At 45.4% G+C, this 144,179-nt stretch overlaps 1 long non-coding RNA gene across 1 annotated transcript; it reads right to left on the bottom strand.

The window, feature by feature from the left end:
• Positions 1 to 32,493: 32,493 nt before the first annotated feature.
• LOC129633033 (uncharacterized) lies at positions 32,494 to 130,186 on the bottom strand. Its single transcript, XR_008704845.1, has 4 exons — positions 130,106 to 130,186; positions 34,894 to 35,063; positions 32,816 to 32,965; positions 32,494 to 32,604 (listed from the first exon to the last, which is right to left on the bottom strand). It is a non-coding gene; the product is annotated as an uncharacterized LOC129633033 (long non-coding RNA).
• Between the last annotated feature and the right edge of the window lie 13,993 nt (positions 130,187 to 144,179).

Here is a 144,179-nt window from a genome sequence, read left to right as displayed (position 1 = left end):
AGTATCCAGGACCACGGCCCTTTCCACCCGGTCACTGGCGCCCTGCTGGCTCAGGTCCCCACCTGTGACCAGTAACCTCATGGCGTGTTCTTTGGGCTTAGAAACACCCCTGTCACTTTCCTGTGTAGAGAATGTCCCCCTTCTTTTGTTTTAACCCCTTTTGTTTGGGCCAGTGTTTCTCACAGAGGGACCTTCAGCTATTCCAGTGATGGGGTCGGGCCTGTGATGTTAGTGGGTAGGGATTGACTTTCTTTTTTCAATATTCTCTGTAAACTTATTGAACTATGGCAGAAATACAGAAGTGTAGACCCAATACATTTTCACTAAGTGAACATATCCATGTAGCCAACTCTCAGACCAAAACCAGAGGAACGTCAGCACCCCAACCCCTTCGGGTCCTTACAGTCACAACCAGCCACCAGGGATCACCACCACCCTGACTTCTGACGCCTCTCAGGAACTCCTTTTTTTCTAAACCTCCTAGAAATGCCGTCACGCCACGCGCGCTCTTGCTGGCTTCTTCCGCAGGCTGCCACGCCTGTGAGGCTTCTCTGTGTTGCTGCGTTTAGTTCGTGACGGGCACGTGGGTTGTTCTCAGTTTGGAGCCACAGGGAGTAGCACTGCCTCAAACGTACCCTCGCACACTTATTGACTGAGAAACACACACATTTCTCCGAGGCAGACACCCAGGAGTGGGTGTCTGGATCACAAGAAAGGTATACGTGCAGTCTTGGTAGTTACTGCCCGAGTTTTCCAAGGTTGTTGTAGCAGCTGGCCTTCCCACCTCCACGGTGGGAGTGTTCCTGTTGCCCTGCTTCCTTGCCAACACTTAGTACTGTCTGTCTATTCACATTAGCCATTCTAGAGGGTGTGCTGCGGATATTCTCTTTAGTGAAGTATCTCAAGTCTTCTGCCCAGTTTACTGCTGTAATCTGTCTTTTCTCTTATTTATAATTCTTTATGATTCCCAGAATGACTTCTTACATGAATATATGGATTACAGATAGCCTGTCTTCAACTTGTCTTTTCACTTTCCTGAAAGTGTCATCTGATGAAATCAGAATCTTTATAGAGTAAAATTCACTAACTTTTCCTTTAAGGTTAATACATTTTGGTGCTAAGTCATCTTTTCCTTCTAGGAGTTTCAGACTTTTACCCTTCACATTCTGGTTTATAATCCCACACACATTTGAATGATCCATCAGACATACATGAAGCTGAAAAACCTGTTTATAAGGATCTAACCTAGAGTCTGGCTCAGCTTTACACATAAACACAAAGTATTTTTTGTAAAGTTTAATGCACCCTGAGTTTCCCAGAATGTAACTCCTGTGTAAATTTAGAGAAGATTAAATTTTGTTTTATTTGGAACCTTACCAAGATTCGAATCACCATTTCAGAAAAAATACGTCACAGACAGAAAAGTTGCTCGAGTTACATGAGTTACCCATATAACCCACCTGTATCTGTCTACGTATCTAGATGAGTCTACGTTTGAAATAGACACTCATTCTTAGTTGACTCTTTTCAAACTATTAACCATAAAGGAAGTTTTAATAATCTTCAGTCAATAATTGTCTTACTTTTCTTCAATCCAAATGTAGTCATTATAGCTTGGAGCACATATCTGATCACTTAAACTATATCCCTTGATCTGGTCATGCCCAGGTGTTTAGATATTGGCACACGTATGATTTTACCATAAACCGCTTTTTTTTTTTTAATTTCTCTTTTCTATTACAATAGGGCATTATATTTATTTGGGAGGGGGAATTGTGCATGTAATACATTTCATTTCAGGATGGCAAAGCGGATTTTAGAAAATATTTCCTGTAAGAAGGAGTCACTGGGTCTGCAAGGGTGAGGGCCAGTGTAATTGGCTCTGCCCAGAGGACCTCACATTTCAAATCAAATGAGAACAGTAAAGTGTTTTCTTTTTTTCCCTTCAAAATATAATTCCTTTTAAGCCAAGCAATTTTATGGGAACACTAATGTGCTTCCTTTCATTACATTTGTGAAACAGAAGAACCCACACCAACCCCAGGAGAAGTGACATGTTCATGACTCTGCTACTCAAAACCACCTTGCCTCCCGCCACCATCTGCCTGCTTGAAGTTGCGCACAGGCTCACTCTGGCTCTTCTCTGAGTTAAGTCTCATAGGAAGAAAGGTTCGAGTGCAAACCCAAGTTCTGCCCCAGACCCTCTGTGTGACTCTGGGCAGCGTGTTAGCTCTGTGAGGCCGCAGCACCCATTCACAAAATGAGGATAAAGAGACTTACTTGGCATACCTGTAACAGTCAAAAGGTAAGAGCTGCTGACATGTAACAAATGCTGACTCCAGGCCAATTCTTCTGCTAAATGCCTCCAGAGGATAATCTCCTTTCACCTCACAAGCTTGCCTTTTAGATGGGGGCCAATCTTATCCCCATTTTACAGATGAGGCAAGTGGAGGAACAAGAGGGTGAGTAAATTTGCCCTAGGTCATACAGTTGGTAAATGGCAAAGCTGAGAGTTGAACTCAGGCAGTCTGACTGCTTCCCATTAAATAATTTGTAGGGAAGACAGTGCCCAGCACAGGGAATATAATCAAAAAAATGGCAGTCTTTGGCTGCTCTTATTTGCCCATTGGTTGTGTAGTTCCGAACATGTGCATGTTCTGTTGCTCTTTTTCTCCCTAATAAGAACTGGACACATGCCTTTGATTTAATATATTCAACCATTTCATATATGTCACAGTGGGTTTTAAACAACTTTATTTCTGATACACAACTGCCTAAATTTAGCAGGGTTTGTCAACTAGGTACTGGTAAAAGTGATGTTAATTTTAATTTACCTGTGAATGATATAGGGAAGTCTCTGTTTGCCCTGGAATTCATGCTGATATTTACCTAAAAAAACATTGAGTCCCATAAGCAACAAAAAGCACACTATGTCAAAAATAGTTCCAAGCCCCAGGCCACTTACGCCTGGAAATACTTGACATAAGGAAGCACGACTATACCCTCCCCCCACCGCCGCACATTGCCCCAGGTCCTGGTTGTAACAAGATTTGACCTGCATGTCTTTAGATCCTTAAGAATGTTCTCTGATGTAGACCAAGGTTAGGCATGGTAAATAAAGTGGCTTCCAGCACAAAATAGACTCCACTTCCCAGCAGGTGTGGCTGCTGAAAATTTTCCATTTTTGAAAATGGTGGCGGGCTTGGAGCCTTTTCAGGAGCTCTGTCGTGTAAGGTCGTGTCATGGCAGCCATCCAGGTAGCTCAAGCGTGTGGTCATTAGCAAACAGCAGGAACCTGGGCTTTAGAGTTGTTTCAGAATGAGTCTCTGCGATCACCCAGAGGTCAAGATACCTTGGGTCTCTGTTTTTTGCTTCCCTCCTCATCAAGGGAAGAGATTGAACAAGAGAATCCCTAAAATGCCCCCAGGTCTAGAATTTCAGGAGCTAAAGAGTCAACACTTTGCACAGTTTTGGATCCATTGGTGCTGAACCATGCTGTGAACAAGCCAGCCCTGACTTTGTTTCCAGCTGTGTAACTTAGGCCCACCACTGTGCCGCTCTGAGCCTCAGTTTCCTCCTTAGTAAAATTAGAAATAATAATAGTGATCTCACAGAGCTGTCGTAAAGATAACATTTAAAAGGCTTAAATGTAAAACAGATGCTCACCAGATGTCACTTATTTGCTCTCACACATTTGCCCACCTTTTCTTTTTACCATGTCCTCCACTCTCAGCACCAAGCCCCCAGCCCAACCCCATGCAGTCAGCCACCACTACCTATGCCCCTCCCTAGCCCATTCTGTCTTTCCCCCAGCATTACCAAGAGTCCAGACTCAAATCTGTCCCAGATTAGGACGTGCTCCTGGACCGTCAAAACGGAAACCACCTAATAAACTGATACGTCACTATCACCTCCCTGAAACATCTGCATTAAGAATTCTAACAGTAGAATTTCAGTGCCTAGAAAAGAGAGGAACCAGTTATTTAAGTATGGCAATATGTGCTTTAAAAATCCTGTTCCCTGGTGATGCTTAAACAGAACCACTGGAATAGTTTCCCCTCTCGATGTACATCATGCATAAGTGTAGCTGATTCATTCGTGTGATGTGTTTGGTTCTATGACCTGTTTCTTGTTCCTCATGGCAAAATAATCCACTTTAGTGAATCTGTCTTGGGCATTTTAGCAGTGGGCAAAGTCTTAGAGCTGGGGTTCTTGTTTGCGTTCTCCAGTCAGCCACCTCAAATTCTTTTTGGAAGTAGGTGGAACATAAATGAAAAGTTGGTAAACAGAATTCTTTCTTTGGTCTCTTATGGACAGGCCTTGGTCTCTCCAGGCTACTTCATGGCTCCCAAACTGTAATTACTGGTTGCTTTTTAAAGTGTCCTTCTGAACTGAGAGTCTTTAGTTGTTCTAAATTCATTTGGGATCTTTCTGGACCCAAGAATTAAAGGTGACTGTCATTCCTGTAAGTTAGAGATGGCCTCATCTCAGGAAACCATCCAGGGCTGTTGGTATGTTGTGTGGTGAGATGGGCCCATTAAAGCTACATCCTAGCATCTTCCGAGTGGGAGTCCAATATAGCCTTGGGAAGCAGGAGGCTTCCTTATGAGTCTGATCTCCAACCTGGATGGACCCTTCCCTCCCATAGCCCCAATCTCTGAGGACCTGGAGTAATGGGAATGAAGAAAGAGATCATTGGCCTTGAAGAATTGTAGATGGTTTTATTGACCACTAAGTCTCACTAACATCCTAGGATTTGGGTAATGTCCTGAACCACACCTGACTTCTGAAAGAGAGGACCTGTTCCCAAAGATTCTATGAAGTCTACTACACTAGATTCTTAAGCTTCCTTCCACCAGTCCTCTCTGCCTCCCAACACAACGTCTTATGGGCGACTGAGGGTGGGGTGGGAGTCTGATCAAGAGACACTGCAACTTTTGTCATTTAATAATAACAACGGTAATAACTAATGACATTTATTGAGTACCTTATAGGCATTGCTCCATTTCAACCTCACAATGACTCGATGAAGTAGATCTCACTATTATCCCCATTTTACAGAAGAGAATACAGAGGCTGAGAGGGGAAAAATAAGTTCCTCAAGGTTAGTAAGTGACAGAGATTCAAACCCAGATCTGACTGGGTTTGACCCCACAAGCCTCATTTTGACAATGTACCAATCTGCTGCCTGCTCAGCTCTGAGCCTGAGAGATTCACACTTTTCTATTCCACACCAGACCCGATCAGGTGTCCGCTGCCCACACTGAACCCAAAAGAGACCACAGCGGGTGGAAGGGCAGCGTCTGGGGCCAGATGGTTCAGGTTTGAACTCAGCTCTGATGGTTATTCATGGTATGGCCATGGGCGAATTACTTTACCCTCCTGGGCCTTTGTTTTCTCTCCATGAAGAAGAGAACTAATCCCTTATCAGAGTGCCGTGGAGATGGGACGAGTAGATATGTGTAAAGCACACAGAGTTTGGCACACTGGAAGAGCTCCATAAACACTGGGTGTTTCTCTCGGCTCTCCCACCTCTAGGCAACTGCCTGCTCACCATCTCCACCTTGACATCTAACAGGCAACTTCAATTGGCAGAGCCAAAGCTAAACTCCTGATCTGCCCTCCCCTCACTCTTGCCCCCTCCAACATCTGGTAACTCTGTCTTTCTAGGTGCTGAAATAAACAGCTGGATTCCTTTCGTTCTGCACACCTCACATCTAACTCACCTGCAAATCCTTTTAGCTTTACCTTTAAAATAGACCAGGAATCCAGCCCTATCTCATCATCTCCATGGCTATCTGGCCCAGGTCAGCACCATCTCTCCCTTGGGTGCCTCAAGCAGCCTCCTTGCTGGGCGGTTTCCTTCTGCTCTTGCCCATGAGTCTCTTCTTCTGCTACAGCCATAGCAACTTGGGATGCACTTTTGGAGTGCAAGACTCCCATCTCATTCAGACAAAATGCCAGCATCTAATGTGTCCATAACGTTGCTCCCCCTCCCGCTCTTCCTCTCCAGACTCACTGGTCTCCTGCTTTCCGTCCTAGAGCCTTTGACCTTGTCCTTCCCACTCCAGAAATTTCCCGCCCCCAGTAACTGCATTCCTTATTCATGTATCGCCTATGGCTTCTGCTCACACCCCCATTTCATCAAAGTGGGTTTCCCTCATCATCCTAAATAAACAAGCCCCCAAGTGGACTTTTGACTGCATGTGTCACAAGCCAATAAATCACGAATGTCCCTCACCCCAGCCTGGCTTTCCTTATTTCCTCCCAGTATCACATGTGGATCAGGTGTAGGAAAGGTAGAAAGGAGTGGCAAAACGCTTGACAAAAGTAACTGATGAAATTGATTCCTTGGGTTATATAGGAAGATGTCATTGTTCAGTCACCAAGTCGTGTCTGACTCTTTACAACCCCATGGACGGCAGCATGCCAGGTCTCCCTGTCCCTCACCATCATCCTGGAGTTTGCCCAAGTTATGCCCATTGAATTGGTGATGCCATCCAACCATCTCATCCTCTGTTGTCCTCTGCCTATAGTATCTATAGGAAGATACTATGATATAAATAAACATATTTTATGAGTTTTTCTGGATAGGACATGACTGGTTCAAAGTGAAATTTTGGACCAAGTGATACTGAGGAAGGCATTTCAAAACAGGCTTGAGATATACCTGAGCTTCCTTCCAAAATAAGATCCAAAATAGGATTGGAAAAGAAGCCCTTTTGAGTAAAGAGACTGGACTGAACACAAGCATCTTATTGCAATCCCTCATGAAACCTTGCTACAAGTATCATGAGAGGAGTTTATAAAGACATAAACCTAAAAGGAAAATGAGAGGTGAAAATCACAAAACTTTGGGAGTTGGAAAGTTTATAGATAGGAAGTAACTCACTGAATAGCCCTTACTGAGCTGAATTTCAAGCTCACAGTAGGAAAATCCATGAACCAACTGGACTGATACAAGAGAATGCACAGAAGAACTCAGGAACCTGCAGCAGCAGATACTTCTGGAACCCAGAACAAAGTTGTGGGGTTGGTTGAAATCTGTTTAGTAGCAGTTAGGTGCCTGGACCCCACCCCCGACACTCTACACAGTTGGGTACCTGCCCTTCCCCTATTCTTGCAGAAGACTGACCATTTGCTTTCAAGGGAGGATAAAACATATAGACTCTGGACTGTGTGACATCAGACCCAGTTGATGGGATCTGATACCCAGGTTATCATTTAGAAACAAGGGGATTCAGTGACTGTGGACATTGCTGTGTTCTCTCCCTCTGTCCCTGCTGAACTTCCAGAATGCTGGTAGCTAAGCCTTTGCCCTCTAGACAGAAAGTTGGAAGAATCTTCTTTGTTTGACAAGCTCAGGTAGAAATACCTGAAGATACTGACTCAGGGGATTTCCCACCGACTGGCACAGCATGGCACTCCACAATAAAGCTCACAGTCAAGAAGCTCCATCCATTCAGACAACCACAGATGAAGAAATTTTCAAGAAAACTTCCACAAGGCAAGTTAGAGTACAAAATAAAAGCAACTTGGAGGAAACAGAAATTATGCAAAAAAAAAAATTGCAAAAACTATCATTGATAACCTTTGCAAAATAAGAAAAGACATTACATCCATGAAACAAGAACAGAATGCTATAGAAAAAGAACACTTAACAGAACAGAAACCATTTCTTGAAAATTAAAAATGTGAAAACAGAAGTTAAAAACTTGGTAAAAAATACAAAATGAAGATGAAACTGAAACTGAGGAAAAGTTTCAGAAGGCACATAAGAAAGACAAGAAGTTCCCTGGTTGCCTAGTAGTTAGGATTTGATGCTTTCAATTGTGGAGACCCAGCTTTGATTCCTGGTTAGGGAACCAACATATACGCCATGCAACGTGGCCAAAATACAAAAAAAAAAAAAAAAAAAAAAAAGAAAGAAAACAGGGAAGAAAAGAGAAAATAACTTGGAGACCAGTCCAAGAAGTCTCACTTGCAAACAAGAGTACCACAAATAAAGAGGAGGAGGGGCGCTTCATCAACAAAATAAAAGAATATTTCCCAAACTTGAAGAGCAAGAGTCTCCAGATTGAAAGGGAACTTCAAGTTTGCAGGTGTGAAAAAATATATTCACACTAAAGTACATTATGATGCAATTTCAAGAACACTAGGAATAAAAGAAACATCCTACCAAGTTTCTAAAGTGTGGGGAAAAAAACAGGTCATATGCAAAAGATCAGTAATTAGAATGAATTTGAAATTCTCAACAGCATGCAGGGAGAACAACAAGCAGATAAACAAAAGACAACGGGACAGTGCCTTCAAAATCCTTAAGAAACATTATATCCAACCTACAATTCTATATCCAGCCCAATTACCACTGGTGTGTAATAAGTGAGTAAAAGTAATTCAGGCATCAAATTCTCAAAAAAAAAAAAATTAACTTCCACACGCTTTCTCCCAGGATGCCACTGGAATGTATACTCCACCAATGAAGGTATAAACTAAAAAAAAAAAAAAAAAAAAAGACATGCCATATGTAATAGTTCCTGGGGGTGCCTTGGCAGATTACCACAAACTAAGTGGTTTAAAAACCACAGAAATTTTACACAGTTCTAGAGGCTAGAAATCCAAAATAACAGTGTCAGCAGGGCCATACTTTCTCTGAAACCTCAAAGAGAAGACCCTCCTTTGCTTCTTCCAGCTTCCAGTGGGCCCAGGCATACCTTGACTTGTGGCAGTGGAACTCCAATCTCTTCCTCCATCATTACATCGTCTTTTCCCTTTGCATGTCTATCTCTGTATTTCTTCTCTTCTTATAAGGACATCAGTCACAGTGGGCTAAGGGCCACCCCCCCCACTCCAATATAACTTCATCTTAACTATTTATATATACAAAAGCCTATTTCTAAATAATAATAAACATTCTAAGAATGTTTATTCTTCATAAGAAACATGAGCTTGAAAGGGGAGGGACAATATTTAACCCAGTACAACACACAGAAACAGGAGACGAAAGGAATTCTCTGAATGATGGCAAAGGACCAGCCAGGCTGACAGTGTGTATGAGGGTAGAGGTCATCCAGGCTGGAATGAACAGATTAGAGGCTCATAGATTTTGTCAGGAAGGTGAAATTGAGATTTGGGGACTAAACTAATGATAAACACTTAGAAAATTAAATAAATAACAGCACCAATAAAAAGGCCATTGTTAATTCCAAGAAAAACAAAAGATTAGTTCATAGCTCCGTTCTGCAAGGCATATCAGTTCAGTTCAGTTCAGTCACTCAGTCGTGTCCAACTCTTTGTGACCCCATGAACCACAGCATGCCAGGCCTCTCTATCCATCACCAACTCCTGGAGTCCACCCAAACCCATGTCCATCAGGTCAGTGATGCCATCCAACCATCTCATGCTCTGTCATCCCTTCTCCTCCTGCCCTCAATATTTCCCAGCATCGGGGTCTTTTCCAATGAGTCAGCTCTTCGTATCAGGTGGCCAAAGTATTGGAGTTTCAACTTCAACATCAGTCCTTCCAGTGAACACCCAGGACTGATCTCCTTTAGGATGGACTGTTTGGATCTCCTTGCAGTCCAAGGGACTCTCAAGAGGCTTCTCCAACACCACAGTTCAAAAGCATCAATTCTTCGGTGCTCAGCTTTCTTCACAGTCCAACTCTCACATCCATACATGACCACTGGAAAAACCATAACCTTGACTAGACGGACCTTTTTTGGCAAAGTAATGTCTCTGCTTTTAATATGCTATCTAGGTTGGTCATAACTTTCCTTCCAAGGAGTAAGTGAAGTGAAAGTGAAGTTGCTCAGTTGTGTCCAACTCTTTGAGACCCCATGGACTGTAGCCTACCGGGCTCCTCTGTCCATGGGATTTTCCAGGCAATAATACTGGAGTGGATTGCCATTTCCATCTCCAGGGGATCTTCCCAACCCAGGGATCAAACCCGGGTCTCCCGCATTGTAGGCAGACGCTTTACTGTCTGAGCCACCAGGGAAGTCCAAGTATCTTATAATTTCGTGGCTGCAATCACCATCCGCAGTGATTTTGGAGCCCAGAAAAATAGTCAGCCACTGTTTCCACTGTTTCCCCATCTATTTCCCATGAAGTGATGGGACTGAATGCCATGATCTTAGTTTTCTGAATGCTGAATTTTAAGCCAACTTTTTCACTCTCCTCTTTCACTTTCATCAAGAGGCTCTTTAGTCCTTCTTCACTTCTGCCATAAGGGTGATGTCATCTGCATATCTGAGGTTATTGATATTTCTCCTGGCAATCTTGATTCCAGCTTGTGCTTCTTCCAGCCCAGCGTTTCTCATGATGTACTCTGCATAGAAGTTAAATAAGCAGGGTGACAATATACAGCCTTGACATATTCCTTTTCCTATTTGGAACCAGTCTGTTCTTCCCATGTCCAGTTCTAACTGTTGCTTCCTGACCTGCATACAGGTTTCTCAAGAGGCAGGTCAGGTGGTCTAGTATTCCCGTCTCTTTCAGAATTTTCCACAGTTTATTGTGATCCACACAGTCAAAGGCTTTGGTATAGTCAGTAAAGCAAAAACAGATGTTTTTCTGGAACTCTCTTGCTTTTTCGATGATCCAGCAGATGTTGGCAATTTGATCTCTGGTTCCTCTGCCTTTTCTAAATCCAGCTTGAACACCTGAAGTTTACGGTTCACGTATTGCTGAAGCCTGGCTTGGAGAATTTTGAGCATTACTTTACTAGTGTGTGAGATGAGTGCAATTGTGCGGTAGTTTGAACATTCTTTGGCATTGCCTTTCTTTGGGATTGGAATGAAAACTGACCTTATCCAGTCCTGTGGCCACTGCTGAGTTTTCCACATTTGCTGGCATATTGAGTGCAGCACTTTCACAGCATCATCTTTCAGGATTTGAAATAGCTCAACTGGAATTCCATCACCTCCACTAGCTTTGTTCCTAGTGATGCTTTCTAAGGCCCACCTGATTTCACATTCCAGGATGTCTGGCTCTAGGTGAGTGATCACACCATCACGAGTATCTGGTTCATGAAAATCTTTTTTGTATAGTTCTTCTGTGTATTCTTGCCACCTCTTCTTAATAGCCTCTGCATGTTAGGTCCCTACCATTTCTGTCCTTTATTGAGCCCATCATTGCATGAAATGTTCCCTTGATATCTCTAACTTTCTTGAAGAGATCTCTAGTCTTTCCCATTCTATTGTTTTCCTCTATTTCTTTGCATTGATTGCTGAGGAAGGCTTTATCTCTCCTTCCTATTCTTTGGAACTCTGCATTCAAATGGGTATATCTTTCCTTTTCTCCTTTGCTTTTCACTTCCCTTCTTTTCACAGCTATTTGTAAGGCCTCCCCAGACAGCCATTTTGCTTTTTTGCATTTCTTTTTCTTGGGGATGGTCTTGATTCCCATCTCCTGTACAATGTCACAAACCTCCGTCCATAGTTCATCGGGCACTTTGTCTATCAGATCTAGGCCCTTAAATCTATTTCTCACTTCCACTGTATAGTCATAAGGGATTTGATTTAAGTCATACCTGAATGGTCTAGTGGTTTTCTCCACTTTCTTCAATTTAAGTCTGAATTTGGCAATAAGGAGTTCATGATCCAAGCCACAGTCAGCTCCCAGTCTTATTTTTGCTGACTGTATAGAGCTTCTTCATCTTTGGCTGCAAAGAATATAATCAATCTGATTTCGGTGTTGACCATCTGGTGATGTCCATGTGTAGAGTCTTCTCTTGTGTTGTTGGAAGAGGGTGTTTGCTATGACCAGTGTGTTCTCTTGGCAAAACTCTATTAGCTTTTGCCCTGCTTCATTCTGTACTCCAAGGCCAAATTTGCCTGTTATTCCAGGTGTTTCTTGACTTCCTACTTTTGCATTCCAGTCCCCTATAATGAAAAGGACATCTATTTTGGGTGTTAGTCCTAGAAGGTCTTGTAGGTCTTCATAGAACTATTCAACTTCAGCTTCTTCAGCATTACTGGTCGGGGCATAGACTTGGATTACCATGATATTGAAAACGAACAGAGATCATTCTGTCATTTTTGAGATTGCATCCAAGTACTGCATTTCGGACTCTTTTGTTGACTGTGATGGCTGCTCCATTTCTTCTGAGGGATTCCTGCCCGCAGTAGTAGATATAATGGTCATCTGAGTTAAATTCACCATTCCAGTCCATCTTAGTTCACTGATTCCTAGAATGTCGATGTTAACTCTTATCATCTCCTGTTTGACCACTTCCGATTTGCCTTGATTCATGGACCTAACATTCCAGGTTCCTATGCAATATTGCTCTTTACAGTATCGAACCCTGCTTCCATCACCTGTCCCATTCACAACTGGGTGTTGTTTTTTCTTTGGGTCCATCCCTTCATTCTTTCTGGAGTTATTTCTCCACTGATCTCCAGGAGCATATTGGGCACCTACTGACCTGGGGAGTTCATCTTTCAGTATCCTATCTTTTTGTCTTTTCATACTCTTCATGGGATTCTCAAGGCAAGAATACTGAAGTGGTTTGCCATTCCCTTCTCCAGTGGACCACATTCTGTCAGACCTCTCCACCATGACCCATCCTTCTTGAGTGGCCCCACACGGCATGGCCCAGTTTCATTGAGTTAGATAAGGCGTTGGTCCATGTGATCAGATTGGCTAGTTGTCTGTGATTGTAGTTTCAATCTGTCCACCCTCTGGTCCCCTTTCTGTGCCTACTGCAAGGCATATGAAAACATAGAAAAGAGAAAATAAATGCTTATAAAGCCAAAATTACAGCATAAATATATGAAGAGAATGGGGAGATGGGAAGTGGTGGAAATGGAGGAAAGAACTATTGATAAGTCTTTATCTTCCACAGGCAATGGATATATTGATAGATAAGGCTGCAAACTGAAAAAGACAGAGTTAGCAATTCAATTTTATAGAGAGATATGAAATAAATATTAAAGAGGTGAAAATATTGGCCCCAGAGAAGGGAAAATGGAAGGGGAGGAGAATGAAGGAATATTGTTTGTCTAACAAATCTTGCAGAACTACTTGAATTATGCAGACTCATAACTTCAACTAGAAAAAGAAAAATTAAAATGAGAAAGAGAGGCACAAATCAGGCCAATCATCAAGAGCCTTGTAATTGCACACTACCTCATAAGTATATTTTATCATTAACATATTTTATGATGAAACTCTAGAGTCAGCTTAACACAGTTGTTCTCAGTTAAGGGAGCCACATTCCCAACATTCCCACCCCTGGGGACATATCAAATTTGATGTCTTGAGGCATTTTTGACTTTCACAACTTGGAGAAAGGGGTGTCTATTAATAGTAGGTAAAGAACAGGAATGTTGCTGAGCATCCTGCAATGCACAGAGCACAATAAACAACAACAAAGAATTTGTTGCATATCTGAGGTTGTTGATATTTCTCCCGGCAATCTTGATTCCATCCAGCCTGGCACTTCACATAATGTACTCTGCATATAAGTTAAATAAGCAGGGTGACAATATACAGCCTTGACGTACTCGTTCCCCAATTTTGAACCAGTCCATTGTCCCATGTCTGGTTCTAACTGTTGCTTCTTGACCTGCATACAGGTTTCATAGGAGGCAGGTAAGATGGTTTGACATTACCATCTCTTTAAGAACTTTCTAGTTTGTTGTGATCCACACAGTCAAAGGCTTTAGCGTAGTCAATGAAGCAGAAGTTAATGTTTTTCTGAAATTCTCTTGCATTTTCTATGATCCAATGGATGTTGGTAATTTGATTTCTGGCTCTTCTGCCTTTTCTAAATCCAGCTTGTACATCTGGAAGTTGTCAGTTCACATAGTATTGAACCTTAGCTTGAAGGATTTTGAGCATTACCTTGCTAGCATGTGACATGACTGCTGTTCTACAGTGGTTTGAGCATTCTTTGGCATTGCCTTTCTTTGGGATTGGAATGAAAACTGACCTTTTCATTCCTGTGGCTACTGCTGAGTTTCCCAAATTTGCTGGCATATTGAGTGTGGCACTTTCACAGCATCATGTTTTAGGATTTGAAATAGGTCAACTAGAATTCTATTACCTCCTCACTTTGATCATAGTAATGCCTCCTAGGGCTTCCCTTGTAGCTCAGCTGGTAAAAAAATCTGCCTGCAATACGGGAGACCTGGGTTTGATCCCTGGGTTGGGAAGATCCCCTGGAGAAGGGAAAGGCTACCCCCTCCAGTATTCTGGCCTGAAGAATTCCATGGACTGTATAATCCCATGGGCCACAAAGAGTCCGACATGACTGAGTGACTTTCACTTTCACTAAAGTCCACTTGACTTCACACCCTAGGATTCTGGCTCCAGGTGAGTGATCACACCATCATGGTTCTCCTGATCACTAAGACCTTCTTTTGTACAGTTCTTCTGTGTATTCTTGCCACCTCTTAATATCTTCTGCTTCTGTTAGGTCCATACCATTTCTGTCTTTATTGTGGCCATCTTTGCATGAAATAGTCCCTTGGTATCTCCAATTTTCTTGAAGAGATCTGTAGTCATTCCCATTCTAGTTTTTTTGCTCTGTTTCTTTGCACTGTTTACTTAAGAAGACTTTTTATTTCTCCTTGCTATTCTCTGGAACTCTGCATTCAGTTATCTTTCTTTTTCTCCTTTGCCTTTAGCTCCTGTTCTTTTTTCAGCTATTTGTAAGGCCTTCTCAGACAACCGCTTTGCCTTCTTGCATTTCTTTCTCTTTGGGATGGTTTTGGTTACTGCCTCCTCTACAGTATTATGAACCTCCATCCATAGTTCTTCAGGCACTTTGTCTACTAGATCTAATCCCTTGAATCTATTCATCACCTCCACTGTATAATCATGAAGGCATCATCAACCATTGACCATTGATGTATATCTCAACCCCTAGTCCCTCTCCCTTCCCAAGGTGGGGCTGTAAATCCAAACCTCTAATCCTAGTTGGTTTCCTAATCAATCAGCCCCCATTCTTAGGGATTTTCTAAAAGTCACTTCATTAACATAAACTCTGAGGTGATAGAAAGAAGCCTGTTATGATTAACAAAAGACACTGTTTGCATCTTCATCCTTCTTTTCACTTCTGAAATTCCAAAGGTTCCTGTCCCAGGAGCCTGGAAGAAGCCCAAAGGTCTACTTCTCATTATAGTAAGTAAAGTAGCTCAGTCGTGTCCGACTCTTTGCAACCCCATGGACTGTAGCCTACCAGGCTCATCTGTCCATGGGATTTTCCAGGCAAGAGTACTGGAGTGGGTTGCCATTTCCTTCTCCAGGGGATCTTCCCAACCCAGGGATCGAACTCCGGTCTCCAGCACTGCAGACAGACGTTTTACCATCTGAGCCACCAGGGAAGACACTTCTCATTATAAATCACCTTATTATAAGAAGTTGCTAAGATCCTCTAGGTAAGAAATTACAAATGACTGAATTAAGAGGATTCTAAGGTAGACTCCACAGGACTTGAGACTGGATGTAGGTGTTGACAATGGAATCAAGGCTGAGTTTCCTTATTTGGGTATTTGGGTGGATGCTGATTCCATAAACCAGAATCAGGAAAAGGGTGAAGGGTAAGAAGAAAAGTAGTTTAGTTGGGCAAGTTTCATTTGCAAGCCTTAGAGGCCACGGGAGGTCAAGGTGAAGATACTTAGTAGGTAGGGTTCTGGGGTTTAGAACAGAGGTCTAGGTGGCAGTCACCACATTTAGGGTTTCCTTTAAGCCTCTGTTTACCCAAGACCTATAATAGTGGCTGACACTTAATAAAAGATCCGTATTAAATATGTATTGGCTGGATGAAGGACACCCATGTGTACCAGTTTCCTGTGGCTGCTATAACAAATTACCACAAACTGGGCAGCTTAAAACATCAGAAATTTACCGTCTCACAGTTCTGCAGACCAGAAGTCTGAAATCAATGCCACTGGAATGAAATCAAGGTGTCCACAAGGCCACACTCTCTCCAGGACAGAATCTAGGAGAGACTTGTCCCCTGTCTTTTCTAGTTTTATGGTGAGTGCTGGCATTTCCTGGCTTGTGGCTACATCATTCCCATCTTTCTCTCTCCTGTCACATCAGCTTGTCCTCTTCCATGTCTCTCTTTTTCTCTCTCTTATCAAGACACTTGTGATGCAGACATGGAGAACAGACTTGTGGTTGTCAGGGGGCAAGGGGTGCAGTGGGAGGGATGGACTGGGAGTCTGGGATTAGCAGAGCAAGCTGTTACGTAGAGAACGGATAAACAAGGTCCTGCTGTAGGGCACAGGGAACTATATTCGGTATCCTGTGATAAACCATAATGGAAAGAATATGAAAGAGAAGATACATACATATATATATATATATATATATATATATATAACTGAATCACTTTGCTGTAAGTAGAAATTAATATAACATTGTAATCAACTATACTTCAATAAATTAAATTTTTCTAAAAGGACACCTGTGATGGATTTAAGACCTTCCCAAATAATTCAGAAAAATCTCCTCATGACAGAATCCTTAATCTAATCACATCTACAAAAACTTTACATTTGAGGTAACAGTCCCAGGTTCCAGGAATATGGTGGAATAACCTTATATCCTTAGTGGCCACCATTCAACCAGCTATACCATGGAAATAGGGTGTAATATTTCTGTGGGAAAATAAGCCTTAAAATCCTGAAAAGGAAGACAAGATGGGAAAGCTGACTAAGCTAGATGTGGTGGTGGCTTAAATTGCCCACAGATCATTTGCTACTCTCTTCAAGAAGCAGACTCATTTACGTCTCCTTGAACATGGATTGCATTTGGTAATTCACTTCTAACAAGAAGATAAAGTGGAGGTGACACTCGGCGACTTTGGAGATTCGGTCCTAAAAGGCACTGGGACTTGCTGTATGCTCACTCTCCCTTCCGTCCCCTACCCTTGGGACAGGACTTCAGTTGCCTAAAACCTGGACCGACATCTGCCTGCACCTAACAAAACACTGAGTTAGCACTGCTCAGATGCGCCAGCATCTCTGACTCACAGAAACCATTAGTTAACATGTGCTTCTTATTTTAAGCCACTGAGTTTGGGTATAATTTGTTATGCAGCAATAGCTAACCAATACAATGGGCAGTGAGAAAAAGCTGAATGCAGCAATGGCAAAGCAAAACCAGAAGGATACCCTTCAGAGGCAAGATGTTGGTGAGTACAGCAGGGATGAGGGAAAAACTCAAACAGTGGTGGTCTGGATCCTAGGAGGCCTACGAGTTTGAGTTCCTCTGTGATCAAGTGGACTATGTTACGTATTTCCAAAAGTATTTGGTCTGAGGATGAAAGCAGAGAACTGAATTGTATTAGAAAAGATGCATATACAATCCTAGCATGATGTCAGAAATGAAGGGGGGAAAAATAACCACTAAACAAAATCCAGCAGCTCACATTCTGCACTATCTTCCTGCGTGACACTCACTCTGTGGTCCTAATGAATCCTTATTTATTGTGTCTGATGATATACCCATACACATTAGGTATTATTATGCATATTTTAATGAGGAAAGGGATGCTTCCAGAATTGGGGTGGCTTTTTACAGTTCTACAGAGTCAGGACATGAACCCAAATCAGGCTGATTTCAAAATCCACGCTAATCCCACGGCACCACCCATGTCTCTTTGTAGAACACTTATTTACATTCCTTGGGATTTTTTGAATTCCCTTCTTTTGGCCTTCTTAGTGAAAAATCTGCCAGTGTTCCTCTTACCCTGCTCCCTTAAAAAAAAAAATCTTTTAATTATTCTTCATTCCTGAAATTTGTCTACATATTTGACTAGAGAGACTCAGGAGCTGAAAGGGATGGAATGCGGGAATTCTGAATTGAAAGCCTCTTCAAGACTCTTCCTCATTCTCTTCCCCCTAGGCTGGACGTGCAGCTATTCTGCCTGGCAACCTTCCTTTTCCCTCCACATCCCCCCACCCCTCCAGAGCTCTGTCTGGCCGGAGCACAGCATTGTCTCAGCCCCATTCCCCCTGGAAAATGTTGAGTCTGCATTGACATTGACACCCATTAGGGAGCTGTGCAGCTGTTGCCATGCAGCCAGACCAAAGACCTTCCGGAAATTGTTTGCATTCAGGCGCCTCCTGTATGCCTGGCAACTCTGCAAGGCCTGGCACCCCAGGACTGCTCCTGGGTTAGGGGTGCTGCTTTGCTTCTATTCTTCTTTTCTCCTTCTCTGATTCCCTGAAGGCCCAGTAAATTGAGAGTTCACAGCTAAGAAAGAGAGGTACTTCCCTCCTGCTATCTAGAATAAGCTGGGTTGGACAGGGGAGATTACATATATTTTTTTTCTTTGTGGTTGTAGACAATTGTGATCATTTAGATCTCATTTGGCTTAAGTGGCACAAATCCAATTCCAAATGGATTTGGCAAAAAGAGTTTAATAACAGCGCCTTGGAGTATCTCCAAGAAAAGTGCAGGGCAGCGATGCTGCCTGACGGGTCACCATGGACAGTTGTGCAGGCTGCATACTGCACAACCCCAGGGCCACTATCACAAGGCATTTCCTGGAGTTGTGCAGGGTTCAACTCGTCTAGCTCCTCTCAGTGTCCCTTGTCCAGGTTTCAGGGATAACCGGAAGCAGGGTCTCAAATGCTACCAGGACTCTCTCTGCATCTCTGAAATGGACTTCTCTCTGAGTACTGACTGAATCCCTCCCACCATGGGCTAGTTTCATACAGGTGGTGGAGGAAGAATTGTCAGTGAATGGTTCCTAAAACTTCCAACATCAAGGAGGCACTGACTTGTAAGGTTATTGGTCCCAACTTCAGAACTTTTACAAAAAGGCTCTGATGTCTGATTTGAGCTTAGTGTCCTTCATTCTACTCATCAAGGAGCAGGACGGCTGGACATGGGCATTACCTGTGCCCTAGCCTGAGTCAGATCCCCACCTGGACCTAGCATGTCTGCTCAGTTGGAGGCAGGAAATGTCTGAGCAATCCTTTTTGGGGAATTTAAGGCTTAAAAGATGCTTACTCCTTGGAAGGAAAGTTATCACCAACCTAGACAGCATATTAAAAAGCAGAGACATTACTTTGCCAACAAAGGTCCGTCTAGTCAAGGCTATGGTTTTTCCAGTGGTCATGTATGGATGTGAAAGTTGGACTGTGAAGAAAGCTAAGCGCTGAAGAATTGATGCTTTTGAACCGTGGTGTTGGAGAAGACTCTTAAGAGTCCCTTGGACTGTAAGGAGATCCAACCAGTCAATCCTAAAGGAGATCAGTCCTGGGTGTTCATTGGGAGGACTGATGCTGAAGCTGAAACTCCAATACTTTGGCCACCTCATGTGAAGAGTTGACTCATTGGAAAAGACCCTGATGCTGGGAGGGATTTGGGGCAGAAGGAGAAGGGGACGACAGAGGATGAGATGGCTGGATGGCATCACCGACTCGATGGAGATGAGTTTGGGTAAACTCTGGGAATTGGTGATGGACAGGGAGGCCTGACGTGCTGCGATTCATGGGGTCGCAAAGAGTCAGACACAACTGAGCGACTGAACTGAAAGTTTTTAAGCCTGCTTTGTCTTTTTTTTTTTTTTTTGGTAATCTCTAGAGCCTTTCGGGGTCACTGAAGGTCGGACACAACTGAGCGACTTCACTTTCACTTTTCACTTAAAAGCATTGGAGAAGGAAATGGCAACCCACTCCGGTGTTCTTGCCTGGAGAATCCCAGGGACGGGGGAGCCTGGTGGGCTGCCATCTATGGGGTCGCACAGAGTTGGACACGACTGAAGCGACTTAGCAGCAGCAGAGCCTTTCAGGAGCCCTAACTACCTAACAGCAGGTAGGACAACGTGGAAGTAAAACTGTCCCAACTCAAGAGTAGGTGTGAATTAAACTTACCTCCTCTGGAATTTTCATTTGATGTAGTCTTAAGAGTTTGGCAACATGGGAGCCTATGTTCATAGTCTGAATGTTTGGGGGGACATTAGGATCCTTGTGTGGTCACATGCAGACAGTTCTCAAGATCTCTGTCTTGAAGGCAGAAAATACCAATTCTCTTCCCAAACCGACTGCCCACAGAGGCTTGGTAACTGCCTCCTTCAAAAGAGAGAAGAGACAATAACCTCCTAACTGTTCCTCTCCCTTCCACCTCCTCTCTAGCCTCCCACTTCCAATACAAGCTTGGAGGCTATGCCCACTTCTCGCCCTTTAACTTTATCCAAGATAGCACTCTCTCCATGTCCTTTTTGAACCCTCCGTTTTTCATCCCAGCTCTCATCAGTCACCATGGCTTAGGAGTCTGAACATGAAAGCTTGAAAAGGATTCCCTGGGTGTCATGAAATCAAGGGGTTACCATGAGAAGGGATGGGGTGGGGGGGATGTGTGGATTGAAGAAAAAGGAATACAGCTGCCACGTGCCATAAATATTCTCGGACCATTTAATCCACATGGAACAAGGGGGTGTATGACTATTAATGACCAAAATAAATAGTAATCAATTATGATGATGGTAATTATGCTTTTGAAATTAGCCTGGGAAAGGATGACCGAGGCAATTTTTTATTCCAGCTCAGGAAAATGGGACGCCAGCTGGGGCTAATAAGAGCTTTCATTAAAGCACTGAGTTTCGTCCAGCACTGCAAAGAAAGCCCTCTCTGTGCTGTGACCCGGCCCGGCCCTGACATGCCTTCTGCTTTTTAACAAGAACTGAAAGGTGGCGAGACAGACAGTTCTTGCCTTGGCACCAGGCGAAGGCGGCCTTTGAAAAGGCAGGGATTATTTTCAATGGCTCAGTGCTGGGGAGTTTCATTTCCTTTGCCCTCTGTCTCCATAAGCCTGGGTTCCAGCACCGGCGCGGAGGACCTGGAGCGGACTAGGTTGGTTGGCACCGGTGGATGACCCGGGGCAGAGGGTCTGGGCAGGGGAGGACGGGACAGGGCAGTTTGCGGTGACTGGCTGGCTAGGGAGACAGAGGGAGACAAATATGTGGTTTCAGTACAAGGGACGGTGTGTCCTTCCCCGCACTTCAGTCACTCCAGGAGCTGCTGTGGAGATAGATGGTCACTAATATTTACCTGCCAGCCCTTCCACCCCAAAAAGCATGTTTACCCAGGCCCAGGGCAGCCCTGCCCGCCCCGCCAGCACCACTGCTCTTGCACACCCAGCGCCCTTGGGAATTTCATGGAAGTCACTTGCTACCAGCTCCTGCCTCGGTTTCCCCCTTTGGCCTTTCTCCCTTTTGCTTGATTTCTTGCTGTATTTCTCTCTCTCTACGAAGAAACTAAAGGTCTCTCACTTAGCCAACTAGACCACCACTGAAGAGTTTAAGGGTTGGTGGGAATCAAATTTCCCAGCCTGTGAGTTCTGATACAGACTCACTGCTTCCTTGATGGCTCAGAGGTAAAGAACTGGACTGCCTGTGCAGGAGACCCAGGTTCCCTCCCTGGGTGAGGAAGATCCCCAGGAGAAGGAAATGGCAACAATGCAAGTATTCTTGCCTGGAAAATTCCATGGACAGAGGAGCTTCGTGGGCTATGGCCTCCGGGGTCAAAAGTGTCTGACACGGCAGAGCATGCCCACACATGCACTCACAGACCTACTATCCAAACCTCTGATATAGTCTCATTGTCTAAACTTGGTTCAACGCCTCACCTTCATTCAGTGACTCAGCCTGGAGTGAATTTCCCTCTCCCACCCCCACCCGAGGGGGCGATGTCTGGCAGTGTCTGCATGTCTGGAGACAATTTTGGCTGTCACAGCTAAGGTAGGGAGCGCTAACTCCCCAACATCTAATGGGTATAAGCCAGGGATGCTGTTCAACATCTTATGGTGTATGCAACATATCTCACCCAAAATGCCAGTAGTGCCAAAACTGAGAAACCGTGCTTGATTAACAGCTAAGTAAGCATCTGATAACCACCACCATCACCCTGCCCTCCAAGGCTGGCATCCTGGAAAGGCTGTGTGGAAATCTGAAGCCACCAGCCAGAGGCCCAGCTGCACGCATGCCTAGTAAGTCATCAGTGACCCCCGTCTCCTGGCAACTGCTCCAGCCAATCAGATTAGCTGATCCAGGGAAACTAAGGTCACAGAGGAGGTTACAGAAGCTTCCTTCCTAGCCCTTCTGCCAAAGGCAGGGCGTTCCTTCTGTGTGAGCAGAGAAGGGACTTAGGGAGAGGAGAAAAGAGGGTCCCTCCATACACCAATTCAGGTTGTCTGGTAAAGCTCCAGAGTCTGATGAACCCAAGAAATGCTCCAGAGAGGTTAGCGTATGGCCAAGAGTTAGAAACAATCACTGAAACAATCATCATTGACTCATGACCCTAATCTCAATGTTCACTTGGCTGCTGCTAAGTCACTTCAGTCGTGTCCGAATCTGTGTGACCCCATAGATGGCAGCCCACCAGGTTCCCCCGTCCCTGGGATTCTCCAGGCAAGAACACTGGAGTGGTTGCATATAAAACCTTGGGCCAGGTGCTCTGCATACCCTATTTGATTCCACCCATGCAATAGGATGCAGAATTTCCATTTCAAGCTTACAGATGAGGAAACTGAGGTCTGGGAGGATATAGCATGTCTTGTCCAAGGCCACAGATCAAGTCAGTGAATAAGCTGGGGTTGGAACCCAGCCTGATCTAAAATAATTTGAAGCCTCTTTATTTCTGTACCTAAAGAAGACTGGAGACCTGGAAGGGACTGAGCCACACTGGCTGGAGAGTTGGGCAAGGGTGGCCTCTAATGGACCCTAGGCATTTTGGTCTGGAAAGATCTGGGCTAAGAGCAGAAATCCAAGATCAATAATGTTATGAGGGTTGTGGTGAGAGTAAATATGAGCTCTATCACCAAATCCCCACACCAAGAATTTAAGTTGTGTCCCTGAATCTTTGACCAGGTCCAACAGAGGGATCTTGCAAAACTCATCAACTCAAAATCAAATAATTTTACTGTTAAAAAGCAGAGTGTATTTAGACTTCACATCAGCTCTAAAACTTGGGTGTGGGAGCAGGGGCGATCTTTTTTTTTTTTTTTTTGCTTAACTGTATTTTAAATTTAATTTTTATTTTATATTGGGGCATAGTGACTTACAATGTTGGGTTAGTTTCAGGTGTGCAGCAAAGTGTTTCTGTTATACATGTATGAGACTATCATTGACTGAGTACCAACTATATGCCAGGTTCTCTGCTAGACCTACACAAAGACGATTTCGTTCCCCCCTCCCCAGAATCCCATGAGATGCTCTGAATCCCAGCTCTAGGGACCAGGAAACTGCCAGGGTCAGAACCAGTGGCTCAGAGCCCTGGCACACACTTATGCATAATGCCCTGGAGCTTGGCAAGATCAGTCATTATTAAGGGGTCCTGGCAATAATGGGGGCACAGCTCCACTGAGGCTACGTCAGAGAAATCCTCAAGGGATCCCACAATAAAGCTCTCTGACCCTGAGTGCTACTAGAGACAAAATCTTGAGATAGACACCCAGTGAACCTGCTCAGTAAAGCAGATACTGGCTTCTACAAAGCCCACACAAACCAAGATGACTCTGTTCTCCATCTGGTGTCCTCAGAAAAAGGGCATGCTCTTTTTTTTTTTCTCCTTCACTGACCCATTGAGGGCAGGAAATTCTTCCATATAGACACCCTCAGGCTGCTGCTTAAGCCTATTTCCTCCTCTCTGGTCCAGAGTGATGAAGAACAGCTGGTAGCCACTGTCTCTAAGAATCTTTCATAAACCTGAAGACCCATTATATAACCAGCCTTCTCCAAGTGAAATAATCCCCATTCTTTTCTAAGTTTCTGCGAGCCTATTTGTTCTCCAAGTTTCCTTTGCAAATGATTTGATCGCTTTGGAAGTTCTCTCTGCTCCTCTTGAGACACAGAGACCATAATCAGACTGAGGTGGAGTCCATCACTTTGCAAAACAAGTGTCCTCTCACAAGTGTTCTAGGAGGGTGACTTCCCAGTAAGATCAGCAGGGAAGAAACAGAGATGTGGTGAAAAGCTCAAAGACACCTTGTTCAAATCCTTGCTTCTCCTTGAAGAAGCTGTGTGACCTCAGGTAGACCAGCTGGGCTTGCAGGATTTCAATTTCTTCATCTCAAAACAAAAGAGATGACTTTCCCGTAAGGCTCCAGTAAGATAATGTAAGGGAAATACTTGGCACCAGTGGGAATGCTCTTCCCAGGAGCTATTGTGACTTTACGGTTATGCCCATCCCTCCCCACCACAAAATGTAGTCACTTGCTTATTTGCTATTCCTCTGAATCAAACAAAGACAGCAAAGCCCAAACAGGCAGCTCCTCACTGACCCTGACTGCCTCCTGAAGACGTGAGCTCGCTGTCCTGCACGATTGAACCAGACTGCTCATGCCTTCTGTGGGGTGTGGGGGAGGAGGGCTGTCAGGGAAGGGGCTTCTCCTTCGGGTGGGAATGGGCTTGATGACCTCTCAAAATCCCCTTCAACCCAAGATTTTGTTTGGAACCCAGGAAACCCAGGCTCTCACCACTCATCCATTTTCCACAAAGAATCCAACCAGATTTCCCAAGGGGGTAATGCAAGAGGGAGGGTACCCTGAACCCCTCACAACACACTTCCTCCAGTCCTCATGAGACATGTCTGCCCCTCAAGGGCCTATCTTTCCTGCTGCCCCTGATAATGGTCCTCTTCTAAACTCTCCTCCAGAGGCTCTATCTCCTTTCCATTGGGTCCAGAAACGCAGCTCTGCTCTCAAACATGTCTGCCCCAGCCAGATCAGTTAACAGGATCCACCCTCCTTAGCAGGGAGTTTAAAGATCATCTACTTTTCCTGGACCATGGCCTCTGGAGTCTTACTCCACAACCAAAGAGGCTTATCAGAGAATTCCTTTCCTTGACACACACAATTTTTTCCAAGAGGAATTCCTCTAATTGAGTTGTCTCCATCTTCTTGTATACAATTTAATGATTTCTGTCTCCTCTTCAAAGAAGCTTATATTACCTCCTTATAAAACAAATTATGCCAACAAATATTTATATATGTATATTTTTAAACTCCCCTTGCACTTTTGACCTGTTGACTTTATGGTGTTTTTGTGTGGTGCAGCAGCAGTCCCCAACTGTTTTGGCACCAGGGACGGGTTTCACGGAAGACGATTTTTTCAGGGACTGGGGGAGTGTGGAATGGTTTCAGGATGATTCGGTGCATTACATCGATTGTGCATTTTATTTCTGTTTTGTGGCAATCTCAGAATATTCCACCTTGACTTTAGGGTTAGGGTTCACGCTCTTATGAGAATCTAATGCTGCTGCTGATTTAACAGGAGGTGTAACCCAGACGGTAATGCAAGCAATGGGGAGCGGCTGTAAATAGAGATGAAGCTTTACTTGCTCACCCTCCACTTACCTCCTATTGTGACCAATAGTGGTCCATGGCCCCGGGGGTTGGGGACCTCTGTCACAGGACATCCAATAGAGCCAGGCTGCAGCATCACAACTTGCCTATGGGGGCTCCAGCTGACACACTTTTCAGCATTAACTACATCTTGAGATTGAGGGTTCAGGTTATGTGAAATGAGCTAGCTGCCTACTTCTCCACTTTGAGAAACTCACAACTTACCATCCTTTTAGTAAAAGGGAGTAGCTGAACTGGACTCTTTCCAAGGCTCTGACTGACAGAGGGCTTTCTCAGTTGATTTGCCATGTGGAATTCTCACAGAGCAATCCCCTCCTCACCACACAATTTTGCCTCCTTCAGCGATCCCTGCCAGGTTGTAGTCAGCAAGTGTTCCTGGCATCTCTTAGGTCATATGTCAGGGAAACCTTCAAGGGCAGTGAGACCCCACGATGTAATGATTCTGCTATTAAATCAAAGGCGTGGCCCTCTGTTGAAAGGAGCTGGTCTCCTGCCTCTGAATGCAATGTGACGCCTTCTCAGCCAGGAGATGACGGCCTCAGCTGGACACTGCCTACCAATGTTGTCCAGGTAGACAAACTCCTGGCTCCTTATAAATCCTCTCTCACAGTTATGAATTTTTAACAGCAATTGCAAAGCAACTTGGGGCAAATCAAAAACCCCAAACTCCAAAACTCCAAACTCCAAAAAACCCCATTGAACAGCATTTGAAAAAGTGTAGGCCAACATACTGCCTTCATCCAGGACAGGGACTTAGACGAATGTGGACTGCACTAGGAGCAAAGTCTTCCCCAACAGCTGGGTGGGGATGTGGGGCTGGAATGAGTTAGAGCACTTTTTGATGCACTTTGGCCAATGGCCTGCCTCTGAAAGATGCAATACAGGCCTTTGCTTGCTTTGGTGGAAAATGACACAATTGATCCGGTAAAATGCCCCTCCTGCCCACTTCATTTCTGCATATGCCTCCCTTTCCCTACGTGCACTGGCCTCTGTGCTTCCCATTCCTACCAAAGTTGCCAACCAACCAGAAAAGCTAATTTGTCAGACAGCAAGTAACATCAGATTCTCTTTGGGAAAAGTGCTGTTTCCGGGTTCTGCCTCGGTATCCTGGTTTTTGTACGAACACACAGTTGAATGATGAAGAAAAAATCTGTTCTTGAGCAGAGCTCTAAAGGCACATGCTCGGTTTTTAAATTGTGCCCTCACTTACTCAACTAAGCCTGTGTTGCCCAAGCCTAGTGCTGTGAGATGAGGATTCAGAGATGAGGAGCATTCAGTCACAGTTTTTCAGTCAGCAACTGCTGGGTAAAAAACTACCCCAATATTTAGCCCATTGAAACAGCCATTTGATTATGCTCCTGTATTCCTTGGTCAGTAATTCAATGAGAGCATCATCATGGCATCTAGCTCCATCACTTCATGGCAAATAGATGGGGAAAAAGTGGACACAGTGACAGACTTTGTTTTCTTGGGCTCCAAAATCACTGTAGACAGTGATGGCAGTCATGAAATTAATAGACTCTTGCTCCTTGGAAGAAAAACTATGACAGCATATTAAAAAGCAGAGACATCACTTTGCCAACAAAAATCTGTATAGTCAAAGCTATGGTTTTTCCAGTAGTCATGTATGAATGTGAGAGTTGGACCATAAAGAAGGCTGAGCATCAAAGAATTGATGCTTTTGAATTGTGGTGTTGAAGAAGACTGTTGAGAGTCCCTTGGACTGCAAGGAGATCCAACCAGCCAATCCTAAGGGAAATCAACCCTAAATATTAATTGGAAGGACTGATGCTGAAGCTGAAAGTCCAATACTTCGGCCACATGATGTGAAGAGCTGACTCGTTGAAAAAGACCCTGATGCTGAGAAAGACTGAGGGCAGGAGGAGAAGGGGGCACTAGAGGATGAGATGGTTGAATAGCATCATTGAGTCAATGGACATGAGTTTGAGAAAACTCCAGGAGATAGTGAGGGACAGGGAAACCTGTCGTACTTCAGTCCACGGGGTCATAGAGTTGGACACAACTAAGCAACTGAACAACAATACTTCAGGGTTAGCTCTTTGATGCCTGGGACCTCAGCTGGGAAGATACAAGGCCCAGAGGTGGCCTGCAGCTGGGGAATAAAATTGCCAAAATGTCTGGACTGGGACAACTTGAAGACTAAGCCTCCAGACCAGAATGCCTTCATGGAGCCACTCCATTGGGCTTGGCTTTCTCACACACAGCAGCTTCAGAGTGGTCATACCCTTGACATAGTAACATAGGGTCAAAGCACAAGCATCCCAGGGAACGAGGAAGAACAGGACCCTTTAGGATGTAGCCTCAGAAGCTACATAGGATCCTTTGCCCTATTCTGTGATCAGAACCACCACAACCCCTCACATACATAAGGGGAGGAGGCACAGAGACCGCCTCTGCTGTAGGAGGAGTGTCCAGTCACATTGCAGAAGAGTGTGGAGGATGGAATACTGTTACAGCCCCTTTGGGAAATTAGAGATGCTACTCACTATTCATGGCAGACATAGTGTCTCTAGATGTCCCATCCTCAGGGACATGAGTCACCATCATACACTCACTCACTCACCTGTAACCCAGAAGGCAGCTTCATCAATTCCTGACATAATAGCAGAAGTACCTCGTACCTAACGTTCCAGGGCTCAGGAAGCCTCAGCCTCTCCAGCATTTCTGCAATCCCCTCTTCTCTTTTGCAGAGCGGGAGCTGGGCTACATCCACGCATGTGTGGAACTCATATATTGTGTTTGGGGGAGCAGGGAGAAGGGACTGACAAACTCAGATGGGAAAGGTCTGTTCTCTGTAGTCCTTCCCAGCCCCCACCCCCATACACACACCACGCAGATTCCACCCCTTTTGCCCCCGACTTTCCCTCCTGGTCCACAGCCCTGGCCTCTGTGGCTCCTCTTCTCAGCCACCAACCCCAGGCCCAGGGATCCACGCTGCCCTGTTTGCAGAGCTAGTTTAGCACTCTGCTGCGGCCCCCAGAAGCTCTGCTACTCGCTGAGCAGAACGAAGGCCTTCCCAACCCTTGCAGCCCACCTAGTTAAGAATACTTACTCATCACTCATTCATCAAGTGGTGACTGGGCAGCCACTGTGCGCCAGGCCCTGGGTGGTACAGAGGCCCTCTGAATTATGTGACAGCTTCTCTCACATCGTTGTTAGGCAAAAAGCCCGGAAAAGTTATCATCAGTGTTCTATCTGTTGTTATGGGTTACCACCTTTGCCTTCACAGACCCCTCTCACCTCTGCAAGACATTTCGCCGCATACTGTGAGCTCTTCGCTCTCAACTTCAATCGTCTGTAAACCATCCTTATAATTTCAGCCATAAATGTGTGCCACCTGTGTTTTATTGGCTTTATATGTCTTTCAAGTGATTTACTCTCTTTACTTACCACTGAAAAAGTTTTATATCACTACCATAAATAGAAAACTATAATCCCTTGCCATACATAGAAGGCAACCCTCAAATTAAATTCGATTTTAAAACTACACTACAAAACTTCAGCTATATATAGAAACCTGCGTCCCTGCCCTCTGTTAAAAAGAGAGCATAGGATGTATTGAACAGGTGTGAAGAGACAGTCTGTTCCCACTCTGAGACTTATTCCTTGGTGCGATTCAAAGAGTTAAAAAGGGAGGCGTGTTCTCACTGAGGGACGGAACACGATTTCACGCCATCGCTGCAGACCATCTCCTGTCATCTCAGGTACCACAAGGATTTCCATCTAAGTCAGTCAGGATAGGAACGTTCTGTGGGAGTAACAACTAATATTCAAACTTTAAAATATAAAGGTTATTTCTTGCCCTTGTCCGCTGTAGGCGGGCAGGGTCCCCACTCCTGGTGGTTCCGGCTTCCAGGCTGATGCGGCAGCTGCGATGCTGACCGCTGAGGGTCACGTGACGGAAGGAAAGCGCGAAGCAGGGAGCGTTAACACTGTCTTCCACCCAGCAGAGGACACTCACTGCCTGCGCTCACTTTCCAGTGGCAAACTGAAGTCACATGGCCAGCCTTGACTTCATCTGGGCAGAAAATATAAGCCTACCATGTGCTGGAGGGAGAGAGAGCTGGAATATTTGTGGACGGCCATTAGGATCTGCATCCCATGCACGCGCTGAGAACATTGCCCCGAACAGCTGTGCCCCAGACTATCCGGGCATGATTTTCTCTACCAGCCCATGACACTCAGGCAAACCAGGTCATTCACTGTTACTCGACAGTCACCACACTCTGGACTCGCTTCCCCCTCCCTCTGTTCAAGGCTCCCACTGACTGGAACACTTTCTCCCTCACCCTTCAAGAGTCTTATCTGTTCCTGAGGCTTTGTATGCCCCCCAAAACGAAAGTCATAACTGTTCTGCCAGGGTAGCATTATAGATGTTCAGAGCTAGAAAGGACGGACTTCTTCATCTATCAGATCAGATCAGATCAGATCATTCGCTCGGTCGTGTCTGACTCTTTGCGACCCCAGGAATCGCAGCACGCCAGGCCTCCCTGTTCATCACCAACTCCCGGAGTTTCACTGAGACTCATGTCCATCGAGTCGGTGATGCCATCCAGCCATCTCATCCTCTGTCGTCCCCTTCTCCTCCTGCCCCCAGTCCCTCCCAGCATCAGAGTCTTTTCCAATGAGTCAACTCTTCGCATGAGGTGGCCAAAGTACTGGAGTTTCAGCTTTAGCATCATTCCTTCCAAAGAAATCCCAGGGCTGATCTCCTTCAGAATGGACTGGTTGGATCTCCTTGCAGTCCAAGGGACTCTCAAGAGTCTTCTCCAACTCCACAGTTCAAAAGCATCAATTCTTCGGTGCTCAGCCTTCTTCACAGTCCAACTCTCACATCCATACATGACCACTGGAAAAACCATAGCCTTCATCTATAGCAGTTTCTAAACCCTAACGCTGTCGGCATCTGGGCAAGATAATGCTCTCCTGGGGGGACGGGCTTGCACACTGTAGGATGTTAGCATCCTTGATCTTTGTCTATATGTCGACTGCAACTTCTCTCTCCAAACGTGACAACAAAGCAATGCCTCAAGACATCAACTGTCTCTTGGGAGGGAGGGCAAAATCTTCCCCAGTTAGCAACCACTGAATTAAAACTGTGCCCAAGGTGACACCGTGAGTTAATGGCCGAAGGGGCTGGCGGAGTCCATGTCTTGCCCTCCATTTCCCCATCCAGTGTTCCTGGCCTTGGTGCACAGGGATGAGGCTGGAAGTAACAACGAGAAAAATGAGTTGGGCTCATATACCTTTGACACATTTGATGTGCCCGATTGAACTGTTTCATAAAGAAATACACTGTCACTCATTTAAAGCACACACACATTGTTTCTCAGCCTTTCGGCTAAGATCAAGTGTAAAACACACACACACACACACACACACATACATGTAGATATCTGAGTCTGTCTTATATCCTTCAACTTTTGATTCCTCTAAGAGGACAAAAGTATATCATTTTCCTTCATTTCTACTATTTGAAGAAGAGTAGTGTTCCTCCAATGAACACATCAGTTCATGGCAAATAGATGGGGAAATAATGGAAACAGTGACAGGCTTTATTTTGGGGGGCTCCAAAATCACTGCAGATCATGACTGCAGCCATGAAATTAAAAGACACTTGCTCCTTGGAAGAAAAGCTATGACCAACCTAGACAGCATATTAAAAAGCAGAGACATTACTTTGGCAACAAAGGTCCGTCTAGTCAAAGCTATGGTTTTTCCAGTGGTCATGTATGGATGTGAGAGTTGGACTATAAAGAAAGCTGAGCACCAAAGCATTGATGCCTTTGAACTGTGGTGTTGGAGAAGACTCTTGAGAGTCCCTTGGACTGCAAGGACATCCAACCAGTCCATTCTAAAGGAGATCAGTTCTGGGTGTTCTTTGGAAGGACTGATGCTGAAGCTGAAACTCCAATCCTTTGGCTGCCTGATGCAAAGAACTGACTCATTGGAAAAGACTCTGATGCTGGGAAAGATTGAGGGCAGGAGGAGAAAGGATAACAGAGGATGAGATGGTTGGATGGTATCACTGACTCAATGGACATGAGTTTGAGCAAGCTCTAGGAGCTAGTGATGGACAGGGAAGCCTGGCGTGCTGCAGTCCATGGGGTCACAAAGAATTGGACACGACTGAGCAACTGGACTGAACTGAATGACAAGATAGCAACTGATGACGTTAAGAAACAGGCCCTAGGGAGGGCCAGGGACCATGACACTGGGGGACAGATATCCATCTAAGAGGCCAAGTGTAGTAGCCAAGTTGTTAGAATTTTCAAACAGTTGACATCCAGATTTTAAGGAGAGATCTCCTGATTTTTAGAGGCTGGAAACTAATTTAATTTTTTGAAATGCACAAGCCCAAACTCTAGGTCACACAAAATACCAAGCTTGGCCCTGGGGCCATGTAGCTCTGCCTTCTCTCCATTATACAAGTGACCACATCACTTGCCCATGAAGATATGTCATAGCTGCAGCTCACACCCTGCCCTGAACATCAGTCATCGTAGGAGTCCTGGACCCCACCTCAACCTGCTGAGAGGAAACCCCCCAGGGTGGGTCTATGAGATCTGTGTTGTTGCAAAGCTCTGAGATGATGCTGAGGTGACAGGTCCCCTGATAGAGCTGGAAAGCACTGTTTTAACTCTCCATCTCCTCTTCCCAGACTGCAAACTCCTCAGGGCACAGTAAGCCCGCATTGTATCCATTCATGTTTCCCAGCACCAGCCCAGAGCGAGCACAAACTAGGTGCTCTTTAACTATCGACTCAAACTGAGGCACCAAAAAGGCTGAAGCAGTAATTGCTTCCAGGCTTTTCTCTTAGATTCTCATTTTTTAAAAAATATCTGTGTTATTTGATTGTAACATTCTTTTATTGGCTCCAAGGTTCCTTGGAAGAAAGATGGTCATAGAGGGCAGGGGAGGTGGTGGTGGGTCAATCACGTTATTGCCACTTTATTTTATTTTTAAAAAATATTAAAATTTTATTGATTTACTTTTGGCTTGGTTGGGTTGGGTCTTGGTTGCAGGGCGAGGGCTTTCTCTAGTTGTGGAGCGCAGGGATTGCCCTCTAGTTGCGGTGCATGGGCTCCTCGTTGCAGTGTTTCTCTTGCTGCCAAGCACAGGCTGTATGAGCTGGGACTTCAGTAGTTGGGGCGCACAGGCTTGGTGGCCCCGCAGCATGACCAGGTATCAAACCTATGTCCCCTGCATTAGCAGGCAGATCCTTAACCACTGGACCACAGGGAAGTCCTACCACTTTAAATAAAAGGAGAAATTCTGTGATGGGGCTTTAGTTCAACGAAGGCTGGAGGGACTCAGCTCTTATGAAGCCCTCCCCCTCCCAAGCCTTCCACCAGTTCCCTAGAGGGCAAATATGTTGTGACTTCATCTTGCACGGGCCTCCCTGGGAAGAGGTGCTCCTTCATTATCATTAATTAAATCTATCAAATTTTAAATTCATCCTCACCTGTTTTCAACAGTCCCACATCCAGGAAATCCTTTCCAACTGTGTTAGGACAAAGGCACAAAGATGTAGATGCCAGAAGCCTGCAGCTTTGTTTGGAGGAGTGAAGTTGTGGATGAGACCAAAGAGTCCATCAATGGGACGTGGAGGAAACTGTGGTCAATGGGATAACAGGGACCAGTCAGCAGGCTGCTCCGTTGGTCTGTGTCATGACAACTGACTCATGTCCCCCACAGTCCTCTCCGCCACTTCCTTTACCAACACGTGCATCTCATTAGCTGGCCACTGTTCATTTTTGATCTCAACATCTAGATTATAATCTTCGCAGGAAGAGGCACCAGGCACGCTTTAAGAACAGATACGTAGGGACTTCCTGGGTGGTCCAGTGGTGGAGAATCTGCCTTCCAGTGCAGGGGACTTGGTTTGATCCCTGGTCAGGGAACTAAGATCCCACATGCCGAGGGGCAGCTAAGGCCACATGCTGCAAATACCGAGCACACACACTCTGGGGCTCACGGATTACAACTAGAGAGAAGTCTGCATGCCGCAACAAAGAGCCTAAGCACCAGACAAATAATTTTTAAAAGAATATATATGTAAGTAGATATTGAAAAGCTGCTCACGATATAGTGCCAAGGGGCAGAGAAGTTCCTGAACGGCACAGGAGTCACAGGGCTCCATCAGCAAGCAGAGGGCACGTTGCAAAGGGCACAAAAGTGTGAAGGTGATGTCATGAAGGGGACAGGTGTGGTGCTGGGCAAGGGTAAGAGAACCAGCAGAGGTTGCGAAGTGCCCAAGAGGCAGGGCCAGCAGGAAGTCACTTTCCTGTCTGGACCTCAAGGAACAAGGGGAGGCCCAAAATGACTGAGCCCGGAGAGAGCTGGGCTTTCAAGAAAGGCCAACATAGCTGGTGGCGTCAGGGAGTCCAGCCACTTTGAGAACCACAGGGGGGCAGAGCAGGAGCAGGAGGGGAGGAGAAGAGAGGAAATACCTAGGCCTCCTTCTCATCCCGTCTTTCCATCTCCTGTCAGGGCCTTCCACTGGCCAACCCACCCCAAACCCACCCCACAGGAGCCAGGGCACTGCCCAGCAGCCTCCCAGACACGGAATAGGGCACAGAAAGATAGAGAGGAGAGGGCTGGGGGAGAGGGAGGCAAATGGAGTGTAGTCTGATCCTGTTGTGTAAATTACCTCTATCTTTTCATAGGCATAGACACATGTTCGGACTCACAGCAAGCACAGTGGCTGCTCTGGGAAATCTGGGGATGGAGGACACACGAGAGGGGAAGGACAGTTTGACTCTATGTGCTTTTGTATTCTTGGCATCTTTCACAATGAACTGGTAGCTTTAGAATCAAGTGTCATCATCAGCTCTGCAGTGCTAGCCACCAGAAATGCCAGCAAGAGAAAACCGTCCTTGTGGAAACAGGGCCGGGGCCTCTGAGATACTCCCAGAGACCCTGGTGGGGAAAACCAAGGGGTGAAGGGTGAGGGGCTGGAAAGCAGATGGGGCATCGGGAGTGGCCACCAGGGCCCTGTGGTCATGCTGTGGGTGTAAGAGCAGGGCAGGTAGCTCAGGACTCAGAGGGCCCTGTGGCAGGAAGTGAGGAGGAAGAGGAGACTCCTCCCTGCTTAGGGGATGGGGTGCTTTCCAGGGCTCACTTCCGGCTCCCTCACTCAGCTGTGGACTTTGGGGCAACTTGCACTTTTTTTTTTTAATTAAAGATTTTTTTTTCACAAGGCCCATTTTTAAAGTCTTAACTGAATTTGTTACAATATTGTTTCTGTCTTATGTTTTGGCTTTGTTGGCAGCGAGGCATGTGGGATCCAATCTCCCCGACCAGGAATCGAGCCCACACCCTCTGCAGTGGAAGGCGAGGTCTTAACCACTGGACCACCAGGGAAGTCCCAAACATGACCTCATGGAGCCTCCGATTCCTCATGAGGAAGAACGAGCTAATACCCGAGGGGGAACTGAGCTCCTCCCGCGCCACCCGCCCCGCAGGACTGCTGCAAGGATGAGATGAGATGTCTGTTCAGTACCTGCTACCTGGGAAACCCTCCAGCACTGGTATTATTACCGTCATTGCTGTCAGCACAGGCCCAGCTCTGAGTGGATAGGGCCCGTCTCTCATCTGGGATCCTGGGGCGAGCGAGGTGAAGACCCCAGGGTCCTTGCGTTGGCAGCGGCCAGCGTTGTGCATTCCGTGGTCACAGAGTGTCCCCCTCACCCAGCCAGCTGTCTGACAGCCTGTAAACAGATGGGCGGGTGGGGTGGCCGGTGAGACAGTGCAGATGGTACTGAGCAAACCCAGCCGCACTTTTGGGAAAACAAGTCAGAGGCGATGGGGGCCCCATGGACATCTTTGCCTGTGACCGACAGCACACCCAGGGAGGCCTCCAAGGGAAATGGTGAAACGTACCAGACCTTGGCGGGCCTCGCCAAGGACGAGCTCCACCCTCCATTTCCGTGGCCCGCTGCCACGGAGACGTTGCAGACAGCTGGAGGTCACCCTGGCAGGGCTCACAGCGGAGGCTACGTGGGTCCTCCAAGGTCTGGGAGCTCAAAGAGCACTGTCTTCCAGGCTCCCTCCCCCGGGGCCTTGCTCAGCTTCTGGCTCCTTCCCACCTCACTCACCTGTGTGCTCCTCCCTCCCCAGGGCCCGGGGACAGACCCACAGCCAGGAATACGTGCAGGTTTGAGCGCAGAGCCACCCGTGTGGCACCACAGGAAGGGTGGAGGATGGAGCAGATAGTCCAAGGAGACGTGGGGTGGCAAGCCAGATCCTGGTTTGGGCTGGAGGTGGGAAAGGGCCCACGTTTACAGCCACACGTCCTGCCACATCCTCCAAGCTCCCTGCCTCCACTGACTCTGACCTTGCTCTTTGAACCTGGTAAGCTCCACCAAGACTCTGCCTCTCTCCTTTACCCACTAACTTCATACCATCTGCCAAGAGCCCATGCACATGTCACATCCTTCTCCTGCCTCAGAAGAGTGGAGAATCCCCTCATTGAGGCCCATGCGACACTTGGTACAGACCTACTCTACAGCATTATCATATTCTTCTGCCATGTTTGAAACTACCCACACCCACACACCAACTTTCTTCACCCTCCATTCTAAGGCTGACTCCAAAGTTTTAACTAAAGAAGGGGGCACTCAATTTTTGCTAAAATTGGCAAGGTCATCTGAAGGAAACCTGGGTTTATACTAATACTATGCCAAGAGTGACACATATATGAATACCACTCATGGCTACTGCTAGTAATAAACACTTCTATCTATGGGGGAAGCATCATGCTTATTATGTTGCAAGCATTCTCCCTAATCCCAGGGATAATCTGATCAGGTAGCTACTATTATCCTCCTTAGGTTATAGGTGAGAAATCTACAGCCCGGAGAGGAAAGGTGACTTTCTCAGTGGTGTATCTCCTAAGTGGCTGAGCCAGCTCTCAAATCCCCATGTGGCTCCAAGAGATGACCTGCCCTCCCAAGCACCCTGCTCTCGAGCTTTCTAAGTAACCCGCGGTGACTCTCCTCTTCCCCATCACGCCCACATCTTAGCTGCTGAGTCTGCACAGCCAGTGTTCCCCAGCTTGTGGGATGTGGTGATGTTTCTGTGGGGCTGCTGTCTCCCATCCACAACCCTTCCTTGGTGTTCCTGCTTCTGCTGCTCACTTCCACTGTCCTCAATGCTTATGACAACTTGCTGCCCCTAGGAAGTCCTTGATCTCCTTTTCCCCTGTGATCACCCACGCCTTCAGGGCAAACGCGCCCAGCCGTGCCACAGCGTCTCCTTGGAGCCTTCCTCTGCAGCAGCCAGGCCCCCAGGACTTCTGCTTCCCTTCCTGCTGCAGCCCGGAGGTGGGAATGATGAAAGCCAATGTGCCAGTGGGTCTGAAATACACCAAGCAGGAACTCTGCGGTCCAGTTTCTTAAGTCCAAGCGCAATTCTGCCACTTGCTACCCTTGTGACTTGGGCAAGTATATTCTGCCTATGGGTCTTCTGTCCCTCCTCTGTTAGTCTGGGAGAAGACAGTGACTACTTTCTAGGGATGTTGTAATGCAAAAAGGAGATACTCCGTACAAAGAACTTAGCACAGGCCCTCTCATATAGTCAGTACCTTAAATGCTAATTTGCAACATTAGAAAAATGTTTATGTGCCAGGCAGTTTTCACAGTAGGTTGGAGGACAGAAAGCCTAGGCCCACAAATAGATCATTTTGACATGACACGTCAGAGCTAGGATGGAGAGCCTTTGGGGTTGGCATCCACCCATCAAGGCTTTGGATGAGGCTCTTCAGAGAAAAGAGCACCAACTGACTGTCAAGGATGGCACAGGCCCCTTCGCATTTGTTAGCCACTGTTTAGGGTTATTCTGAAATTGCTTCTCACATAGATTTACTCTGTCTCTCGCAACTTGAGGTCTTGACATCTTCTCATCTAGAAGGCGTTCACCTGTCCTGTACCTCCACTCTCTCACCGCATCCCACCCTGAGGTCTCACCTAGCATCACTCATAGCTGTGCTCACCTAAAATCTGGTTTTTCCCTTGGAATTTAGGAGACGAAGAAAGAAGAAAAGAACAGACCACTGAGGAACACCTATGATGCTGGCAGCTCCCCTGCATTACCAGTTTTACTCCACACAGTGGTTCTTTGAGACTACCATGCTGTAGCATTCCATTTTACAGATGGGAAGACTAAGGGTCAGAGCAGAAATGTACCCAAGTTTACATAAACAGAGATGACATGATTGGAATCTATTCTTGGGTTCACCTTAGTCCTAAGCATTCCTCAAATGCCCAAACCATCATTTCATATTGTTATGAGAGTCAAAACCAGGAAGAATCTCATGATACATCATAGAAGGAAATTCAGTTGGGCTCCAGTGGTGTTTGAAGTTATTTTTGTCTGAGTCCCCTGACATCTCTCTGGTGGCTCAGACAGTAAAGAATCTGCCTGCAATACAGGAGACCAGGGTTCAGTCCCTGGGTCAGGAAGATCCCCTGGAGAAGGAAACAGCTACCCATTCCAGTATTCTTGCCTGGAGAATTCCATGGACAGAGGAGCCTGGTGGGCTACAGTCCATAAGGTTGTGAAGAGTTGGACACAACTGGGCAACTAACACTTTCACTTCCTGACATCTCTCTGATTATCGCCAAAGTCAATAATCAATCAATCCATCAACGGAATCCCTTTCCAATAGCTGAACAGCCATTAATTTGCTTTTCTAAGTCCCATACAAGAAGCTGAACTCTATTTGCCTCCCTTTATTTCTCTCCTGTCAATTCATTTCTGGCCTGGATGGAGTGCCTTGGTGCTGGAAACCATACCACACTTCTGGGCAGCATTTCCCTCTTGGCCTTCCCAAGGCCCTTCTCACCCACCACTTGCCAAACCAGGGACATGCACCCAAAAGGGGCAGAACTGACTGGTCAGACCCAAGTCAATATAACTCACAGCCCAAGACTTAATTTAGAATCCCCTGTCCTGCCACCATGTACCTTGGCGCTTATGTCTGTGGCTATCTTTCTGGCATGACGGTTTCTGCCAAGGTTATTTTAATGTGGACTGACACCTCTGTCTATTCTGGGAGGACATCTCTGGAGAGTAGCAGCTCACGCTCGGGTCCCGAGACCTCTGGAATGTACTATTGCACTATCCATAGTACATTGGTTTTCTGGGTGGGAATTCCTATTGTGAACTCTACAGAGACCTCTAGAGAGACTTTTGCTCCTCTCTCATGTTAGAGGCAACTAAATGCTCCCAGGCTCTGCTGACTCACATTGCTAATCAAACCACCTAAACAAACTATAAAAAGAAACCAAGTACTGATAAGTTTGACAACACGGATGAACCTTGCAACACTATGCCAAGTGGGAGAAGCCAAAAGCACACGGTCACATCCTGGACGACTCCATTTATGCGGAGTATCCACAACAGGCAAACCCAGAGAGACATAAAGCAGGCTGGTAATTACCGAGAGCAGGAGAGAAGCTCGGGCTTCCCTGGTAGCCCAGCGGTAAAGAATCTGCCTGCAATGCAGGAGCCGAAGGAAACGTGGGTTTGATCCCGGGGTCTAGAAGATCCCCATGGCAACCCACTCCAGCATTCTTGCCTGGAGAATCCCATGAAGAGAGGGTCACAAAGAGTCAGATACCAAGGAGTGACTTAGCACGCATGCACAGAGAGAAGGGGGTTAAGGAGTGACTGCTTAAAGGCTACGGGGCTTTCTTTGGGAGCGATGAAAATGTTTTTAAATTAGATAGAGGTGGTGGCTGCACAGCACTGTGAGCATGCTAAAATGCCACTGAATTGTATTCTTCAAAATGGTTAATTTTTTGATGAAACAACTTTCATCTCAATTTTAAAACAACACCCAAATCACTGAAGAAAGGATTTGACATGGCAGGCTGTTGCATACATGCCTCAGGATACAAAATGAATACAGTAAGAAATTAGAACCGAAGGAAGTGAGGGTAGGAAAGGAAAATGAATCCTGAGTGTGTTTGCCATGCAAACTACAAGCCTTCAGCTGCCCCTGGACTGTAAGAGGTGGACACAATTTCAGCTTGAGCTTCCCAATGACTTATTCAAAATAGAAGGCAAGAGTTCTTCCAAAATTTGCAGTCAGATATTCAGAAAATGCTCTACTGAAGGTTGGAAGAGTTTTCTCCCAGGATTCCAGAATGGGTAATTTGTAGGGTGTCAGAGCTGGGGTCCCACTGGTGGCACGTTTCCTGCAGTGCTCCCCTGCCTGGCCATTCACACACCAAGGCTCAAACACGAGTCTTTTCCTAAAAGAAGTATGTTTGGCAAACCCCCCAGCCTACCCCTCCCAGATCCATAAAGGAAACAATCGCATTCAGAAAAGTGTGAGACCCACTGTGCTGTGCTTAGTTGCTCAGTGGTGTCTGACTCTGCGATCCCAGGGACTGTAGCCCACCAGGCTCCTCTGTCCAAGGGGATTCTCCAGGCAAGAATACTAGAGTGGGTTGCCATGCTCTCCTCCAGGGGATCTTCCCAACCCAGGGATCAAACCCAGGTTTCCCACATTGAAGGTGAATTCTTTACTGTCTGAGCCACCAGGGAGATCCAGGGACCCCTACAGACAAACCACAAATGTTGTCTAGACAACATATCATTCATCAGTCAATTCACCTAATATTTCATGAGCATCTGTGGCCCACTCTGCTTAGTCCCAGGGGCACAATGATCAGCAAAGCAAATCCTATGACACTGGCTTCTGCAATGGGAGATAGACATTTTTAATCATGTAAGTATGTAATCGTGAATAATGTTCAGTATGAAGACAAAGCAGAAGAAAGGGTGTGAATGGGTGACAGTGTAGGGACTAGTCATGGCAGAATCTGGAGGAAGGCTTCTCTTAAGGTACTGATGTTTGAGATGAAGAGGTAGACCAGCAGAGAGAAGAGAAGGCTTCCAGACAGAGGGAAGAGCATGAGCAAAGGCCTGGGGGTGGGAGGGAGGAGCCTGAGGATACCAGGAAGTGGCAGAGGGTCAATGTCACCAAAGCAGAGTGACAGAGAGAGTGGAGGAAAGAGGCAAAGAGATGCGCGAGAAGTCAGATCGTGGCAGACTGAGGAGGAATGTGTGGGTCCGGCTGCACTGCTGCCCACTCTGGGGGTGGGGATCCTGGGAAGATGGCCACCAGGATGGGGAAGGAAGTTGGTTTCAAGGACTGAAGAGTTTTAGGATGCATCAGTCCCCAGGTTCAGGGAGGAGGATTCCAGAATGAATTGGGCTATTGCCCTGCTGGTAATATTGGGTCGGAGGGCTCCTGCCTCTCGCCTAGGGAGCATGTTCCTGGCTGCATCTCTATGTATCATTGGTGCATACACCCAAGGTGCTGCTGACTTTTTTCTTCAACAGTTACCTCCAGTTATCTGCAGACTCTTTCCTCACATCCCGAGAAGGCTGGAGAATGCTGTTGGCTTCCACAGCCACTACTTGTTGAGCTTTTATTACAGAGTAGACCCTTCAGACATCTCAAACACCATGGCAGACAGGCAGTACTGGCTACATATTCAAGATTAGAAATCTGAGACTGAGAGTTCAGAGTGTTTGCCTGTGGTTACTCAAGTAGGAAGCAGAAAACCTGGATTGGAGGTCAGGTCTTTCTGATCCCTCAAAGTTCTGTCTTTTCAGCCTCAGTTCACTGCCGGTCTGTCTGGCAACCCCCGAGGTCACCCATGGTATGCCTTCAAAGGCTTTCAATCATAGGTCTCCTCTACACCTCCAACCAGCTGGTAGATCTTACAAAAGGCACTGGGTTATGTTTCCCTCTTAAAACAAAAGAGTTGCTTGTTTTAGGGTTTCCAAAATGCATTCCTCAACATTTTAGTCCCTTAAGATTCTCCATGAGAAAAAGATCCATGGTCAAATGCACTGGAGAAACCTTGTATACTCAACCTTCCTCTTGGTGATTCACGTGTGGTTAAGGCTTTGAGAAATCTCATACAGTCTGGCATTCTTCACACTTATTTAACTGTGGTGTGAAATTCCTAAGGACATCCTGGAAATTGATGTTTCAAAGCAACACTTTAGGAAGCACCAGATTTGAACACCCAAATACTGGTTGCTGTCTTCCATGCAAATATTCTAGGCTCGAAAAACAAATATAAACTGTTAGAATAAATGGATCCTGCCCTCAAAGAAATCAGACTCTGGCAGGTAACATAAATATATCCAGGGTGAATTGTAGTGTTCTGTGGAAAGTGCCTAGTCTGATGCCAAGGGACAGGCACTTGGAGGAGCAAGGGCTGGGAAAGAAGTTAGAATGTCATGCTGAGATGACCCAGCAGAAGGACCAGTGCATTCTGTGTAAGTGGAAAGGCGTGGGGATATGCGGGTGGTCAGAAGGACTCGACAGAAGAGGTTATCAGCTGGGCCCTTGAAAGGCAAGCCATAATGGGGTGTGGAAGAGATGACAGGAAATTTAGAGCAAGGAAAGGGATCAACCAAGGCACGAAAAGCCTAGGAACTGGTGAGTAATTTGACAAAGCTGAATAGGAACTCAGCAGTGGGTGTGGGGGGAATGAGGTGGGGTTGGGCTGAGGCTCAGGGTGCTCTCTGAGAGAACACCCTCTGAATGCCTATGGGTTTCTGACCCAGGGACCCTCTCCGGTTCTCTGGTCTGTCACACAGTTAGAATTCCTGATCTAGATTTTCTGACCATACTCAGCTTCTCTCCAAGGGTTTAGCCACAAGGATTCAGCCAAGTTCTAACCATAAAGAGTGGGCCTCCCCAGTGGCTCAGACAGTAAAGAATCTGCCTCCAGTGCTGGAGAGTCAGGTTTGATCCCAGGGTCTGAAAGATCCCCTGGAGAAGGGAATGGCTACACACTCCTGTATTCATGCTTGGAGAATCCTATGGACAGAGGAGCAGCCTGGTGGGCTACAGTCCATGGGGTCAAAAAAGAGTCGAACATGACTGAGCAACTAACGCATTCCACCACAGAAAGTGGTAACACCACGGTTGGAGAGTAAAATGCAACCCCAAATTTACCTCCCAGTTTTCCTTATCTGGGTTTCCAAAGGTTATCTGGAGCCCTGCTTATACTTTGGGCTTCCCTGGTGGCTCAGCTGGTAAAGAATCCGCCTACAATGCAGGAAACCTGCATTCGATCCCTGGGTTGGGAAGATCCCCTGGAGAAGGGAAAGGCTACCCACCCCAGTATTCTGGCCTGGAGAATTCCACGGAATCACAAAGAGTCAGGCCCAACTGAATTGGACTAGGCGGCAAGTAACAGAAAATTCAACTAAAGTGACCGAAAATGTTTCCCTCTGCAGGATGGGAAGGGCCAGGGTGGATGGAAATTCTGGTATCTAGGGGTTTCTCTACCACACAGTGTCCTCTTTCAGGTATCCACCCCAAAGCAATTCAGTCATCTGGTCAACCCAACTGCCATCATTCTTCTACCAGGACAGTTTGTCTTTCCCACAAAATACAACTGGAGAGAGGAGATTTTGGCTAGAAATCAGCAGCTCAGTGCTGTCAGAAACACCATGTCTATAATTCTCATCCCCTTTCCATCTTGTTTTTAAGACATCAGATAAGGCTCTATCCATCATGTCTGTTTTGAAAGTAGAAATAAGGGAGAAAGAAGTACACATTTTTTTTTACAGAGCTCCTGAAGTTCTTCCATGTGTAAATGTTTCATTGCCAAAAACATGTTACATGACTTCCCCTAGATACAAGGATGTCTGAGAACGTGAGGGTTTCACTGGGAACTGAGTTCACTGGTGCTCTAAACAAAATCAGGTGCTGTCAGCAAGGAAGGGGGATGTGGACACTGTGACAGTCATAAACAAAGTCTGCCTTCCACAGGCAATATCATTCTGCTGCCCTCCTGGGCAGAAGTCTTGGTGGGGCCCCATGACAGCACTCAGCTCCCATGAAATGACTGCTTCTTGGACATTTCTGTAAACCACTCATTCCCCCCATCAAGGTTAATGCAAAAAGAATTTTACTGTTTATATGATTCAAATGGAATCTGTGGGAATTTAAGGGTTTCTTTAAAAGACCTCAGGAAAAAGGCACAACTAATTATGTGCCTTAAGCATAACACACAGCAAACTCTGACCAGGGCACTTAGAGTACAGGACAGCCTGTGCTCTCAGGGATGTAACGCACTGACTCTGTCAGCAGAAGCTGGACATCGGCAGCATCTTCAGAATCTTACATCCTTGGGGTGGGGTGGGGATGAGACTTCCTGCTTCACTTGAGAAGAGGTTAGAGATATTTCAAAGAAGGTTCAAGATAGATACACTGAGAATGAAGGACAGAAAGACTAGGGAAGTCTGCTGGGTGTAAAATTAGGTGTGTCTTTCTTTGATTTTTGTCTGTTTCCTAAAATACTTTCATCATGAAGCCTCATCTCCTATTCTTATTCTACCTTTCATCTGAAGTCTTCAGAGTAGGATAACACAGACTCTTCTCCATGGAATGCTTATTCAGTACCAGATACAATACTAAATGCTTTATATGCTCCATCTTATTGGGCCTCACAACTGCCTTGGACAATAGGAACTATCATCATCCTGCTCTGCGGAGGAGGAAACAGAGACTCAGAGCAGCGAGTTAACATGCCCAGGGCTATTGAGTATCAGAGGCCAGACTCCTAACCATCATACCATTACTGCAGGCTATTGTTCAAGCCCAAGAAAACTAAAACAGCTCTTTAACTCAGAGCAGTGTTGAAGACCTGGGTAGTGACCTCTGCCTTGGGCCACCAGCCCCCTGAGCCTAGCACTAGGCTCCCTGCCAACTCTGAGCTACAGTGCCCATTACCACAGTCTACTTACCTGCTTTCTTAACTCTGGAGGTAAGCCTGGGGCAAAGGAACTAATACAAATGGGGCTGCAGCTTGAGCCAGGCCCGGAGGAACACTGATCTGAGTAGCATTTGATCCTCACCACAGGACTTCCCTGTTGGCTCAGACGGTAAAGCGTCTGTCTACAATGAGGGAGGCCTGGGTTCGATCCCTGGGTTGGGAAGATCCCCTGGAGAAGGAAATGACAATCCACTCCAGACAGAGAAGCCTAGTAGGCTACAGTCCATGGGGTCGCAAAGAGTCGGACACGACTGAGCGACTTCACTTCCACAGTTAAAGGAAAACCTAGGAGACTGTCAATTGTGGTGGTCTGCCCTGCAGTCTGGCAGACTTTAGTCTTGCCAGCTGTGTGACCTTGGGCAAGCCTCCTAACCTCTCTGAGTCCCATTTACTCTTCTGTAAAATTGGGTCCATAATGGGAATCTTGTAAATACCAAGTTAAAGAATCCATAGGAACAGCTTAGCACCATGCCTAGTGCAACAAAGTCCTTGATCAATAAAGACTTCGATCAATAAGGATCAACTACTATCTGATCAGCCACTCTATTAGCCCTCTTTTGAGGGTGAAGAGACCAAGGTGGCTTGCCCAGGTCCCACAACTGGAAAGCGACAGATTTGGAATGGACCCCAAGTCTGAGCTGGCTGGACGCATGAAATGTGATGCCCCTCCAATGCGCTGTAACCACAGGGCACCTCTATCAGGGCCGTAGCAACATCACATAGGGAAGCAGCATGTGCTGCTGGGGGAGGATCTGCTCTCTCCTTTGAAGGCCAAACCCTCGAGGAATGGGGTGGGGCACAGCCAGACCCTGGGCAAAGGTGACCCTTAGCAGGTTCCCTTTTTGCTGTCAGCAGCAGGCATGTGGAAAGCCTGCATTCTGGGGCGGGAGTGGGGAGGGAGCTGCAGAGGGGAAAGTGGTAAACTCGAATCCTCTCGAGATGGCACCAGTGCTCACTATGATATCTGCCGGAGGTGTCAGCACATCATAAAGCATTCCTGCTTGGCTTGGAGCAGCTGCTCCTAATTTTGTCCAAGGTTCAGAAACAACAGACACGTGGGCCTGCCACTGACTATTCCTGTTCAAGGCTGTGGAATTCTGGCCTCCAAGGCCTCCATCGGAAAACATTCAGAGACATTCTCACAGGCCAGCTCAAACATGCTTCCAGGAGACTTCTCCCAAGTGCCCCTCCTTCTTCAAACAGGCCAAGGGGTTTTTTGTTTTGTTTTGTTTTGTTGTTTTTTGTTTACCCCTTTGGGCACCAGGAAAGTACAGCGCACACTGCACATAAATGCAAACAGTAGACGCAAGGTGGCCAAAATGGTTTGGCTGTGAAGTTGTCATTAAAAGAGATGAAACAGATGACCAGGGCACTGCTTTTAGGGGCGGCTGCCAGTGTCCACTGGGCAAAAGACAAGGGGGCCAGACATGGTCGGCGTGGCTCTTTGGTGCTCTCCACACTCCAGCAGAGGGCTTAGCCGGGCTTTGCAGTAAGTTCTGTAAATTCCCATTTGTGCGCACAAAGAGGAGAATTCTCTGCTGCTAGGGCTGCACACCATCAGCATGAGGGTGCCCTCTTCCTGGAAATCAGATACCAGGAGTGCCAATCAGGGGCCCCAAGGGGCAGCCTGGACCCATCAAGGATGGGGGAAAAAAGCAACGGGCTAAGGCAGGCAGAGCAGCATGTTTGGAAAAGAACTGTGCCTGCTGTGTGCTCAGTCACGCCTGAGTCTCTGCGACCCCATGGACTGTAGCCCACCAGGCTCCTCTGTCCATGGGATTCTCCAGGCAAGAATACTGGAGTGGGTTGCCATTTCCTCCTCCAGGGAATCTTCCTGACCCAGGGATCGAACCGCATCTCTTGCATTGGCAGGCAGATTCTTTACCAGACCTAAGTCCAAATCCTGGTTTTCTCACTTATCTCCTTTGAGGCTTCAACCAAATTCTCTGCCCTCATTTGGAGCACGTGATTTGCAACACCCTTTCTGCCATCTCCTAGGGTTGGGCAAATGAGGAGATGTGTGTGCAAGCTGTCATCTAGAAAGGACTCAGCATATAGAAGGTGCCAGGTTAGAGTTCAAAAATGCAAGTGCGTTTGGTGTGGTTACAAGGGTTCTGTGAAGGCCCTCAGCATGTTTATGAGTAAAGGCTGGCCCCGCTGAAAGCACTGGGGAGAGTCCTCTGCGGTTTTCTGAGTGAGTGGAGGAAGCCAGGATGCATCAGGAAGCCAGCCTCAAGCCGATGACACCCTGCTGTTTAAAACTCTTCAAAAATCCCCACTGCCCTGGGAATAAGTGCCGTAACTTCAAAATATGGCTATGAATTGACACTCCCTCAGATCTGAGTTAGAACCTCTGAGATGAAACCCAACAATGTGTTTTTAACCAGCCCTCAGAGGAGGATTCTAATACATGGGTGACAATCACTTCTCTGGGTCCCAAGAGCCCCTTACGGCAGTGGAACACATCTACGTGGACTTTTAAGCCTGTAGTAGCCCTCATGGCGGCTTCATTAGCTGCAGGCTTCCACTGAGAGGTTCTTCTTTCAAGCCAGACCTGCCAGGAAATTGTAGCTCAAATTGCTAGATCAACAGGAACTCCCACCAACTTTAGGCAAGGAAGGTGACATGACTGAAGCCTCATCGCAGAGAGAGAATGTTGTTACCATGAATAGGATGGATTTTAAAGGGATAGAGGCAGATCCATGGTGTGTGGGTACCCTGCGTAGCACTTGGAATGCTCTTAGCTACAAGTACTGGATTATCAAATGAAAAGTGGCTGAAACAATGCAGGCCTTACTATGTCACTTTACAAGAAGTCCAGAGGGAGGGGGGGCTGGTCACCGAGGTCTCAGGTCGTCCCATCTGGTGGCAGGTCATCCTTCATGGTTGCAAAACAGCTATTGCAGACCCCACATGAGGGCACCATTTGCCTATTAGACAATAGGGCAATTAGGCCTTAACTTAATCTTTCTATTAAGTAGAATGCTCCCTGAAGTCTCCTAGCAGACTCCCCCTTACATCTCCTTGCTCAGACTCAACAGGATGATCACTCCTGGGCCCATCACTGACAGAGGAGAATGGAACTGTGGCAATTGGCTCTGATGCCTCATGAACAAAATCCAGGCTTTTAATGAGGGGAGGGGATGGTAGGGGGAGAGAGTAAGGGTCAGGGATCCACTGACAACTATGAGAATGTGTCTTCAGAAAGGAATGAGCTCAAGGAGTTTCCTGGTGGTCCAGGGGCTGAGACTCCATGCTCCCAATGCAGGGGGCCTGGGTTCAATCCCTGGTCAGGGAATTAGATCCCATAGGCAGCGGCTAAAGATCCTGCATGCCACAACCAAGACCCGGCACAGCCAAATAAATAAATAAATTTTCAAAGTTAAAAAAGAGAGGAATGAGCTCAGAGGATGAAATGCAGAGTGTCAGATGCCAGTAGGCAAGGCTGGCATCCATGTAGACCATGGATGGTCCTGCAGAGCAGGGGAGAATCCGAGGGGAAGGTGTTAGGGTAGAAGTTAAACCATGTTGAAAAATAAATTCTGTAGAGAAACGTTTAGAGCAGAGGGAGAAGAGCAGGAGGAGCAGATTTGGGTCTGAGAAATTTTATTTTATAGGAGCCATTACACAGCAGAGAAAGACAGCATAAGTCTGTGGACACCAAGGCCATACATGGGTGGGGGTCCCTTCCCCACCCAAAATCTTTTGGGGATCTGAGGTAGGGTTGAGGGCATACTAGAGGTAGTCCAGGCTTGGGGGAGCCCTCAAATGTCCAGCTGGGCATATGTCAACTTGCAGTGACCCTCACATTGAGGGTCCTTGGGTCCTAATCTAATACTTTATCTTTCTGAGCCAAAGGAAACTCGCAGACTGGGAGCATTGTGGGGGCATGGAGGGATAATCAAGTTTCTAAGCTTGCCAAGAACATCCTTTCCAGAGTGCCATTCTGTGTCGATGGGACTGTGTCTATTTCCTGTAAAGAGGCAGGGGGACCTTCCCCTCCAGCTCCTAGGCCATGTACAGGTCAAGGGAGATCTGCCAGGCAAGCAGGGAGCACCCAGGGCCTAGGAAGAGGGAGGTGACAGGGAGTGGGCTAGGAGGAGTCAGGCCCTGCAGACACCCCCAACCCCATCCCCCTTCACCCCAGCTCCATCCAAGAGGAAACAGATCCCAGGGGTGCCGTGGAGGGAGCAAAGGGCTTCGAGGGACCTTGAGGAGAGGAGAAAAGATGAAGACAGTCCACAAGGGGTAAAGTGCTCCTGTTCAGTGACGCAAGGCGGGTGTTCTGGGAAAAGCCTGCATCCCTGACCTGGAAGGCCAGGAGCCCGGTCAATGGGGTGCAGGTGCCCTGGAGGCCGAGTCAGCAAGGCTACACCATGCAGGGACTTCGTGGTAAGAGGGCTGAGGGAAGACTGGTCCCTAAGGCAGGCCCCTAAGGCGTCCGCCGGGCCCCTTGAACTGCAGTGCCGTCTCGTCAGAGCCTTTATCCCCAAGCCCCGCGCCTGGAGCATTTATTGTCAGGGGGTCTGTGTCAGCGCCACCACCGGCTGCACTGCCCAGGCCCTGGAACAGCCCAGGGTCAACAGCTGCCCGCCGCCTCCCCCTGCCCTCTCAGTGCCCCCTCCCTGCACAGCCCCGCCTCGAAGCTCACCCAGCCTCAAGCACGGCCAGCCGCGCCCCTCTCCTGGGGCAGCAGGCAGCCTGGCCTTCCCCAGCGGGCGTATGGCGCTCCGTGTGTCCCGTCATCGCCACTGACAGAGGAGCCTTGACCCCAGAGCAGGCAGCCTCCGCACCAAGAAACCACAAGTCTCTTCTCAAAGGGTCAGCTCTGCAGTGCGGCTTGCTTCCTTCACGTCTCACCACCCCATCCGACACTCAGAACGGAGGGAGTCACCCATCTTGCTCCCAGTGTCATGTCCATATGGATCATGCCTCTGCTTCTGTTCACACTTTATGCCGGACAAACTCTTTCTTTCCCTCTTCATCAATTTCTCTTCAAACTTTACAAAAGCAACATGTGTCCACACTCTGATGTCAAAAGAAAAACATCACCTCTTCCCACCCTCTTTTCATCTGCCCTTGCTTCCCTGGTGGCTCAGATGGTAAAGAATCTGCCTGCAATGCAGGAGACCTGAGTTTGATCCCTGGATTGGAAAGATCCCCTGGAGAAGGGAATGGCACCCCACTCCATTTTTCTTGCCTGGAGAATCTCATGGACAGAGGAGCCTGGCGGGCTACAGTCCATGGGGTCACAAAGAGTCCATGGGACATGACTGAGGGACTAACACTTTCACTTCTTTCCCTCTTCTTAAAGGAGGAAGAGGATAACCTTCCGCCTCTCCTGCTCACAGAATATACTTGCATAGGCAGCCTTTTGGCTTGGGGCTATCAACACACACATCCACGGCTTGCCTTTCTCTCTTGACGAGACAAAACCAAACACATTTTGGTACGTAGTTGCAGAATAGTTCCATGGATTTAATGCATCACAATTCATTTGCTCAGCTTTCCCCCCAGGTAGCTACTCAGGTGATCTCCAGCTCCTTGTCAGCATTGGTAAATTCGCGATAAACAGTCCCCATCCTTCCTGGGGGCCAACTCTGGGCTCAGGGCTCTGGTCACAGATGCATCCTCCTCCTCCCTGGCCTTTTTCTTCCCTCCCTTTCTTTGTGGCTTCACCCATTCTCTCCATTTCTTGTCTGTAATTTCCATCATTGTACTGAATAACCAGGTCCAGAGAAATGGGACAGAAGCTAAATGGGAAATAAAAGGTAATTTGTTTTCAGATGAGAGAAAGCTAGCATGTTTGCATACTGCTGAGGATTTCTACTGCTTCTATTTAAAGTTCTTTAGCTGGTTGACTCCACTACTCTGAAATATATGCTTAATTCCTCCCCCTTTATTAACTGTAAATAATACCTGTTGCCTCTAATACAAAAGATAAACATATGGTTCAATTCTGCTATCATTTTGCTATCCTTCTCTGCCTCCCAAAGTTGCTTATGTATGTGTGTGTTTTATTCATTGATTACCTCTGCAACTTTAAATAACTGAAACCTCTATTTCTTCTGTCACTGCCATATGTATCCCAACCTTGTGAGTTGAGGTCATCAACACTCTTCCCTTTCCCCAATCTTTTCTTTCCTCTGGCCCATTCCAACTTTGATAAGTAATAACTATTTATAGACTTTTGGACTCTGTGGGAGAAGGCGAGGGTGGGATGATTTGAGAGAATAGCATTGAAACATGTATATTACCATATGTGAAATAGATCGCCAGTCCAGGTTTGATGCATGAGACAGGGTGCTCAGGGCCAGTGCACTGGGACGACCCTGAGGGATGGGATGGGGAGGGATGTGGGAGGGGGGTTCAGGATGGGGAACACATGTACACTCATGGCTGATTCATGTCAATGTATGGCAAAAAAACCACACTACAATATTGTAAAGTAATTAGCCTCCAAATAAAATTAATAAATTAATTTTTTAAGTAAAAACTGTTTATAGATTGAATCAAATTGGTTTAAAATATAGCATTGAAATGTCTATACTGGTACTAAGTGGTATGTTAAAATTAAATTATCTTCTCTAGAAGTCATTTAGCCATTTATATGTGTATTTATTCATTCAGCAATTATTTACTGAGTACATGCTACCTTCCAGGCACTGTTTGAGCCACTAGAGATAGCCCGATGAAGAAAACAGAAGAATTCCTTGCCCTCTGAAGCTGACATTCCAGTAAAGGAGGCGGGCAATAAACAAGCAATTCCAGATGGAGATAAGTATTACAAAGGAAAATAAAATGGAAGAGGAATTTGCACAGTAACAAGTTAGGGGCACTTTAGATTGAGTAGCACAGTTTCCAAACAGACACCTGGGGGGAGTGAATAAATCAGTAGCTGTTGAGTTAACCACCTTACATCACAACATTTGGAACAGCAAAAGGAAAATGCCACAAACATTATAGCCAAATGGCTTTTCTTTCCTTTTTTTCCTGTACCTTTGAATCATGATATGGCACTTTAGATGCTCCCATGTACCTCCAACTCAAAACTCTGACATCCTTTTATTCATAAAGGCAAACCGTCAACAGCAAACCGTCAAACACCAAACAATTTAAATGTTAAGAGATTTAGTTGCCACTCACTGAATTAATGGATAAATATTTAAATGGTAATGATAGTAAGCTCTAATCTTTTTGAATATTTTTTGCCATGAGTAAAAAGTAAAGGTCAAGGGGAACCCCTCTCCCTTTTAACATGCTCAAGAAATAGGAAGATGTGTCAATTTGAAAGAAAAGTTCAGGATAATCCATCCTTCTAAAGGATTCTTCTTTATTACTTTGACAAGTTTAATTTAGTTCTGGTTGTTGTGATCACATCCTGCGTAAAAAGCACACTCAGCGAAAGCAGTGAAGTCCTAATGAATCAAGACACCCCCTAGGAGCCCTTAGTAATGGAATCAGCGGGCAAGCAGTAAGGAAGAACTACTGGGATTCTGATAGAATAATGACTGGCTCTGCAGATTAGGGTTGTCAGAAAGACTTCAAGCCTTCTGGTGTATTTTTCACTTCCAAAGAATGTTTCAAGCTTTTTCTAGTTAGTTCTCAGCCTATCTGCAGGGACTATGAGATAAACTGAGACCTGGAATGACACTGAATCAATCTACACAGTCCCTGGAACACATTGTGATGTGGTACCAGATATGAGAAACTAACATCCAAGAGGTTCTTTTTTCTCCTGGATGAAGGAACCAGTGTCTGAGTACTCACTGTTTAGAAGAATAGACGTTTCATGAAATGAAGTGGACAGCAAGGCAGTGAAGGGAAAAGGGAACAATTTCTCTCAAATACGCCAAGTTAAGGGACTAACCAATGGCCTTAAGACACAGAATGAAGCTTTAATAGATGAGAATATAGATCTATATAAAGAAATAAAAAGCACTGATAACTCTGTTGTAAATATGAGATTTAGTAACTCTGTTTATAAATGAGACTCTTTCTTAATACTTGCTGCTGCTGCTGCTGCTGCTAAGTCGCTTCAGTCGTGTCTGACTCTGTGCAATCCCAGAGATGGCAGCCTACCAGGCTCCCCCATCCCTGGGATTCTCCAGGCAAGAACACTGGAGTGGGTTGCCATTTCCTTCTCCAATGCATGTGAGTGAAAAGTGAAAGCGAAGTTGCTCAGTCATGTCCAACTCTTCGCGATCCCATGGACTGCAGCCCACCAGTCTCCTCTGTTTAATACTTAAATACTTTTTAATGGATTATTTAAATAGAAATAATAACATTGTATTGATGGGTTTATAAAATGTACAAGTAAAATGTATGAAACAAGAGCATAAAGGCTGGAGGAGAAACAAATATACTACTGTGAGATTCTTACATTATACACGAAGTAACACAATTATCACCTGAAGAAAGACTGTGATAATATACAGATGAAGACTATAAAGCCTAAAGCAACCACTAAAACAACAACAAAAATGGCTAACAGTAAACAAAAAAAATAATTAAAAATAATCAAAAAATCAGAAAAGGAGAAAAAAAAGACATAGAGAATATAGGAGACAAGAAAATAAATGGCAAGATGGTAGATTTAAACCTAACCATATCAATAATCACATTAAATGGAAATGATAAAAACATTGCCCTTTAAAAGGTAGGAATTACTGGATGTTTTTTAAAGCAAAACAATTGCCTGCCATTTGCATGAAACCTACTTTAAGTATAAAGACCCAAATAGGTTAATGTAAATAGATGGAAAATTTGCACCATGCTAAAATTTATTTTTTAAAAAGCTTGGAGTGGTTATTTTAATTTCAGACATGGGATAATACCAGAGATAATAAAGCTCATCGGACAGCAGTGGCAAACACAGAGAGCAAGTGCGCAGAGAACATTTACCAAGATAGAGGATATTCTTGGCTATGAACCAAGCCTTAATAAATTTAAAAGAAGTCAAGTCATATAATGTATGTTCTCTGAGAGCAGTGGGATTTAATTAGAAATGAATAACAGAAATATATCCAAGTACTTGGAAACAAAGTGATACACTTCTAAATAACTCATGAGTTAGAAAAGTGAATATGTTAGTTGCTTAGTTGTGTTTGACTCTTTGCAACCCCATGGACCATAGCCCACCACGCTCCTCTCTCCATGAGTTAAAGAATAAGTCAACTGAGAAATTATGAAGCAGTTGAGTTGAATTAAAAAGTGAAGAATACATTGGAATCAAGTCTAATGAGGTGGATGAAACTGGAGCCTATTATACAGAGTGAAGTAAGCCAGAAAGAAAAACACCAAATACAGTATACTAACGCATATATATGGAATTTAGAAAGATGGTAACAATAACCCTGTGTACGAGACAGCAAAAGAGACACTGATGTATAGGACAGTCTTATGGACTCTGTGGGAGAGGGAGAGGGTGGGAAGATTTGGGAGAATGGCATTGAAACATGTAAAATATCATGTATGGAATGAGTTGCCAGTCCAGTTTTGATGCACGATACTGGATGCTTGGGGCTGGTGCACTGGGACGACCCAGAGGGATGGTATGGGGAGGGAGGGGGGAGGAGGGTTCAGGATGGGGAACACATGTATACCTGTGGCAGATTCATTTTGATGTTTGGCAAAACTAATACAATTATGTAAAGTTTAAAAATAAAATTAAATTAAAAAAAAAAAGAAAGTAAAGGACAGATGGAAAGTCAAAAAAAAAAAAAATGAAAATACTATAACCCACAATCTGTAAGATGTAAGGGCTTTTCTAGTGGCTCAGATGGTAAAGAGTCTCCCTGCAGTGTGGGAGACCCAGGTTCAATCCCTGGGTCAGGAAGATCCCCTGTAGAAGGAAATGGCAATCCACTCCAGAACTCTTGCCTGGAAAATCCCATGGACGGAGGAGCCTGGCAGGCTACGGTCCCTGGGGTAGCTGTAAGTAAAGCAAGACTCAGAGGGAAATTTATGGCACCAAATGCCCAAGAAGAAATGTTTCAAATCAATGACACCAGTTTTGATATTTATAAACTAGAAAATAAAAAAAAAAAAAGAGTAAATGAAATGTAAAGTAAGTGGAAGAAAAAAAAAATGAAGATCCCTCCATAAACAAATAAAACCGAAAACAGAAAAAACAAAATCAATGGAATCAACAGGTTTTTTTGTTCCTTGAGAAAATTAACATCTAGCCAGACTTATCATGAAAAAGACAAAAGACACAAACTACTAACATTAGGAATGAGATTTTACAGATTTCAAAAAGATAACACAAGAATATTTTGAACATTATGCCAAAGCATTCTGCAACTTAGAGGAAATGAACAAATGCACTGAGAGACAAACTACTAGAAGTTATTTAAAAATAAATAGAGTACTCCGCTGGTGGTTCAGAGGTAAAGAATCCACCTGCCAATACAGGAGACACGGCTTCAATCCCTGATCTCTAAAGCTCCCAGAAGCTGCGGAGCAACTAAGTTCATGCACCAAAAATTAAAAAAAAAGAATAAATAGATACTCTGGTAGCCCTATATCTAATAGAGAAACTAAATTTTTGGTTTAAAACCTTCACACAAGCAAGCTCCAGGCCCAGGTGGCTTTGCTAGTGAGTTCCACCAACATTTAAGAATTTATACCAAGTCTACACAATCTCTTCCAAAAATGAAAGATGAAATACTTCCCAACTCATTCCATGAGGCCAGCATTACTCTGACATCAGAACCAGAGACATTACAAGAAAAAGAGAGACCAATATTCTCATGAATATAGATTAAAATAATCCGCAGCAAATTCAATCTAGCATTATATATAAAGAGAATCAATGTAATTCATCACACATGTTCGTGATTAGTCACTCAGTTGGGTCTGACTCTTTGCGACCTCACGGACTGCAGCCCACCAGGCTCCTCTGTCCATGGGGATTCTCTAGGCCAGAATACTGGAGTGGTTGCCACGCCCTCCTCCAAGGGATCTTCCCAACCCAGGGATCGAACCCAGGTCTCCCACATTACAGATGAATTCTTTACCATCTGAGTCACCAGGGAAGCCCAATAATACTGGAGTGGGTAGCCTATCCCTTCTCCATGGGATCTTCCCCACCCAGGAATCAAACTGAGGTCTCCTGCATTGCAGGAGGATTCTTTACCAGCTGAGTTACGTAATTCATCACAGTAGCAAAATAATCAATGACCATCTCAATAAATACAAAAACAGTATTTGAAAAAAAAAATCCAACCAATATATCTTCCTGAAAAAAATCTCAGAAAGCAAGAGGAAATTCTGCCAGCAGATGACCTTCAGGCTTGAACTGTAACCTGGGCTCTTCCCTGGGTCTCCAGCCTGCCAACACATCCTGCAGGTTTTGGACTTGTCAGCCTCCTTAAAATTACATGAACCAACTCCTTAAAATAAATCTTTCTATATATTTGCATCCTATTGGTTCTGTTTCTCTGGAGAATTCTGACTAAAACACATCCCCAAAGTATTATGTTTATGTTTCAACTGAATGAACAAACTGTAGTACATCCAATAATGGAATTCTCCTTAAAAAACTACAAACTACAGTTAAACTCAACAATGTGGATAAGTCTTAAATGCATTGTGCTAAGAGGAAGAAGCCAAAGTTAAAAATAACTTGTCATAGAGTTAATAAACTGCTTACTCTTCTTTGTAACACAGATGTGGTCTGATTTATTCTGCTGTTTACTGTAGACATCCCATTTCATTTCCCTGAAATGAAAGCACCACAAAGTTAGATCTTTTGTCTTTTTTTTTTACTGCTGGACCCCAGGTGTCTAGACAAGTTGCCAGCACAAAGTGAGCCCTCAGTAGAGATTGGCTGAGTAGGAAATGAACAAGATTCAAGCTCAATCTGCCTCCAAAGCCAACTTTTCTCACAGCTCCAGATTGTCCCTCATATCTCCTCGGATGACAGTGAAGCCTCCTATATGCTGGGTCTGCCCTAAGCATCCCATGATACATGCTGTTGGCACCGTGCACAAACCAAGATCTAACGGAGTCCAACTTGGTGGCAGACAGACATTACCTCATTCGGTCCCACCATCCTCCTGTGAGTTGGGTACTATCGCCCCTGTTCCATAAATTGAGGAACTGAGCTCCAGAGAGATCACATGCTCGTAAGGTCACAAACAGATTGAGGATTGTCTGATCCCAAAGTTTTCAACATATTTTTTAAAAACCACACACTATAAACAATTTAATTTTCTTATGAATATTGTGGAACCTAGAACTAGATTTGGGGTTTTAGTCAGACTATGTCAAAAACAGTGAAAAATGGACATTTGGTCATTCATTATCATTTCACCATATATTTTGAGCATATTACCTACTACGTGCCAGGTAATACCCTACACACTGAGAACAGAGCGTTGAATAAAATGGTCCATGTCCCTTCTCTCATATGCTTGTTGTGATAACTGACTGAGACCTTAACTCAAATTAGTTTAAACACTAAAAGGAATTTTTGGCTTGTATTACTATTAAGCCCAGAGGTAGTTCTCTTGCTTCAGGTATGGCTTGATCCAGCATCTCAAATCAACAATATAATTTCTTCCTTCCTTCCTTTCGTTTTTTTTCCTCCATTTATCCAGCAATATTTCTCTTGTAACTGAAACTCTCCCTTCTTGTTTGCAAGATGATTTCTGAGACCTACATGCTTTCCTAGTATGTCTAAGTTGAGAGAAGCATCATTCTTGGTAGCAAGGACACTTAGAGCTCACTCAGCTTCCACTTCTTTTCCACCCATGACAAACTTTGAAGAAACTACATCCATCAAAAGGCCTGCCCCACGTTTGGTATTGTTGATCTGTGTGGAAACTGGAGCAAAGGAGACTTTAGAGTCTGGCTGACCCTTGCTTTCAAAAATGTTTGTCATCATTGGCTGTCAGTATGGAATCTGCCATGGTTGAGATATGTGTGGCTGTGGAATCAGCCCGGAACTGAGCAGAAGGAGACGTGTTTGAGCTCCAGCTAAGCCACTTCACAGCTCTGTGGTTTCTATAAATCATCTCAAGGCTCTGAGCTTCAACTTGTCTTTGGTATGCAGATAACAACATCTACCCTTGTCAACTTCACAGGATTGTTGTAAAAATGCATTTCATCCACCCATCCATTCAATAACTATAATGGGTGGCCCACTCTATGCTAGACATCAACCTAAGTTCTAAAGATACATCAGTGAATAAAACAAAGTTATTGTGTCTCATAGCTTATGGTGGAGGAAAACAGTGTAAAAAAAAATCAAAAAATGAATATATAACACATCACATGGTGATGAGGGCTATGGGAAAAACTGACACAGGGTAAGAAAATGAGGGCTTCTTTGATATTTTATATAAGATGGTCCATGAGTGAATATTAGACCAGAATAGCAAGAAGAGATAAGAAAGCCTTCCTCTAGATTTATAGAGGAAAACAACAGAATGGGAAAGACTAGAGATCTCTTCAAGAAAATTAGAGATACCAAGGGAACATTTCATGCAGAGATGGGCTCGATAAAGGCCAGAAATGGTATGGACCTAACACAAGCAGAATATATTAAGAAGAGGTGGCAAGAATACACAGAACTGTATAAAAAAGATCTTCATGACCAAGATAATCACGATGGTGTGATCACTCACCTAGAGCCAGACATCCTGGAATGTGAAGTCAAGTGGGCCTTAGAAAGCACCACTATGAACAAAGCTAGTGGAGGTGATGGAATTCCAGTTGAGCTATTTCAAATCCTGAAAGATGATGCTGTGAAAGTGCTGCACTCAATATGCCAGCAAATGTGGAAAACTCAGCAGTGGCCACAGGACTGGATAAGGTCAGTTTTCATTCCAATCCCAAAGAGAGGCAATGCCAAAGAATGCTCAAACTACCACACAATTGCACTCATCTCACACACTAGTAAAGTAATGCTCAAAATTCTCCAAGCCAGGCTTCAGCAGTACGTGAACCATGAACTTCCCATGTTCAAGCTGGTTTTAGAAAGGCAGAGGAACCAGAGACCAAATTGCCAACATCTGCTGGATCATTGAAAAAGCAAGACAGTTCCAGAAAAACATCTATTTATGCTTTATTGACTATGCCAAAGCCTTTGACTGTGTGGATCACAATAAACTGTGGAAAATTCTGAAAGAGATGGGAATACCAGACCACCTGACCTGCCTCTTGAGAAACCTATATGCAGGTCAGGAAGCAACAGTTAGAACTGCACATGGGAAGAATAGACTGGTTCCAAACAGGAAAAGGAGTACGTCAAGGCTGTATACTGTCACCCTGCTTATTTAACTTACATGCAGAGTACATCATGAGAAACACTGGACTGGAAGAAACACAAGCTGGAATCAAGATTTCCGGGAGAAATATCAATCTCAGATATGCATATGACACCACCCTTATGGAAGAAAGTGAAGAGGAACTAAAAAGCCTCTTGATGAAAGTGAAAGTGGAGAGTGAAAAGGTTGGCTTAAACTCAATCTTCAGAAAATGAAGATCATGGCATCTGGTCCCATCTCTTCATGGCAAATAGATGGGGAAACAGTGGAAACAGTGTCAGACTTTATTATTTGGGGCTCTAAAATCACTGCTGATGGGGACTGCAGCCATGAGATTAAAAGACGCTTACTGCTTGGAAGGAAAGTTATGACCAACCTAGATAGCATATTCAAAAGCAGAGACATTACTTTGCCAACAAAGGTCTGTCTAGTCAAGGCAATGGTTTTTCCAGTGGTCATGTATGGATGTGAGAGTTGGACTGTGAAGAAAGCTGAGCACCGAAGAATTGATGCTTTGAACTGTGGTGTTGGAGAAGACTCTTGAGAGTCCCTTGGACTGCAAGGAGATCCAACCAGTCCATTCTGAAGGAGATCAGCCCTGGGATTTCTTTAGGAGGAATGATGCTAAAGCTGAAACTCCAGTACTTTGGCCACCTCATGCGAAGAGTTGACTCATTGGAAAAGACTCTGATGCTGGGAGGGATTGAGGGCAGAAGGAAAAGGGAACGATAGAGGATGAGATGGCTGGATGGCATCACTGACTTGATGGACATGAGTCTGAGTGAACTCCGGGAGTTGGTGATGGACAGGGAGGCCTGGCGTGCTGTGATTCATGGGGTCTCAAAGAGTCGGAGACGACTGAGCAACTGAACTGAACTGAACGAAGAAAGTGAATGAGTGAGCAATGCAAAGGTATGAGGGAAGAGGATACACAGCACATGCAAAGCCCCTGAGATGATGGGATGCTTGGTATTTATAAGGAAAAGCAGAGAAGTCAGTTTGAGCGAGCAGAGTGATTGAAGGGAGGATAGGGGATTGTGAGGACAGAAAGGCAAAATGGAGCTAAATCAATCAGGGCTCTAGGCCACGGTAAAGGTTTTGGCTTTTACTCTAATTAAGATAGAAGGCATTGAAGTGGTGTAATGGTAATGCATGCTTTGTAAAGATCATTCCAGCAGTTATGTGAACAGGCTTCATGGGAGCTAGTTTGGGAGAAAGGAGACCAGATAGGAGGCTATTGCAATTAAGCAGGTGAGAACTGGCAGAGGCTTGGACCAAGCTGAGAGCCAAGCAGGTAGGGGAAAGTGGTCAGACTGTGGGTATATTTTGAAGATAGCTTCAACCAGGGTTTCCTGATGAATTGGATATTAGCAAAGAGAGGAGTCAAGAAGGGTCCTCAGTTTGGCACCTAAGAAGTGAAAAAACAGAGATGCTATTTATTGATATGAAGAAGATTGCATAAAGAATGACATGGAAGGTCTCACTGAGGACCTCAGTTTTGGAAACATTAGTTTTGAGATGCCAATTAGACATCTAGACGATGACGCATGACATTAGATATATGTATTTGAAGTTCAGGGAGGAGGTCAAGGGTGAAGCTATAAATTTTGGAGTTGGCAACCTATATAAAGCCTTGAGAACAGGTAAGATCACCTAACGAATATGTAGAGATGAAACTATCCTGAGGCCTCTGAAGAGGAAACTCCAATATTTAAAAGTCTGGGAAGAGACAGGGGCACAGCAAAGAGAAACAAAAATAAGATGCAGATAATGAGGTTCAATGGCACCCCACTCCAGTACTCTTGCCTGGAAAATCCCATGGAGGGCGGAGCCTGGTGGGCTGCTGTCTATGGGGTCGCACAGAGTCGGACACGACAGAGGTGACTTAGCAGCAGACTTAGCAGCAATGAGGTTGGAAGGGCTTCCCAGGTGGCGCTAGTAGTAAAGAACCTGCCTACCAATGCAGGAGACCTAAGAGATGCAGGTTCAATCCCCGGTGGGAAATATCCCCTGGAGGAGGGCATGGGAATCCACTCCAGTATTCTTGCCTGGAGAAACCCACCGACAGAGGAAACTGGTGAACTATAGTCCATAGGGTCTCAAAGAGTCAGACACGACACAAGTGACTTAGCAGCATCAGCAATGAGGTAGGAAGAGGAACAAGAGAGAGAGAGCAGTGAAGGAAGTGAGTGGAAGGGAGGGTTAACTATTATTTCCACTTATTATCCAGAAGCTTGGCCAAGTATCATGATGGTAAATATAAACCCAAATATAACAGTAATTACATTAGATGTAAGTGGATTAAGTAGATCAATTAAAAGTCTATAATTAGAAAAACAAATTAGAAAATAAAATTCAATTTTATGCTGCTTACTAGAAAGTATGTTAGTTACTCAGTTGTATCCGACTCTTTGTGAACCCATGGACTGTAGCCCACCACACCTCTTTGTCCTTGGAATTCTCCAGGCAAGAATACTGGAGTGGGTTGCCATTTCCTTTTCCAGAGGATCTTCCCAACCCAGGATGGAATTCAGGTCTCCTGCATTGCAGGCAAATTCTTTACCATCGGAGTCACCAGGAAAGCCTGTAATTTACTAGAGATACACCTAAAATATAGGACATAGAGTAATTACAAATTAAGATCCCATGCGGGAACCAACCAAAAGAAGCTGTTATCGGTGTGCGTGTATGCATGCTAGGTTGCTTCAGTCGTGTTCAACTCTTTGCAACCCTCTGGACTGTAGCCCACCAGGCTCCTCTGTCCCAGGGATTCTCCAGGCAAGAACACTGGAGTGGGTTGCCTTGCCCTCCTCCAGGGGATCCTCCCAACCCAGGGATCGAACTCGTGCCTCCCGCAGCTCCTGAACTGCAGGCAGAGTCTTTACTGCTGAGCCCCCAGGGAGGCCCCTGGTACAGGTGTACTGACAGCAAAGTAGGCTCAAGGCAAGAAGCATAGTTAGGATAAAGATAAAAGTTTATAATGATTAAAAAATTAATTCTCAAAGAAAACATCAATTTGTCAATTTATACGTACATTAAAAACATAGCTTTGGAATACATAAAACAAAAATTGACAAAATTATAAGAAAATAAAGGCAAATCTATACTCATAATGGAAACTTTAACACACGTCTCTAAATAAAAGATACAATAAGCAGGAAAAATCTGTAAGGATACATAAAATCTAAATAACACGATTAACAAACTTGATATATTGGCATGTACAGACATTGTGCCCAAAAGAATGTCCAGTCTTTTCAAGTGTACATGGAACATTTATGCTGGCCATAAAAGAAGTTTCAACAAGTTTCAAAGGATTGAAATCACTCAGACTACATTCTCTGACCACAGAAAATTAAGCTGGAAATCAATAAAAAAAAAAAAAGTAGAAATTTCTCAAATGCTTGGAAATTTAGTAATATACTTTTAAATAGGTCACGAAAAAAATTTCAACGGCAATTGGAAAATATCTTTAAGTAAATGATAATGAAAATATATCAAAACATGTGGGGTGTGACTAAGTCCCTGTTATGAGAAAAGTTATAGTCTTGAATGCATATAGTTTAAAAAGAGAAAGGATGAAAAAAATCTAGATATTGATCTCAAAATAGAACTGCAAATTAGATCTAAAGAAATGAGAAGGAAGGAAATAGTAAAAACTAAGAGCAGAAATTAATGAAATATAAAACAAACTTTCAGAAGAGAAAATCAACATGCCCCAAAGCTGGCACTTGTAAAAGAATAATTAAAATGTTAGGTTTCTTAGAAGTATGATAAGAAAGAAATAGAGAAGGCACAAATTACCAATTTCAGTGAAAAAGAGAACATCAGTCCAAAGCCTACAGATATTTAAAAGATAATGATAATATATTAAGAACAACTTTTTGTTAATAAATTTAAAATTTTAGATTAAAAAATCCTCAGAAAAACAAGACTAACAAAAACCTGACACAAGAAGAAATAAGAAACTTGGACTAGTCCTACACACATTAAAAATACTGAATCAATTGTAATCAACAATGTCTATACAATGAAACCTTCAGGCATAAATGGCTTTCCTCTGAGTAAATTCCTCTAAATATTTATAGAAGAAATGATACCAATCTTACATAAATAGCTGAATAGACTGAAAAAAAAAGGAAAAGAAAATAAATCAATTTTATTTGTGTATAATAGTCAAAAGCACATGGCAAATAAAACTTCAAAAGAATACTCCTTGTATCAGCATACAAAATATTAACATTAATGAGAGAAATTAAGGAAGACTAAATAAATTCTGGAACATACTATATTCATATATGGATTGTGAGAGCTAGACAATAAAAAAGGCTGAGCACCTAAGAATTGATGCCTTTGAACTGTGGTGCTGGAGAAGACTCTTAGGAGTCCCTTGGACTGCAAGGAGATCAAACCAGTCCATCCTAAAGGAAATCAACCCTGAGTACTCATTGGAAGGACTGATACTGAAGCTAAAACTCCAATACTTTGGCCACCTGATGCAAAGAGCTGACTCACTGGAAAAGACCCTGATGCTAGGAAAGATAGAAGGCGGGAGGAGAAGGGGATGACAAAGGATGAGATGGTTGGATGGGATTACCGACTCAGTGAACATGAGTTTGAGCAAACTCCAGGAGATGGTGAAGACCGGGAAGCCTGGTGTGCTGCAGTCCATGGGGTCACAAACAGTCAGACATGACTGAGCAACTGAACGACAACAACCACATTTATGAACTAGAAGCTAGAATATAAACTTGATATTTTAAAGATCTCAACTTAATCTCAAATTTAACCACAGATCCAAAGCAATTAAAATCAATTTCCTAAAATTCAAGAGGTATGGACAGGGTTAGTTTGTCAGGAGCTGCTGCTGCCAAGTCGCTTCAGTCGTGTCCGACTCTGTGCGACCCCATAGATGGCAGCCCACTAGGCTCCTCTGTCCCTGGGATTCTCCAGGCAAGAGTACTGGAGTGGGGTGCCACTGCCTTCTCCAAGCATGAAAGTGAAAAGTGAAAATAAAGTCGCTCAGTCGTGCCTGACTCTTAGTGACCCCACAGACTGCAGCCCACCAGGCTCCTCCATCCATGGGATTTTCCAGGCAAGAGTACTGGAGTGGGGTGCCATTGCCTTCTCCGTGTCAGGAGCTGGAAGATGCATTTTCCATGTGATTCACTCACATGGTTGAGAGTTCAGCTGGGCTAACAACAAGTGAGGACTCCTGGGCTTCTTCACACGGCTGCCTGGGCTACTCCACAGCATGGCAGCTGGGTTCCAGGAGGGAGAAAGCAGAAGCAGTCAGTCTTGTCAAAGTTAGATCCTGCACTGGCATGACATCACTCTGCCCCGATTCAAGAGAGTGGAGAAACACAGCCCACTTCTCAGGGTAGAATGAGACAGAGAACTTGTGACCATCTTCCATCCAACACAGATGCTGTAATACTTTCACGTCCATATTCTTGGGGGGAGGCGGGGGAATTTGAGAGAATTTTAAAAATCTTTTTCTATTGAAGTGTAGTTGATTTACAATATTGTGTCCGTTTCAGGTGTGCAGCAAAGTGATTCAATTATATATTTATTTTTTCACATTCTTTTCTATTACAGGTTATTAAAAGATTTTGAGCGACCCACTCCAGTACTCTTGCCTGGAAACTCCCATGGATGGAGGACCCTAGTGGGCTGCAGTCTATGAGGTTGCGAAGAGTCGGACACGACTGAGCGACTTCACTTTCACTTTTCACTTTCCTGCGTTGGAGAAGGAAATGGCAACCCACTCCAGTGTTCTTGCCTGGAGAATCCCAGGGACGGGGGAGCCTGGTGGGCTGCTGTCTATGGGGTCACACAGAGTCGACACAACTGAAGCGACTTAGCAGCAGCAGCAGCAAAAGATTTTGAATCTAGTTCCCCATGCCATACAGTAAATCTTTATTATCTATTTTACATACATATCCATACTTTCAGTTGATCCATGCAACATTTTTCATCTTTAATAATTTACTTATTTAATAAGCTTGAAATAAATATGACAAAACCTTAATTGCATATGCACATGTGCAACACAAATGTTTGCTATGATCATCTCTGCATACTTTTTCTGTTTTCTTTAAAATTTTAAGTTGAGGCTTTATTTTTTATAACACGTTTAGATGTACAGGAAAAATTGCAAAGATTCTATGGAGTTCTCATTTAAGGAATACTCCACGTCACACTCTCAGTTGCCACTTTACATTCGTATGGCATATTTGTCAGCATTAATGAACTAATATTTATATCTTATTAAATTTCATCATTTATTCAGATTTCTGTGGTTCTAGCTGTTTTTTTTGTTTTTCTGTTTCAGGGGCCTATCCAGGATACCACATTATATTCAGCTTTTCACATCTCTTTACGTTTCTCTGGACTGTGACAGTTTCTCAGACTTTCCTCATTTTTTTGTGACCTTGACAGTCTGGTAAGGACCAACACAGGTAAGGTCCAGTGTTGGTTGCCCTATTATTGGAATTTTTCTGGGGTTTTTCTCATGGTTAGATTGAGGTTACTTTTTTTGGGGAGGAAGATCACAGAAGTAAAGTGCTATTTTCATCAAAACATATCAAGGGCACATGCCATCAAGTTGATTTATGATTGCTGACATTAACCTAGATCACCTGGCAGTCAGGTCTCTCCATAGCAAAGTCCCTCTTACCTAAAAGGAAGATGTGCAGCTCACATACTTCCCTTCTTCAGGATGAAGTACTGGCATAAAGTATCTGGTGTCCATCTGTAGGAGAGATTTGTCTCTTCTCCCTCATTTGTTAATTCATCAATCATTTGTCTATATCACTACCAACTCATGGATATTTTTCACTTTGTATTATAATGAATATTACTTTATTTTGTTCCTCAAATGGGCCACCAGGGGCTCTTTCGTCAGTGACATTTTGATTTGGACATTACCACTGCCAGGAGAAAGATGAGAAAAAGGCAGTTCATCCAAGTGATGAGACAAGCCCAAGACACGGCAGCTCGCCTCTGACTTCCACATCTCCACTGCATCTATTCAGCCCGCCCATTGCCCAAAGGACTGGCTGAGATCAACAGGAGCACCTCCTAGAAAGCCAAGCAGATCAGCACAAGCTGTGGGAGGTCCTTGTGTGTGTGTGTGTCTTCTCCACAGTCTGAAAGTTCATAGCCCAGGAAAGGATAATTATATATCTCAATAGAGAAACAAAACAAAACAAAAAACCCGTCTGAGCACACTGGGTCATAATGAAGCGGTTCGAGGCTCCATAAATAGTGCTTCCCTAGTCCTCAACCGTCTCTGAAGCAAATTAAAGCTTGCCTCAGTGCTGGGCATGAACTTGCTGCCCTGTCCCAGCCCTGGGACTCCATAGGTCTTCACCAGGAGCACCATCTGAGCAATGGACCGAGATCTGAGAACACTTACACAAGCCCAACACACAAGAGGTGAGCGTTCAGTGGGCCCCCTCTCAACACAGAGTTGTTCTGGAACCCCACAAAGAATCTCCACATGGGCTACAGATTGCAGGCACGAGTGCCCCAGCCAAGCACAATCATCGCACAAATACTTCTGTTTGTATCCAGCCAGGAACAATCTTGAGAAATAAACTGGCTCCTTCCATCCAGAGCCAGTTTATTCCTTCCTCTGGATGGAAGGTATAAAAATACCACCACAAAGAAGGTCCCATTTGAAGAAATGTTCACACCTTTCAAGGTCTATATTGTGTCTCAGACATGTGGCTCTTTCTGACCATGGAAAGAGGAAAAAGCTATTTCAACCTTGATCACAGTGATATGCTTAATTAGGAAGTCATTCAAAGCTGAGGTGTATTTCAACACCCAAGTTCCCATTCACAGAGCAAATTCTGTATGGAGTGCTATTAAAAACTCATCTAACACAGAAAATGCTTTTAAATCCAACATCTGTCTTTGCCAGTAGTTTTTAAAACAAAGCTGAAATGGCCAACAGGCACATGGACAGATGCTCAACATCACTAATTATTATTAGAGAAATGCAAACCAACGCAACAATGAGGTACCACCTCACACCAGTCAGGAAGTCCATGATCAAAAATATCTACATACAAGAAATGCTGGGGAGAAGAAAAAGGAGCCCTCCTATACTGTTGGTGGGAATGTAAATTGGTGCGACCATTATGGTGAACAGTATAAATGTTCTTTAAAAACTAAAAATAGAGTTATAATATGATCTAGCAATCCCACTCCTGGGCATATATCCAGAGAAAATTCTAATTCAAAAAGATATATGGACCCTTTGTTCATAGAAACACTATTCACAATAGCCAAGACCCAGAAACCACCAAGATGTCCATTGACAGACAAATGAATAAAGATGTGGGGGTGTGTGTGTGTGTGTGTGTATACACACACACAATGGAGTATTACTCAGCTATGAAAAAGAACTAAATAATGCCATTTGCTGCAACAAGGATGGACCTAGAGATTATCATATTAAGTAAAGTAAGTCTAAGACAAATATCATATGATATCAATTATACAAAAAATCTTAAAAGATGATACAAATGAACTGATTTACAAAATGGAAACAGACTCACATATATAGAAAATGAACGTATGGTTACCAAAGGGGAGAAGTAGGGGAAAGACAAATTAGAAGTTTATAATTAACAGATATACACTGCTGCTGCTGCTGCTAAGTCGGTTCAGTCGTGTCCGACTCTGTGCGACCCCATAGACGGCAGCCCACCAGGCTCCCTCGTCCCTGGGATTCTTCAGGCAAGAACACTGGAGTGGGTTTCCATTTCCTTCTCCAATGCATGAAAGTGAAAAGTGAAAGTGAAGCCACTCAGTCGTGTCTCTTCGCGACCCTGTGGACTGCATCCAACGAGGCTCCTCCATCCATGGGATTTTCCAGGCAAGAGTACTGGAGTGGGGTGCCACTGCCTTCTCCGATACACTACTGTCTATAAAATAGATAAACAACAAGATCCTACTGAATAGCACAGGGAACTATATTCAGTATTCAATATCTTATAATAATAAACTATATTGGGGGAAAAGCTATCTTTTAAGGTATTCCAAATATATAAGCAAGTCTCGAGAATGGCAATTTTCTCATCTAAACATTTTGCCATATTTGCTGCAGATCTCTCTCTCTCTCTCTCTTTTTTTTTTTTTTTAAGTAGAAGCCCTCTCAGTCTCTGTGTACATCTCCATTTCTTGTTCCACCATCCGTCACCAGCCCTCATCTAAAGCTGGTATCCTCGGCCATTCACACCAAACTCTTCTCTCCTGCCTTTCACCACCTCCTGCTGCTCCAGGAGCACAGTACTAGGTAATGCATCAGGAAGCATGTGTTGTGGGAGACCCACCTATCAGAACAGGCTGCCGAGGAGGAGATAGGACCTGGAGGAGAGAAGGGACTTGAGACGCATTTCAACCTCCCGAAAACGAAATAAGATGCATCACATAATGTTATCTGTTTTGCCTTAACTCTCCTTTGTTTTTCTTAAGTTGCTGTGCCTGTGATGAAAATGATTCCACATGTCAACATTAAAAAAAGAAGAACTTAAGTTCTTCATTCTCTTAAGAACTGAGGGATGGGGAGGCTGGGAGCTGGAGGAGCAGAGGAGGGCAGGGCACTGGGGAACCTGGGTGGGGTGAGTTTTGAACTGGCTACATAATACTGTTACAGTCCAGAGAAGTAGTGAGTGTTAACAGATTTCTAACATCTTTTTTTTTTTTTTTGGCCTCACCATGCAGCATGTGGAATCTTAGTTCCCCAACCAAGCATTAAACCCTCACCTCCTGCATTGGAAGCATGGAGTCTTAACCACTGGGCAGCCAGGAAAGTCCCTATCAGATTTCTAAAAATTATTTGATAAACTAGGGACTGTTTGGGCAGGCTACTGGGTTCAGAAATCTATTTCTGCAAGATTTCTGCTGACTGAATGAAGGCTCTATGAATGGGTTCTCTCCGGGACATCAACTAAATCAAGATAAAAACAGAGCTAGGAAGACCCCAAACCATACTTAGCTGCTAAATTTCCAACCATACTAAATTTAAGTTTTGTTAGTGAACTCAGAACTGAACCCAACCAAAGTGTTTTCGAAATCTCAGTTGTCAGACTGGTTCACTCTGGAAGTTTCTAATGCTGAAGACCCAGACTCAAGTCTAGTCTCTGAATTACTATCACTTGAAGGGAAGGAGATGATCGAGGGTCTGCTTTGTGCCAGGCATAGTAATGGGTGTTTCACTTTCCATGGCTTATTTAACCCTCACAAAAGCCTCTGAAGGATGGCACAAGGCATCGGGACCTGGAGAGGTCAAGCGGCCTGTAACACAGCAGGGAAGTAGTTTGTCTGGGCGGGCCTTAGATTGAACACAACTGTATTATGTACACTGGTTTTCTACAGTGAGTTCACTTGTGTTGTGTGTTGGTTGGACTGTTTCAGATTGCAGGGAACAGCGAAGGGCCTGGGTTCTTGTTTTCTCGGGACTTGGCAGATGAATTGGAAGAATCCAGAGGAAGTACAGGAGCCCAGGAAACAAACACAATCACAGCTGTAGCCAGATTCAGGCTTCTTGGAGAAGGAAACAGTGACCTATCTTCTCAGCATAGGCAACATGGCTGCTGATTCTGGGGACGCGGTCCTGCTCAAGCTTGTCTCTCTCTCCCTGTTCTGCTTGTCTCATGATTTCTGCCTCATGGCTCCACATCTTGCCCATCAATCCCCTGCTCAGTGTGTGCATCTCCCTTTTTCAAAGGACTGGTTGGTAAGGGGCCAGGCAGCTCGTGGACGGACATCCTCACATCTCCAGCTAATCCTTGATCCTGTTATGTGTGTCCAGGGGAGTGAGGTCACAAGACACAAATGTGGTTAATCACACAGAAGACCCCATTGTTCCTCAGAAAGGAGACGTGGGTGTGGCGAGCCCTTGGGGTCCCAGGGGCTTCTGTCTTGGCTTTCTGTGGCTGCCATCACCAATCATCACAAGTTGGGTGGCTTTAAAACAGTGGGCATTTACTCTCCAATGCAGTTCAGGAAGCCGGAAGTCTACATGTAAGGCGTCAGTAAGGCTGTGCTCCCTCCCAAGGCACCGTGGAGCCTCCTTCCTCTTTCAGGGCCTGGTGGCCCAGTCCTGCCTCGGCTTGTGGCTGCTTCACTCCCATCTCTGCCTCTGTCTTCACATGGCCTTCTTCTCCCTCTGTCTCTGTGTCCCCCTCCCTTATTGTAAGGACACCAGTCACTGGATTTAGGGTCGATCCTGAGTCCAGGATGACTCCATCCCGAGGTCCTTAGCTAAGTACATCTGCAAAGACCCTATTTCCAGAAAAAGTAACAGTCTGGGTTTCCAGGTGGCCATGAATTTGGAGATACACTATTTAAACCATTACAGTTTCTCCACGGTACAATACACAGTGTCACACATGCACACCTCCAAAGTATACCAAGGGCTCCGAGACAGCAGGGGTCAGGCCCTTGTTACTTCTCTTGGATCTGCCCCAGCATGAGCCAGGTAGCAAAGAAATACCTACTGACTAGACCAGAACAGACCAGGAAAAACAATTCTGAAAAATCAATTGATACATCACTTTATCAAAGTCCCTGCCTTCTGTATGTGGTTGCAACCAGCTCTGACATCCTGCATTCATTACGGCTGCCTGGTAGTAATTTTCTGGGCCATCCACATCTCACAGCACCCTCCCCAGAGACACGAAATGATGACTTTCTCCTGCTTTCTGAACAGAGATCTGCCACATTGCTTCTCCATCCTGGAGTCGACTTGGTGCCATCTCTGCAGCCTAAGCCTGCCTTCTAGTGTTTTTCTGCCCATGAGCCGACTGGGTCCAAAAATCCATGTGAGGTTCCTTTCTCACTGCCTCTTGTCACTTGAAGAGACAGATGAGCCCTGTTTCAGCTCAGCCTTGTTCACTAAACCTTCTTTGGTGGGAAAACAAACCTAACCAAACCCCAGAACTCTGGTTTGGTTCTCAGTGATATTAAAAAAAAATATATTTGGATTTGGTTCGAGGTTGAGCAAACTGGTGCAGTTTGTTCCGGTTTCTGGTTCGTCGTTCAGGCCAAGTCCCTGCTCCAGACAGAAAGAATGTCCCTGGAATGTGTCTTCCAAAGAGATCTCAACAGCTGAAAGAGCTGCATGTCCAGACTGAGGCCGCCTGCTCAGCAGACACAGAGGGACTTCCCTGCGGCTCCCCAGGCTGGTCTCTGGAGCCTCAGGGACAGGGCATGGCAGCATGTCGGGCCGGTTCTCCAGGGAAGGCCATGACCGCACTGCAGCTGAGCCCAAGAGACTGGGGAAAGGGGTGGGGGCAGCCGGCTGGTGGGGTCGCTGTGTAAATCTGCCACCAGTGCCACACCAGCACAGCTCCAGGGATCTCCATCAGGCAGCGAGACCCAGCAGAGGACCCGAAGAACTGAGTAATGTTCGGCTCGTCAGGAGGCAAGGGGGAGTGATGCGTCCTGGGGGAGCTGGCCAGAGGCAATCAAACTCAAACTGTTCTTAGCCTGATGCTCCTTCTGCGCAGCTGGCTGGTCTGATAGGCCTGCAGAGGAACGCTCCATGCCTTCCTGTTTGGCAGGTGTGGATTCAGAGCAGTTTCTCAGAGAGAAACTCCAAGCAGAGAAGCTCTCTCCCTCCCCAGCCAGGAAGTGGTGCGGAGCCAAGGCACCACCATCAGGATCTGCATCTCCAGGGAGCCCCGGCAGGGGCCGGAGCAGCTGGGGGCCTCAGGGACACCAGGCAGTGAATCATCAATAAGGAATTTCGAAAGGAAAACACATATTTCCACTCTAGTCTCCCTCCCACGCGGACCTACGCATCAAAGGGGTCCTCAGATGCAGGAACTACTCAGCAGGCCTGATCAGGTTTGCTCTGAGAGCTGGAAACCCAAGGGCTGGGACCAGAGAGCATGTCCCCAAGCAGCTGCTCCAACTCTGCGATGTAGGGAGACACACACCTCAGGCCCCTGTGCAGGAAGCTGCCAAGCACTGTCAAGGAGACGGAATGAAAGCTCCACGAAGCAGCCCAGTCCAGCACCGCTATTTCTTAGGACTACCTTTCCTAGGGCCTTACCCTTTAAATTATCAGCCAAAGGGCACCCTTATCCAAGGCAACTCAGGTGTGCCCTGACTTAGCTCGAAGCCATTTTTATTCTGCCTTGGCTACAAGGATGGCGATCACTGCCTAAGACATAATCCAGAAATATTTCCGAGTGCTGGCCACCCGGACAGGATCAGACCCCTAGCACACTAGCTCTCAGCTGGCTGTGCATCCTGTTCAGTGATGCTCGCTACATGCTGGATTCAATTATAGGTCTCCTACACTTAAACATCTTCATTAGCGCTACATCGCCAAGTAGATGGAATGTGCTGTCAGTTTAAAAAAAAAAAAGTGTTACTTGTTTTTTTTCTTTTTTCTGGATTCACCAGTTAGTTGTTTTTTTTTTTTTTCTTTTTCTTTTTACAAAGATTCAACACTGTCTGGTCCTATTAAAAAAAGAAAGGAAAAAAAATAGCTTGGCTCAAGCATATATTGCTAATGGGCATGGAATTGATTCACAAGTCCCCAACTTGAGTTAAATAAAAGTAATTACTGCAACCTACAGTAACTGGTTCCATTTCCAATATTCACAGAAGGCTGTGTGTGTATGTGTGTGTGTGTGTATGGACTTGAGTTGGGAGAGAAAAGAAAAAAATGAAAAAATATATCAGAGAGCATTTATGTATACATACACACCCCTAAAGGCATCTTCAGCTGTGTGGCTGCAGGTCTTGAAAGAAACAAGTGAAGCAGAGCTGGCAGTGACCAGAGCCCTGAAGACCCCAGAATTCCAAGACTGGGCATCGGGCTGTCTGGGCACCAGAAGTCATGAAGAGCAGTGGCTATAGCACCGGGAGGGCCCATTCCACACTGGCAGCTTTCAGCACGTGGGGGCCCCCTCTTGCTCAGCGGCAGAGCCTACCCCAAGCTCCGGCAGAGCCTTCACCCAGCTCCCAGTCCATGGAATTTCATATCTTCCCTGTGGCTCCAGGAACCCAGGTCCCACTCTGTTCCCCAAGTGGATCCCCCAGAGATGGCTGGTATTAGCAAAGGGCGGACATGGCCTGGGGTCAGCTCAGACACCCCCATGTGGCTTCAGAAACCACTTCATCAAGGACAGGTATCCAGGGTGAGGTCTACGAACCTGAAGGAAGCTTTATGGCCAAAAGAAAGACCTTCAGAGTTGGAAACTCTGGAAGGGAGTCAGAGGCAAGCCTTCCCCCATGATGTGAAGATGGTGGGACTGACTTCATGGATGTAAACTGAGCTTTATCATCTATCTTTGTTAGAGTTCATGCTTGGTTGAAACCTAAAATCTTTTGGAGCTTTCTTTCTGCCACCTATAGAATTACCTACTATCCTGGCTTTGTTTCATCAGCAAATATAATAAGCCTACCTTACATATGGACAAAAAGGGGGCAAAAGAGGATGAGATGGTTGGATGGCATCACCGACTCAAGGGACATGAGTTTGAGCAATCTCTGGGGAGAGAGTGAAGGACAGGGAAGCCTGTTGTGCTGCAGTCCATGGGGTCTCAATGAATCAGACGTGACTTAAGAGTCGGACAGGACTTATGAAATTGCTAGAGGGAATTCCCTGGTGGTCAGTGGTTAGAAGTCTGCACTCTCACTGCCAAGGATATGGGTTCAACCCCTGGTCAGGAAACTAAAATCCCACAAATCTGCACAGCGTGGCAAAAAAAAAAAAATAATAACTCAAGTAACAATAAACTGATTTTTTAAAAATGAAAATGCTCAGTAAGGAAGGCCTCCACCCACTCAGTGACCTCCATGCAGATGGGCCCCACCTGCTTACCAAGAAAGGTTGTTCAGCCAGGTACATGTTCACCGACCTACTCTACCCACCCTCACACACTTCCCAGCTTACCTGTAAAGATGACACCAGATCTGGGGGGCTGAGAGGGAGGCACAGCTTGGCAATCAGGTTGCCATGGGTGTCTCTTCTTTGTTTGGGTTCCCAGAGAGTGAGGAAACATGCTGTGCTAACATGACCCAGTGCAGGACACACGCAATTCTGTGGACCCTGGCCCAGGATTCTCTTGCAAATTCCACATCACAACTGGAGAGGCTCCTGGCTGCTCCTCAGCCTTCTCTCTGGCCAGCCTCTGTGGATTCTCAGCCTGGCAAGAGAGGCCAGTTTTTTTAAATTCTGGCAACAATGTGGGGTCTGTCACATGCCGCCTTTGATTTTGGTGTCTTGATTTAAACACAAACCACGTAATTTTCATGTGGTTACTGCTCTTGTCTCCTTCTCACCTCGGATTTGGTTCATCAGAGTCAGTCTTCCAGAAGGGTGTGAGGGCCCAATGGTCCCCAGGGGTAGTTCACTGATACACAGTCCATAAGAAGTGCCAGCAGAAACAGGGACATTCTTGTTTCTCCTTCATGAGGTGCAGCTCAAGGATATGAGATATTTTAATGAAGAGGATGAAAAAAACTAAATATTTTGGGGAAACGATTGGAAATTCAGCTAACTCACAATCAAGGTGCATTTAGTCATTTGAGAAAAGACAAATGTGAGCTTTGGGGTGTTCCGTAGGCATAAAAGGATTTAAATTCAGAACAGCCAGACTCCGCAGAGCCCCGGATCAGTGTTCCAGAGACGCAGCCTGAAGTGGGGAGGGCAGTGCTTGTCCCCACAGCGGTGCACGACTTTCTGCTCTCCCTGTGGACTGGCGGAGCCGCCATGTGTCCCCATTCCACAAACTGACAGCAGTTATGATTAGAAAGGGTTCTGCTGCCAATTTGAGAATATATAAACCGGCAGGACGAGAGAATACATTTCAGCTCCTTGTTCAGTTGGCCCAGAGGCAGTTGCCCATTTGGAATGTAAACGGAAGGTCTGGGCTGAGAAATCAGAGGAAAAGAAATATCTGCCACTAGCCTTGCAGAGGAGGGTGAAAGGACTGTCTGCAGTTATGTTCTTTCAGAGTTCTGACCTCAGTTTCTTTCTCTTTAAGATGCAAGAGGTCTTGGGCCACTGTGAGAATTTAGTGGCATAATAATGCAAGTGGGAACACTACTGGGAAACAAGAAAGGAGACGGACAGAAAGAAGAAGAGACAGAGAGAAAGAAAGAAGCAGAAGTAAAGAAGACTTTGACTCTTCCCCCGCTGATCTGTACTGCATGCCTGCATGCTCAATCTCTCAGTTGTGTCTGACTCTTTGCAACCCTCTGGATTGTAGCCCACCAGGCTCCCCTGTCCCTGGGATACTCCAGGCAAAAATACTGGAGTGGGTTGCCGTGTCCTCCTCCAGCGGATCTTCCCGACACAGGGATCAAACCCACGTCTCCTGCACTGAGAAGCAGTCTTTACCACTGAGCCACCTGGGAAGCCCACTGATCTGTACTGACTGAGGCCAAACCAACCCACAAAGAAAGGCAGAGCTGAGATAATTTTGTTCACTCAAAGACTATTTATTATTCTGGATACTATTCTAAGTGCCTCATTCCATCCGTGAATAAAGCAGCGGAAAACGTCTTCCCTCGTGGACAAAAGTAGTGCTGAATCCCTAGACACTTGAGATATCTAAGCTAATACATTTCCAAAGCATTTAAGTTGGTTTGAGTTAGGTTTTCTGTTCCTTGTTATGCAAAGTATCCTGCTACCACCATCCTCTACACATGGTGGTTTCTGAAAACACCCTGGTCACATTTCACTCCACATTCAAATTAATGAGTAACACAAAAGACAAAATGCACACATCTCTGAAGAACTGGCCACCTCTGGGTGGCATACAGCTCTTATAAATTTCCAGGAAGCAGACTCAGTCTGGAAAGGAATTTTAACAATTTCAGAAGCAAAAAAAAAGATAAAAGGGAAAGAAAAAGGGGGAAGAATTCCACAGGAAATTGAAGGGGAATTTTGGAGATAGAATGTAGCAAGAATCATGGGACCATGGCCAGAACACTTGGCCGGAACAAGCCTCCTCATATTAGAAGCACCAGGGGGCCTGAGTGTCCAAGAATACCAGGACCACCCCAGAGCCTCTCATTGGAGAGATGTTTAATGAACAAGATTTCAAGGTACAATTTATATATGTGAATAAGCATTTTTTTGTTCATTTTATCCCCTAATATTCACTTCCACTTCAGAAAGATAATGCTCTGAATCTCAAGAATCTCCAAATAAATGCTTTTTCAAAAATTTAAACAAAAGCAGTGTTTTGTTCTCCATTTTTTGTCAGGTTCATGAAATAAATCCCAGTTGCCTTAAAGTTTAATGGACTATGTCACCCTGAGGAACAGAGCTGAGGATTATGATATGAACATTCTCAGGATGATCTGTAAAAGCAATGCACACTCGCCTCTCTTTCTACTAGGAAGTAATCTAGCAGCTAATTGCTGCCTTTTAATAAGCTCTTTCAATGCTGTAAGTTGCCATGGACATTCTGCTATTTCTACCTCATCAGTGGCTACTCCTCCATCTTCTGTTGCTGCTGCTGCTGCTAAGTCGGTTCAGTCATGTCCGACTCTGTGCGACCCTATAGACGGCAGCCCACCAGGCTCCCCCGTCCTTGGGATTCTCAAGGCAAGAACACTGGAGTGGGTTGCCATTTCCTTCTCCAATGAATGAAAGTGAAAAGTGAAAGTGAAGTCACTCAGTCGTGTCCGACTCTTAGCGACCCCATGGACTGCAGCCTACCAGGCTCCCCCGTCCTTGGGATTTTCCAGGCAAGAGTACTGGAGTGGGGTGCCATTGCCTTCTCCCCATCTTCTGTTAGCAACACTCAATTTTTCTTGGCGGGCCAAGCTTCCTCTCCTTTCAGGCCTTGTGGTTCAGTTAGGTCTGACCCCCTGCTTTAGGGGAAGGACAGGAGACACAGAACCAGCCAGTCAAGAGCACCACACCCTCCTGACCACATGATAATTGGTTTGAGGATGGTCTTATGGCCCAAACCAAGCCAATGGGAATCAACCCAACAACTTGAGTTGAAATGATTGGGTAAGACCCTGTCCCTTTCCACTGAGGCTGCTTAGCTGAGAGGATGCAAGTTCAGAGCTACCATGGTGCTAATGGGACCACAGCAGAAATGAGAGATTGGGAGAGACAGAGTCCAGGCAACACATCTGGGCCTCCAGATCCAGCTATACCTGCTGACAGCTTTACTGATGAACTTTTTAAGATATCTGAGCCAAAATGTTTCTTTTCTGGCTTAAAAAAGTTTAAGCTATATTTCTGAAATTGTCAACCAAACATCTAGCTAATTCATAATAGAGGCTACCTGGGTATTCCCTACCAAGCTTATCTTGCACATAACAAATGCTATCATAGAAGTTTCAGGTAGCTTGGATCCCACCATCTACCCCTTGGCATCTTTCAAAGGTAGCTTCTCTTTCAAAAGATGCAATGTTCACCACGCTATGGGTGTGTGCCAAGTCATTTCAGTCGTGTCCGACTCTTTGTGACCCTATGGACTGTAGCCTGCCAGGCTCCTCTGTCCATGGGATTCTCCAGGCAAGAATACTGGAGTAGGTCGCCATGTCCTTCCCCAGGGGATCTTTCAAACCCAGGGATTGAACCTGAGTCTCTTATGTCTCCTGCATTGGCAGGCAGGTTCTTTACCACTAGCACCACCTGGATAGGCCACTTACCATGCTGCCCCTCCCTTAATTCTCTCTGCTGCTGCTGCTAAGTCGCTTCAGTCGTGTCCGACTCTGTGCGACCCCATAGACGGCAGCCCACCAGGCTCCCCCGTCCCTGGGATTCTCCAGGCAAGAACACTGGAGTGAGTTGCCATTTCCTTCTCCGAACTCCAGCTGTTCTCAAAGCTGTGTTTGCAGACCCCACTCACCTCCACTGACCCTGGGGACCTTTAAATCTGATGCAGTTGCTGCGGCTTACATTTTTTTAACATTTATGCATTTGGCTGCACTGGGTCACAGTTATGGCATGGGGGACCTTCCCTGTGTCACGCAGGACCTTCTGTCACAGCACACGGGCTCAGTGCTTGTGGCCTGTGGGCTTAGTTGCTCTGAATCATGTGGGATCCTAGTTCTCTAACCAGGTATCAAACCTGCATCCCCTGCATTGCAAGGTGGATTCCTAAACACTGGACCACCAGGGAAGGCCCCCAGGATCTTTTTTGAAGGAACCTCAACTCCAGTTGCTGCATACAACGTTCTTGCGGTGGCAGACAAGGGAGCACAGACAGAAGTCCTGGTCTCTATGAACTGACCTTGGCCTTTAGACTGATGTTCAACTTGGCTTCAGAGAAGTGAGGATGTGCTTAGGGAAAAAAGCAGCTATAATACCACGGAAAGGAAATCAAGAGGCCTTTCATAGCAGGTGTCTTTGAATTCTTCCCAGAGAGCTTGCTGCAACCCAGCTCCCTGAGTCCTAAATTCCACCATAATTACTAAGTGCCTGCTATAAAATCTCATCATCATACTTCTGTTTTGTTATGACAAGGCCATTGAAGTCCTCATTGCCCAGGTTACACGTGGCCCTCAAACTGAATGGTGTTCAAGTGGGCACAGGGAAAGGCTGACTTCAGGCCCTGATTACTATCTACCACCTTCCAGAAAAAGAGCCGTGAGCCAGGGTTCTACTGAAGCCCCAAGGGCAATAGCGAAGCCCTGCTCTGAGGGAGCTTGTGGTAGGCGAACAATGGCTCTCAAAGATGTCCCTGTGGCAGCAACGGAGACGCGGACATAGACAGCAGACGTGTGGACACAGTGGGGGAAGAGAGGGTGGGACGAATTGAGAGAACAGCATGGAAACATATAGATTACCATATGTAAAATAGACAGCCAGTGGGAATTTGTTGTATGATGCATGGAGCTCAGATCAGAGCTCTGTGACAAGCTATGGGGTGGGAGGTGGGAGGGAGGTTCCAGAGGGTGGGGACATATGTACACTGATGGCTGATTGATGTTGATGTACGGCAGAAACCAACACAATATTGTAAAGCAATTATCCTCCAATTAAAAACAAATTTACAAAGATGTCTCTGTTCTAATGCCTGGAACCTGTGAAGCTGACCTTACAGGGCCAAAAGGCTTTGCAGCTGTGATGGAGTTAAGGATCTCAAGATGAGGAGACTGTCCTCTGTTATTCAGGCAGGCTCAATACAATCAGAAAGATCCTTATACGAGGGATGAGGGAGGCAGTGAGAGTCAGAAGAAAAGACCATGTGATGACCGAAGCAGAGGCTGGAGTGATGCACTTTGAAGATGGAGCAAGGGGCCACCAGCCAAGGGATGCAGGTAGCCTCTGGAAGGTGCGAAGGGCAAGGAAACAAATTCTCCTCTGCAGCCTCCAAACCTGGACTCCTTGAGCTTTGAAACCTTGACTTCTGTACTCCAGAACTGTAAGAGAACAAATCTGCTCTTTTAAGACACTGCATTATGGTACTAGGAAACAAATTCAGGTCACTTGGGTCAAGATGCCAGCAACAGCTATGGGCTTTGGTTCTCATGGTAGGGAAGAAGGTACAAGTGCATGACAGCCTGCCCACCCCACACTTCTGGCCCTGGCCCTTCTCCTCGGGAGGAGACCCCTGACCTCATAGGCAGAGCTCTGCTATCAGACAGAACCGACTGGAGCCTCTGAGGAGTAAGAAGACATGTTCCTCCACCAATCACCAACTCAGCCATAACTGGATACCAACTCCCACTACCTCTTCCCTGCAAGAAGCATGGTATAAAAGGATGGCTGGCATCTCATAGAAGATGTGCCCCAAGGATGTGCCAACTGGGGACTTCCCTGGTGATTAAGGGGCTAAGACTCTGTGCTCCCAATACAAGGGGCCCAGGTTTGATCCCTGGTTAGGGAACTAGATCCACATGCTGCAACTAAGGACCCCACATGCTTCGACTAGCACCTGATGTAGTGAAGTAAATGAAGAAATAAAATTTTAAAAGATACATTGACCAAAAAAAATTTTTTTTAAAGATGTGCTCACTAAATGAAGGAAAACTATGCATGTTCGTTTCCTGTGAAGCCACTGTAACAAATTACTGCAAACTTAAGTGGCTTAGGAAAAAAACAGAAATTCATTCCCTTATAGTTCGAGACCGGGAGTCCAAAAGCAGTCTCACTGGCTAAAGTCAGGATGTCAGCATGGTGGATCCTTTGAGAACCACTGAGGGGAACATCAGCTATAGAAACCAGCGGCTGTTTTGTGGTTATTACAGAAGTCAATAGAAACAACTGCAGGCTAAATCAAACACGCCAAAGAGAGCAATCTATTTTCAATGGAGAGGTCTCTCTGGAAGAAGTCAAGCTGGTTTCTCCAGCCCATTCCTGTCCTTTATTTTAGGAATGGTGAGCATTCCAGCCGTCTGCAATCCAGACCGTGTGCCCACGTGCCCCCTTTCCTTCCACTGGACCCCCCGCTGAAGACTTAGACTTAATTGTGCATTCATCACGGGCACCAGCTGGGGGCGCTGTTTCTACTGGATGGAACCCAATGGACTAGCGCCGGTCAGCACTGGCTTTTACCCAATCTAGAAAGCAGCCAAATGCCCAGAGCTGCCCTCCACTCCTACCGTCTAGCCTTGTGACCAACCGAACATAATGTTCCCTGTCCCCAAAGATCAAACAAAGGGATAGGAAAATGGTGGCTCCAGGGCACAGCTGTTAATATGCCAACAGATCATGCCCTCAGTCAAGATGCTCCCATGGGCGAAAAATCCAACACAAAACCTCAAGACACAACTCCTCCTTCTCCTTAACATCAACCCCCAAGGAAAGGCCTTCCTCAGAGCCCTGCCACCATCACCACCAGCGTCACCACGTGGGCCATCATTTACTGAATACTTAAACATCCCAAGCTGCATACACTATGCCATGTAGTCCTTTCAAGTTAAGTATTGTTGTAATCCCCGTATACAGACGAGGAAACTGAGGATCAGAGAGATGAAGTAATTCGGCCAAGTTCACATAATTCAGTCCCTAGGTCCTTTCCAACAACCGTCACCCATACGTCAAGTTGCTACATTTATGTAGAGTGATGTTTCTTGAAAAATACTCACAAATGAGGGTTCTGTCTGGCTGGTTTGTTTCTGCTCCTGCTGTTCCCTGTCACCCTGTGATGACTTCCCCATTCATGCAGCAAGCAGGGTTCCTGCATTCTGTCCCCCAAGATGACAACGCACAAAGACTAATTTCCTGTCTTGACTTTCAAAAGGCGAGTCCCTTCACGAACAGAAAGGGCCTATTTGCAAAAACGACACAAACAAACGTAGGAGAAGCTGTGATTAGGGATAGCAAAGCTTCCCGTCAAAGCCAGGTACAAGTTCTCCAGACTGAAGGGAGGAAAGAGAGAAGGAGCCGAGTTAAGAGAGGGAATCTGCCTCCTGCCCCTGGACCTGGCCTGAAGAGGATGGAGAGTATGACAGAGGCCCCTTGCAGTGCTTCCCAAACTTCAGTCATTTACACATCGACACTCCGTCTTTTTGCTGTGACTTTTCACCTGTGGTAGCATTTGCCTATTATTTCTCTTTAAATCAACTTTTAAAAAACTCTTTTTAAAACTTAGCTTCCTTCTAAGCAACAATAGTCTTAAACCCAGAGACTTGATGTGCTAATTATATCTTTCTAGTACTCGTACAAATTAAAATACTTAACAATTAACATTTTTTAAAAATGCTTGTGCATCACCTAAATGCACTAAATTCTCCACCTGAGGAAACGCTGTGTCCCTGTGACTTCTCCTAGGGAACACAGTTACACTTTCAGATCTGAGTCCTGGGGAACTTGAGTATATGAGGAGGGTTGCCCTAGGCAACCATGAGGAAACTGTGGGCCAGGGTGGGGTATGTACTGAAAATGTTAAGACAAATGCTGACAAGGAAAAGGCGAGGAAGAAAATGTGACAGTCCTAGAGGCAGACACAGCACTCACCAAAGCTCCGCGCTCAGTAAAATCATTGCTTTGTGACAGGCTGGGAAATAAACACTTTCCAGATATTCCTTGGCTACATATCTAAGTTTACTATCATGAGTACACCCTGACCTCTGAATCTCATAGATAGCAAATGACCTGAGTTATGGCTCCCTTCTGGAAAACAGTGAGAACATGCCCCTGCTGAGTGATTTGGTTCTGCTCTGTCTATAAACCCACAGGCCCACTGGGGCCAGGCAGACAGGGAGTGAAGGGGCCCGGTATCAAAAAAGCCACATTGCAAGCAGGATGAGAAATGGCCACTAACGACTGACCTTAGGCAGGGGTGGGCAAGAGAGAGAGTGGGGCTGTGGAGAATGGGGAGCAGGAGGTGCCAGCTTCGCCTCAGTGCCTGCCAGCAGCTTCGTGCACAGATAGGGACGCAGTTTGGCCAGGTGTTCAGATTTTTTAAAGCTGGAAAAAGATATCATTATGTACACGCTCTTAATTTTTAGGTGTTGACATCCAAATCGAAAGAACAAAACTCTCTAGGGGACACCATGTGGGCCAAATCAGGCCCAGTAACATCCAGATGCAGCCTCCTTGTCTGGACTATGAGTGTGGGGAGCTTGGCTTACTTCAGTCTGGAGAGAACACGTGATCTGTCCTCATGGACGCAGCATGTGTTGGGCGCAGTGGGCAGGGGTGCTGGTTGTCCCAGGGTGCAGAGCGGTGATGCAGCACTATGGTCAGGACAGCAGGCCTCAGGGCCTGGCTTCCTCAACCGTGTGACCTCGGGCAAGTGGCTGCCCCTCTGTGCCCCAGCTTCGTCATCTATAAAGCAGGTCAAAGATGGTCGTAGGGTGTTGGGAGGCGATGTCATTAATAAATGAGATTATGTGTGTCCTCCACCAGGCCCACAGTAAATATTAAAAAAATATTCATTCTCTTAAGTGGGAGGGAAATCCAAAAGGGAGGGGTTATATACATATATGTGTGGCTGATTTATTTTGCTATGCAGTAGAAGCCAACAGCATTGTAAAGCAATTATACTGCAATAACAATGAATAAAAAAAGTTGGTTCCAGTAAGTGATTTGCCTGAGGTCACACAGCTCTCATACAAACAGCCCAGGTTGGCCGACTCCAAAACAGGCTCCTTCTACCAGACCACACATCTCCCTGTCACATGAAGAGCAAATTATGTCATCTGTAAACCCATGCCAGTTTAGCATTGTACCCAAATCACAGTTCCTAGAAAGTTCCTCTGACACATTTAGTGACAGGCATAGTCACTATTTCAGTCTGGGAATTCAGCTCAGATGAAAGCTCTGTGGGGCCACAGGAAGAGCTCAGTGCATGAAACCACGCAGGCCTGGATCCAGACCCAGGCCACAGGACTTCCTCTCTCTAAGCCTCAGTATCTGCATCTGAGAAATGGGTATAATGGTTATACCAGCTACCCCACTGAGCTGCAGGGGTTTCCCAATGAAATAACATGAAGCCAAGCGCTTCAGAAACTAAGCAGTATCTCACAATCGCTGCTGCTGCTGCTAAGTCACTTCAGTCGTGTCTGACTCTGTGCAACCCCATAGACAGCAGCCCACCAGACTCCCCCGTCCCTGGGATTCTCCAGGCAAGAACACTGGAGTGGGTTGCCATTTTCTTCTCCAATGCATGAAAGTGAAAAGTGAAAGTAAAGTCGCTCAGTCATGTTTGATTCCTAGCGACCCCATGGACTGCAGCCCATCAGGCTCCTCCGCGCATGGGATTTTCCAGGCAAGAGTACTGGAGTGGGGTGCCATCGCCTTCTCTGTCATAATCACTAGCGTGGTAGCTATTGTCTGTGGTTATTTACCTATCACATGGTAACAGAGCCAGAATCTCTGGGTTTGGCTGGACAATGCCAGGCTGCAGCAGTGGAGCCCAGGAGGTGGCTCTGGACACATATCTGGATCCAGACCCAGGCCACAGGACCTCCCCTCTCTAAGTCTCAGTATTCTCATCTGAGAAATGGATATAATGGTTACAATTAATGCTAAGTAAAGAAGTGTGGAAAGAAAGTACTAAAATAGATACGCCATTTTAAAAAATCAATATCTAAAAATAACATACTTAAGACGTGTACTTTTTATTGTGTGTTAAGAAAACTAAGCAAAGAATGAGCTTTAGTTAACAAAATACTTTGCTAAAGTACACTGGGGTTGTGTACTGATTTCTGCAACTTACTCTGAAATGCACCCCAAGACTATTGATGTGTGTCTGTGTTAGTCACTCAGCTGTGTACGACTCTTGGTAACACCGTGGACTGTAGCCCTCCAGGCTCCTCTGTCCATGGGATTCTCTAGGCAGGAATACTGGAGTGGGTTGCCATGCCCTTCTCCAGGGGATCTTCCCGACCCAGGGATCAAACCTGGGTTTCCTGCATGGCAGGCGGATTCTTTACCGTCTGCACCACCAGGGAAGCCCTAAAATTATTGATGAAGGTATAACAGAAGGAAAACACATGAAATAAATGGAAAACACATGAAATAAATGGAAAACACATGATCAAAACAGTAGAGTAAAACATTAACACATGGAGAATTTAAGTAGTAGACATACGAGTGCTCCCCATAAAATTCCTTCAACTTTTCTGCATTGTTTGAAAGATTTTTATAAAAAGATTTTAGAAAAATTGTTTAAATGACAAGAAAAAAAAAAAGTTACTCTGTAACATTAAGCAGGGAAAACAAACTACATGACTCAGTAATTTGACAGCTCCTGTGCCACCCTGATGGGACTTGATGCATTTTGGAAAAGACTCCCTTTTGAAAAAAGAAAAAAAAATCTTGGCTGAAATATTATCATTGCAGACATTATTATTCATTATCATTGTTCATAATATTATCATTCATCTGTAGCTCAAAGCTTTATGATCTTCAATAATCCTCTTTTATGTTTAGGGAGTCCTTAAAGAAAAAATCTGTCTAGTCAAAGCTATGGTTTTTCCAGTGGTCATGTATGGATGTGAGAGTTGGACTGTGAAGAAAGCTGAGCACCAAAGAATTGATGCTTTTGAACTGTGGTGTTGGAGAAGACTCTTGAGAGTCCCTTGGACTGCAAGGATATCCAACCAGTCCATCCTAAAGGAGATCAGTCCTGGGTGTTCAGGACTGATGCTGAGGCTGAAACTCCAATATTTTGGCCACCTCATGCAAAGAGTTGAGTCATTTGAAAAGCCCCTGATGCTGGGAGGGATTGGGGACAGGAGGAGAAGGGGACGACAGAGGATGAGATGGCTGGATGGCATCACCAACTCGATGGACGTTGAGTCTGAGTGAACTCCGGGAGTTGGTGATGGACAGGGAGGCCTGGCGTGCTGCGATTTCATGGGGTCGCAAAGAGTCGGACACGACTGAGCGACTGAACTGAACTGAAAGTAAAAATTCCTCAAGTTATGGACATACATCTGGAAGGGAGAGAAATTGACAACCAAGTGAGAGTGAAATCTATTTGGGGAGTAGTTAGGTGAAAAGTGACCCCCTACAGAAATGGGAGCAAATGATATCAGGTGAGGACAAACCCCTCTTTGGAATCCGGTTTCCTCCTGGCTGCATCAGAACATTTGCCACATTATATCTTATGAACAGAGAAACTGAGACACAAAGACGTAACGAGACCTGCCACAGGCCACGGAATGCTCCACAAATATCAAAGGTGGCAGCAGCATCTTCACCATCTCAGCCAGGGAGCCTGCTTCACGCAGCACACCCGCTCCAGAGAACAGGGAGCTGGAAGCTGGGAGCGGATGTGCTCGGCTGAGGTGGCGGGGCCACCACCAGAAGTGTGTGCATGGCTTCCCTGGGGACACTCATTTCACCCCACCACTTTCAGGGGAGCAAGCACCCCTCTGATGCTCTGCCATTGCTCTCCAGGTGTGGGGAGAGGAAGGAACAAAGCTAGGGATACTCCAATCATGTTCATCCACCGCTAATCCTAAGGCACTTCTTACTGCCACCACATTCACTTTCTCCTGCCTGAGGAAGAAGCTGCAGGTGTGGTAGCATTGCAGGAGACAAAGGAGGGGCAGCTGTCTTCTAAGCAGGTCCAACCCCTGAGTGAGGACCAGAACCTCTCCATGTGACCCGCTGAAGATGCGCTGATGAGAAGCCAGCTTGGAGACCGTAATTCCTGAAAATGCTAGTCAAACCGCCTCTTAAGTTGGCTAGTTACTCAAGCGTATAATTACTCAGAACATCTTTGCCCATTAAACTGCCCCCACTTTTTTTTCAAAATCTGGCTGCTCCTCCCAAAATGTTTTGACTAGAAATTTTTGAAATGTCTTGAATATATTTATGTGAAGTTCTTTGAAACCAGGGGGATTTCAACCAACGCTTTGCTCAGAGAGCTTGTCCTGCTCTGCAGAGCAATGTGGAGTGGAGGGCTGGAGTCAGAACCTCACTAGCCATAAGGCTCGAACTGCAGTAATGCCCTCCGGAGGCCAAAGACACAGAGCAAGCATGTCACTTACCACTGGCCAATGGAAGGGGCCTCCCAAGACTGGGTCCAATCCAAGAAAACAACCACTGAGGCAGAAGAAGTGAAATGAACTGCATTTGGAGACAACTAAGAATCTCTCCAATGAAGGTTCAGAATCACCCCCTTGACATACAATTATTGAGCACCTACTATGTTGGAGAGTCAAGCAGATAGTAATAAGAGAATGTATGTGTAACCAAAGCCATGCTGGGTGATAGAGACCTGGACCTTATGGGGACTGGAGAGCCCAGGTGTGAAGCAGAATAAAGGTCAATTTGGGCTACAATTAATAACCAGGACAAGCCCATTATGCAGCCCAGTTTACAAGCCTCCCTCCCCGAGTCATCACAGTGGCTATATGACGGCTTCCCATAATCCATTTTGCTCACCTGAGAAACCTTCTGTCCTAACCACTCCAAGATACTCACATCCACAACCCTGACCTGGCCAGAACCGCTTTGGGTTCTTCCCAAGAATTCTGCCAGTTTCCCAGCTGCACGAACATCTGAGGCACTCTTTCAGAAAAGGTCTCTTGACCGTGACACTATGTCCCATCGGCCCACTCTTCTCTACAGAGGAGCGAGGACACCACTTACAGGAGGTGATTTCGCTCAACCCAGCCTCTCTCCCACCTCAGATGAGAGCTGTGATTCTCTGGAGTCTGGGAGGGATGTATTTGGAATTCTTGCAACACAGCAGGCTCCCTGGCTTCTTGAACTTAATGAGGAGTGAGACGCTTTCCTTTGATCTCTGCCCCAAGCCATAGAAGATCAAAATACTCTGGATTTGTATTTACGTAGGTAGCTCCATTTTTAGGCAAAATTGCACAGAGGGACTTAACCAGCGTTGGCACCTGACAGGGCAGAACCCCTCTACTGCCCACACCCAGCCTTGTATGTCTGTGCTTCGGCTCATCCGTCCCAAAGCAGGGCATTAAAGGCTTATTGAGCTACATCTTTAATAATATTTTTTAAAATGTTTAAGAACCACCATAAAAATCCATTGGATGGCATTTTTTTTCCACTTTGGCAAAACTAGAGTCATAGTCTATGTTATTACAAACTCGACCACAGGAGAAGAAAGTCGGCCAGTCACAATTTAGAAAATCACATTCCATTAGCACTGGAAGGGTATAATAGCTGAGCAGAGATGTGTCCAGTCACATCTATCTTTTTCCATAGACGCTGCTCCCCCCAGGCCACTATTGAGCAATCTGTCCCCCTTCCAAACAGCCTGTGCGTGCTGGAGACTGACCTGAAGTGATTCTCTGTTTTCTCAAACCTACAGACAGAGAGGCCTTAGACTTGACATAATTTGAGAAACCCCAAAGGAAGACCCCTTCACACTCCCCCCTACCGAACTCTGCCAATTCAGAGATTTGCCGGGGGGACTATTCACTTTAAATAGCCCCTTATAAACGTAAGCTGCTCCTAGGAGAGATAATGCATCAAAACCCATAGCCATTCACACTTTAGTATGAAGCTTTCTGATAATAGCTATTATTTATCGAGCATCTGATCTCAGGCAGGCATTAAAGCAGTCCCTTTGACAGTCACTTAAACAGGTTTTGAAGGAGTTAAACACTATAAATTTTTTATTGGAATATAATTGCTTTACAATGTTGTGTTAGTTTCCGCTGTACAATGAAGTGAATCAGCCATATGCAGACATATACCTCCTTGGACCTCTCTCCCACCCCTCTCCCATCCACCCCTCTAGGTCATCACAGAGTGCCAAGCTGAGCTTCTTACACTTTATAGTAGGTTTCCACTAGCCATCTATTTTACATATGGTAGTGTATATTGGCTCTACCAAGAATCCACCAAAGGAGGAGACCCAGTTTCGATCCCTGAGTCACAAAGATTCCCTGGAGAAGGAAATGACAACCCACTCCAGTATTCTTGCCTGGGAAACCTGATAGACAGAGGAGCCTGGCAGGCTACAGTCCATGGAGTCACAAAGAGTCAGACACAACTGAGTGGATAAACAATAATAACAAGAGAGACACAGAAAGCCAAGGGAAAAGCAATAAACTCTAATGGAGAACTCAAGGCTTCATAGAGGTGAGTTTCTGTGAGTTTTAGAAGGACAAGGAGCAGTTCAACAGGTAGCCAAGGTGAAAAGGGGAATTTTTGTAGAGGAAAAAAATATTGGGAAAAGTGTACAGGTATTATATATTTTATAAATATAAACAACATTATATCTATACCTGTCTAGCTATCCATCCATATCTGTCTGAGTTCCAGCAGGAATACTCAAATGAAGAGAATGCAAGAAGGAATTAGTAAACAAACTATTGACAAAGGTGTGGGCAAAATCCAGGGAAACCGCAAAAGGAACGGTGAGATTCCAGGTGCCATACCACCCATGGACTCAGGATGATGGGAGGCGGCTATTACCTGGATGCAGAAAGAGCAAACTGTGTAGAGAAGCAACCTGAAAAGGATGCAAGATTTCTAAGGCACAGAGCCAGCCTGAGCTGACCTCACAGGGAGGGAGTCAGAAGATTAAATCCCTCTGCCTCTCTCTACCCTTCCCCCTGCCAGAGCTCCTGAGGGGCTTCCCACAGACCCAAACCAGCAGGGAGCCAGCGGGAAGGGCAGGGGAGCCCGGCCAACGCATCCCTAGTGGTCCAGCTCCTGGGGCTCAGAGCTGGGCAGAGCTGGGTTGCAGGGGGCACTGGGCGGGGGCAACTAGACAGCACTGATGGAATGTAAAAGGTGTGGCTGGAACACATGGGGGATGGAGCCGGGGACAGGAGGTCAAGAAGCGGGGATGTGCCTGTGATGAAGCCTGTCAGGTTAAGAGTGAGCGGGAACTGAGGACCTGACGTGATCCTTAGGGACCCTGGCCACCACTGGGCCCTGGGAACAGGCGTCCACCAGGAAGCGTCTGGCAGCCAGTTACTCCTGAGCACAGCCAACCCCTTCCCGAGCTCCACAGGCTGCCCTCTGGAAACGACCCCAGCCAGCCTTGTCTCCTGGCACTCCTGACTCTGCAAACCAGAACCTGGGAATGCAGAGGGGTGCCTGCTGCCAGGGGCTACCAAGAACCCATAACATCTTGTACCAGTTAAAACCAGTCTATCTCTTTTATTTATATCTCATTCCACCTTTTCCCTGCTCCCCACGTAGAAAGAGAGCCTGGGGATCAGGAGTTCTGCAGGAGCAGATTTCCCAGAAAGACGAAAAACATCTGTCTACCTCCCCCAGGGGACAGCTCCAGGCGGCTGGCCAGGAAGCCCAGTCAGTCCTGCCCTGTCAGGCCTCAGAAAAGGATGAGCGCCAGCCCCCTCTCGTCCGGGAACCCTGACAAGCAATCTCTGAAGTGATTCACTCAAAGTATTCTAGTGGCAGAAGACCATCACCCAGATGTGAAAATAAACAGAGAGGGAAATTCCAGCCCCAAAAGAGTTTCAAGTCTTTGAACAAATGCATGGCTATTTCAGGGAGGGGAAGAGTATGTGCCTGTCTTTCCAAGTCCCCAGAATCTAAGTTAGACTCTCTCCATCCAGCAGGCCAGGCAAATTCTCACGATGCCGGGCACAGGAGACTGTGAAAACACTCATGGACTCCCTGGGGCCCTGCCCACTTGAACTCAGTGGCATACCAGCCAAGGCCAGCCACCCAAGCACCAAGCCTCTGATGGCGCAGCCTTCAGCTCAACTTTGTAAAGCATCAGAAGTGAAAGCTGAAGCAATTAGCCCATTCTGCTCTGAAAAAAAGCAGCATAGAGAATAAATGGAGCATGAATCAGTACCAAGAAAAACTGAGAGTGTGTATTCACTGATAAAACATAGTAAAAATGGGAGGAAACGGGAGCTGCTCAGGGCACAGATGAGTAGTTATCATGTCTATTAGTCATCATGTCTGAAAGTGACGTGAAAGCGTTAGGTGCTCAGTCATGTCAGACTCTTTGCCACCCCATGGACTGCAGCCCGCCAAGCTCCTCTGTCCATGGAGCTCTCCAGGCAAGAATACTAGGGTGGGTAGCCATCCCCTTCTATAGGGGATCTTCTGAACCCAGGGATCGAACCTGGGTCTCCTGAATTGCAGGCAGATTCTTTACCGTCTGAGTCACTGTCTAGCAGAGTTAAGTGGCATATATGGTAGGTACTTGATAAATATGTCAGGAAGGAGTGAAGGAAGGAAGGGAGAGAGGCAGACGGGGGGAAGGGGATTCTCAGCCCGGGAGAATGATATCCAACAGCTACTGAAGTACCTGCTTCACTTGGAAGAGCCCAATAGAACCACAAGTGGCCCCCACTTTCCACCTATTACCCGGTAAGGATTGGCAAAAGGTAAGTCTCTTGAAGCCAAATTCAAATTCTTCCCATCAGAAAACATCAATCTGTTCCTACACAGGGAGGACTTGTTACTTTTGTGGTGGTGGAATGCACATGAAATATCACGTGTCAGCCGTTTCTCAGCCGCTCAGTGGCCTTAAGCACAGCTACCGTCGCCACCAACCACCTCTCTTTTTTCATCTTGAAAAACTGAAATTCTAAACCCATTAAACAACTTCCTATAAAGTAAGTCAGAGAAACATAAATATCATATGATATCGCTTATACTTGGAATCTGAAAAAAAAATGATACAAATGAATTTCTTTACAAAACAGAAACAGATTCACAGAAAATAAACTATGGTTTACCAAAGGAGAATGACGAGGAGTTTGGGATTAACATATACACACGGGCTTCCCCAGTGGCTCAGCAGTAAAGATTTCCACCTGCAATGCAGGAAACACAGGAGACTTGGATTCGATCCCTGGGCTGGGAAGATCCCCTGGAGAAGGGCATGGCAACCCACTCCACTATTCTTGCCTGAAGCATTCCAGGGACAGAGGAGCCTGGAGGGCTACAGCTCATGGGGTGGCAAAGAGTCAAACATGGCTGAGCGACTGAGCATGCACACACTTCTGTATTTAAAATAGATAACCAACAAAGGCTTATGGTATAGCACTGGGCACTCTGCCAAATATTCTGTAATAACCTAAATGGGAAAAGGATTTGAAAGAGAATAGATACATGTATATGTACAACAGAAACACTTTGCTGTACACTTGATCTAACATAACACTAGTTAATCAACTCTACTCCAATATGAAATAAAAGTATATACAAGCCATGTTTATAATTAGACAAAACAAACAAACAAAAAAACCTCCCTATTTCCTCCCCTAGGCCCTAACAACCACCAGTCTACTTTCTGTGTCTATGAATGTAACTACTCTAAATGCCTCAAATAACTGGAATCTTACAGGATTTAACCTTTTGTGTCTGGCTTATTTCACACAGTGTAATGTCTTCAAGGCCCACCTATACTGTAGCATGTTTCAGAATGTCCTTTTTAAGGCTGGGTGACTCTCTGGTGTATGTTTATATCACAGTTTGCTTATCCATCCATCCAGTGACGGACACTGACGGAAGCAACGTTGCTTCTGCCTTTTGGATATTGAGTATAATGCTACTTTCAGCATGGATAGGCAAATATCCTTCTGATTCTTTGGGGTATATACACTGGGATTTCTCTTTCAGTTCAGTTCAGTTCAGTTGCTCAGTCGTGTCCGACTCTTTGAGACCCCATGAACCGCAGCACGCCAGGCCTCCCTGTCCATCACCAACTCCTGGAGTCCACCCAAACCCATGTCCATCGAGTTGGTGATGCCATCCAACCATCTCATCCTCTGTCATCCCCTTCTCCTTCTGCCCCCAATCCTTCCCAGCACCAGGGTCTTTTCAAATGAGTCAGCTCTCCGCATGAGGTAGCCAAAGTACTGGAGTCTCAGCTTCAGCATCAGTCCTTCCAATGAACACCCAGGACTGATCTCCTTTACGATGGACTTGGTTGGACGTCCTTGCAGTCCAAGGGACTCTCAAGAGTCTTCTCCAACACCACAGTTCAAAAGCATCAATTCTTCGGCGCTCAGCTTTCTTTATAGTCCAACTCTCACATCCATACATGACCATTGGAAAAACCATAGCCTTGACTAGATGGACCTTTGTTGGCAAAGTAATGTCTCTGCTTTTTATACGCTGTCTAGGTTGGTCATAACTTTCCTTCCAAGGAGTAAGCGTCTTTTAATTTCATGGCTGCAATCACCATCTGCAGTGATTTTGGAGCCCAGGAAAATAAAGTCAGCCGTTGTTTCCTCTTTAGGAAATTTTCCCTGAAAGGTGGGGGTGGAGAGGAGAGAATCTAGCATTCTCTGAGAGTAAGTAAATCAGAAGCTGTCAGACGGGCGGTGAATATAGCAATTGTGAATCTATTCATATTTAGATTAAACTTGTAACTCTAGTGTGACTGCAGACAGTTATGAATCTGTGGGAACCCCACTGCTCATCAGGGCCAGCTGCACATTCCCAGAGAAGAGCAATGTGAAGGGGAGAGTTTGGAAGCCAGAGAGACCTGGATTCAAACCCCAGGAGGCGCCCTTATTAGCTACCTGGCTTGAGCAGGTCAGAGGCCCAGTGAGATCTCAGTCTCCATACCCACAACCCAAAGCTGATAAAACGCTCTTCCATTGCTGACGTGAAGCCTAGTGAGAATGTGCATATGATGCTGGCGTGTTGTAAGCAAACAATAAACACTGCATTTCCTCCAATCTAAGGTACTCCTCCTTTTCTTTTCCAATTTCACATTCTAAGGTCCCTGCTCATCTCAGCTGAATGAAGAGTTTCCAAACAGTAAGTCCTTGGCCCAAAGCTATGTAGCAAAACTATGAACAGTGTAGCTGAGGAACAGACTGCACAGTGGAACAAAAGTGTTGAGGATAAAGTTTCTGAATTAGCAGTCCTGGGTATAACCTTTAAAAAGTCGTTTCACTTCTCCAAACCTCAGCTCCCTCATCTGTAAAATGGAGCCAATAATAGTGTATCTCCTAGGGTGGCTGTGAGGAGGAAGAGGTGGATAGGTCGTAACGTGCATGGCACAGAGCCCACACTGGGCAGCTATGGAACCCAGAGGAGGTGAGCCTGGCCCCCTGTCCCCTCAACCCTCAGGCATTTCTGCAGAAAAGGGAGTATAATGGGGAGTATGTACCATCCTATGACCCCTCTCCAAACTGTACCATCAGCCCCCTACATGCTTCTCACATCACCCTTAAGGCCTTAGTCATTAAGTTTAAGAGAAGTAAAAAGTAGCTCACCCACTCATCACCTATCCATCCATCCTTCCATTCATCCATCCACACAACCATCCATTCATTCAATCCATCCATCCTTCCATCTACCCACCCACCCATCCATCCATCCTTCCACGCACCCAACCATCCATGAACCCATCCAACATTTATTGAGTGCTTGCCATATGCCAAGCTGAAATAGCCATTGGGAACCAGAAGATGAATAGAACAGGCTTCTTCTCTAGAGGAAGTCAGGGGAGGAACAAATGCAATGGTAAGAATAGCAAACACAATTATTTACGGCTTTATGCTAGGTGCGGATTCAAGTGCCTTTGTATAATTCACCTAGTTCTCCCAACAGGCCTTTGATTAAAAAAAAACAAACAACAACTGGTAAGTAGTGGAGCTGGGATTTGAACTCAAGTCCTCTGGCTGCATAGTCCATGCTTTCAACTAACTGAGAGTCCAAAACCTTTAACATCAGGTCTGGTACTAATCCCAATTCATCAGGACAAACATTGGTGATTTTGTGATGCTCTCATGTGCCAGCCAAAAACCAGCCAGCCCTGCATGAACCACTCTTAGCCTCGAGACTGTAGAACCCTAGCACTAATGGAGTCTTGGAGAGAGGTCACGGTTTTGGGCTTGGGGGCACGAAAGAAGGTGTCCAAGAGCTCCCCAGAATCAGCAGGCAGCCAAGTGCTTGTGGGGCTCGAACACCCTGTAGATTGATGAGTGGTGAACATGTAATTTGCACTCCATCCTCACGATTCACTGAGCTCCGTTCTCACACACACTGGCTCATTTAACCTTCAAGAGAGCCCTGTGAAGAGGATCTAATTGCTGATCTCATTTCAAAGGAGCAACCCGAGGATCACTGTCCCCAAGCCAGGGATGCCCAGCACACCTATTGAAGGCCCCTGTTCAGCTCAGATGAAAAAATTATTTCCAGAGAACGTCTCTGACCCAATTTGACATGCCTGCAAAAGAGCTGGCCCTGCATTCAGCTTCTTTGCCTCCCACAAATGACCAGCCAGATGTCAGGGTGTCCCTGCGTTTATTCTCTGCCATGGGGTCCCCTCTCAAGGTGGCCACACTGACTGCACGTCTAAAACAGCACCCCGTCGCTCGCTGCCACCTGTCCGCTTTGTTTCCTCAGGATACTACAGTAACCCGGCATCACAGCAGACTCGCTTAGCGTCTGTTTCTCCCCAGCTAGACTGTAAGCTCCATGAGGGCAGGAAATTTGTCCCTTTTGCTCTTCACTGTATCCTCAACACCTAGAGGTGTGAGTGCACTGGAGATGGTCGGTGTGGTTTAGATCAATGAATGAACAAGCATGAATGGAGGTGGGATAGAACGGGGGTCCCCAAGCCCCAGGCTACTGACTCCAATAGTTGTCTGTGGCCTGTTAGGCCGCACAACAGGACGTGGCGGGGTGGGGAGGGCTGGTAAGGGGGAGGGAGGCGAGCTGCAAAGCTTCAGCCCTATTACAGCTGCTCCCCTTTGCCCGTGTTACTGCCTGAACTCCGCCTCCTGTCAGATCAGCGGAGGCGTTGGATTCTCATAGAACTGGGAACCCTGCTGTGAACTGTGCACGCGCAGAATCTAGGCTGCGAGCTCCTTATGAGAACCCAATGCCTGATGCTCTGAGTCTGCACTACGGTGAGTTGTATAATTATTTCATTATATATCACAATATAAGAATAATAGAAATAAAGAGCACAATAAGCGTATTGTGCGTCCATCCCCTCTCCCGGTCCGTGGAAAAACTATCTTCCACAAAAATGGTCCCTGGTGTAGGAAGGCTGGGAACTGCTGGGTTAGAGAACTACCCAGGAAGAAGAAGCATAAATTCGCCTGGGACCCCCCTCACCCTGATCTAATGTACCCTCTCACCTCGGGCCTAGCCTCGGAGCTACTAGGAAAACTTGGCCTCTTGCTTTCCCTCTCCCAGCCCTATTCCCTTTCAAGGGCACTCTCCTAGGCATTATGGCCATAAAGTGAAAGTGTTAGTTGCTTAGTCATGTCTGACTCTTTGTGACCCCATGGACTATATAATCCACCAGGCTCCTCCGTCCATGGGATTCTCCAGGCAAGAATACTGGAGACGGTTGCCAGTCCCAACCCAGGGATCTTCCCAACCCAGGGATCGAACCTGAGTCTCCTTACATTGAAGGCAGATTCTTTTCTGTCTAAGCCACCAGGGAAGCCCATGCCCATAAGGGGCCCCTCATTTGAGAAACTCTTTTAGATGACACCCCACAGTCTCACTCCAGGTCTTTCTTGCTCATCATTGCCTCAAACACATGTATAATCCCCTATTTCTATCCCAAAAACAGTACCGGGCTTAGTCTATTTCATCAAGTATTTTGAAATCCTGTAAACTCATCCATGCAAAGGTATTGATGAATGATGACTGGTGTCATCATTGACGACAAAATCAAATGATGATTTTAAAGGGGTTCTTCTATTTGGACAATACAGTAACACACTAGAATGGATAATTGTAGGAGTTCCCAGTATCCCGGAAACTTAATATGCCTCAGCATATACAGAATATTACCTTTGGATGCCATTCATTCATTCATTTCTTCACTTGATTCTCCAGCAAACATTTACTGAGTATCTTGTGATTGGCCAGAAGTGTCCTGTGTGCTGAGGATACGAGAGTGAGCAAGGTCCCTGATCTCAGAAAATTCACTGTGGAGTTGAAAGAGATGGAGCTGTAAGCAAAGACCTTGAGTTTTCATTCTCATTCTTAGGATTATAATAGAGGGTGGACACTCATGCAGGGATCAAGGCAGCAGGGGAGCCCTGCTGGGGAAACTGCAATCTGCACTGGCTGCTGGGGTTGACTGGGAGCTCAGCAGGCAGCCAGGGGCAGCAAGCATTCCAGTACCTGCGCTGGGGCAGAGTCTGAAACGGCACAAACAAGGCTGGCCCTGGGTCCACTCATTTCATGAGACCCTTAAAAGTGGCTGAAGCTTAGCAAAGCCAAGGCATTTGTGCCAAGTAAGAGGTAAAAGCAACAGGACAGGGTGTCTTTGGGATGGAATAGATGCCAGAAATTCGTCCCTCCCTTTCGAATCTTAGAGCCTGTGTTCCTAGGGGTCTCAGTTCCCAATTAAATTGCCCAAGTTCGTGATCATAACAACACAGGAGACAAACTGGCTGTCTCTGCACAAAATCTGCAGTGCCTCCCTAACCCTGGCATGTCTGAGGAGCTGTTTCAATATTCTGCTACCCTCTCCTCTGCCTGTTAAGGGAAAGAAAGCCTTCATCGTCAGCCACGACAATGATGGGTGACCTGAGAGTTTTCTGTGACCTGCCAACTGAGGTACGTGCCTTTTTGCAAAGATCCCAAGATGCTGCTTTTAATTTAGCTTGAACCCAAGTTTCCCTCCCAGGCACTATATCCAATGTGCTCGGTTGCTCAGTCAAAAGAATCATTTTTTTCCCCTTTTCTGGCTTTCTCTGATACAACAAGCCTCCAGCAACCGTCAGAAAAGAGGGCAAGTAACATCCGTGGTGGAGAGAAGCCTATGAAATTAGTTCAAACATACAGCAAGGCACTGTACTCGCTGCAGAGAGACACATGCTGTTCCATGGACATGGGCCTATTCGTGAGTCACCAAGCATAATGGGACATTGTCGAAAGTGTTGGGAACATGAGAATTTCCTCGCTGCCCAGCTTAGGTAATGTTGGAGCTACATTTGCCTCCAGAAATGAAGTCAGACAGACTCGGCCCCACTTCCAGTTGCCAAGCCCAAACCATGGGGCCACCATGTTTCCAGGCTGATTTTGTGCAGGGAGTCACCCCCTGGGCTGTGTTTAAGGATCAGTGTCTTGTCTGAATACAACTGAGAAGTGAGTGCTTTGACAAAGGATGTGCACAGAATTCTGGCCAGAGGGTCCTAGTCCACAGAAAGGCTATTTTCAAGACACACACACACATACACCAGGGCTCTGTCTTGTCAGATAGATTGGTGGAAAGAGGAAAAATTTGCCTACGCTTTGGTGTGAGGAAGGGATATGGTAGGCATGCAGGCAACAATCCATCTAGAATATTATATCATAGCTCTCATTTCCTGAGTATATTATGGGCCAGGCACTGTTCAGTGTTGTATGTACGTGACTTCATTTCCTCCCCATTCCTAAGACCCAGGCAGGTCATGCCAACCTTATTTACAGAAGGAAATAGACTCTGAGAAGTGACAGAACACACCTATATCACAGAGTTAGTGATTTGCACTGGGATTTGAACCCACCACACGGACATCACCAAATGGCCAAAACCGAAATCAAATTGATTACATTCTTTGTAGCTAAAGATGGAGAAGCTGTATACCATCAGCAAAACAAGACCTGGAGCTGACTGTGGCTCAGATCATCAGCTTTTCATAGCAAAATTGAGGCTTAAACTAAAGAAAGTGGGGAAAACCACTAGGCCAGCCAATTATGATTTAAATTAGATCCCCTATGAATAAACAGTGGAGGTAACAAATAGTTTCAAGGGATTAGATCTGGCAGACAAAGTACCTTAAGAACTATGGAGAGAGGTCTATAATATTGTACAGGAGGCAGTGAACAAAACTGTCCCAAAGAAAAATAAAAGCAAGAAGGCAAAGTGGTCATCTGAGGAGGCCTTACAAATAGCTAAAGAACAAAGAGAAGTGAAAAGCAAGGGAAAAAGGAAAAGGCATATCCAACTAAATGCAGATTTCCAAAGACCAGCACAGAGAGACGAGAAGGCCTTCTTCAATGAACAGTGTATAAAACTAGGAGAAAACAACAGAAGGGGAAAGACTAGAGATCTTTTCAGGAAAACTGGAGATATCAAGGGAACATTTTACCCAAAGATGGTCACAATAAAGGACATAAATGGTAGAGACTTAGTAGATGCTGAAGAGATCAAGAAGAAATGAAAAGACTACATGGAAGAACTGTACAAAAAAGATCTAAATGATAACAGCAAATGAAACAACTGACAAAGGATTAATTTCCAAAATATACAGGCAGCTCATACAACTCAATACCAGAAAAACAAACAGCCCAATCAAAAAGTGGGAAAAAGACCTAAACAGATATTTCTGCAAAGAAGACATACAGATGGCTAACAAACACATGAAAAGATGCTCAACATTTGCTCATTTTTAGAGAAATGCAAATCAAAACTACAATGAGGTATCACCTCACACCAGTCAAAATGGCCATCATCAAAAAGTATACAACCAATAAATGCTGAAGAGGGTGTGGAGAAAAGGGAATGCTCTTGCATTGTTGGTGGGAATGTAAATTGATACAGCCACTATGGAAGGAAGTATGGAGATTCCTTAAAAGACTAGGAATAAAACTACCATGTGACCCAGGAATCCCACTCCTAGGCATAAACCCTGAGGAAACCAAAATTGAAAGAAACACATGTATCCCATTGTTCACTGTAGCACTATTTACACTAGCTAGAACATGGAAGCAACCTAGATGTCCATCGACAGATGAATGGATAAAGAAGTTGTGGTACATATACACAATGGAATATTACTCAGCCATAAAAAGGAATGCCTTTGAGCCAGTTCTAATGAGGTGGATGAACTCAGAACCTATTATACAGAGTGAAGTAAGTCAGAAAGAGGAAGATAAATATCATATTCTAACACATATATATGGAATCTAGAAAAATGGTACTGAAGAATCTGTTTACAGGGCAACAATGGAGAAACAGACATGGAGAATGGACTTATGGACATGGGGAGAGGGGAGGAGAGGGTGAGATGCATGGAAAGAGTAACATGGAAACTTACATTACCATGTGTAAAATAGATGGCCAATGGGAATTTGCTGTATGGCTCAGGAAACTCAAACAGGGGCTCTGCATCAACCTAGAGGGGTGGGCTGGGGAGGGAGGTGAGAGGGAGGTTCAAAAGGGAGGGGATATATGTATACCTATGGCTGATTCATGTTGAAGTTTGACAGAAAACAGCAAAATTCTGTAAAGCAACTATCCTTCAATAAAAAAAAATAAATTTTTTTAAAAAAGGAATGAAGTACTGATACACACAACAGTGTGTATATATGATCCTCAAAAGCATTATGCTAAGGGAAAGCAGCCAGAAACCAAAAGGTGACATACTATATGATTCCATTTATATGAAATATCCAGAATAGGAAGATCCAAAGCAACAGAGAGAGAGAGCAGATTGGTGGCTGCCAGGGGCTTTGGGGAGAGGGGAGGGGGAGTAATGGGTTAATGGTTATAGGGTTTCCTCTTGGAGTGATGAAAATGTTGTGGAATTAGAGAGAGATAAAGGTTGCACAACACTGTGAATATTCTAAATGTCACTGAATAATCTGTTGTTGTCACTTAAAAAAAAAAAAAAGATCTAAATGAACCTGATTGCCACGATGGTGTGGTCAGCAACCCAGAGCTAGACATCCTGGAGAGCGAAGTCAAGTGGGCCTTAGGAAGCACCCTTATTAATAAAGCTAGTGGATGCGATGGAATTCCAGTGGAACTATTCAAAACCCTAAAGGATGAGGCCATCAAGGTGTTGCATTCATTACGTCAGCAAATCTGGAAGACCCACGGGACTGGAAAAGGTCAATCCTTATCCCAATTCCCAAGAAGGGTAGTACTAAAGAATGTGCTAACCACCAGACAATTGACTCGCCTCCCACACTAGTAAGGTCATGCTTAAAATCTTGCATGCCAGGCTTCAGCATTATGCAAACCAAGAACTTCCGAATGTCCCAAGCTGGGTTTAGAAAAGGAAGAGGAAACACATCAAATTGCCAACATTCGCCAGATCACAGAGAAAGCTAGATAATTCCAGAGAGACATCTACCTCTGTTTCATTGACTACACCGAAGCCCTTGACTGCATGGATCATAATAAATGTGGAAAGCTCTTAAAGAGATGGGAATACCAGACCATCTTACCTGTCTCCTGAGAAATCTGTATGAGGGTCAAGAAGCAACAGTTAGAACCCTGTATGCAACCACTTGATGGGTTCAAGATTGACAAAGGAGTACGACAGGAGTATCTGCTGTCACTCTGTTTGTTTAATCTATACACTGAGCACATCATAAGAAACAGGGCTGGATGAGTTACAAGCTGGAATCAAGACAGGTGGGAGAAACAACAACCTCAGATACGCAGATGATACCCCACTAATGGCAGAAAGACTCTTGATGAGGGTAAAGGAGGAGAGTGAAAGAGCTGACTTAAAACTAAATATTAAAAAAAACTAAGATCATGGCATCCAGCCCCATTCCTTCATGGCAAATAGAGGGGGGAAAGGTGGAAGTAGTGACCGATTTCCTCTTCTTGGGTTTTAAAATCACTGTAGATGGTGACTGCAGCCATGAAATCAGAAGCCTGTTTGCTTCTTGGCAGGAAAGCTATGATTAACCTTGGCAGTGTGTTAAAAAGCAGAGACATTACTCTGCCGACAAAGGTCTGTATAGTCAAGGCAACGGTCTTCCTGGTGGTCACGTACCGTTGGGAGAGCTGGATCGTAAAGAAGGCAGAGTGCCAAAGAATTGATGCCTTCGAACTGTGGTGCTGGAGAAGACTCCTGAGAGTCCTTTGGACAGCAAGGAGATCATACCAGTCAATCTTTAGGGAAATCAACCCTGAATATTCATTGGAAGGACTGATGCTTAAGCTGAAACTCCAGTATTTCAGTCACCTGATGCGAACAGCTGAGTCATTGGAACAAGTCCCTGATCCTGGGAAAGACTGAAGGCAGAAGGAGAAGAGGGCATCAGAGGATGAGATGGCTGGCTGGCATCACGGATGCAATGGTCATGAACTTGGGCCAACTTCCAGAGATGGTGAGGGAAAGAGGGGCCTGGCATGCTGCAGTCCATGGGATCATAAAGAGTCAGATATGACTGGGTGACTGAACAACAAGTGAGGGATGCCACTAAGGTGGTGCCCCCTCTTAGCCAGTACACTATGCCACATGATGGGATTTAGGGGGAGGAAATTCGGTGGCTGAGTGTCATTTAATTGCAGTGTCTTCTTAGCTCTGGATAATGGGCAGCATGGGGACCCAGCTGCACAGTCTCAAACCGGGAGCTCCCCTCTCCCATGATCCTTCACGCCTGTCTCTATTATAGCCCTTGTCACGTAGCTCAACACCAAGATGGCTTGATAGAACGCTGTCTCCTCACTAGATCCAAGTCTACCAGAACAGCCACTCCATTGTATTCTTTGCATCTGCCACAACACCTGGAGATGGGCTCACACTCCATTTTTGTGGGTCTGCATGAATAGACAGATAGAGGGTCACCTATATGCATGGATAATTCAGATGAACTGGGTTCAGTTCGTCTCAGTCACTGGCTGCCTGGGTGGCCTTGAGCAAGTAACTTCACGCCCACTGAGCCTCAGTCTTCTCATCTCTACCACTGAGAACAACTGCATCTACCAAATAAGAGATAGATCCCACAGGTGGAATATAAAAATGAACCCTCTTTGTTTCTTATTAATTTGTTTAAATTGATAGAGATTTATTTTATCCTTTGAAAAATATAACTAGCTCTTCAACCCTCTGAAGAATTTTCTTTGAAAAAAAAAAAGTGGTTCATCTTAATACATTATTGGCCAGGGGTTATTTGCAGAAACTAATGCCTGTGGAAGACTGATGCTGGGAAAGATTGAAGGCAGGAGGAAAAGGGGACAACAGAGAATGAGATGGCTGGACGGCATCGCCGATTCAACGGACATGAGTTTAAGCAAGCTCCAGGAGTTGGCAATGGAAAGGGAAGCCTGGCATGCTGCAGTCCATGAGGTCACAAAGAGTTGGACAAATCTGAGCTACTGAACTGAAGTGAATGCCTGTGATGTTAATACATCTCTGGTCAATAACTTGTTGAGAGTCTATTCAATCTTGGACTCCATTCAGGTCTCTTCGTGTCATGTCACCCTACATCCACTCTTTCCTACCCCTGCTCTTCAGCCCAGGGACCCTTCTGTGGTCTAGGGCGGAGAGAGGCCCTGCGACTTTTCCTAGCTCTTTGTTCTAATTCTAATGTTACAGAGAAATTGCGCTTATTCCCCTTTGTTCCCCTCTCTTAATTCAGAAAGGCCAGAAAGCAAGTAATTAAAATTGGGTTCAGCTTGAATATCACCATGCTCTAGCTGTATAATTCAGTCTAGTTACTTAACTTTTCCCTGCCTCCCTCTGTAACCTGGAAGTCCTGGTAGCAGATATTGTGTGAGAAGTCAAAGAATTCACACATACATGATTCCCACATAGGGTCTGACAGGTGTAAAGCAATTTTAAAATTTGTATAGAAACACAAAAGATCCCAAATAACCGAACAATCTTGAGAAAGAAGAACAGAGGTAGAGGAGTCATAGTCCCTAATTCCAGACTGTACTTCAAAGTTATAATCATCAAAATAGGATGGTACTGGCACAGAAACAGACACATATATCAACAGAACAGGGTAGAAAGCCCAGAAATAACCCACACACTTATGGCCACTTAATCTACAATGAAGGAAGCAAGAATATATACTGGAGAAATATATACCCATCTCTTCAATAACTGGGGCTGGGAAAACTGGACAGCTACATGTAAAAGAGTGAAAGCATTCTCTCACACCATACACAAAAATAAACTCAAAATGGATTAAAGACCTAAATGTAAGAACAGATACTGTGAAACTCCTAGAGGAAAACACAGGCAGAACACTCTCTGATGTAAGTCAGAGCAATATGTTTTGGGATTCATCTCCTAAAGCAAAGGAAACAAGCAAAACATAAATAAATGGAACTTAAATTAAACTTAAAGCTTATTTCTTCTACTTTTCATATTCACCATTAAAATCTGGCCTGTCCTGAAGTGTGGTGGCCTCTGTCTGACCTAAGGCGAGGTCACACGTGAGGAGGTGGGAGGGAAGAGAAGCACAGAGGTGGCACCTGAAAGTCAGGCTCTTCCAACAGCCAGCATCCAACAGGGAGGAGTGGACGCCCACTCAGGACCCAGAGCCACACAGAGCCCCCAGGGCAGGAGAAGCCCAGCGGCTCAGCCCAGAACTCCCCAGCTCTCCCAGTCACGGAACTGGGTCAGTGAGTTCAGCGTGAACTTGTCACACCGAGCTCCAGCTGACATATGAGACACTTCCTTATGACCACCTCAAACACCACTCCTCATCTGCGAAGCTGGTCATGGTATCACCTCACAGGACCTTCCTCCCATCTCAGCTATTGGCACTGCAGGTTGTGAGCGTGGTCTAGATTAATACACATAAAGAGCTCAGAAGTGAGCCTACGTATCAACCTGCCCAAATGTTAGAGCTTGTCGTTACTTCGTTACTTTGGTAATTCTTATTTTCTTCTTTATGGCTTTCCGCATGTTCCTTTTTTCTATGATGGGTGTCTATTATTTTACAACTAGGAAAATACAGAAATAGGAAAATAACCTGTTTTAAAGAAAACAGAAACCATGATTAAAGATAGAATAGCAGTGTTGATGGCTGTGAAGAATGGAGAGACTGTATCTAGTTGGGGATAATTCCGGGTGGGCCTCATGGGGGCAGGAGTGTTAGAGATAGGCTTTCAGGCACGGGTAGAATCTTATTAAGTGGTGAGGGGGTTCCCCGCTGCACCAAGATGAGCCGAGGAACAGAGAAATTTGGTGCTAATGAAAAAGGTATGAGGAGAGAAAACCCAGCAATGCCAACAGATGAGATGGCAAGAAGATCCGTGAGAGGCATATTTTTCAGAATGCCTAGTTTCTTGGCAATAAGGAGGCAGAGACAGAGAGTGAGGGCAGTCTTTACAACAGAGAGACCTTGCTCCCATGTCCTGGCTGTTGTAAATAGTGCTGCTATGGACATGAGGGTTCATGTATCTTTTTGAGTTACAGTTTTCTCTGGGGATATGCCCAGTAATGGGACTGCTGGGTCATAGGATAGTTCTATTTTTAGTTTCTTAAGGAAACTCCATACTGTTCTCCATAGTGGTTGTATCAATTTATATTCCCAGCAACAGTGTGAGAGGGATTCCTTTTCTCTACACCCTCTCCAGCATCTATTGTTTGTAGATTTTTTTAAATAATAGCCATTCTGATGGGTATAAGGTGATACTTCACTGTAGTTTTGATTTTCATTTATCTAATGATCCATGATGTTGAGTATTTTTTCATGTTTCTGTTGATCATCTGTATATCTTCTTTGGAGAAGTATTTATTTAGGTCTTCAATCCATTGTCCACCAACAGAGGAATGGACAAAGATATGGTACATGTATACAATGGAATACTATTCAACCTTATAAAGAAATGAAATTGGGTCATTTATGGAAATGTGGATAGACCTAGAGACTGTCATACACAGTGAAGTTAAGCCAGAAAGAGAAAAACAAATATTGTATATTAGTGCATATATGTGGAATCTAGAAAAAAGATATAAATGATCTCATTTGCAAACCAGAAATAGAGACACAGATGTTGAGAACAAACATATGGACACCAAGGGGGGAAGTGGGGGTTGGGACAAATTGGGAGATTGGGATTGACATATATATACTATTGACAACTATGTATAAAGTAGGTAATTGAAAACCTACTGTATAGCTCTGTGGTGACCAACATGGGAAGGAAATCCAAAAAAGACGGGATATATGTGTACATGGAGCTGATTTGCCTTGCTGTATAGCAGAAAATAACACAACATTGTAAATCAACTATACTCCAATAAAATTAAAAAGTAGAAATAAAACAGAAAGACCTTTCTTTGTTACTGATTCAGGCTTAGAATCGTTGCTGGAAAACACAGACCAATCATCTACAAGATAAGAAATTTAAAAATGGTCACTAAAACCATGGGGAAATGGTGATGAAGAAAAATAGGCCAACACATACCAGGCCAGTTAGAGGGGAAAGTGAGGCAGAAAAAGGAAGGTCATGAAGAGTATTTTCACAGCTGCAGAAGAAACAGAATTAAATCTAGCCCTTTCTGAGATGACACAGACCACCGCATTCTCTTTGGTCTCATCTCCAAGGCCCTTCATTGAATGATGTTCAGTGACCCTCCACTCACCTCCCGGGGCCCTGGAAGCCCCCCACTCCCTGCTCTGCCAAGGGATCCTTGATGGGCAGAGGATGAGGACATGCGTCCTGTCTTTAGAGAAGCATCAGAACCCAGGGAAATGAGAAGCCAAGGCAGCTGGCAATAGGCAAGGGACTTCAAGCAAGTGCTACTTCTTCCAATTGTTTTCAGGAGCTCCTCCAGTGACATGTAAGCAAATCAATAGACGGCGCTGTGACATTTCAGTGTTGGGTAGGAACCTGACTTCTGCCACCCTGAAACAATTCCAGGTAAGGGGCCACCCTCCAGAGGGCGTGAGTTCCCTCATCCATCCAACAGAATGGATGACATAAACTCTGCAATGTGGTTAGGAGCATGAGAGAGAGGAGTTTGGCCGAAGTCGAGCTGCAATAAAGACAACCTTATCAAAAAGTCAGAGAGAGGCTGACAAAGTGCCCAGTGGCTCCTCTCGACTGGAGAGTAAAAGCTGGAACTGGGGCATGCTGCTGGAGTCCTTAATTCCTCTGGTTCTCTGCTCTAAAGTGCCCTAGGCCAGGAACAAGCATTCAAGTTGTTAAAAGTCTCCTTTTCCTAAGATGCATAACAGGAATGGGTGGTTCAGTGTGGAGCTGGGCAAGCAGAGCTATGGGACTGGTAGACAATGTGCAGGGCCTGGTCCCTCAAGAAAACCTTAAACACTTTTTATGGTTACCCATTGACACAGCAAGAAGAAGAGACCTCAGACACCCACCTGTGCCTGATTCAGGAGATTCAGAAGGCTTCTAGCTCAATTCTACATGAAGCAGAGATCATTCAAGAAAACGGTGCCTACTACCCCAGATTCTTGAGAATGTGCCTGGTTCTCCCCACTACATCCCCATCTTCCAGATCACAAAATAAGCATAAGAGCCTGAATCTGGGAACTCGCTGTTTGACGTGGGAACTAAAAGCTGCTTCTACTGACTCAAGTAAGGAGTATCACTGTCTACGTTGCATTCTTCTCGACTCAGTAACAACCAGGGAAACATTTCCTGCAATACAGTCTTTCTTTCACTCATCTTCCTGCCTAGAGTCACATACTGGGCAAGGCAGCCAGGAGTCAAGTTCTCCCTTCATTTCTCCATGTAAAATGCTGCCAAAGTAGCACCAATATATTCCGTGGTCTCCACTTAATTCCATCTTCATTTAGCAAAACCCACTAGCACCATTAATCGTCTTTGAGGCTCAGTGGAGAGGAATAAAGAAGCCACTTACACAAGATTAAGTTAGCATGACATTCAGTGGGAGAAGGAGGCCACTGCTGATCGCGGCCAAGCACTGAGCTTGTTAAACCTTATGAAACTAATCCCTGGGGAGGGAGCTGAAGATGCTGGCAGCTCAGGAAACTCAAGCTGAGGATAAATAAAAGACAGCAGGCTTCTCATGGCGAGCAGGTAGTACACATGGGAAACAGACATTGCTTTTTATTTTTGTTGTTTTTAGAAGATTTTTTATGCGGACCATTTATAGTCTTTATTGAATTTATTGCAATATTGTTTCTGTTTTCTGTTTTGGTTTTTTGTCTGTGAAGCTTGTGGGATCCTAGCTCCCTGAAAGACAGTGAAAGTGTTAGTCATTCAGTCGTGTCCAACTCTTCGAGATCCCATTGACTGTAGCCCACCAGGCTCCTCTCTGTCCATGGAATTCTCCAGGCAAGAATACTGGAGTGGGTAGCTATTCCCTTTTCCAGGGGATCTTCCTGACCCAAGGATTGAACCTGGGTCTGCCGAACTGCAGGCAGATTCTTTGCCATCTGAGCCACCAGGGAAGACCCTGACCAGGTATCAAACTCCCACTCCTTGCATTAGAAGGTAAGTCTTAATCACTGGACTGCCAGGGAAGTCCCAGTGCTTTTTAAGTGTTTAAATAAATTCAAAGATGATAGATCCAGAAGAGATCCGAAAGGAACCTAGAACAGGCAACATGTTTACGAATCAGAAGAATGAACAAAGCCGATGGGATTCTTTCTCAACCCCATAAGAACAATATTGCCATGGCAAGATTAAGAAGTATTCCTGACACTAAACTTCAAAATAATTAAACCATAAGTATGGCTCTGACGGAGAAGGCAATGGCACCCCACTCCAGTACTCTTGCCTGGAAAATCCCATGGACGGAGGAGCCTGGTAGGCTGCAGTCCATGGGGTTGCTAAGAGTCAGACATGACTGAACGACTTCACTTTCACTTTTCACTTTCCTGCATTGGAGAAGGAAATGGCAACCCACTCCAGTGTTCTTGCCTGGAGAATCCCAGGGACGGGGGAGCCTGGTGGGCTGCTGTCTCTGGGGTCGCACAGAGTCGGACACGACTAAAGCAACTTAGTAGTAGTAGTATGACTCTGAGTGTGTCAGGAGAGCAAAGATATCACAACTATAAACCTTTTAAATAGTTTACTTTGCTAAGAATTCTGTGGCACATCTGATAAAATGGGCATTGCTCCACCAATCACATTAAGTGTATGAAAGGTCCCATTTTACCATTTTACTAGCAAGCTCACAAAAATCAACTAAAAAGTACAATGCAACTGCACCATCAACTTGCCTTAAAGCTGATGTGCCAGCTATAATGCACATTAAATTAGCACCAATTTGACTCAACTTCTTAAAATGTCAGAGATTCAGAAAACAATGATTTCAACAATCTTCACCCCCTTTGAAGATAGTGCAAGAAAAACTAAATAGATGTCCTTGTTTTGTTTTGAGAAACTGTCCAGCAGCTGGGAGGTTGCGTGTGCTCAGTCATGTCCAACTCTTTGCGATCCCACAGACTGGAGCCCCAAAGGCTCTTCTGTCTATGGGGTTTCCCAGGCAAGAATACTAGAAGCTGTGCCCTCCTCCAGAGGTTCTTCCTGACCCAGGGATTGAATCTGCATCTCTTACATCTCCTGCATTGGCAGGCGGGTTATTTACCAGTAATGCCACCTGGGAATCCCAGCAGGCAGGGGCATTCAGCATCAACCTCCTCCTGCCACAGAGTCCTGCTCCCACTTTAAAGTGATCTGAGAGTCCCGCCTTGGTGGTGGTGGTGAGCATGCAAGCAACAGTGACTCTCTTCCCTCTTAGAAATCTCTCTGCAATTTCCAGGCTTTAGCTTGGATGCTTCAAATACTGGAACACTCACCACAAGGCAGCTTCTTACCTTGAGGGAGATACCTAGTTCCCCCAAGTTCTAATTCTGCTTTCTGGATAAGGAAATAAAGCTAGTCTTCCTTTTGTACACTATGTTGCTGCTGCTGTACACTATGTTAGGCCAGTGAAAAGGCTGTCAGCTTCAATAAAAAGAAAATCCAGCTCAGGGGAGATGAAACAATAAGGAGATTTATAGATTAATCTGAAAGAGAGCCCCAAGTTGAGGTGAGGTTACTTTGGGGAGGGAAGATTGACCTAGTTACCCAGCCACTCACAGGCTACGTGCTTTCTGCTTATTGTTGGGGGGTGAGTTTCCAGTGGTCATGTATGGACGTGAGAGTTGGACTGTGAAGAAAGCTGAGCGCTGAAGAATTGATGCTTTTGAACTGTGGTGTTGGAGAAGACTCTTGGACTGCAAGGGGATCCAACCAGTCCATCCTAAAGGAGATCAGTCCTGGGTGTTTTCCAGTGGTCATGTATGGACATGAGAGTTGGACTGTGAAGAAAGCTGAGTGCCGAAGAATTGATGCTTTTGAACTGTGGTGTTGGAGAAGTCCCTTGGACTACAAGGAGATCCAACCAGTCCATCCTAAAGGAGATCAGTCCTGGGTGTTCAGTGGAAGGACTGATGCTAAAGCTGAAACTCCAATACTTTGGCCACCTGATGCGAAGAGTAAACTCATTGGAAAAGACCCTGATGCTGGGAGGGATTAGGGGCAGGAGGAGAAGGGGACGACAGAGGATGAGATAGCTGGTTGGCATCACCAACTCGATGGACATGAGTTTGGGTGAACTCTGGGAGCTGGTGATGGACAGGGAGGCCTGGCGTGCTGTGATTCACGGGGTCACAAAGAGTCAGACACAACTGAGCCACTGAACTGAACTGAACTGAGTTGGGTAGAGAGAGGGTCCCTTCTTGAATCCCTTCATTGAAGTTCAAAATGACTTTCCTAAACATCCCTCCTGAGCGCCGAAGAATTGATGCTTTTGAACTGTGGTGTTGGAGAAGACTCTTGAGAGTCCCTTGGACTGCAAGGAGATCCAACCAGTCCGTTCTGAAGGAGATCAGCCCTGGGATTTCTTTGGAAGGAATGATGCTAAAGCTGAAACTCCAGTACTTTGGCCACCTCATGCGAAGAGTTGACTCATTGGAAAAGACTGCTGCTGGGAGGGATTAGGGGCAAGAGGAGAAGGGGACGACAGAGTTGGTGATGGACAGGGAGGCCTGGTGTGCTGCGATTCATGGGGTTGCAAAGAGTCGGAGACGACTGAGCAACTGATCTGATCTGAAACATCCCTACTAAATCCTTCCTTGCATCTCACTGGCCTGAAATGTCTTAGATCTGCCCATCTCTGAACCAATCACAGAGGCAAAGGAATGAGACTTTCCTGATTGGCTTAGCTATGGACCAACCAGAGCCCGTCCGAGCCGTGAGTCACTCTGTCATCCCCCACTGCTGTCGCTTGGTGGGAGAAGAGTACAGGGATGCGGGCAGGGCAACTGCAAAGTCTATTTCGTGGTCCTCTCCTTTCCTGCTTAGAAAGCCCAGCCCTTCCCTTCATACTTCACAGGCATCATTCCTGGGCTTTTTGGGGGGTTTTTTTTTTGGTCTAAGTTCCCCAGAATTCAGCACTTTGGGGAGCTAATCTACCCAGGGGAGCCACTTTGGACCTGTGTTGGTACACTGGGTATCTATGAACACTGACTAAGTTGGTTGTGGTTGTGGCTTTTACAACCATGTCACACTGGGAGCTTATATTGGACAAATCGCCGTGAGCTTCTGTGCAGGCTGGGTCTGGATTCCTGCTCCACCCCTTTCTGGTGAGTTACCCTGAGCAGTTTATTTCACCACTTCACCCTCAATTCTCTCATCTGTAAAATGGAAAAAATGATAATACCTTTTATATTGGGTTATTTTGAAGACATAAAGCATTCACTTTGTGGTGCAAAATAAGTTCCTCATAGATCTTGGTATTATTATTAATAAATTGGTTCTCTCCCATCTGGTACCAGTATCAACCTCCAATTGTACAGGAAAGTAAAGGCTTTCTGCTTCTTCACTGGCACCAGACCTGGGAATGTGATCCTTGCCCTCTGTGGATGCCCAGTTGTGCAGAAGTCTCCGCATTCTCTACAGGAGAAAATGGCTCTCTGCCCTCTCGAGTCCTCTCCTTCCCACCCTCCACCTGCTCGGCCGTGCCCTGCACCTCAGACCCTCGATATGTAAGAGAACTAAGCAGAAGAGCTCTGTCCTCAAATAAATATCCGTTTACAGTAACTGAGTGTATTTTCCCTGCAGCTTCAGTTGACACTCTGGGCCTCCATTACTGAAATGTAACAAACCAACTTCTGCATTATGAAAGTTAATTATAAGAAAAATAAAACCATCAGAGCAGCTGGAAAGATCATTTCAATAGCAACCACTCATCTTGTAAAATACTCAGCTTACTCCACGAGCTAAAGAGCTAAAGAGAAAAGTAACTATGACACTATTTCTTTGCACGTGTTTTATGCAATAGGAGCTCCTCATATGACACAGGGAAGTCATGCAAATAATTACCTATATTCTATTTTTAAGCAGTTTTAAGAAATTTGCCAAAGCAGGAGTGGGAGGGAAACTGACTGCACAGCTACTGTTTCCCTCTTGGAGTGAAAAGCAGTGACGGAGCAGGTTATGTTCCAGATTTTAACACTTCCTCCCCTCCAGGCTGAGAATTCCTGTTTTCTGAGAACTTTCTTGAGCTCCCACCCTACAATCCATCCAGCACTCGGTTACTCTGGTCTGCTCCCCCGGCTCCATCCATTCTCCCTGATTCAATATCATTCTGCCGAGCCCTCTGGACAGGAACCTTAGCCAGACTGGCTGCTGGGCTGTCAGGATGGCTCCTTCAGCTCACTTTCAGCCCCAGACTCTGCAGCCAGGTCTCTCTTGCTCCTACACTGACCACCTGCCCACCCAGTAGGGGAGTCAGACAGCTAAGAGGAAGATCATCTCCTTACACACCCCATGGAGCAATACTTGAGTGGGTTTAGGGTACATGTCTCAACCTTGACTTTGCCCTCAAGGAGGAAACTCAAATTCTTGCAAAACTCATCTCCCTTATCAGAAAGACTAGATGGATCATGAAGCTAGCTCTGTGTGGGAAGGCTGACATGGATGAGGTCTCATGAATGGAACACATGGCAGATTGGACAGCTGTTCCTATTTCTTCTCTCCTCGCTCCACCACAGGGCCTTGTAGAGCAGGGAACGTGCCCCCACGGCACTGACACTGGGCTCGGCTATATGCTTTGCTTTGGCTAAAAGCATATTAGCAAGCATGACGTGAATCTTCCAGGCTTGCACAGGTTGGTATGCCCTTGACACCTGCATGATCTGCCATGAGAAAGGCAGCCCCCAAGCAGCTGCCAGTCCAAAGAGATTTGGACCCAACCTGCAACCTGGAGCCAAGCCCTGCCAATCCCAGCCAGTCCACCCTGGGTCCTTGAGCAAGAAAATAAATGTTTGTAGTTGTTTATATGCAGCAAAACACAAAACAGAGCAGTCACTGCCCAGAAATACCATCACAAGCATCCTGACCACAGGGCTCCTTATTGCCCCAAATCAAGACAAAATGAAAGGCCGACCAACAGAATGGGAGAAAACACTTGCAAACCACATATCTGATAATGGATTAATATCCAAAATATGCAAGGAAATCACACAATTCAATAGCAAAAATAAAAGCATATGACCTCATTTAAAAATGGAAATGGCCTGAATAGATATTTTTCCAAAGACTTTCAAATGGCCAACAGGCATATGAAATGATGCCCAACACTGATTAGGGAAATGCAAATCAAAACCACTGAGATTTCACCTCACTTGTGTCAGAATAGCTATCATCAAAAAGGCAAGCCATGGCAAATGCTGGAGAGGATGTGGAGAAATGGGATCCCTCCTACACTGTTGGTAGAATGTAAACTGGTGCAGGCACTACGGAAAACTGTGGTGGTTCCTCAAAAAGTTAAAAGTAGAGCTACCATGCGATCCAGCAATCCCACTTCTGGGTATATATCCAGAAGAAACACACACTATCTCTAAAATATATCTGCACCCACATATTCACTGCAGCGTTGTTTACAACAACCAAGACCTGGAAATAACATGTGTATCCATCAACAGATGAACAGATAAATAAACTGTGATATCTTGGGTTAGCCAAAAAGTTCATTTGGGTTTTTGTTGAAACTTTTTGGCCAACACAATATATACACCTTTCTATCTATCTATCTATCTTTGGGCTTCTCTGGTAGATCAGCTGGTAAGGAATCTTCCTGCAATGCAGGAGACCCTGTTTTGATTCCTGGGTCGGGAAGATCTCCTGGAGAAGGGATAGGCTACCCACTCCAGTATTCTTGGGCTTCCTTGGTGGCTCAGACGGTAAAGAATCCTCCTGCAATGCGGGAGATCCAGGTTCAATCCCTGGGTCAGGAAGATCCCCTGGAGGAGGGCATGGCAACCCACTCCATTATTCTTGCCTGGAGAATCCCCATGGACAGAGGAGCCTGGCGGGCTACAGTCCATGGGGTCGCAGAGAGTCAGACATGTGACTAAGCACAGCAGAGCATATGTATACATATAAAATAGAACATTGGTGGTGGTTTAGTCACTCAGTCGTGTCCAACTCTTGTGATTCCATGGACTGAAGCCCACCAGGCTCCTCTGTCCATGGAATTCTCCAGGCAGGAATACTTAAGTGGTTTGCCATTTCATTCTCCAGGGGATCTTCCCAAACCAGGGGTCGAACCTGGGTCTCTCTCACTGCAGGCAGATTCTTTACCTACTAAGCTACCAGGAAAGCCACAATGAAACACTGCTGCTGCTGCTGCTAAGTCACTTCAGTCGTGTCCAACTCTGTGCCACCCCATAGGCAGCAGCCCACCAGGCTCCCCTGTCCCTGGGATTCTCCAGGCAAGAACACTGGAGTGGGTTGCCATTTCCTTCTCCAATGCATGAAAGTGAAAAGTGAAAGTAAAGTCGCCCAGTCGTGTCCGACTCTTCGCGACCCCATGGACTGCCGCCCACCAGGCTCCTCAGTCCACGGGATTTTCCAGGCAAGAGTACTGGAATGGGGTGCCATTGCCCTCTCCAATGAAACACTATTCAGCCATAAAAATAAAAGGAAAGCCTGCCTTTGAAACAACATGGTTGAACCTTGAGGGCATCATGCTAAAAGAAATGTCAGCCAGAGTAAGAAAAATACTGTATGATTGCACTTATATGTGCAATCTCAAAAACCAAACTCATAGAAACAAAGAATAAGGGCAAAGGAATGGGGGGGAACGGTGTGGAATGGGTGGAGGTGATTGAGGGGTACAGATTTCCAGATATAAGATGGATAAATTCTAGGGATCTTATATACGGCCTGGTGGTTATACTTATAATCAATATGTTAACAATATACTTATAATCAATATACAGTTAACAATAGTATACTGTATTTTGAAAGTTGCTAAAACAGTAGATTCTAAAAGTTCTTAACCACACACACACAGATGATGACTATATGAGGTGATGCACGTGTTAACAAACCTTGTTGTGGTAATCATCTCACCATATATACATACATCCAATCATTACATCGTATACCTCAAACTTACACAATGTTACATGTCAGTTACACCTCAATAAAGTCGAAGGGGGAAAAATAAAAGGATGTTTAATAGTTTTTAAAAGGAGGTGACTCACAATCCTTGCAGAAGGTAAGAGATAAGAGCAGCCACTCCATCAATAACCCCCCGCACTCTGCAATGATGATAAAGGAAACAAAGAGATCAGAATCCTGAAAGAGGCCTATCTTCTGCCTCCCTGCATGATAAACAGTTGTGTTTGCCTGCCCCACATCCGTCACGCCCTCCTCTGCCACCAGCCCAGACTCCCAGTGGGGAGCTTCTGCACCTTTACTGTCAGCCCTGTGATGTCAGAAGGCATCCCTGCTCTCTGGCTCATGTATGGGTTCATGATCCTAGCATAGCCATTCCACATACTCTACTACCCTGGCCACAGTGAGTGGGTCAGTGGTGGCCTTGTGATCTAGGTCAGACCCAAAACAGGAAAGCCAGGAGGCTTCTGCGGGAAGTATTGGGGGGAGAAATTCTTTCTGGTAAGTTTTGGGCCTGGAGTTGCTGAAGCCACCACACAGACAGATTGTCTAACAATGAAGTGAACACAGAGGAAAACCAGAACTGAAAGATGGAAAGAGACAGATGTTTAAAGGCTTTGTGTGGGCACCTGGATCCAGCTGTGCCTGAAGTCAAACTATCCCGAACATGTCAGATACATAAGCCCGTAAGTTTCTCTTTGTTTCTTCAACCAGTGGGTTGGGTTCTTTCTCTCCCCCACCAACAGAGTCTTGATTGAGATGCTCCCTTTGTTAACTGCCCTGTGCAGTTGCTTCTCTCCATCCTTTTTCCTCAAGGTCTAAATTTAACGTGAAGAAAAGGCAGAGGATTTTTATGCTCCCCCACTGGAATTTCTGTTGCTGGCCTCCATCATTGGTGAGCCGGGAACTCCAAACATTTGGGTGGGGCAAAGTCCATCACTGCTGGTCAGGAATATTGCAGAGCATGTATTTCTTTATGCATGCATTTATTATTTTCTCAGCAAGTTGTTATCCTTTCACTTTTTTTTTGCAGAAAAAAAATTGAGCATGTCATCACCTCATTTTCCCACCTCCCCTCATATTCAGGGATATGACAAAGTTGAATTGGATATTCCTGAACAGTAGAGTTAAAAACAAGTCAAACCATCCCCCCTTCCAAAACAACAAAGGACTATTTTGCCACAGAGGGTCCTCGCTTCTTAAATGCATTCCAGAGCGAGGCCACAAATGCATGCATGAGGTCAGATGCCATCGGCTGCTGATTGAGAGCCATGTGAAGAACGTCTTCCCCTTCCGGCCAGCCCCCCAACCCAGCTGTCAGGGCTTCCCACTTGCAGTCCTCAAGTTCCTGAAATGATACGGGCAGTGCAGATGTCACAGGGCTCATGTAAGCCATGAGCGTGGCCTCAGCCCTTGAGCGCTGCCCTGTTCAGCTGTCACAGCTGATTGGGCCACTGACTCAACCATGACTCTCCATGGGCTCCTTTGGAGAGCTTCCCAGACAAGACCCACTTTCCCCCGCAGTCAAGCTCCTGATGTACCAGCAATAGCCTTGTACTGCTGGACTGGCAGTAATAAGCTCTCTGAAGTCACAGCCTTTACCGTCATTTCTTTTTTTTTGTTTAATTCTTTTTTTCAGTTGTGATCAAACACCAATAACATAAAATTTACCATCTTAACCATTTTTTGCATCTTAACCATTTTTAAGTGTACGGTTCAGTAGTGCGACATGCGTTCACGTTATTGTGCTATCAAGCTCCATATGTTTTTATTTTGCAAAACTGAAATTCTGTACCCATGAAGCAATCATTCCTCTCCCACCCTCAGCCCCTGGCAGACACCACTGTCCTTTCTATCCCTATGAATTGGACTCCTCTAGGTCATGTAAGGGGAATCATACAGCACTTGCCTGCTTGCGACCGGTCTGTTTCGATTAGCACCATGTCCTCAAGGTTCATCCATGCCGTAGCAGGAGTCAGAATTTCCATCTATTTTTTGCAAGATTTATTTGTTTTTAGCTATGGTGGGTCTTTGCCGCTGATATGGGCTTTCTCTAGTCGCGATGTGTGGGCTTCTTATTGCGGTGGCTTCTCCTGTTGCAGAGCACGAACTCCGGGCACATGGGCTTCAACAGTTGCAGCACGTGGGCTCAGGAGTTGTGATGCATGGACTTAGTTGCTCTGCAGCATGTGGGATCCTCCCAGACCAGGGATCGAACTGGTGTCCCCTGCACTGCAAGGCAGATGCTTAACCACTGTAGTACCAGGTAAGCCCTGAATTTCCATTTTTTAAATGTAAAATTATATCCTATTTTATATATATACTACGTTTGCTTTATATATTTATCCACTGATGGACACTGAAGCTACTTCCATACCATAGCTCCTGTGAATAGTTCTGTAATGAACATAAGTGCTAATATGTCATTAGCTTTTTTGGATGTATACTGAGAAGTGTAATTCCTGGATCCTATGGTAATTCTATTTTTTAAGTTTTGAGGAATTGCCATACTATGTTCCACAGCAGCTACACCATTTTACACTCAAGGGTCCCAGTTTCTCCACATCCTCTTCAACACTTGCTGTTTTGCGGGTTTTGTTTCTGTTTATCTGTTTGTCTTTTACAGTCTCCATCCTGATTGTGGTTTTCATTTTTTACTTCTATAACTGTATTATTTCTGTAACATTTATAGAATGTAGGAGGAAAACTCTAGGGTAGTTTTACAGAGAGTTTCAGAGAAATTCTAAGAAAATTAATAGTCTATTTTGTTAAAGAGATGGTTTTACAATTAAAATGTATGACTATGTACATAGCACCTTGTGTTGAGGAAGTTAAAAGCGATTTGCTGGTGTATTTAACAACATGAATACTAGAGCAAATAAATAGCAATCATAGTAATGAAGCTTTGGATTTCATATTAATAATTGATTTGTCTTTTCCATCTATCAGGAGAGAAAACTTCCAAAGCAGTTCCTAACCAAGGGTGGGAGGGGGGGTGAATGGACTGATAGAATCATTTATTCATTCTGTGTGTGTTTATTCACTCAACAAAAATGTTTTGAGTGTCTCACCTTCAGAATTTACTCAATGTCTGTTCTACACTGATCAAACACAAAATAGTCCTTGCATTGTGGTTTTCATTGTATCTGCTATTGTTGTTGTTGTGGCCAATGTTGCAACTTTCTCCACTTTTCTTTCTTTTTTTTTTAATGTTTCAGAACTGCGTTAATTTCGCTTTAAAGCTACATCCTCTCCAGAACCTAACCAACTTCCTACCATCTTCTAGAGAGATTGTGCTGCAAAATCACAAGGGCCTGGAGACCCTAAGTGGTTAGTACCACCCTCCCCTTTACAGAAGAGGAAACAGAGGCCCCAAGATGGCTACGGCTGTGATTAAGAAATCCAAGGTCGGCAAATACGGAGGGGAGAGCTGGCCCTGCCACTCATCATCTGCATGACTGCAGGGTGGCTCTTGGCTTCTCTGAAACTCGTTGGGGTTTTTCTCTGTAAAATGGGAATAGGTACGTATGACTGATTCATTTTGCTATACAGCAGAAACTGACACTTCCTACTTCTGCATTCCAGTCCCCTATAATGAAAAGGACATCTTTTTTGGGTGTTAGTTCTAAAAGGTCTTGTAGGTTTTCATAGAACTGTTCACCTTCAGCTTCTTCAGCATTACTGGTCGGGGCATAGACTTGGATTACCGTGATATTGAATGATTTGCCTTGGAAACGAACAAAGATCATTCTGTCATTTTTGAGATTGGATCCAAGTACTGCATTTCAGACTCTTTTGTTGACCATGATGGCTACTCCATTTCTTCTAAGTGATTCTTGCCCACAGTAGTAGATATCATGGTCATCTGAGTTAAATTCACTCATTCCAGTCCATTTTAGTTCTCTGGTACCTAAAATGTCAATGTTCAGTCTTGCCATCTCCTATTTGACCACTTTCGATTTGCCTTGATTCATAAACCTGACATTCCAGGTTCCTATGCAATACTGCTCTTTATAGCATCGGACCTTGCTTCTATCAGCAGTCACATCCACACCTGGGTGTTGTTTTTGCTTTGGCTCCATCCCTTCATTTTTTCTGGAGTTATTTCTCCACTGATCTCCAGTAGCATATTGGGCATCTACCGACCTGGGGAGTTCATGTTTCAGTGTTCTATCTTTTTGCCTTTTCATACTGTTCTTGGGGTTCTCAAGGCAAGAATACTGAAGTGGTTTGCCATTCCCTTCTCCAGTGGACCACATGTTGTCAGAACTGTCCACTGTGACCCGTCAATCTTGGGTGGCCCTACACAGCATGGCTCAGTTTCATTGAGTTAGACAAAGCTGTGGTCCATGTGATCAGGTTGGTTAATCTCCTGTGACTGTGGTTTTCAGTCTGTCTGCCCTGATGGAGAAGGAGAGAGGCTTACGGGAGCTTCCTGATGGGAGAGCCTGATTGAGGGGGAAACTGGGTCTTGTTCTGATGGGCAGAGCCATGCTCAGTAAATCTTTAATCCAATATTCTGTTGACGGGTGGGGCTGTGTTCCCTCCCTGTTTTTTACCTTGGGCCAAACTGTGGTAGGATGACTTCCCTGGTGGCTCAAACGGTTAAGTGTCTGTCTACAATGTGGGAGACCCGGGTTCGATCCCTGGGTCAGGAAGATCCCCTGGAGAAGGAAATGGCAATCCACTCCAGTACTATTGCCTGGAAAAATCCCATGGACAGAAGAGCCTGGTAGGCTACAGTCCATGGGGACGTAAACTATAGTGGAAGTAACAAAGATAATGGCAACCTCCTTCAAAAGATCCCATGCATGCAATGCTACACTCAGTGCCCCCAGCCATGCAGTAAACAACCGCTGACCCACGACTCTGCCAGAGACTCCTGGACACTTACGGGCAAGTCTGGGTCAGTCTCTTGTGGGGTCACTGCTCCTTTCTTCTGGGTCCTGGTGCACACAGGCTTTGCTTGTGCCCACCAAGAGTCTGTTTCCCAGTCCTGTGTAAGTTCTAGTTGCTCTATGGTGGAGTTAATGGTGACCTCCTCCAAGAGGGCTTATGCCATACCCAGGTCTGCTGCACCCAGAGCCCCTTCCCCCACAGCGGTCCACTTCTGACCCATACCCCCTCAGGAGACACTCAAACACAGTTCTGTCTCAGTCTCTGTGGGGTCTCTGGGTCTTGGTGCACACAAGGTTTGTTTGAGCCCTCTGAGCATTTCTGGCAGGTAGGGGTTTGATTGGAGTACAGAATGAAGGAGGGCAAAGGCTAATAGAGTTTTGCCAAGAGAATGCACTGGTCATAGCAAACACACTCTTTCAACAACACAAGAGAATACTCTACACATGGACATCACCAGATGGTCAATACCGAAATGAGACTGATTACATTCTTTGCAGCCAAAGATGGAGAAGCTCTATACAGTCAGCAAAAGCAAGACTGGGAGCTCACTGTGGCACAGACCATGAACTCCTTATTGCCAAATTCGGACTTAAATTGAAGAAAGTAGGGAAAACCACTAGACCATTCAGGTATGACCTAAATCAAATCCCTTACAATTATACGGTAGAAGTGACAAATAGATTCAAGGGATTAGATCTGATAGACAGAGTGCCTGAAGAACTATGGACCGAGGTTCCTGACATTGTACAGGAGGCAGGGATCAATACCATTGCCAAGGAAAAGAAATGCAAAAAGGCAAAATGGCTGTCTGAGGAGGCCTTACAAATAGCTGCGAATAGAAGAGAAGTGAAAGGCAAAGGAGAAAAGGTAAGATGTACCCATTTGAATGCAGAGTTCCAAAGAATAGCAAGGAGAGATAAGAAAGCCTTATCTTTCTTAGATAGAAATAGAATGGGAAAGTCTAGATAACTCTTCAATAAAATTAGAGATACCAAAGGAACATTTCATACAAAGATGGGCTCAATAAAGGAGAGAAATGGTATGGACCTAACATAAGCAGAAGATATTAAGAAGAGGTGGCAAGAATACACAGAAGAACTATACAAAAAAAATTTCACAACCCAGATAATCATGATGGTGTGATCACTCACCTAGAGGCAGATATGCTGGAATGTGAAGTCAAGTGGGCCTTAGGAAGCATCACTACAAACAAAGATGGTGGAAGTGATGGAATACCAGTTGAGCTATTTCAAAACCTAAACGATGATGCTGTGAATGTGCTGCACTCAGTCTGCCAGCAAATTTGGAAAACTCAGCAGTGGCCACAGGACTTGAAAAAGACAATTTTCATTCCAATCCCAAAGAAAGGCAATGCCAAAGAATGCCAAACTACCGCACAATTGTATTCATCTCACACGCTAGTAAAGTAATGCTCAAAATTCTCCAAGCCAGGCTTCAGCAATACATGAACTGTGAACTTCAAGATGTTCAAGTTGGTTTTAGAAAAGGCAGAGGAACCAGAGATCAAATTGCCAACATCCGCTGGATCATGGAAAAAGGAAGAGAGTTCCAAAAAATACCTATTTCTGCTTTATTGACTATCCCAAAACCTTTGGCTGTGTGGATCACAATAAACTGTGGAAAAATCTGAAAGAGATGGGAATACCAGACCACCTGACCTGCCTCTTGAGAAATTTGTATGCAGGTCAGGAAGCAACAGTTAGAACTGGACATGGAACAAAAAGCTGGTTCCAAATTGGGAAAGGAGTACATCAAGGCTGTATATTGTCACCCTGTTTATTTAACTTATATACAGAGTACATCATGAGAAATGCTGGGCTGGATGAAGCACAAGCTGGAATCAAGATTGCCAGGAGAAATATAAATAACCTCAGATATGCAGATGACACAACCCTTATGGCAGAAAGCAAAGAAGAGCTAAAGAGCCTCTTGATGAAAGTGAAAGAGGAGAGTGAAAAAGTTGGCTTAAAGGTCAACATTCAGAAAACGAAGATCATGGCATCTGGTCCCATCACTTCATGGCAAATAGATGGGGAAACAGTGGAAACTGAGAGATTTTATTTTGGGGGGCTCCAAACTCACTGCAGATGGTAACTGCAGCCATGAAATTAAAAGATGGTTGCTCCTTGGAAGAAAAGTTATGACCAACTTAGCATATTAAAAAGCAGAGACATTACTTTGCCAACAAACTTCTGTCTACTCAAAGCTATGGTTTTTCCAGTAGTCATGTATGGATGTGAGAGTTGGACTGTAAAGAAAGCTGAGCACCACTGGGATGACCCAGAGGGATGGGATGGGGTGGGGGGTGGGAGGGGGGTTCAGGATGGGGAACACATGTACACCCATGGCTGATTCATGTCAATGTATGGCAAAACCACTACAATATTATAAAGTAATTAGCTTCCAATTAAAATAAACAAATTTTTATAAAGAAAATAATTGGAAACATAAATAAATTTTATTCTGTCCTGAGGGAAAAAAAAGAAAGTTGAGCACCAAAGAATTGATGCTTTTGAACTGTGTTGTTGGAAAGACTCTTGAGTGTCCCTTGGACTGCAAGGAGATTCAATCAGTCCATCCTAAAGAGATCAGTCCTGAATATTCATTGGAAGGACTGATGCTGAAGCTGAAACTCCAATACTTCAGCCACCTGATACAAAAAACTGACTCATTGGAAAAGACTCTGATGCTGGGAAAGATTGAAGGCAGGAGGAGAGGGGGACAATAGAGGATGAGATGGTTGGATGGCATCACTGACTCAATTGACATGAGTTTGAGTAAACTCTGGGAGTTGGCGATGGACAGGGAGGCCTGGCATGCTACAGTCCATGGGGTGGCAAAGAATCGGACATGACTGAGCGCCTGAACTAACTGAGAAACTGACACAGCAGTGTAAAGCAACTATATTTCAATTTAAAAATAAATAAAATACTTTCTATGAAAAAGATGAGGACAGGAACAGTGTCTATTTCACAGGGTTGCTGTGAGAGTGTAGCTAGCTGACATGTGCCAAATGCAGTGCCTGACACACAGTAAGTACTGAGTAAATGAGAATGGCTGCTGTGGATCTTGTTGTATTGTTAAATAACTTGCCTGAGTCCCAGGACCAGTCAATCAGGTCTCCTGATTCTCAGCTAATGTCTCTGCTGTGATGACTCGAGATCTCACCTTCCTCAGTGGGCATGCTCGCTTAACAGCCCTGTCTCCGTTATTGACTGTAAACGACTGCCTTGTTTTTAAGAAATACGCTGAGCCCAATCTCTCAGTGTTGTGCAGGAGGACAGGCAACAGCGGTGGGAAGCCCCTGCTGGTTGTGCCTCCAAATTCTTAGTCCAAGGTAGCAGAAGGCAAGGGCCAAGTGACTGAGAAGGGGTGTGGGACGCGCGCAGGGGACGGGGTCCTCAAGTCCTTTGACCTCAAGGAAGTTCACACTGTCAGGTGGTTAGAAGAGAAAAAAGAGAGGAGTCCAAGATGGCGGAACCATACAGTTGTTGTTGAGTCGCTCAGTCGCGTCCGACTCTTTGAGACCCCGTGGACTGCAGCACACCAGGCTTCCCTGTCCTTCACTATCTCCAGGAGCTGGTCAAACTCATGTCCATTGAGTCTGTGATGCCATCTAACCATCTTGTCCTCTGTCATCCTGTTTTTTTTCTTTCCCAGCATCAGGGTATTTTCCAATGAGCTGGCTCTTCGCATCAGGTGGCCAAAGTATTAGAGCTTCAGCTTCAGCGTCAGTCCTTCCAATGAATATTCAGGACTGATCTCCTTTAGGATTGACTGGTTGGATCTCCTTGCAGTCCAAGTGACTCTGAAGAGTCTTCTCCAACACCACAGTTCGAAAGCATTAATTCTTTGGTGCTCATCCTTCTTTACAGTCCAACACTCACATCCATACATGACTACTGGAAAAACCATAGCTTTGACTATATAGACCTTTGTTGGCAAAGTAATGTCTCTACTTTTTAGTACACTCTCTAAGTTTGTCATATCTTTTCTCCCAAGGAGCAAGCAGAGGGAGGAAGAAAAAAAAAGGGGGCCCATAAAAGGGGAAGTTGAGGACCTAAGTGAGAACTTCTGGTCGTGGGTGTAACCAATCAGACTCCAGGGGGAGGAGACAAAAAGTATAAAAAGGGAAGCCAAGAGGACTCAGGGCGGCTTTGAGGGTTGGCCTGCCCTTGTCTTGGGAGCCTGTTGCCCACTGCCTGCTTCCCACTTAAGCTGTAACTGAGCTGTAACTAGTTTGTCGTTATGAATATGGCCTGCTGCTTGCTTAATAAAATATGGCCTGTTTGAGCTACAAGTGGTCCGTGGTTACAAATCTTTGTTATGCCAAGGCAAGAACCAAGGGAGAGAAGTTTACCAACCCGACAATGTGGTCTCATCTGATGCTATTCCTAAGTGATTCAGGAACTGCTTTATCTTTGCATCAATTCCATCAGGCTTGTATCTGATACTTGACACTTTACAAAGATTTCCTCATTTGACAAATAGTTCTTGAGAACCTACTCTGATCATGAAAGATGATGTGTGAGGTGCTGGGACATACCAAAGAGCAACATCAGAGGATCTGAGGAGCAAGAGAGATATTCAGAAAATTGAATGAGCAGTGGACAAGGAAGGGAGAATAGGCAGTGATGGGTGAGATGTGTTCAGACAAACAGAGCTAACACCCGCTGGGCATTCTTCAAAATCCATGTGGAACACGCCTCAGACTAGTTCCATTGGAGGACAGGCAGCCTGGGGCATTTCTCATCCACGCTCATCCTCAAATGGTTGAGGTTTTCCCCTGGAGGCATCAACATCCCCTAGATATAGCCCCAGATAGCTGCAGGTAGGACCTGTCAGCGTACTGGATGGGTTGACCTCCGCTACAGGTGAACTCAAATAGCTCAGGTGGGTGTAGAACAACTGTCAACAGCGTCTGCTGTGGCATCTGTCACCACCCACCACAAGACTGTGCGTGCATGCATGCTAAGTCGCTTCAGTCGGGTCCGACTCTTTGCAAGCCTATGGACTGTAGCCCATCAGACTCCTCTGTCTACAGGACTCTTCAGGCAAGAATACTGAAGTGGATTGCCATGCCCTCCTCCAGGGGATCTTCCTGACCCAGGGATCGATCCCATGTCTCTTTCAAGTCCAGCATTGTAGGCAGATTCTTTACCCTCTGAGCCACCTGGGAGGCCCATAAGATAATGGAGTGGCTTCTAAAATAAGTCCTTATTGGTCAGGGAGAGGACTTGTGCAAATAAGTCACTGGGACTCAGGAAACATAGATTCTGTGGCAGCCACAAATGCATGCCGAAATACTAACAAGAGCTCAGGCCGTGGAAGACTCTGATTAACTCACTCACTGGATGTCTACTAAATACCTGCTATGCGCCATACACTACGCTAGGCTCTGGAAGAGAACAGTGGACAAAACAGACATGGTTTCTGACTTCAAAGGGCTTACAGGCTAGCAGATGAAACCAGCCTTCAACAGGCACACAATGTAATAAGCAACACTTGTGACAAGTGGTTTAAAAGTACAAATCTTCTGCCTGCAGATTCAATGGGAAAGGATGCATTTTCTGCAGAGAATGACCATCTGAGAAAGTCTAGGAATCTAGAGCCTTTGACAAAGCTGCAGAAGTCACCGCACATGGTCCCAGGATATAGTGAAGACAGAGTAGACTGGTGTCACAAACTGAATGTATAAGTACCCCCCGCCAAAAAAAAAAGTTGAGTCTCTAACCCCCAATAGGATAGTATTCAAGGGTGGATCCTTTGTAAAGTAATTAGGTTTAAATGAGGTCACCAGATAGGAATCTCCATAATGGAAGACCAGAACTCTTTCTCTTCCTTTCTCTTTCTCTTTCTCTTCCTTTCTCTTTCTCTTTCTCTTTCTCTCTGTAAGGGCACAGCAAGAAGGCAGCTGTCTGCAAGCCAGGAAGAGAGCCCAAGAACTGAAATCGCCAACACCTTGATCTTGGACTTTCCAGCCTCTAGACCCGCAAGAAATAATGCGTTTGTTGTTTAAGTCACGCAGTCTGCAGTATTTTGTTACAGCAAACAGAGCAGACTGAGACAGTGGTGTTGGAAGGGGTTTTGAGCATGTACTAGGGGACTCCACAGAAAAACCTCCTCATCCATGCAAAGACTGGAACAAAAGGATACAGGGCCCTTCCTACTAGGCAGACAGAGCAAGAGCATCTCCCTAAAACTGGGCTTTTATAAGGAAAGGTCAATATCGCTCCACCAAGGATGCAGTCATTGAAATGACCGTACTAGAAAGCAAGAAACACAACCAATGCTCTAAGGATGGTGGCTTGCAAGGAGAGAACAGTCTGGGCTTCTTGATGGCATTGTTGAGCCCTTGTGCGAGCTTTGGAAACTCACCTCCAAACTTCTTGTTATGTGAACTAATTAGAAGTCTTTACTGCTCGATCCACTATAAACCAGGTCTGATCCACTTGTAGTCATCCCTCACTGACCCAACAGATCATTTTTCTCAATACCCTTCATGAGAACTGTTCTTGTGCCCGTGAATAGTTAAGGAAACTGATACCCAGAGAAGTGAACTGAAGTGTCTAAGACAAACACAGCTAATAGAGCTGGAATTAGAATTCAGGTCTTCTCTGAGTCTGCGCTAGGACAAGACGCTACAGTGAATGCAAGCCCGGCTTCTCCCCTACAGAGCCCTGACAAGCTGTCACCCTACAGAGCTGTTTTTAGTTTCCGGATGCCATGAGGCCCTGCGTCACCAGCTGCCGCCTCCTTGCTCAGTGCCACTGACATGACGTGTCGGCACAGTGGCCTTTTGCTACAGTCGTGTGAGGCCAGAGGTCCCCCGGGCACTTTGCCTCCTTGCCTTGGTGGTTTGTATCATTCCCTCCCTTCTTTGGACATTCTTTTCTACCAGCTCCCCTAAACTCCATTACATCAGCACATACATACATTCTTAGAATATTTAAAATACTGGTTATGAAAGGTATGAAATGACACTAAAACATTACATGGTAGGCAGAGAAGCAGAATACAAATTGCCTGTATAGAGACATGAAAACAATACACATACATACACGTGAAAAAATGAAAGCAAAAACAAGATCGATAGCTGTGATTGCGATGCTGTGGTATGAGCATGGGTGACTCGTTTCTTCTGATTTTCCAAATTTCCTGTGATGTACTTACAATGAAAAAATAGGTTGAAATGTTTTTTAAGATATGTCATTGTTTATCTGGCCCCTCTCCTATGAGGCAGCAGAGTATGCTAGTTAAAAATATGAACTCTGGAGTTTCACTGCCTGGGTTCAACTCTCAGCCCTACAGTCTGGGCGGGAGAAGAGTCTGGGGGAGAATGGACACATGTATGTGTACAGCTGAGTGCCTTTGCTGTCCACCTGAAACCGTCACAGCATTGTTAACTGGCTACACTGTTAGCCACTCAGTCCTGTCAGGCTCTTTGCAACCACATGGTCTGTAGCCCAGCAGGCTCCTCTGTCCGTGGAATTCTCCAGGTAAGAATACTGGAGTGAGTAGCCTTTCCCTTCTCCAGGAGGTCTTCCCGAACCAGGTATCAAAGCCAGGCCTCATGAATGGCGGATAGACTCTTTACTGTCTGAGCCATATACTCCAATATAGAATAAAAAGTTTTTAAAAATCTCAGCCCTACCCCTTCATAGCTGCATGACTCTCAGTGAACTCCTAAACTATTCTGTCTCTGTTTCCTCATCTATAAAATGGGGCTCATAATAGCACCTCTCTCATAGGGTGCTTTTGAGAATTAAGTTAATATTTGTAAGCACTTAGCACAGTACCTAACATATACTGTAACTGCTATGTGTTATGTTAAATCCAAGCCATTTTGTTGCCTTCTCCACTGGGGAGCATCTTTAAGGGACTGCAGTGTATAACCAGGACAAACCTCATGTTGTTCAGAAGTCCAACTGGCAGAAGTTGCAAAGAGATGGATTTGTGCTCAAAATAATAAAGACCTTCTTAACTCTAGAGCTATCTCATAACATGCAGGCTGGAGGTGAACGCCTTAGCAATTCGGCACTGAACGGCTATCTGCCCTAAATATCCTCTGATGCTTTATAGCTCATGAAGTATCCACATATAAGGCCGCTGGTGAATTAAGTGAAGGGCAGATAAGCGAACCTCCTCCAGCGCAGAAAGGCCCTGAACAAGTCTTCCTCTGCTTAAATAGAATGAAGTCCTCTAGTGGCCAGGAGGTGACATTACAACTCAACTCTGCAGCGTCTCGACAGAGGATGCCCAGTGGTTGCGGGCAACGTTCAGTTGCGCTTGGTCTTGTTAAGCAAATCAAGAAAGAATGCAAGCCTCCTTCTCTCCCCTTGCAGTGGCTAGAAGAGCGAAAATACATTTCTTACGACCCAGTACCTGTATGTTTGTGGTATGAGCCCACGTTATGCAGCTGATGTCTAAAAAGGAGGGCCCTACCCTGGGCGAATGTGACGGTGTATGCCACTTGTGCACATGTTACATCTGCCTAGAAGCAGGAGGTTTTAAAAGGGATGGCTTAAAATGTGTTACAGATGGAACAGACCTTAAACTAAATCCTCTCATTTCAACCCCTTCACTCTACAGATCGAGAAAATCCCAACATTTAAATAGTCCTTAAAACGTAGTAGGCATGCGTGTTCAGTCATGTTTGACTCTTTGTGACCCGTGAATGTTGCCCACCAGGCTCCTGTGTCCATGGAATTTTCCAGGCAAGAACACTGGAGTGGGTTGCCATTTCCTACTTCAGGGGATCTTTCTGACCCAGACATCAAACCTGCGGCTCTTGCGTCTCCTGCACTGGCAGGAAGATTGTTTACCACTGCGCCACCTGGGAAGCACGACATAGTAGGTATATCATAAATATTTTATGAGAATCTGGTGTCACTTTTTATCTTTGTCATTACTTTCAGAGTGTACCCCATCAAAAAACTCACCTGATGATACCTTAACTGTTCTTTCCTTCTCAACGTGGCACTGGTAAAATGCCCATGAAAACAGGATGCTATTTTATATATTATTTTATGGCTGGTAGGAAAAGACATAAACAGGTAGGAAGAAGAAATAGACAAATAATAAAAATAGTCTAGCGTAGAGCTCAGCACACTTGCCGTAAAGGGCCAGATGGTAAATCTTTGAGGCTTTGTGGGTCAGGCAGTGTCTGTCATCACTACTCAACTCTGCCATCTGTAGTGTGAAAGCCAGACACAGACAATACTTAAGTGAAAGGGCCTGGCTGGATTCCAATAAAACTTTATTTACAAAACCACTGGGCTGGATGAAGGCCTGTCAAGCCTTCATCTAATGCAAGACTGGTGACACTCTTATTCTTCATATATAGCAGAAGGAGTTCATTGACTGCAGTGTCCATTAACTGTCTGAATCCAAAACCCAGTTCCAGGACCTTACTAAATGCACAACTTCAGGAAATTCATTTAGCCTCTCCATGCTTCAATTTTCTCATCTCTAAAATGGAAATAGTAATACTATGTGCCCTGAGGGACTGCTGTGAGAATAAAATAAGACCACACTGGCAAATGCTTAGTACAGACACCAGCACTAACTGAGCTCACAACATACGTTAGCTGCCTTTATATCATCTCCCTTGTCACCTCCTCTTTTACTGACTGACAAAGCCATGAACATTAAAAGAGATAACAGACACGAAAGCGCTTACATATGATGCCCACTAGACAGACAGAAGGCCTTCTTCACGAAAGTGCTCAAATGCACAGCAATAGCCCCTGTGCTCACTCCCCATTGCTGAAATAGCAAGGGAAATTGGGTATATTCCTCTCATGCTAATGGAACATTTAGGAAAACTCAGGTTCTGGAAAACTCAGGAGGATCATTAAAAAATGGCAACTTGTACACAGAAGATAGACATATGGACACAGCGGGGGAGGAGAGTAGGATTAACTGGGAGATTAACACGGACATGAACACGCTGCGCTCGTGCGTGTGCTCAGGCACTTCAGGCATGGTCAACTCTTTGGGACCCCATGGACTGTCGCCCACCAGGCTCCTCTGTCCAGGGGATTCTCCAGGCAAGAATACTAGAGTGGGTTGCCACGCCCTCCTCCAGGGGATCTTCCTGACTCAGGGATCGAACCCTCATTCCCTGTGTCTCCTGCATTGCAGGCAGATTCTTTACCCACTGAGCCACCTAGGAAGTCCCATATATATACTACCATGTGTAAAACAGATAGGTCGTGGGAAGCGGCTGTGTAGCACAGAGAGCTCGGCCTGGTGTCCTGTATGGGATGGAGGAGTGGGTGGGCGGGAGGGGGAAGATATGTACACATACAGCTGATTCACTTTGCTGTACAGAATAAATGGATACAAGATTGTAAAGCAATTATAGTCCAAAACAACCCCCACCCCCAAATGGCAATTTATTAGGTTTTGCATCAGGGGATGACATTCTCAAGGACATAGGAAGTATCTCTTTAAAATGCAATCACCAAGCCAGTAAGTGAGAGTCATTCAGTCATGTCCAACTCTTTTGAGATCCCATGGATTATAGCCTGCCAGGCTGCTCTGTCCATGGAATTCTCCAGGCAAGAGTGATGGAGTGGGTTGCCATTTCCTTCTTTGGATCTTCCCTGGTGGCTCAGCCTGTAGTGCAGGAGACCGGGGTTCAATCCCTGGATCAGGAAGATCCCCTGTAGAAGGGAATGGCAACCCACTCCAGTATTTTTGCCTGAAAATACTGGAGTTTTGCATTTGTAGCCCATTTTGCATGGGCTACTGTCCATAGCGTTGCAAAGAGTTGGACATGACTGAACAACTAACCCCAAGAAAGAGTGCACCCAACTCCAAATTTCTGTGGGAGAGTAGGAGCCTAATTTTGGTGGGAAGTGCCTAAAATCTACCTGTTGTCATCAAGATATGAGTTTATTATTCTACTGTAAAAAGCCAATTATCTACTACACATGGTCACTCCAATTTCCAAATAAATTTAATTTGAACTGTGTGTGATAAAGAGTACTCTCAAGACTTCTTGAGGACTAGTTATTGTTAATCTGGAGAACACGTGTAATGGGTTGTGTCTGCTTATCTATATGAAAGGGTGACATTTTTCTGTCTTTGCAATCTCTTAGTAAATTGCCTATAGTGTAGATCACATTCTAGTGTAGTCCTTATTCAATAATAAAATTATCTTATGTTTCTTCTAAAAAAAAAGGCCATTTACTGACTTACTGATGGGGCGCCATTCCTTGTTCCAATAACCCTACTGGGCCCTGTTCGCTCAGAGATTTGTTCAGTTCTTTCAGATCTGCTCTCCCACCCTCCATCCTCCAGTCACTTCCACCCACTGATTGCTGGTCTCTGTTACCTGTGCTGAGTCCATTGCAGCAGCCCCATAACTGGTCCCATTGATAAGGATGAGTTTCTTCCTGTTCCATCATCTATCATCCACCCACAGCCTCAGTGATCTTCAGAAAGCATACACCTAACTCTCAGGCTAAAGGTCTGCATTGTAACAAATGCATCTGAGGCCTTTCACAAGCTGGGCCCCTATCAAGGCTGTAGTCCCAGGTCTGGTCCCTCCCATCCCTATCTGTCCCCAGGGAACTGGAGACATGCTCACTCTTTGCTCAGCTTCACAGCAGGGACCCACATGCTCTTGGCAAGGCAGCCACACCCCTCCCACCCATCTCCTGACATAACTGCACACACATGCCAGCACTCTTCATCTCGACACAGGGCAAGGAATCTTCAAGACCAAGTCCACCATGCCTCAGCCACCACCCAAAGCCCATGACTCTGAGCTTCCCCCATCACCTGGTCTTTCCTCCCCAAAGAGCTCTGTATGGCCTGCTGTGACCCAGCTTATGACCTCTCCCAGTCTCCCAGCCTTGGGTTCTGTGGCTGTCACCAGTGATTCTCAGAACAACTCTCTATTTTCATCCCCTTCCCTTCCCTGTGCCTTTAACCAAAACCCAGTTCTCTCCTGAAAATTGCTATCTCTGCCATCTGCTCAAAGGTGGCTCTTCTCTTTTCCAAACTCCATGTGCTCCTGGCCCAGATGTGGAGGAGGCACCCTCCTTGCCATGTTCAGGCCTTTATCTCTCCCTAAAAAAAGCTCACACCACTAGACCACCAGCCCCTCCCTGCCCCAAACCCATGGTGCTTTACATTTATCAATCCACTTAAACCTCTCAAAACCCCATGAAGTAGGTATGATAATCAGCCTCATTTTACAGATGAGGAAGATGAGGCCCAGGCTGAACAGTTTGCCAAAGATCACACAAAACAGATTGAAACTCAGGGAGCGGGCACTATAGTCCAGTTTCTTAAACACTCTGCCCCACCTGCCCCCAGAGACAGCAGCATCCCCCACCAAACCCTGTTCCATAGAGTTTAGCACCAGTCTCACTGCCTCTCTTTCCAAAAGCCACTCCTGGCATAACAGCAATTTCAGCTCTACAAAGACAATTCTCCCCATACCCTTCCCTTAGCTCCTCAGTCTCCCACTTAGTTCTTTATCCTGTTCTCCATCCTACAATCTTAAGAGGCTTAGATCTTGTCATTGACAATAATTGCACATTATGGAGTAAATGTTCAAAATTCATATGCTGAAGTCCTAACGCCCAATGGGATGGTGTTTGGAGACAGGTCCTTAGGGAGGTAATTAGGATTAAATGAGGTCATGAGGGTGGGGCCCTCCTAATGGGATTAGTGTCCTTATAAGAATTGATATCAGAGAACTTGCCCTCTCTCTCTCCATCCCCCAGCAGGACAAAGAGGTTGCGTGAACACACAAGATGAAAGTCCCCTACAAGCCACGAGAAGAGGCCGCAGAATGAAATCTACCTCACCAGCGCTTTGATCGCAGACTTCCCAGCCTCTAGAACTCTGAGAGAAAGATTTCTGAAGTGAATCCATCCAGCCTGTGGCATTTTGTTAACACACGAATGCACTCCACTCTCCTGAGAATCTCAATTTCAAACACTCCACCCACAGCCAGTCTCATCTTTCCAGTTTACACCCTCTATGAACCCAACTCCAATCATCTTAAAAACCCATCAGCACTTCCATCAGTGACCCCAAGTGCCAAGAGAACGTGCCCACCCTGCCTGGGTGGATTCCAGGGCCACGACTCCCTTTCAGTCACCCACAGTTCCTTCTTCCTGCCCCCCAAAATAACAAACCCAACCCTAATGAAACCCAACCTCCCGCTGTCTCTGTGCCTGCTCCTAACAGCTGAACTTGGCTGGAGAAATATACCCCGCTGTGCTAACAGATTCACAATCTCAAATATTCCTTGGCTTTGCTCAGTAGTCCCACATTTCCCTACTAGTCCCCCTCCCCAACCTGAGGACTATTCTCCATTCCTTCTCCTCAACTTCCAACTCTTCCTCGCCCTTGCTCACTCTCAACTGATAACCTTGCTTTCACTCCTCCACGAGAAAACAGTAGTCAGGAGAAGACTTCCACCTGCAAACCCTGTTAGATCTACTCACCTACCTGCGTTTGTCCCATCTCCCCACCTTCCTCCTGTCATGAGTGGGCTCTTTGCAAAGCCCCTCCCCAGGCCCTGGAGGCCAGCACCTCTCACATCCTCTAAGGCATTATGACGGCAGTGTATTCCTCCCCACACCACCCTCATGTTTGTGTGTCAGGGGCTCCCCTCTCTGCTGAATCTTCTCCATCATCTTACAAACACGCTGTTCCTTCTCCTCTCTAAAACACGCTTTTTAACTACTTTGACCCTCACCTCCCCCTCCATCTACCTCCATATGTCTTTGTTTTCCTTCATAGAGTAGATTTTCTAAAACTAAACTAAAATTGTTTAGTTTCTCTCCTTTCATTCTTTCTTAAATCCACTCAAGTCAAGCTCTCAGCCTCACCCACCCGCTGGGAAATGGACCCTTCCAAACCCCCCAAAGACTCCCATGGTGCTCAATCCAGTGGTCAATACCCAGCCCTCATTGCTTGGATCTCCAGCAGGACTGACACAGATGACATGCCCTTCTCTTAAATTACAGAATGATCCAAAAAGAAGCAAACACCTCCAAAAATGCGTTGCTCAGTAACTGGATTATATGAACGAATAGTCAAAACCCATTCTTCAAAGAGTTATCGTTCTTATTTCAGTCATCTTTTAAAAATATTAATTTATCTATTTGATAAACTGGGTCTCAGTTCTGACACTCAGACTCTTCCCGAGTCACTGTGGCTCTCTGGATCTTTTAGTTGCGGTGTGTGAACTCTTAGTTGCCGCATGTGGGATCTAGTTGCCTGATCAGGGATTGCACTCAGGCCCCCTGACTTGGAAGCCTGGAGTCTCAGCCTCTGGACCACCAGGGAAGTCCCTATTTCTGTCATCATATAAACACTCCCTGTGTGCCCCTCATCTCTGAGTCCAGGTCGACCCTGGACCGTCTGTGCCCCTGACCTGTGTAATACCTCACAGCCGGATGGCTGACACGGCAGACGTGATACATTTCTTCATGTCCTCAGGGATGGGAGGAAGAGGTGGTGTAAACCACAATTCCTGAGGAATACAGTTTTTCTCTTGATTACTGAACGATGAAATTATACCCGGTTTGTCTTAATGGACACGCGCTTTCCTCACTTGGCTTCCTGAACGCCATGCTCATCCAGGCTTCCCTCCCACCTCTTCAGCAGCTCCTTCCCGCAACCCACCCTACCCCCACCCAGCCTCCCTGGCAACATGGTCCACCCAAGAGCTCCTCGCCCATGTCTGCTCTCACTGCTTGAAGCAAGCATCCAGGCTCTGGGTTGTAAGCACCACCAAGGGCTCCCCTGGTGGCTCAGACGGTGAAGACTCTGCTTGCGGGGCAGGAGACCCACATCTGGTCCCATCTGCATATCTGATTCCACGGACAGAGGCCCCTGGCTGGCCACAGCCCATGAGGTTCAAAGAGGTGGAATACTGAGCAACTACTGTTTTCGCTTCATTTTTTTTTTATATATGTCCAAGACTCTCAGATTCCTATTCCATTGCAGGTAACAAGCTCATATATCTAACTAACTACTTGACATTGCCACCTGAGTGACATCAAATAGGCATCTTCAGCTCCTGGTCTTCCCACACACATTAACCTGATTCTCCCAGTCACCCCTTCAGAAGATGTCCTTTTCATCCTACAGTTTCTTAAACCACAACCAGCCTACCTTCACAATAGGACAACCTCCGGCCCTTTGCTGCTCCCATCACAAGCCAAGGCAGCATCGTGTTTCACCTGGATTTCTGCAATAGCCTTCTTCCAGATGCCCTGCTCTACTCTCACCTCTCAAATTGATTTCCTGTGAAAGCTGTAGCAAGTTTCCTCAAACTTGGTGGCTTAAACCACAAGCATTTATTGTCTCCCAGCTCTGGAAGCCAGAAGTGCAAAATCGAGGTCTCAGCAAGGTCATGCTTCCTCCAGGGGCTCTAGGAGAGACTCCTTCCTTGCTTTTGTTTGGCTTCCCATGGCTTCGAGCATCCCTTGGCTTGTGGCTGCAGCACTCTAATTCCTGCCTTTGTTTGCATGTGGCCTTTTCCTCTGTGTCTATGTTTTCTCTTCTTCTTTCTCTTACAGGACATTTGTGTTGGATTGAAATAGGTCCCACCCAAATAATCTAGAATGATTGCATTTCAAGATCCTCAACTTAATTACACTTGCAAAGACCCCTTTTCTAAGTAAGGTCACATTCATGGGTTTTAGGCATGAGGATATAGACATATCTAGAGTTGGTTATCCATACAGCAAGCAGTCGGGGTCTTTAAAATCATATATCAAATCATGTTATTGTTCTGTCCCTAAGTTGTGTCTGACTCTTTGCAACCCCATGGACTGCAGCATGCCAGGCTTCCCTGTCCTTCACTGTCTGTTGGAGCTTGCTGCTAAGTTGCTTCAGTCATGTCCGACTCTGTGCGACCCCAGAGATGGCAGCCCACCAGGCTCCCCCGTCCCTGGGATTCTCCAGGCAAGAACACTGGAGTGGGTTGCCATTTCCTTCTCCAATGCATGAAAATAAAAAGTGAAAGTGAAGTCGCTCAGTCGTGTCCGACTCCTAGAGACCCTATGGACTGCAGCCTACCAGGCTCCTCCGTCCATGGGATTTTCCAGGCAAGAGTACTGGAGTGGGGTGCCATTGCCTTCTCCAGTTGGAGCTTGCTCAAACTCATATCCATTAAGTCAGTGATGCCACCCAATCATCTCAACCTCTGTCACCTCTTTCTCCTCCTGCCTTCACTATTTCCCAGCATTGGGGTCTTTTCCAATGAGTCAGCTCTTCACATGAGGGGGCCAAAGTATTGGAGCTTAAGCATCAGTCCTTTCAATGAATATTTAGAGTTGATATCCTTTAGGATTGGCTGGTTTGATCTCTGTGCTGTCCAAGGGACTCTCAGTAGTCTTCTCCAGCACCACAATTCAAAAGCATCAATTCTTCGATGCTCAGTCTTCCTTATGGTCCAACTCTCACTTTCATACATGACTACTTGAAAAACCATAGCTTTAACTATATGGACCTCTGTCAGCAAAGTATGTCTCTGCTATCTAATATGCTGTCTAGGTTTGTCATACCTTTCCTTCCGAGGAGTAAGCATCTTTTAATTTCATGGCTGCAATGACTGCCCACAGTGATTTTCGAGCCCAAGAAAATAAAATCTGCCACTGTTTCTATTTTCTCCCCCATCTATTTGCCATGAAGTGGTAGGATGGGATGACATGATCCTAGTTTTTTTAATGTTGAGTTTTAAGCCAGCTTTTTCACTCCCCTCTTTCACCTTCAACAAGAGATTCTTTAGTTCCTCTTCATTTCTTGCCATTAGGGTGGTGTCATCTGTATATCTGAGGTTCTGGATATTTCTGCTGGCAATCTAATTATGTTGTGCTTTTAAACCCTCAAAGGGCCTTCCATCTCATCATAGTGAAATCAGGTCCTTACCACAGCCTAGAAGACCTAGGATATGGTCCCACTAACCCTCTGACCTCATCTCCAGCCCTCTGGCCCCACTCCCTCTGCTCTAGCCTTCTGGCCTTGTCCCAGCTCGGGGCCTTTGTCCTTGCTATTCTCTCTGCCTGGAGCACCCTCCCGGCTCCTGGCTCCATGCTCCACCCTTTCACTTCCTCCCAGGTCTTCTCTCTACTGTCACCTTCTAACACAGATCTTCCCTCTGCTCCTGCTACTCTCTACCTACCTGGCTTTTTTTTCTTTGCTTTATTTCCATTCTCTACCATCATTCACTGTATATTGCTAGTTTGTTCACTGTCTGCCTCCTTCACTAGAACGTAAGGCCAAGGAGGGCAGGCACTCTGTTTTGCTTAATGCGTGCTATGAACTGAGTGTCTGTGTCCCCACCCTACTCCTGCCCCCAGATTCATATGTTGAAGCCCCAACCCTCACTGTGATGATATTTGGAGATGGGACCTTTTGTAACTGGTTTACATGAGGTCTTAGGGTGGGGTCCCCATAAAGGGATTAGTGTCTTTATAAGAAGAAACCACAGAGCTTGCTGTTTCTCTCCACAATGTGAGGACACAGGAAGAGGAAGCCATCTGCAAGAGAGCCCTCACCAGGGGCAAAATGAACCAGCACCTTGATTTTGAACTCTCCAATCTCCAGAACTGCCAGAAATAATGCTTTTGTATAAGCTACCCAGTTGACAGTATTTGTTATAGCAGCCCAAGCTGACTGAGACTGACTGCACTATCTCCACTCCCTAGAATAGTGCTTGGTGGGTGATGACATTCTCATAAATATCGTTTGTTAAAACCATCCCACAATCCTCTGGGCAGAGCCTATATCCCAATTAGGATGCACTTTGCTTCTCTTATTGAAACGATGGTAAGCAGCATGAAACTGCAGTCAAGCTTTGGGGTCCCTGTCACAAGCTCTGGGGTCCCTGTGTACACATGTCCAAGCTACATCTCAGGACTAATTGTGCCATCCTGTTGTAACATGACACATCTGTCTCCTCCACAAGATCAGGAACTCCTCCTGGGATAAGAATTCCATGTGGGAATTCCAGAGTAATGTTTCCTGAAGTAATTTGGGTAGCATGATTTTATTAGCAGGTGTTTCCAGTCACAGAGCAGACCAGGAAAGGACAACACTTTGGCTGGGTGGGTGTAATAGTACAGATTATTTTCACTTCAAGTAACAGAAAACCCTACTCAGGCTCAAGCTTTATAGGGAACTGAAGTTCTTGGAGGTAGAGCAGGCTTCAGGTATGGTCTGATCTAGTGACTGAACAATGTTGCTCAGCATCCATTTCCTTCCCAATTTTCTGTGGACCTTTCTTAGCATCATCTTCATCCTAAAGCCGACTCCTCTCATGGTCACAAGAGAGCTAATAGGGCTCATCTTCCTCATTCATATCTCAAGGGAAAGAGAGTTTCTCTTCTCCACAACCTTAAAAGAATTCCTGGGGTTCCTCTTGTAGAAGCCACTCACACCGCATTCCCATTCTTGAACCAATTCACTGTAGAAGGAATCAGGCCAATTGCCTTCAACCAAAAGAGAACTGGGTAATTGCCTTCAACCAATCTGCAAACCACATGCTGAGAAATCTGGGATGCATTTAGGAAGGAGGAAGGAGAATGGATGTTGGAGAGGTGACCGATAATTCTCTGCACAATGGGTCTTCCAAAACGCCATCTCTCCCAGGTGACTGCTGCCCCTGTCTCCACACGGGATTAGTTCTGGGGTGCCCACAGTCAAGTTATGACTTTTATGAGATATGAGTGAACCTAACCAAGGCTTTGGAATGTCTCTTTTAGAAATTAGTGGTGAGCAGGCCAAGCATACAATTAAGTATTGAATTTTTCTACAAACACAGATACACACAGAACAGGGCATGGCATTAAGCCTTCACTCAGATCCTTTTCCCACGAGCTTGTCTTGTGCTGAAAGACCTCTGGTTAGAGAATGTGGCAGATGACGGAATTGAAATGTTCCATCGTTATTGAAGCAGATTCTCAGCAGCAGATTCTCAGCAGCAGCTTCACCCTCTGCACAGCATGGAATGCCTTTATGTAAGTGCATATCTATGTATGATGACCCACAGCATCAATCTTGAGGGTTCTTGCTCTCTTTCCTCTCAATCTCATGCGCGCTCTCTCTCTCCCCAAGATTAAAGGAGCTAGGTGCCAGGGAAATCTTGACTCTGTTAGAAGTGTTCCAGGCCCGTAGGTAAGCTTCCCATCTCAAAGCAACTTAAGAATCCCAGAAAGCTTCCTTGTCTCCTCCCACCTACCACAAGTCCCTTTGGAGTCTAAAATTCCCACACTGTCAAGCCTTTGGATTTGGGGGTCTTGAAAATGGAAGAAAATGATCTCTTAGAGCTATTAGAGCCACTGATGCTCAAGGGTGTTGAAGACCTTGAGGGGATAAAGCCTTAGGTTGTGCACATTTTAATAGGAAGGAAAGACGGCTTTAAACAAAGATCGGACCAAAGGACACCCTAGGGTGCTGGGAAGTAGGTTGAAGAAACTGAATTTGAGATGGAAGGACACCAGCCTGCAACATTTCCCACAGCGCAGCCGGGAGGCACTGTGTTTCTTTTATCAAAACCATGGAAGGCAGCACAGGGCTGTGATTAAGCTCTAGAGTCTAACTTCCTGGGTCCAGACTCCAGCTCTGCCTCTAACCGTGACCCTGGACAAGTCTGCTTACCTTTCAATTCTCAGTTTCTTTATCTGCAAAAAGAGGAGTATAATAAGACCATGTAGGAGGAGATTATAAATAACATAATCTAAAAATACATATTATATACTATTAGTGCTATAGTACAATATACATTGTATACATAATACCATAGTGTACTACACTACAAATACTGTTATTATACTATGCTATGTACTATATACTTATATATTACACTATAATGAATAATATAATAGATTACACTATATATACCCTATGTATTATAGTATTATACTATATACCACGGTATTATATATATATATATAATATACAATACTACATTATACTACATGTCTGTAGTATATATAAGAGCTTCCCTGGTGGCTCAGTGGTAAAGAATCTGCCTGCAATGCAGAAGACATGGGTTTGATCCCTAAGCTGGGACTATCCCCTGGGAAAGGAAATGGTAACCAACTCCAGTATTCTCAGCTGGGAAATCCCATGGACAAAGAAGCCTGGCAGGCTACAGTCCTTGGGGTGGCAAAAGAGTCAGATAAAACAACAACAACATGATATATATATATATATATATATATATATAATATTTTTATTTTTTGTAGTTAAACTAATGTTCTTGTTTTTAATCCTGCCTGGATTTTGTTCCAAGATTAAAGATTATTCTTCCCATATTAGATTTCTTCTAATATAGTTGTGGTTCTTTTTTTATATTTAAGTCCATGATCCATTTGGAATTTATCACAGTCTACAATAAACTGTGGAAAATTCTTCAAGAGATGGGAATACCAGAGCACCTGACCTGCCTCTTGAGAAACCTATATGCAGGTCAGGAAGCAACAGTTAGAACTGGACATGGAACAGACTGGTTCCAAATAGGAAAAGGAGTACGTCAAGCCTGTATATTGTCACCATGCTTATTTAACTTATATGTAGAGTACATCATGAGAAACGCTGGGCTGGAAGAAGCACAAACTGGAATCAAGATTGCAGGGAGAAATATCAATAACCTCAGATATGCAGATGACACCACCCTTATGGCAGAAAGTGAAGAGGAACTAAAAAGCCACTTGATGAAAGTGAAAGAAGAGAGTGAAAAAGTTGGCTTAAAGCTCAACATTCAGAAAATGAAGATCATGGCATCTGGTCCCATCACTTCATGGGAAATAGATGGAGAAACAGTGGAAACAGTGTCAGACTTTCTCTTTGGGGGCTCCAAAATCACTGAAGATGGTGATTGCAGCCATGAAATTAAAAGATGCTTACTCCTTGGAAGGAAAGTTATGAGCAATCTAGATAGCATATTGAAAAGCAGAGACATTATGGACCAACAAAGGTCCTTCTAGTCAAGGCTATGGTTTTTCCAGTGGTCATGTATGGATGTGAAAGTTGGACTGTGAAGAAGGCTGAGCGCCAAAGAATTGATGCTTTTGAACTGTGGTGTTGGAGAAGACTCTTGAGAGTCCCTTGGACTGCAAGGAGATCCCACCAGTCCATTCTGAAGGAGATCAGTCCTGGGTGTTCTTTGGAAGGACTGATGCTAAAGCTGAAGCTCTAATGCTTTGGCCACCTCATGAGAAGAGCTGACTCACTGGAAAAGACCCTGATGCTGGGAGGAATTGCGGGCAGGAGGAGAAGGGGACAACAGAGGATGAGATGGCTGGATGGCATCATTGACTTGATGGACGTGAGCCTGAGTGAACTCCGGAAGATGGTGATGGACAGGGAGGCCTGGTGTGCTGCAATTCATGGGGTTGCAAAGAGTCGTACACGACTGAGTAACTGAACTGAATGACTGACTGACTGATGTTATGAAATAGGAACCAAATTTTTTTAACATGAGTTGGTAAATATAATCTTTAATCTTGGAATGGAAAAGACCTAAGTATGGCACAAAACCCAGAAAGGATTAAAAACAAGCACTTTGGTTTAACTACATAAAAATAAAAATATTATATACATATATATATGTGTGTGTGTGTGTGTGTGTGTGTGTGTGTACCAACACCAGTTAGGCTTCCCTGGTGGCTCAGTGGAAAAGAATCCACCTGCAATGCAGGAGTTGCAGGAGATACAGTTTCAATCTCTGGGTCAGGAAGATCCCCTGGAGGAGGCTATGGCAACCCACTCCAGTATTTTCGCCTGGAGAATCCAATGGACAGAGGAGTCTGGTGGGCTACAGTTCATAGGGTCACAAAGAGTCAAACACAACTGAAGCAACTTAGCACACACTCATGCACGCACATATAAAAATATATGTATATAATATATAGCATACTGTAGCATACTATATACATATATAGTATGTATAAATAGTATGTTTATATAATATGTGTTCAGTTCAGTTCAGTCGCTCTGTCATGTCCGACTCTTTGCAACCCCATGAATCGCAGCACGCCAGGCCTCCCTGTCCATCACCAACGCCCGGAGTTCACTCAGACTCACGTCCATCGAGTTGGTGATGCCATCCATCCTCTGTGTATGTACAGTATAATATGTATATATGTTATTGTATGGGTGGTGGTGATTTAGTCACTAAGTTGTGTCCGACTCCATGATCCCATGAACCCTAGTCTACCAGGCTCCTCTGTCCATGGGATTTCCCAGGCAAGAATACTGAAATGGGTTGCCATTTCCTTCTCCAGGGGATCTCCCTGACCCAAGAATTGAACCCACATCTCCTGCATTGCGGGCAGATTCTTTACTGCTGAGCCACCAGAAAAGCCACAATATAGTATACTGCATTCTATACACACAGTATTGTATGCGTATATGTAGTATGTGTGCGTGTTTGCACAGTTGCTTGAGTTATGTCTGACTCTGTGTGACCCCGTGGACTGTAGCCCACCAGGCTCCTCTGTCCATGGGATTCTCCAGGAAGGAATACTGCAGTGGGTTGCTATGCCCTCCTCCAGGGGATCTTCCCGCCCCAGGGATCGAAAATACACCTCCTGCATTGCAGGCAAATTCTTTACCGCTGAGACACAGGGGAAGCCCCAGTATGTAGTATCAGTTCAGTTCAGTTCAGTTCAGTGGCTCAGTCGTGTCTGACTCTTTGCGACCCCATGGACTGCAACACGCCAGGCTTCCCTGTCTGTCACCAACTCCCGGAGCTTGCTCAAACTCATGTCCATCAACTCAGCGATGCCATCCAACCATCTCATCCTCTGTCACCCCCTTCTCCTCCTGCCTTCAATCTTTCCCAGCATCAGGGTCTTTTCCAATCAGTCAGTTCTTCGCATCAGGTACTATATTATAATATAGCATATTCAGTTCAGTTCATTCACTCAGTCGTGTCTGACTCTTTGCAACCCCATGAATTGTAACACACCAGGCTTCCCTGTCCATCACCATCTCCCGGAGTTCACTCAGACTCACCCATCGAGTCAGTGATGCTATCCAGCCATCTCATCCTCTGTTGTCCCCTTCTCCTCCTGCCCCCAATCCCTCCCAGCATCAGAGTCTTTTCCAATGAGTCAACTCTTTGCATGAGGTGGCCAAAGTACTGGAGTTTCAGCTTTAGCGTCATTCCTTCCAATGAACACCCAGGACTGATCTCCTTCAGAATGGACTGGTTGGATCTCCTTGCAGTGTATATTTACTGAATACTATATAATATAAATATATAGTATACTATATAGACTATATAATGTGTGTATGTGTATATTATACAATATATATGTTATACTATGCTTACATACTATACATAATATAGAGAATATTTCACTATATACTGTAGGAGTATGGTATACTATAGTGTTGGACATCAAAACCCTTGCCATTGCTTCAGGGGGTGTGAGGACCCTTCCCTGCCCTTGACTTCACACTTGAGTATGTTCTTTGCTTTGGCCAATGAGCTGCTAATAATGGCCTGAAATACACCTGTGTGACTAGCATGCCGTCTTGTGATTTTGCCTTGGCTCAGGGATCCATAAGGAGGATCATATGGAACAGATCTGGATCCATCCTCCTGCAGAAGCCCGACCCAGCCAAGTTCCATGCAGATCAGGAAAAACCCAGCTGACCTGCAGACATGTGAGCTGAACACCTCTGAGATTCTGTGTTTGCTTATTACACAGGCAAAACTAAGTGTATAGTAAATACTCAATATTCATGTTAGAATTATTAGTATAAAAACCGCACATGGCTCATACAACCAGGGTATTAATTTGAAATGTCAGGTTACTGCTACTTGCTCTCATACAAAAGTTACACTGCAAGCTCTCAAGGGCCCATTTGAGGTCTGAGCCAGTAGGCATCCCATGGTGTGGTTGACCAGTGGAATCACTAACACACTTCCCCTCTGATCTGCACCAGTGTTTGTCTCCAGTTCTCTATGGCATCACCACATTCTCCACTCACACATTTGAGCAATGTTTATCAAGTGCTTTCCACATTTGCTAGGCAAGAGCACAGACCACAATGAACAGGGCAGATGACGCTGAGCCTGCAAGGACTGTATTCATGTGTGTGTGTGTGTGTGTGTGTGTTGGGGGGGGCAGGTAACAGACACACATGAAGAAACAAGCAAGAATGGACCGATGAGAGCTGCAAGGGCAATAATCGGGAAGGAGCCAGAGAGTAGCTGGGAAGGCCACTTCATCTAGGGGTCTAGGAGGGGTGAAGGGCAAGTATAAACTGCAGAGTGTCTGGGGAACCGAAAGGAGCCATGTGGTTTGAGAGGGGCATGGGAGAGGCGAGTGGCTAGAGAGATCCCATCCACATTCCTCTTCCCCAAACTTCTTTGTCACCAATTTTCCAATCATGTTCCTTCCAAGTCCCTGACCATCCAGCCAAACCACTGGCCACAGCCCAAAAATCAATGCATCACTGGCCATTTCTCCTTCTAAGCAAAGTGAACAACCCAGTGCACATCTCAGAGTTCTGCCCACTGGAAGGATTTCCCTTCACACAGTCCTCCAGGGATGCCCCAGAGAGTCTACAGCCATCCACGTTCAGGTGGGGCCTGCATGTTGTGTGGAAACACCTGTAAACCAGACCCCAGACTTCCCTCCTTCTATCAGTGGACCATACAGAACTCCTGATGAGGTCACGGGTGCAGGCTGAGAGACAGAAGGCTGTGTAGCAGGAGTGGGGACCATGGCACCTGGGCCACTTCATTGTGTTAATTTACTTGTGTCCTCAAGGCCTAACCATGTTTATGTCACCTCCATGTTGGGAATGAAATATTGCTTATGCACAACTAACTTTATGATTTGGAGGATCAGATAACACCCAGTTCATGAGAGGCAGTTCAGATTTTATGGTAACCCGGTGGCCCAAAGTTAAGTGTTCAGTCTCTACTAAGGCCCAGTATTAGGCCAAGAGCTGTTTCCCCAAAGAAGAATAGTTATCTGCAGATGATGGCAGGGTCATGCCCCCAAATCCTAAAGGCCTGTGCTGGGATTCCCCGAGAAGGGCCAGCCAAAGGCTCCCAGCAGTTCCTTATCAGCCACTGCGACTTCAAGCACCACTGGATTGGCTGGATCTTCTGGCCCAGAGCATCTGGTTTGGCTGGATGGTCAGGGACTTGGAAGGAACATGACTGGAAAATTGGTGACAAAGAAGTCTGGGGAGAAGGAATGTGGATGGGCTCTATCTGGGTTCATCATGTCCTGAGAAGCCTGTACCTACTATCAAGCCTTCTCTTCTTCTGGCCACCACTCAAAATAAGCAGCTTTGGGGGTCACTTCAGGAAATGATGCAGAGCAACCCCCAAATGAGGAATATGTTGACTCCAAAATCCAAAGATCCCCTAATCCAAAGATCCCCTGGAGAAAGAAATGCAG

Source organism: Bubalus kerabau, chromosome 18 (assembly GCF_029407905.1).
Source record: "Bubalus kerabau isolate K-KA32 ecotype Philippines breed swamp buffalo chromosome 18, PCC_UOA_SB_1v2, whole genome shotgun sequence".
In the NCBI taxonomy this organism is placed as follows: domain Eukaryota; kingdom Metazoa; phylum Chordata; class Mammalia; order Artiodactyla; family Bovidae; genus Bubalus; species Bubalus kerabau.
Note: the sequence above shows the minus strand (reverse complement) of the source record. Positions and strands in the feature narration are given on the sequence as shown.